General features: G+C 46.0%; 3 protein-coding genes, 1 non-coding gene and 1 pseudogene across 6 annotated transcripts; 4 read left to right on the top strand and 1 right to left on the bottom strand.

Annotated features, from left to right (window-relative positions):
• Nucleotides 1-1,944: 1,944 nt before the first annotated feature.
• LOC136388302 (aurora kinase A- and ninein-interacting protein-like) lies at nucleotides 1,945-58,744 on the top strand (annotated as a pseudogene).
• A 15,755-nt stretch (nucleotides 58,745-74,499) lies between these two features.
• Nucleotides 74,500-87,988, top strand: YJU2B (YJU2 splicing factor homolog B). The gene is made up of 10 exons (XM_066361045.1): nucleotides 74,500-74,611; nucleotides 77,791-77,835; nucleotides 79,007-79,060; nucleotides 80,189-80,271; nucleotides 82,211-82,266; nucleotides 83,590-83,650; nucleotides 84,480-84,622; nucleotides 84,717-84,889; nucleotides 87,055-87,193; nucleotides 87,309-87,988. The coding sequence occupies exons 2-10, from the start codon at nucleotides 77,833-77,835 to the stop codon at nucleotides 87,788-87,790; spliced, it is 1,194 nt and encodes a 397-aa protein (XP_066217142.1). The 5' UTR covers nucleotides 74,500-74,611; nucleotides 77,791-77,832; the 3' UTR covers nucleotides 87,791-87,988.
• Nucleotides 87,989-89,585: 1,597 nt separating this feature from the next.
• MRI1 (methylthioribose-1-phosphate isomerase 1) lies at nucleotides 89,586-98,591 on the top strand. Of its 3 annotated transcripts, XM_066347616.1 has the most exons (7): nucleotides 89,586-89,810; nucleotides 89,901-90,139; nucleotides 91,342-91,517; nucleotides 92,657-92,833; nucleotides 92,907-92,959; nucleotides 93,057-93,131; nucleotides 96,650-98,591. In XM_066347616.1, exons 1-7 carry the CDS (start codon nucleotides 89,676-89,678, stop codon nucleotides 96,758-96,760), a joined length of 966 nt encoding a protein of 321 aa, XP_066203713.1. In that variant the 5' UTR covers nucleotides 89,586-89,675; the 3' UTR covers nucleotides 96,761-98,591. The 3 variants fall into 3 exon arrangements, with proteins under 3 accessions (XP_066203713.1, XP_066203722.1, XP_066203704.1); XM_066347625.1 differs by lacking the exon at nucleotides 92,907-92,959; XM_066347607.1 differs by having other exon boundaries at nucleotides 89,587-89,810; nucleotides 92,907-93,131.
• TRNAP-GGG (transfer RNA proline (anticodon GGG)) lies at nucleotides 90,704-90,779 on the bottom strand. The gene has a single exon. It is a non-coding gene; the product is annotated as a tRNA-Pro (tRNA).
• Nucleotides 98,592-99,367: 776 nt separating the features above from the next.
• Nucleotides 99,368-103,593, top strand: C1H19orf53 (chromosome 1 C19orf53 homolog). The gene is made up of 3 exons (XM_066347636.1): nucleotides 99,368-99,522; nucleotides 99,600-99,655; nucleotides 101,807-103,593. The coding sequence occupies exons 1-3, from the start codon at nucleotides 99,426-99,428 to the stop codon at nucleotides 101,915-101,917; spliced, it is 264 nt and encodes an 87-aa protein (XP_066203733.1). The 5' UTR covers nucleotides 99,368-99,425; the 3' UTR covers nucleotides 101,918-103,593.
• Nucleotides 103,594-104,771: the final 1,178 nt, after the last annotated feature.

Here is a 104,771-nt window from a genome sequence, read left to right as displayed (position 1 = left end):
TGTGAGACCTTAGTTGTTAATTGCTTTCTCATATGTGCCTTGACCACAGTCCTTCAGCAGACCGAGTAATCCCTTGCTCGAGCCAGAGACCTTGGGTTCAAGCTGGTGAGCTTTTGCTCAAACCAGATGAGCCCGCGCTCAAGTTGGCGACCTCATGGTCTCGAACCTGGGTCCTCTGCATCCCAGTCCAACGCTCTATCTACTGCACCACTGCCTGGTCAGGCCCGATGTCAGTGAATGTGAACAAAAGATTTACATGTGCCTGCATGATTTAGTTTAGCTCTTGTACTCCCTTATCAGGAGAAGAGCATGCCCCAAGCAGTTGCTTCCCCCTTATATTGGGCCACAGAATTAACCAACTGTGGAGCAGAGTAAACCTACCCCTCAACTTGGTACCAACTAAGCCCAACCAATCCACAAGCTGAAGCAGAATCATCCAGCCTGTTCAAACCTTTCACCCATTTCGATATTCAGTTATCTGTTTAATTGATTTGTGGGAGCACTTAATATAGTCTGAATATAAGACCTTTGAGACCATATATAATGCAAATATCTTCTCCTGGTCCATTGTTTGACTTTGCACTCTCTCAATGAGGTCTCTTTTTCTTAAGTGAGTGGGGGGAGATAGAGAGACAGACTCCCACATGTGCCCTGACAGGCATCCACCCAGCAACCCGCATCTGGGGCTAATGCTTGAATCAACTGAGCTATCCTCAGCACCTAGGACCAACACTTAAACCAATTGAGCCACTGGCTGCAGGAAGGGAAGAGGAAGAAAAGGAGGAGAGAAGCAGATGGTTGCTTCTCATGTGTACCCTGACCAGGGATTAAACTTGGGATGTCCACATGCTAGAGCCTAGCACAGGGGTCCCCAAACTTTTTACACAGGGGGCCAGTTCACTGTCCCTCAGACCGTTGGAGGGCCGGACTATAAAAAAAAACTATGAACAAATCCCTATGCACACTGCACATATCTTATTTTAAAGTAAAAAAACAAAACGGGAACAAATACAATATTTAAAATAAAAAAACAAGTAAATTTAAATCAAGAAACTGACCAGGCCTGACCAGGTGGTGGCACAGTGGATAGAGCATCGGACTGGGATGCAGAGGACCCAGGTTCGAGACCCCGAGGTCGCCAGCTTGAGCATGGGCTCATCTGGTTTGAGCAAAAGGCCCACCAGCTTGAACCCAAGGTCACTGGCTCCAGCAAGGGGTTACTCGGTCTGCTGAAGGCCCGCGGTCAGGGCATATATGAGAAAGCAATCAATGAACAACTAAGGTGCTGCAATGCGCAACGAAAAACTAATGATTGATGCTTCTCATCTCTCTCCGTTCCTGTCTGTCTGTCCCTATCTATCCTTCTCTCTGACTCACTGTCATTGTAAAAAATAAATAAATATGTCAAAAAAAAAAAAAAAAAAAGAAACTGACCAGTATTTCAATGGGAACTATGGGCCTGCTTTTGGCTAATGAGATGGTCAATGTGCTCCTTTAATTGACCACCAATGAAAGAGGTGCCCCTTCCGGAAGTGCAGCGGGGGCCGGATAAATGGCCTCAGGGGGCCGCATGTGGCCCGCAGGCCGTAGTTTGGGGACCCCTGGTCTAGCAGCTAGACTGACACTCTATCCACTGAGCAAACCAGCCAGGGCCTCAATGGGGTCTCTTGATGAAGAAAATTTCTTATGTTCTCTGTACCCAGCTACTCATACACTACTGCAGGGGTCCCCAAACTACGGCCCGCGACAGCCTTTTACCCGGCCCCGGTCGCACTTACAGGGATTCAGCTGGTTCCCTGATTCATGATTCATTTCAATTGTAAGCGCTCTGGCGCTTACAATTGAAATAATGCGCCCACCGCTATACAAGAACTCTCTTTCCTGTATTGCGCTCCGCGCTCACTGTCCTACCTAGATGATCACGTCGCGACGTTGTAGCGCGCGATGTGCATATCTAAGCCTGACAGACTGAAGACCGAGGCGCCGGGTCCACAGCGCGGCAGCGGCTGCCACACTAGGTAAGTATATTTTTTATTTATTTTTTAATTGGATTTTAAAAATGGACCTACATTGTGGCAGAGACCTGAACCTACATGGGAGGCAGAGGCCTGGATCTACATGGGGGGCAGAGACCTGGACCTACATGGGAGGCAGAGACCTGGACCTACATGGGAGGCAGAGAACTGGACCTACATGAGGAGCAGAGACCTAGATCTATCTACATGGGGGGGCAGAGACCTGGACCTTTATGGGGACAGAGGGCATGGACCTACATAGGGGGCAGAGGGCATGGACCTACATGAGGGGCAGAGGGCATGGACCTACATAGGGGGCAGAGGGCATGGATCTACATGAGGGGCAGAGGGCATGGACCTACATGGGAGGCAGAGACCTGGATCTACATGAGGGCAGAGACCTGGACCTACATGGGGGGCAGAGGGCATGGACCTACATGGCGGGGGCAGAGGGCATAGACCTACATTGTGGGCAGAAACCTGGACCTACATGGGAGGCAGAGGCCTGGACCTACATGAAGGGCAGAGAGCATGGGACCTATATGGAGGGGCAGAGAGCATATATATATTGGTATTTTTTTTAATAATTTTTATTTATTCATTTTAGAGGGGAGAGAGAGAGAGAGAGAGAGAGAGAGAGAGAGAGAGAGAGAAGGGGGAGAGGAGCAGGAAGCTTCAACTCCCATATGTGCCTTGACAGGGCAAGCCCAGGGTTTTGAACCGGCAACCTCAGCATTCCATGTCGATGCCTTATCCACTGTGCCACCACAGGTCAGGCTATATATTGGTATTTAACTATTATCAATTTGGAATCCCTAGGAAACAATGACGTCAAGAAAGAGAAAAATTGACTCAGAGTGTAGGATATTCAAAGAACAGTGGACTTATGATTACTTTTCCATGCAGTACAAGGAAAGAGCTGTGTATTTGATATGTCAGAATATAGTGTCTGTGTTCAAAGAGTATAATTTGTGTCGACACTATCAAACTCAACATAAAGATAAATATGATTGTTTGGTTGGAGATGTGAGAAAAGATAAAATATTAAAACTGAAAAATTCATTGTCAACTCAGCAAAATACTTTTGTGAAGCAGAAGCAGCTAAATATTTCATCACTGCGAGCAAGTTTTCAAGTTGCCAAGCTAATAGCGTGCGCTGGCAGACCATTCGTGGAGGGAGAATTTGTTAAAGAGTGCCTTCTTTCTGTTGCCAAAGAGATGTGTCCAGAAAAGGCAGACTTATTTAGTACAGTTAGTCTTTCAGGATCTACAATAACATGAAGGATTGAAGAAATGGGGGACAATTTGCATCAGCATTTGCAAAACTATGCGAGAAAACTTTCTTATTTTTCCTTGGCACTCGATGAGAGCAATGATGTTCGTGATTCTGCACAACTTCTAATTTTTATTCGTGGGATGAATGACAATTTCGAAGTCACAGAAGAGCTTGCTGCACTGCAAAGCATCAAAAGAACAACTACAGGAGAGGATATCTATGAAAAGGTTTCCCAAACTGTGAAGGATTTGGAGCTGGACTGGGCTAAACTATCCATTGTGACAACTGATGGTGCGCCTAGTATGGTGGGGCCTAAGAAAGGAGTAATTGTCACCTAGAGATGGACAAACTTAACCGTTCTCATCCAATAGCCATACACTGCCTCATCCACCAACAAGCGTTATGTAGTAAATCACTGAAGTGGGACTCTGTTATGAAAATTGTGGTACGTTGTGTTAACTTCATTAGAACTAATGCACTAAACCACAAGCAATTTCAGGAATTTCTGTCTGAGCTAAATGTGGCCTATGAAGATGTTCTGTACTACACCGAAGTCCGTTGGCTGAGTCAAGGGAGAGTTTTGAGACATTTCTATGACTTACTTCCACAGATTACAGCTTTTATGCTTTCAAAAAACAAAGAAGTACCAGAGCTCAATGATGCAGAATGGAAATGGCACCTCGCCTTTCTGACAGATGTAACAGAGCTACTCAACAGTTTCAATGTGCAACTTCAAGGAAAAGGGAAGCTCATCTGTGATATGCAATCACATGTAAAAGCATTTGAAGTAAAATTAGGCCTCCTTATTAAACAAGTGAAGGAGGAAAATTTCTGCCATCTCCCCTTAACTCAAAATCTGTTAGCGGAAAAACCCTTGATTGCATTCCCAAAAGAAGTATGTGTGGATTCACTGGAAAAGTTGCAAAAGGAGTTCCAATTTAGATTTAAAGAGCTTCATCTCCATGAACAGGACATTCAGCTTTTCCGTAACCCATTTTCTATTGACATTAAAAATGTGGATTCAATTTACCAAATGGAACTGGCTGAACTGCAGAATTGTGACTCTCTGAAAGACGCATTCAAGTCAAACAACTTGCCTAATTTCTATGCCCCTCTTTCATCAGAGACATATCCTAATATCAGGAACCATGCTCTTAAAATGTCAACAATTTTTGGCAGCACTTATGTCTGCGAACAGACATTTTCTAGGATGAAAAATTTAAAATGTCCAACCCGATCTAGACTAACCGATGAACACTTGCATCATTTGTTGCGGCTAGCAGTGACCAATATGGAACCGGACATTGACTATCTGATTAGCCAAAAGCAAGCCCATAGTTCCCATTGAAATGTTGGTAAGTTTGTTGATTAAAATTTACTTGTTCTTTATTTTAAATATTGTATTTGTTCTTGTTTTGTTTTTTTACTTTAAAATAAGATGTGTGCGGTGTGCATAGAGATTTTCATAGTTTTTTTAGTCCAGCCCTCCAACGGTCTGAGGGCCAGTGAACTGGCCCCCCTGTGTAAAAAGTTTGGGGACCCCTGCAGTACTGTGGCAAAGAAGCACAACAGACAACTGATCACCTGAGAGAGGCATACAATGTTGGCGGTATACTGTTGGCAATATTTGTTTAACTAAAGATTCTCTTGGATTCTTATCAATTATAGATGAGTTTTGACTGTCAAATTTCCCAGTACTTTGGAAATTTTTATTTTCTTGTGTCACCTATTATAATTTAGTACATAGGAAACAATCTGGATGAATAAACATGTTAATAGTGGTTACTTCAAAGGAATGAGATTACTAAATAAAGACTTCCATTTTTACTTTAAAAAAAAAGAAAATTTCTTAATCTTCATGAAGTTTAATTTGTCAACATTTTCTTGTATGGTTAGTGCTTTTGGGGTATAATTCCGCTTCTTATTCAGGCCAAGTAATATCCCTTTCACTGAAATTCACAAAAGTACATTTAAATTTTAGTTTTGTTTTGTTAGCAAAATTTTAAAGCTTTAAAATAATTGATTAACTTATGCCTGAAAAGTGAGGGAGAAAGGCATTTTTCTCTAATTTTCTGTAATAAAAGACAATATTTGTCTTGATTGATGTCACCATCCTAAAAGATTTTCAAAGGCAATCTGGGCCACATGCAATTTTTGCCTTTTTCACTGCCTTCGAAACCTAATCTTGTACCACACCAAGTACAACTCCACTGTAAGAACAAACTGTGCTTCCCCAAGTGCTACATATCCCAATATACCTTGCATTTTGATTTGGATCATATGACTAGTTTCAACCAATAAACTGTGAGTGAAAATGATACATGCCATTTCCAGATGGAAGCCGTGAAGAGCTGGTGTTCCTCCTCTGCCCAGCAATATTGGAAACCATGTGTTCCATTTCCTGCAGCCACCAGATGGCAGAGAACTGCCCAAAGTGCCTCAGACAACACATGAGTGAGAAGTCAACCTTCCCTGTGTTCAACCACTGAGATTTCAGGACTTGCCTATTGGAGTAGCTGACATCACTTAATCTAATTAATGCCCAAGGAGAATCGGAAGTCCTATTAATAGAAACCACCAAAGCCCTGCAAGTTGAATTAACGTCCTGGCAGTTTTTGCATCCTCAGCTCAGAACGGAGATGACCTTTGGCAAGTCCTGCCTCCCTGATCTCTTAAGTCTGATTATCCCAGAAGCAGAACCTGAGACAAGGATTAAGGTGTAGGTGATTTATTAAGAAGTTCTCCCAGGATCACCATTAAGGGTGTAGAGCAGTGATAGTCAACCTGGTCCCTACCGCCCACTAGTGGGCATTCCAGCTTTCATGGTGGGTGGTAGCAGAGCAACTAAAGTATAAATAAAAAGATAGATTTAACTATAGTAAGTTGTTTTATAAAGATTTATTCTGCCAAACTTAGCGAAAATCTGACATAAAGTACTTGGTAAGTAATTATTATTATATGCTTTAACTTGCTGTAAGTCTGCTTTATAAATTTTATAAAGTAAAGTTACTTCCTACTTTATAAATCACCATTACTGTGGAACTGGCGGGAGGTTAGAAAATTTTACTACTAACAGAGATACAAAAGTGGGCAGTAGGTATAAAAAGTTGACTACCCCTGGTGTGGAGGAAGCACGGCAGGCAAAGGAAAGAAGCCACACAAGTACGCAGCATCAGCAGGAGTCCTGAGAAGTTCTGAACTCAGACTGATCCAGCAAGCGGTTCTTGAACATAAATTACACCCTACACAAAGAGACCAGGGATTTTGGACTCTATTGAACTGCTAGAGTTGCTGTAACAAGGTACCACAGACTGGGTGGCTTAACTAAGAGAAATTTCTTTTCACACAGTTCTGGAGGTTTGGAAGTCCAAGATCAAGGTGCCAGCAGGGTGATGTCTAGTGAGAGCTCCCCCCTTGAGTTGCATATGACCACCTTCTCACTGTGTGCTCACATGGCCTTTTCTGTAAGTGTGGAGAGTGTGTGAGCTCTCTGATGTTTCTTCTTATAAGGACACCAGTCCTGTGAGATCAGAGCCTCATACTTATGACCTCATATAACTTTACCCACCTAATTAAAGGCCTATTCTCCAAATACAGTCACATTGGGGGTTAGGGCTTCAACCGATGCATTTGGAAGGAGGGACACAAATATTCAATTCATAACAAACTCCTACACCCATCTGTGACTGGCTGCCCAGGGAGGGTGAGTGACATAGATTCCCAGGCCCTCTGGTCCTCTTTATAAGCAAGGTGGCTGCAGTACCCCTGTGCAACCCTAGGAAGGTCACAGGTGTGAGCAAGTAATAAGTTAGCTTGAAGCTGGAAGATTGCTCTAGTTCTGGGTGACAACACTTACTTCCTGCTACTTGAGTATTGAATCAGTAAGAAATGGCTTTAAAATCTGTTTTAATGGGGGACTAAATTTTAATTGTATATCTACAGATTTCTCAGTCCACATCAGGCAGCATAAGTCTTCTGCTAGAATTGAACATTTCCACAGGATTAGTCTCCTATCTCCTCTCACAACCTGGCAATTTCACCAAAGAAGTCCCAGGTTTTTCAGAAAATCCATAATACTGATGGCAGGGCCTTCATTTCCTCCTCATTCAAATGCTCCCAAAGTACTGCCAAGCCCTGGCTGATCTCCCTGTCAGATTCCTCTGAGAGGGAGCAAACACCTGAGAAACCTCCACCCAAAACCCAATCAAGCATTTGTCTTAAAAACATTTGTCGGTCCTGGCTGGTGGCTCAGTGTTAGAGTGTCAGCCTGGCATGTGGATGTCTTGGGTTCGATTCCTGGTCAGGGCACACAGAAGTAACCATCTGCTTTTCCACCCCTCCCCCTCCCCCCTTCTCTCTCTCTCTCTCTCTCTCTCTCTCTCTCTCTATCTCTCTCTATCTCTCTCTTCTCCTCCTGCAACCATGGCTTGGTAGGAGCAAGTTGGCCCCGGGCACTGAGGATGGCTCCATGGCTTTGCCTCAGCCACTAAAATAGCTCAGTTGCAGAGCAACAGAGCAGTGGCTCCAGGTGGGTAAAGCATCACCTGGTAGAGGGCTTGCCAGGTAGATCTCCATCGGGGAGCATGCGGAAGTTTTTCTCTCTGCCTCCCCACTTCTCACTTAAGAAAAATTTTTTAAAAAGCATTTCCCTTGAAAATCAGGCATCTTCTGTGCAATAAAAAGGAATCCATTTTCTGCTTCTATTTCTTTACCAACCTCCATGAAGAGCCAGTGATTCCAGATCTGGGTTCTGTGGATGTCAGTGGTTGGCACAGGGGTGATGAGACACCTATCAGCGGGCTGGCAGTCTCTGACCATAGTGTGTGCCTGCCTACAGAGAGGTGGTGACTCAGGGGGACACGTGCCATTCCATTATCCCCCAGAGCAGCCAAGCCAGGGTCTGTTCCAAACAGCGCAGGTGCTCCTTAGCCGGAAGACGGGTAGTTTTCTCCCAGTTGAACTTGTACTTGGCAGAGAAATTGCTCAGCTTTTTACAATTATTGACAGCCTTGTCATTTCCAAAGTGGAGTGAGAAAATGGAAATTCTTGGATGGTGTCAGTGGGTACACAATGGGTGTACATTTGCTCTCTGTGTTCAGAAACATCTGTGGTCCCATCCAGTTGCACCCTGAAGGGAGATGGGGAGCTGCCAACCCCTATAAGACTGCTTCCAAATATTAAAAGAAATAATTTAAAATATTATTAATTCTGGGTTGACAGCAAACACAATCCTTTAGTTTTTCTTCCCCCACTTCAAATCACAAATCAACTCAACCATTTCTAGGACATATAACTCTACAGGCGGTTCCGGTCCATGTGTTATAAGAAATGTCAAGGCAGACTTGTGTTGGGGCAATGCCAACTCTTTGTAAGGTTTATGCCTTTCAAAATTGTGCTTTCTTCACATACTTAACCAAGTGCAAGTTGAAGAGACAACATAATCTACTTTGAGAGTGTGTTCATTTGAACTCTCCCAGAAGCAGACACTGAGATAAAGATTTGAGGATAAGTCAAGTACTTAAGAAGTAGCTTCAGTAGAGAATAAGGATGCAATGCAGAGAAAGTAGTCAGCCATTGAAATGCATTGGCCTCCATGGGTAACCAAAGTTCAATCCCTCTAGGGAAGTATGGGAGCCCCTGAGAGTCATCTACCTGAGGGGCAGGGAGCTGAGGTGTTGATCCACCCACTCCCCTCAGTCATCAGTGGGAGTCTGCTCTAGGGCCACTTTGATGCCCAGGACTCTGGCTGCCACAGTTGAAACAAAACAAACTCTTTCTCTTTACAAGAGAAAGTTCCCCCTGAGAGAGAAAGGCAGGTTCTGACACCAGAAGACAGAGCGTACCAAGGCAGAGGGAAAATGTGTGACCTCAAGCTTCTGGAGATGAGAATCCTGCCACGTAAGTAGCACTAAGCTTTTGTAACCCATCAATTGAATGATAAATGTAAAAACCAAAAGGTTCCACGGACGAGGCTGGATTAACTGACAGGAGAAAAAAAATCCCTTCTTTTTAAATTATGGCATAAAACACGTAACATAAAAATTACCAACAGCCATTTTAGGTATACAGTTTAATGATATTAAGTACATTCACATTTTGTAAAGCCATCACACCATCCATCTCCAGAAATCTTTTTATCTTGCAAAACTGAAACTCTGTCCCCATTAAACATTATGTTTCCATCCTCTCTCCCCCCAGGCCCTTGGCAACCACCATTCTACTTGTGTCCCTGAATTAGGCTTCTCTAAGGACCTCAAATAAGTGGAATTATACAGTATTTGTTCCTTTGTAATTGGCTTATTTCACTCAGCATAATGTCCTCAAATTCATCCATGTTCAGCATGAGTCAGAATTTTCCCTTCCGTTTAAAGGCTGAATAACATTCCCTTGTACATGTATACCACATTTTATTTATTCATTCTTCTATTGATGGGCAGTTGGGTTGCTTCCACCTCTTAGTGATTGTAAATAGTCCTACTATAAACATTTAGTATGCATTTTTGGAGAAAAAGGGACCCCAGTTGCTGAGCTCTGAAGTCCAGCACTGCCCAAGTGCCTAAGGCCATGCTCCCATGGTTGTTCCCCACCTGTAACTGAGATGGGCAGGGGCACTGAGGCAAGCCAGGCCCCGGGAGATGCAGGGCTTCTCTGGGATAAGACAATGAGCTGAAAGGCCCAGCTATATCTCTGAGCTGCCCTGCCATCTTTGCTGCTCCCATCCCACCTTTCTTCCTTCCCTTTCTCCTTCCCTCTCTCCTGCACATTGCTGACAGCTCTTCCAGCCTCCCTGCCTCCATCCTCATTTCCCTATGTCTGTATTGCCTCTAAAAAATCTCTCACATGGCTTATCTCAACTTGACCTCTGCATCTTGGAAATCCAGTCTCACAAGGAAACCATTTACCAAACACCTCATTGACTTCACATGAAAAATATTCATCCTTCTGTCATCTCAAAAAAAAACAAAACTGGCTTACAGGGTTTTTAGAGAAGCTTTGCTTACTTTAATTAATAGAAGAAAGAATTGGGGGACCAGTTTTCAAAATGATGAGTTCAAAACCACAACTCCAAGGTCATAATTCAGAGATCAGGAAGCGGCCACTACAATACCAAAACTCTGGAAACTTACAAGCTAGGGGTTGGACACGGAAACTGCTAGGAAATAAAAATAAAAAAAACAAGATCTTGCCACCCATCCTCAGCAGTACTAACTGGTGAAGCAGTGAAGTGTTAGACCTCCACCTTCCAACTCTAGAGTGTTTCTAGCTCACTAAACTTAATTCATCTCCAGAATTCTAGCTGCAAGGGAGTCTTTGAAATGCCATGTTTTGCTGCCCAGCCTCTACTTTGCAAGAAGATACATGAGAGGGAGGTTGGCATGTATGCTGAGAGCAAATCCACCCATATCAACCACCAGGTGGAAAATTTAAGACATTTTCTGTTCTTTGTCATTTTCTAATGTTCACTGATTCTCACAGAAACCAAAGCATATAGCCCAGGTATCCTGGCCCAGGATCCCCCAGAGCAGACCTGGAGATAAGTATTTCAGTATACGTAGTTTGTTGATGAGGTAATCCCAGGAAGTGAGGTGAAGAAGTGTGGAGAGAAAAATACATAAGGGAAGCCAATAAAATATGTGATCATGAGCACTTCATTAGTTAAATACTGCTGTATAACTTAGCAACTTAAAATAACACAATTTATTATCTAACAGTTTCTAAGGATCACAAATCTGGGAATGTTTTTAATAGGTCTTTTGCATCAAGGACTCTCATAGGCTGCAAAGATGTCTGCCAGAGCTGCAACCTCAACAGAAAGCTTGATCAGAGAAGGAGACACTTCCAAGGTCAGGTGGTTGCTGGACATCAGTTTCTTCCTGGCAGTTGACTAGTGGTGGTCTGCAGTTCCTTGCCACATGGCCCTTGCCACATGGCTTGTTTCATTAAAGGCAGCAAGAGAGGCTGCTAATCCGACAGAAGGGACCATCTAGTGTAGCATGATCATGAGTCTGACTGCCATCACCTTTGCCACAGTCTATTGGTTAAAAACAAATATACCCACCCTATAGAGAAAAAGAACACAGAAGATATAAATATCAGGAGGCAGAGACCACTGGGTTCTTAGTCTGTCTGCCACAAGCAAACTCTGTGTCTGAGCAACAGGGGCTCAATCCTGCCTGGGAGCTCTAAGAGACCATGAAGCAGACATCTCAGAATTGTCCTACTGTAGAGTGAGAAAGGAGAATATCTATCCACCAGTATCTGTCTCACATCGTTTGAGGGCCACTCCAGAGGCATTAATTTTACAGCACTCTTGCTTGCCCACTGCCTTAGTCCATTTGAGCTGATATAAAAAATTGCAATAGACTGGTTGACTTAAAAACAACAGAACTTTGCCTGACCAGGCAGTGGCGCAGTGATTAGAGCATCAGACTGGGACACAGAAGACCCAGATTCAAGACCCCGAGGTCGCCAGCTTGAGTGCAGGTTCCTCTGGTTTGAGCAAGGCTCACCAGCTTGAGCCCAAGGTTGCTGGCTCAAGCAAGGGGTCACTTGGTCTGCTGTAAACCACCCCCCTCAAGGCACATATGAGAAAACAATCAACGAACAACTAAGGTGCAGCAACAAAGAATTGATGCTTCTCATCTCTCTCCCTTCCTGGCAGTCTGTCCCTATCTGTCCCTCTGTCTGACTCTGTTTGTCACAAAAAAAAATTTTTTTTTTTAAAAACACCAGAACTTTATTTCTGGCCCTGACCAGTTTTCCCAGTGGACAGAGTGCTGGCCCAGTATATGGACATCCTGGCTTCAATTCCAGGTCAGGGTACACAAAAGAGGCAACCATCTGCTTCTCTCCTTCTTCCCCTTCCACAGCCAGTGGATTGGTTGGTTCAAGCATGGCCTCGGGCGCTGAAGATAACTCAGTTGGTTCAAGAGCCTCAGCTTCAGATGCTAAAAATAGATAGATTGATTGATTGATTGATTCAAGCACATTGAGAATTAGGATTTCAACATATGAATTTGAGGGGTCAGGGGGTAGGGGGAGACACAAATATTCAGACCATAACACCTAATAGGCTGAGCACAGTGGTTTTAGTAAGTGCAATGAGCTGAATGGTGGACTTCCAAAAGATATATCCATCTCTTAACTTATTTGGAAGTGACTTTATTTGGAAAAAAAAGTTTCCTCAGATGTAATTAAGGATCTCAAGATGAGAACATCCCCAATTTAGAATGCACCCTAAATCCCATCACTGGTGCCCTAATAGGAAGAGGAGATAACACACAGAAACACACACAAAGAAGGCCGTATGACAGTGGGGGCAGAGACCGGAGTGATGCGGTTACCCGCCAAGAAATGCCAAGGATTGCTGGAACCAGCAGAGACCAAGGGAGAGGCACAGGACAGATTCCCCTCAGAGCCGCCAGAAGGAACCAACCTGCCGACACTGTGATGTCAGACCTCCAAAACTTATAAATTGCTGTTTGGAAGCCACTGTTTGTGACCAATTGTTATGGCAGCCCTAGGAAACAGATACAGTCAGAGAACTGAAAGCAGTTGTTGGTGTAACAGAGACTGTTTGCAAGCGACCTCCAAGGCAGTCCAAGGAAGTAGGAGTACCAACAGCATCACCATAGCACAATACTTTATTTTTCTATCTCTGAAAAGTTGTTGTAAATGCAGCAAAGAAATCATAAAGGTGGCAGTGCTCCATTCCCCCAGGGAGCAGACATTGCCTATATTTCTGCCTATCTGGCATCTATCTTTCCACCTTTTTATTAACATCAAGATCTCCCCCTTTTTTTTTTCTAGTGGGAGATTCCCCTTCAGAGTAATATTAGCACAAGGGCTGTTTCAATGCCAGCCTCCCCTCCCGGGGCAGGCACGGTCTCACACTCACCAACCCCAGGCTCATTGCTTTAACTCCTGGGTCAGTAGCCTAGGGTCATTTGGGAGTATTTGAAGGACAGTGGCAGAGTAGTAGCACATGGCCAGAGCTGCCTGCCATGTGACCTTGGCTCTGAATCCTCTTGCTGGCCCCAAGGAGGAAGCTTCATCTTACATAAGACACTCCAAAGCTGAACTTGTATGAAGTTTTCTATCCAGCATGAAAGTGCACAGGCAAATTGTGACAATACATGAGTGACCAGGAGAAGGGATGTGCTGAGCCCTGCCAGGAGCTTCCCCCTCCCCACAACATCAAGTGTTTGCTGTGTAGACAGAAGGGGAACTCTGAGCAGAGCTGGTGCCCAGTCCAGAAACCCACCTTGCCTGCCTCCTGTCTCAGGGACTACTGTTTCCAGGTGACTGGGAGATTTTGGGAAAACTTCTAGATGCCAACATTGACACAGCTTCTCAGTGTTTTACACTCAATGTGGATTCTAAATTCCTGGGTCTGTGAGCTTCTGCAGCAGAATGCAATTGTCTCCATGGGATTTCCCCTGAAGTAGTCGCTGACCCAAGGACTCGTGGGCAGGTGGTTTAATTGTGAGGTGGCTCCAGGAAACACAAGTAGGGATTGGGGATGTGAGACAGAAAAGGAAAGGCAGCCCATACAGGTGCGCCTATGAGTGTGTTACCAGCATAGAAACCTGCAGCTCAATCTCACTGGAGAACGCCACAAGACTGCATAGGGTACGCCCCTCAGTCATCCCGCCTGAGGGCAGAGGGAGCTAGGCCAACAACCCACCAGTTCCCATCAGCCATTGGTTGATAGCTGCTGCTGGTGGCAAGGGTAGGGATGTAGCTGTTAATTCCCAGGCACTTCCGGCTTGGTGTGTAGCCTTTGGCAACTTTAGAGCAAGCCCCTGGGCCAGAAGATGCAAATATTGGCAGCTGGGAGTACTTGCCAGTGGTTATGGCCACACACCATTAGCATGAGCACGTCACAACTCACATGCTGTCTAGCAGACCCCAGGGCTCCCTCACTCTCTTCCCTTTCTCCAAGCCTGTTCTATAGCTTCTGACAGATTCTGTGAACCTCTGATATTATGATTCGTAAAACACCTCCTTTAAATATAAGACCCCTAGAATCCATTTCTGTTGTGTGCAAATGAAAATCCTGATCAATATACTCTGACATCCCACATATAAAGTAAAATAATTTATAAATAACATATCTGGGCAGTTTAAAATATTTTTTCTTCCCCAAAACAATTTTCAAAGTAACGATGAGAAATTTAAATGAAAAAAAAAAAATAGGTGTGGCCTGGTTTCAGTGACATCCCACATGCCCAGGTTAAAAGTCTCTGTTTAACTGCTACCATGCTGGTCCAGCCCCCACTATCTCCCACCTGGGCCAAGGCAGTTCCCTCCTCTGGTCTCTGGGCTGCCCCACCCACTCTTCATATCGCTATCCATTAATCTATCAATGGCTTTATAAATTATATCTTGGCTATTATAAACAATACTGCAATGACTATATGGGTCATTTCTTTAATGTTGGTGAGGCCAACCTATGCCATCTGATCTAAAATTTCACACTACTCTGTATTTTATTTTACTTATTTTAATTTTATTTTTTTGACAGGGAAATAGAGACAGAGAGAGGGATAGATAGGGACAGACAGACGGGAAGGGAGAGAGATGAGAAGCATCAATTCTTCGTTGCAGCACCTTAGTTGTTCATTGATTGCTTTCTCATATGTGCCTTGACCAGGGGACTACAGCAGAGCAAATGACACCTTGATCAAGCCAGAGACCTTGGGCTCAAGCCAGTGACCATGGGATCATGTCTATGATCTCACATTCAAGGCAGCAACCCCCGCACTCAAGCTGGTGAACCCGTACTCAAGCCGTATGAGCCCGCGCTCAAGCCAGTGACCTCGGGGTTTCGAACCTGGATCCTACGTGTCCCAGTCCAACGCTCTGTCTGCCTGGTCAGATTTTATTATTATTTAGGTATGATGAAGCCAACAGAGAGGAGATGGCTGCCATTTAAAAGATACTATAGTTTGTTGCCTGACCAGGTGGTGCCACTGTGGAGAGAGCATTGGCCTGGGATGCTGAGGATCCAATTTCAAAACCCTGAGGTTCTTGGCTTGAGCACAGGCTCACCAGCTTGAGCACAGGGCAGGGTTGCCAGCTTGAGCACGGATCATAGACATGACCCCATGGTCACTGGCTTGAGCCCAAGGTCACTGGCTTGAGCAAGGGGTCACTGGCTTGGCTTGACCTCCCTGGTCAAAGCATGTATGAGAAGTAATCAATGAACAACTAAAGTGAAACACCTACGAATTGATGTTTCTCTCTCTTTCTGTCTGTCTCTGTCTCTTTCTCTTGCTAAATATATATATATGGTCTACCGGAAAGTTCTGTCCCTTTCTATCACAACAAGTTTTGACACGTAAGCACATATTTATTTGGCGCATGTGTGCCTCTCTATTTTTATCACTTAATGTATACATACTACGTAGCAAATTAACTAAAACAAAGTTGATTCACATTAGTCTTATGTGTGAAGCAATAGTGTACCCATGGCTACTGATAAAGTTCATTTACACCACTGCAATTTTTACGAATTTCAACAAGGAAGAAATGCTACAGAAGCATGTCTGTTGCATCCACCATATTCCCCGGACTTAGCACCCTTCGACTATCACTTGTTTTTGTCCTTACAAAATTTTTTGAAGGGCAAAAAATTCAAAAATGAAGAAGATATCAAACAAGCACTGGTTCAATTTTTTGCATCAAAAGATAAAACATTTTTCAAAAATGGGATATACAAATTGCCCTCACGCTGGCAAGAAATCATTAATAATAATGGCAATTATATTATTTAATAAACTTTATTGACGGTAAGAAAAATTTGTATTTTGTTTTATTCCAAAAACAGACAGAACTTTCTGGTAGACCATATATATATATATATATATAGTTGCTCACAGTTTCCAAGTGGACAGGGCACATGGTGCAAGGCAGGGCCACACAAGAAGCACCAGAGTCAATGAGGCATCAGAGAGAGCAAGGGGAAAATGTGGGCAAAGGTCTTTATCATGTTTTCTTCAGAAAAGAACAAGTGAGGAAAGGTGAGCAATTTTAAGGTTGGCTAGTCTGAATAATTTCAGCAGGCTCTGAGGACTAGAAATGATCCCTACTTCTCTGGTATTCTGGCCATGGGGTGATTAGGGCAGGTACATAATGTTCTGAAGTACAAGAGCCTTATTAAGGAGGTGCACATGATGTGGAATCTGGATTGGAATCCTTTACTATCTCTAGGAATTGGCTAAGCCTGGACAAACTAGCTCAGCCAGACTCCAGATCTCAAAGTATCAGAAACAACATTTTTTTATTTGTTTGTGACAGAGACAGAGAGAGGAACAGATAGGGACAAACAGGCAAGAAGAGAGAGAAATGATAAGCATCAATTTTTTGTTGTGGCTCCTTAGTCTCCTTAGTTGTTCATTGATTGCTTTCTCATATGTGCCTTGATGGGAGGGGGGGGTCTACAGCAGAGCAAGTGATCCCTTGCTCAAGCCAGTGACCTTGGACTTAAGCCAGAGACCTTGGGCTCAAGCCAGTGACCATGGGATCATATCTATGATCCCACGCTCAAGCCAGCGACCCAGCACTCAAGCTGGTGAGCCCACGCTCAAGCCTATGACCTTGGGGTTTCAAACCTGGGTCCTCTCCATCCCAGTCTGATGCTCTATCCACTGCGCCACCAGTGGATAGCATTATTTTTTCCATCCAGTTAACAATACCTGGCATACTGTGTCATTGACTTTTTTATTTTATTGTGTGACTCCCCAACTAGGTGCCAGCCCCATGAAGGTCTGTTTCAGTCCTGGCTATAACTCCAGGACCTGGGACAGTGCCTGCTATATGAGTGAATGCATGAACTGAACCATGTGTTCCATGAGTTATCCAATGACTACTCTCCAGCAACTGGTATGAGAGTCCAGTGACTACATGGTGTTTTCTTGCATCCCCAGTGGAGCAGGACATCTGCCTGGCACTCACAATCTAGTGTTAGGGAGCACCATATTCTGTGACCATCTAGTTCTTGGGCTTAAGCAGTTCACAGGAGTTAGACTCCCTGGACAGAGATGAGGGCCCTCATCTTGAGTGAGTGAAAGAGGGTGCTTCTCCCTGGAGGTGACTCTTAGTCACATTTTTCCTTCACTCCCTCCTCTGTCCTAAATATAGCCAAGATGCTAGGAGCTTTTTGAAGCTGGATTGAGCAATTCTTTTTTTTTTTTTTTTCAGAGACAGAGAGAGAGATAGACAGGGATAGACAGACAAGAACGGAGAGAGATGAGAAGCATCAATCATCAGTTTTTCGTTGAGACACCTTAGTTGTTCATTGATTGCTTTCTCATATGTGCCTTGACCGTGGGGCTACAGCAGACCGAGTAACCCCTTCCTCGAGCCAGAGACCTTGCGTCCAAGTTGGTGAGCTTTGTTCAAACCAGATGAGCCTATGCTCAAGCTGGCGACCTCGGGGTCTCGAACCTGGGTTCTCCACACCCCAGTCTGACGCTCTATCCACTGCGCCACCACCTGGTCAGGCCCTGGATTGAGCAATTCTTAATCTTAGGTCCCTGGAGTTGTGACAAGGCTAGGCTTAGATGAGCAAAAGGATGACAGTGTGAAGGTCTCACCTCAGAAAGGCTTTGAGCATACCTATAATGAGCAAGTCCTAGTGTCTGACCAGATAGATGGCACAAACTGAGAGTAATGGAGGAAGAAGTAGAGGAAGAAGCAAAATTCATTCATTCATTTAGTGCCAGACTCTGTTCTGGGAACTGGGGGTGTAGGAGAGAACAAAACAGACAAAAAATCTGGGCCCTGGAAATGAAAGGAACAAGTGTAGAATATTTACTTGTGTCAGAAAGCAAGAAAAGGTCTTTTAAAGATCAAAGGGTTTTGTCAAAAGAACACATAAGCCTGACCAGGCAATGGCACATTGGATAGAGCATCAGACTGAGATGCGGAGGACCCAGGTTCAAGACCCCGAGGTCGCCAGCTTGAGCACAGGCTCATCTGGTGTGAGCAAAGCTCACCAGCTTGGACCCAAGGTCACTGGCTTGAGTAACGAAAAATTGATGCTTCTCATCTCTCTCCCTTCCTGTCTTTGTCTATCCCTCTCTCTGACTCTCTCTCTCTGTCTCTGAAAAAAAAAAAAGAACACATGAACTAGATTAAAGGAGTCATAATTAGGAAAACATTCTTCTCTATTGATAAAAACCCGTATCATAAAAACTTGCTTACATATCTTTTTTTTTTTTACAGAGTCAGAGAGAGGGATAGATAGGGACAGACAGACAGGAACGGAGAGAGATGAGAAGCACCAATCATTAGTTTTTCATTGCAACACCTTAGTTGTTCATTGATTGCTTTCTCATATGTGCCTTGACCATGGGCCTTCAGCAAACTGAGTAACCCCTTGCTCAAGCCAGCAACCTAGGGTCCAAGCTGGTGAGCTTTGCTCAAAGCAGATGAGCCCGCGCTCAAGCTGGTGACCTCGGGGTCTCGAATCTGGGTCATCTGCATCCCAGTCTGATGCTCTGTCCACTGCGCCACTGCCTGGTCAGGCTTGCTTACATATCTTAAATGTAATTTCTTAGAGCTCCAATCAGGGCTATTAAATAAACAGACTATCTGATATTTCACATAACAAAAATAAGTAGCCAAATGCTATTTATTTTGAAAAAGCAATCTTTCCCCTGGGATAGTCATGCTGAACCATGGATAAATCAAAATACAGCACCTTAAAAGTATTCTGTTACCAGAAAGTATCATTTCTGAGTGACTTATTCTACTTTGGAATATTAATAGCTGCCAATTTCTGGTTCTTTTTTAGGTACCACTCACTGTTTTATGTGTATTTTTGTATTTTTCCGAAGTGAGAAGCAGGGGGAGGCAGACAGACAGATTCCCACATGTGCCCGACCCGGATCCACCCGGCATGCCCACTAGGGGGTGATGCTCTGCCCATCTAGGGCGTTGCTTTGTTGCAACCAGAGCCATTCTAGCACCTGGCAAAGGTCATGGAGCCATCATTAGTGCCCGGGCCAACTTTGCTGCAATGTAGCCTTGGCTGCAGGAGGGGAAGAGAGAGATAGAGAGAAACGAGAGGGGAGAGAATGGAGAAGCAGATGGGCACTTCTCCCGTGAGCCCTGGCTAGGAATCGAACCCGGGACTTCCACACACCAGGCCAATTCTCTACCACTGGGCCAACTGCCAGGACCTGGGAATATTTAATTTTTTAACAAGGAATTCATGTGCTAGGAATTAAAATGCAGAGACCTTGGTTAAGGGCACAGACCCTGGAGCCCAATGACTGGGTTTGAATTCCAGCTCCCCTCTCCATCAGATGGGTGACCTTGGGAAAGTCACTGGGCCTCTCAGATTAAATTACCTGTTGGTTTACAGGTAAACCACTTAGAATAAAGCCAGGCACATAGCAAGGGCTATCAAACCAGGTGTTAAAACTTAAAATGAGAGCTCCTTTATCGAAAAGTGGTATAAATAAATAAATAAATAGCATGCACCAATACATTGGAAACCTGTATTCAGCTCTGACTCTACCAACATTTAGCCACACGACCATTTTAGGATTACCCAAATGAGAAACCACTCCATGTCTGAACCAGACCTTATGTTTTATTGCTCATTGCAATGTGACTATAATGGAAACTTTAAGACATCAAGTGTTAGCAGCCAGATCAAAACACATTTTCAGTTTTGGACCTTCTATCGAGGACAGAGCTGGATAATGCCCAAATATAATTAATTGTGTCACAAGCCAACATGGTTCACTTAATTTCTAGGCACATGGAAGGACAATACTACTAGGCCTTGGTGGGATTGGTTGGAACCAGGTGACCTCCTTTACCAACAAGATGAGAAAAGAAGTATCACGTGTCCCTTCCAGGTGGAAGCATTTAAAGCCAACTTGAGGCCTCCATACTCCTTTCTGCTATGTTTATGCTGCTTTCCAGCTACACCAGCAGAACTGAGTTGTTGCTATGGAGACAATCTGGCCTGAAAAGCCAAAAATATTTACTACCTGGCCCTTTACAGAAAACACTTGCCATTTCCCCTTTAAACTACCAGAGTCAGTGAGTTGTTGCTACAACACAATGTAGAATGTTCTGATTGTTGAATTGTTCAAAGCTTCCTTTTCACCTTGGAAGGTTCAGGGAACCTATGTTGCTAGCGTGGTGTATTAAAGAGATCACAATTTTTTTCTACTCCTCCTGTCAAGAAATGACTGACAGAATGTGGCAGACAGGATGTCTGGAACTTCTAAGCCCAGGTGTTAAGAGGAAGCACATGCCTGACCAGGAGGTGGTGCAATGGATAGAACATCAGCCTAGGATGCTCAGGACCCAGATTTGAAACCCCAAGGTTGTTATCTTGATCACAGGTCACGAGCTTGAGTGTGGGATCATAGACATGACCCCATGGTGGCTGGCTTGAGCCCAAGGTCACTGGCTTGAGAAAGAGGTCATTGGTTTGGCAGGACCTCTCCACCCTCCCCCCGGTCAAGGCACATATGAGAAAGCAATAAATGAACAACTAAGATGTCACAACTATGGGTTGATGCTTCTTATTTCTCTCCCTCCCTGTCTGCCTGTCTGTCTGTCTCTCTCTCTCTCTCTCACTACAAAAAAAAAAAAAAAGAGGATGCACATTTTCCATTTTCTCTCTTGCAGGATGCTCAGGTCAGACTGTCAAGTGAGGAAAGGCTACTCAGGGAGAGGTGTGCTAGGGTTTTCAAGCCCTGTCCTCTGAATGCAGCCACACAAGGGACCACAGCCTACATCATGTGGAGCTGAAGAACTGCCTGGCTGAGCCAAATCAGCCACAAAATCATGAGAAATTATAACTGTGATTGCTCTAAGCCACTAAATTTGGGGATAGTGTGTTACTCAGAATAGATCACTGAAATGAGTATATGAGTGAGAATTAAACTTTTATTGTTTTAAAGCCCCCAATATTTAGCCCATCCTAACTGCCGCCAACCCTGTCTGTCTTCGCCTGTAATGCCGGTATCTGAGGCAAGGCAGGTCTACACTGGATTCAGGCAAATGGAAGAGAAACTGCAGAGCCATAAAGCTTTTGGCTATTCCAGTTTAATAGAGTCTCTCAACGGCAGACAAGCAAACCAGCAGGGGAAAACTGCTTCTCAGGCAAATGAATAGCAAAATGACCCTTCACAGTGGCGCGCAGGCAATCCGCCATCCGCCCTGAAGGCAAGTACCCATAGCCTTGCATAGATTATACACACATGGCACTGCCACATGCTCACGCACTAATCAGGCAAAGTATAAGCAAGCAAGCCTAACACAGCTGTTTTCTCAACACATCTACTCAAAGCTGGGGGTTCAAATATTTGAGCAGGACATCACCCTTAAGCAAATGTGGTTTACTTGGTCTTGGGGAAGACTCAGGGTTCACTGACTATGTATCAAGAGTCATGCCATGTCTAGATGTCTGCTTTTCAAAAGGAGAAAGTGTTCAGACCCTTTTATTACCCTGGTGATATCCGAACACAATTGGCAAGTCTCTTTTCTCTAATAGCAAGAATAAAGCAGTGTTCAGTGCTCACCTGTATGTTCTCTGACATTTCCCAGACACCCTTGCAATTGCAACAGACCCACGTGGCTACTTCTAGCCAATGGATTATCACTACTGGGCCGAGGCAATTAAAACCTAGTGTGCCCCCTCTAGTCTTCTGCTCTTCTCTGCAGGAGGCTTTGGAAGCCATGTGAATGATAGTGCTGGTGCACCATGGAGAAGGGTGGGATCTCTGAGTCGCTGCTTGGAGGCAAGCCCTGCTAACCAGCTTTACAGGAACTTGTGCTGGGTGAAGCCACTCAAGTTTCCAGAGTGTTTGTTTGTTTTCCCAATTTGTTTGTTATTGCTGCTGAATGGAACCTTACAATGACTATCAAGCTTAATTTCTGGACAAAGGAAGAATTCTCAGGAAAATGTTGCCGATGTTACAAGTTCTTTTTTTCCCAGCTACAGTATGCATAATTCATTTTCCAAGGGGAACTCAAAAAAACTTAGTGAAGAGCTAGCTAAGATCAATAGGCAGCAGTGTGCTGATCCCATGTATTTCTATGAGAGAAAAAATATCATTTATTACACAGCAAATGTCAAGGGGTATAGTATAGCCAAGAGCCTCTCCTGGGAGCAATACCAGATATGTCACTTTGCCAATCTGGGCCTCGGTTCTCCCATTTGGAAGGCTGGATGAAAATGTCTTACAATCCATTCTTCCATCAAAATTAATTATTTTCATTTTTTTAATTCCAGTCTGGATAATATGGGAAAGGGGAGCATAGAGGGAATTTGGAAATAAAATGCCCCTCCAGAAACAACCCCTGAAGATCACAAAAAAGGTTATAGTGAGAATGGGAGCAAGGATTATAAAACTTCTCCACTCCTGGGGTACTCGCTGCCCTAGATTTAAGCTTGGTACAACTTCATGTTTCTTTTGGCCAACAGACTCATTGAAATGAACTGTTTGTTTATGTTTGGTCTGTCCTCAGTACAGGAATGGTTCTCTGGGCACATAACTGATTATATCCAATTTACTTTCAGTTTTTCTTCTCTCTGTTGTGTCCTCACTTTGAAAGGTCATGTTCATCAAATTAGAACACTAGAGGTTGGCAGACAGAGATTTCATGAAGATGCCTAAATACCTGGAGCAGGATAAGGACAAAAAACTTTTGCAAGAGAAAAATAATTATAACAACCTGGGCACAGTCCTCAATTTGGACATATATTAAATTTAGTAACATTAGACTTTATTTTAACCACCTGATTTTCTCTGCAATATATGGTTTTATTTTCCCAAACCATTTCAATAAATTTGCCCTGCATATAAATGCCGCTATCATATTAAAATTGTGGCCCAGGCTAGTTCGCTCAGTGGTAGAGCATCAGCCCAGCATGTGGATGTCCCAGGTTCGATTCCTGGTCAGGGCACATAGGAGCAACAACCATCTACTTCTCCGCTGCTCCCCTTTCTCTGTCTTTCTCTCTCTCTTCCCCTTCTGCAGCCATGGCTCAACTGGCTCAAGTGAGTTGGCCAAGGATGGCTCCATGGCCTCCACCTCAGGTGCTAAAAAATGGCTCTGGGTGCAACAGAGCAAAAGTCCTAGTAGGTTTGCTGGGTAGATACTGGTCCGGGCATATGTAGGAGTCTGTCTCTGCCTCTCCTTCTCTCACTAAAAAGTAAAAAAATTAAAAATTAAGAAATGCAAACTGAAAAGTGGTGGTCTAAAATAGCACAAACAACACCAGGAAGACAAACAATCTAATCAAAAAATGGGCAAAAGAAATGAACAAACACTTCTCCAAAGAGGACATACAGATGGCCAATAGACAGATGAAAAAATGTTCAACATCACTAATCATTAGAGAAATGCAAATTAAAACCACAATGAGCTATCACCTCACACCAATCAGAATGGCGCTCATTAACAAAACAACACATGATAGGGGCTGGCAAAATTGTGGAGAAAGGGGAACCCTCCTGCACTGCTGGTGGGAATGCAGACTGGTGCAGCCACTGTGGAAAACAGTATGGAGATTACTCAAGAAATTAAAAATGGAACTGCCTTTTGACCCAGCCATCCCACTTTTGGGAATATATCCCAAGAACACCATATCACTGATTCAAAAGAAAAAATGCACCCCCATGTTTATGGCAGCATTGTTCACAATAGCAAACATCTGGAAACAGCCCAAGTGTCCGTCAGTGGACAAGTGGATTAAAAAGCTTTGGTACATATATACAATGGAATACTATGGGGCCATGAAAAAGAAGGAAATATTACTTTTTGCAACAACATGGATGGATCTGGAAACTATTATGTTGAGTAAAATAAACCAGGCAGAGAAAGAAAAATATCATACGACCTCACTCATTTGAGAAATCCAAGGAACAATGTGAACTGAGGAATGGAATTAAACCTGAAGGGAAGAGGGGAGGAAGCTGTTGGGAGGGGCGTAAGGGAGATGTTGAGGGGAATACAGGGAGGGCGGGTGCATTCAGGGAGACACTAGAATCTATGTAAACACAATAAATAAATTAAAATAAAATAGCACTAACAAATTGCTAGCACCCTAGTCTAAACCTCCATCATCTCCCTCCTGGACCAGTTCAGTTGATTCTGCCCAAGTCTCCAGGCTCCTGCTCTCTGTGTGACACCCCTCTACACACACACACAAACACACACAACAGTCTGTTCCCCCCAACAGCCAGAAGACACCAGTGAATACTTGAGTCAGGTCATATCCCTCCCCTGCTCAGAACTTTCCACAACTCTAATGTCACTTGGAATAAAGCCAAAGTCTTTCCCAGAGCCCACAGGGCCCTACACAATCCATCCTCATCACCTCCCTTCCTTCATCCTACCACAGGGCCTTTGCACTTGCTGTTATCACTGCCTAGAAAGTTCTTCTACCCAGTTGCCTCATTCACCTGCATCGTTTGCTCAGTTTTCACATCCTCAATGAAGCCCACCCTGACCATCAATCCATGGGAAACTTCAATCCACTCCCCAGCACTTCCAATCCCTTTACCCTGTTCTATAGTCTTTCTTCCATAGCACATACCACCTTTTAACCTACGTATATTTATGTTTTGTGTTTACTGTCCATATTCCCACACAAAAATTGAAGCCCTATGAGGATAGGAACTTTGTTTACTCACTTCTGTAGCTCAAGTGCCAAGCCCATAATAGATAATAAATATTAGTTAAAGGAACTGATGAATGAACAAATGAATAGAAGACTTGCTTTGGAATATCTAACTTACACAGAACTTTTAGAATATCTAATTTTGGAATATATCAACATTGAATTTTTTAATAGTCTTTTAAATTTTTTTATTTATTGATTTTAGAGAAAGAGAAATGGAGAGAGAGAGAGAGAGAGAGAGGCAGAAAACTCTATCTGTTTCTGTATGTGCCCTGACCGGGGATCGAACCAGCAACCTTTGCATATCTGGATGATGCTCTAAGTTATAAATCAGGTGATAAGCCATTCTAAGTTATACAATACCTTGAGCAGCAACAACAATATTGGCATCAGCTTTATGCAGGCTTCTAAAAGTGTCACTATTGATTAATAACTCTGCTTTACCTAATGGCCTATTGTCTAGTAAAATTATGTTTGTCTACTACTTTCATATACTAGTTAAATTCTAACTTTATTTTTCTCAGAGCATTCCACTACCTGAAGGTCAGGTATGTAAGAGGAATGGAAAGTTTTTCTATTCTTCTATAGTATGAAAAGGTTAGGGGGGTTAAGCAATCGATTAGATATCTGTGTGGTTACTTTTGGAGTAATTCTGGAGAGACACATTCAGACTGGTTGACCTCAGGGTCTCGAGTAGCCTGGGAAAATACAGTGTTGTTGGAATCATACTGTAGACCCATCCCAATAGTGAATGCACATAACCCTAATAAGGAAAGAATTGTCAAAGGAAATGCCCAGATATGACCCAAAAAACATGCTGTGCAAATGCTTCTTTCCTGCTGCGACTGTGTCAGATAGCAGGGTTAGATCAGCTTCTGACATCTTGGGAAACCTTAAACAAAGAAATCACAAGCTCATTGCTTAGATACTGTAAAGGTATATAACGTATAAGAAAGTCAACTTCAGGGAGCCCATGTTTTAGAGCTACAAGTGCCGTGTGCTCTGCTGGCTTTAATAAATCTTACTTCCTTCGTCAAGTTGTCTGGGCGTTTTTGTCCTCCTTTGATTCCTGCAATAAAGCGTGAGATCATACACATTACCTCACTATTGCTGGCTTGAGCCCAAGGTCCCTGGCTTGAGCAAAGGGTCACTGGCCTGGCTGGAGCACACACCCCCACCGCTGCTGGTCAAGGCACATATGAGAAAGCAATCAATGCACAACTCAAGTGCTGCAACTATGAGTTGATGCTTCTCATCTCTCTCCCATCCTGTCTGTCCGTGTCTCTTTCTCTCTCTTGCAAAATAAATAAATAAATAAATTACAAGAACAATACAAAGAACATTCACAAACCCTTCACATAGACTCCCCAGTTGTTAATATTTTTCACATTGGTTTCATCTCTGTCTTTCTCTCTCTGCCTCTGTTTTTCTCTCTTTCTCTCTCAGTATCTATAAATGTATATATATATATACACACACACGGAGTTAATTGCAGATATCTTGACCATTCACTCCCAAATGCTTAATGTGCATCTCTTAAGAACAAGGACATTCTCTTACATAACTACAATGTAATTATTAATTTCAAAAGATTTAAGATTGATATAATGCTATTATCTTATATATAATCCATGTTCAAATTTAGTCAAATGACTGGGCGATTTTTATTACTTTATTATTCTTTTAAATTTATTTTTTAATTTATTGGTTTGACGTGGTTCACCAAACTATACATGCAGGTTTCAAGGATACAACTCAATATAACACCATCTACACTCCACATCATGCCTGCCACCCCAGCAGGTGATTTTAAAAAATTACTTTTAAAAATTGTTCTCAACTTACATAAAGTTTGCAGAAATAATACACAGAGCACATACTCCCTTTACATACATCCCTTAATGGTTAGCATCTCTGGGCTGTTTGAGGGTCTTGGCCCGTCGGCCCTTAACACATCCGAGTGTGTCTCCTAATCCCAAGAACCAATGCAAAACTGTCAAAACCAGGAGAGCAAGTTTGTTCCAAAATGATCATCTAATGCCATTGACATTTCACCAACGGTCCAATGATGTCCTTTAGGACAAAAGGTTCCAGTTCAGAGGCATGCAGTTGCATTTAGTCATTGAGACCCGTCAGTCTCTTTCAGCATCGGATGGTGTTTTGTAGAATGTTCCTTAGTTTGGGTTTGTCTGATGTTTCCTCCTGATTTTTACCTTTTTGTCAGAATATCATGGGAGTGGTGCTGTACTTGTCTCTGGGCATGGCGAGGGGACTTTTGGGCTATGCTGTGCCCTTGGATTCTGTTGGAAATGGGTAAAAAAGAAAATGATGCTAGTTTAAGTATGAACCCAAAGAGCCTTGTCTGGGAGTTGACCAGGATGTGGGTTTGGTAATCTTTAAAGAATATTTAACCCAGTGGTTCTCATCCTGGGGTGCCTTTTCCCCCAGGGACATTTGGCAGTCTGGAAATATTTTTAACTCTGAGTAGTACAAATGTTCATGTACATCCTTGTGCCTCCTGACCATCCAGAGCACAATCATTCATGTATGTCTTTAAACTTTGAGCTGGAGCAGTAAAGGCAAATGTATGATCTTGTTTTCATAAACTGGTTATCAAACAAACATGATTTTAAGTTAATAATAAAACTATAACTGGAACTAATTTTATTTTTTGAAAAAAAACTCACTTCTGGGGGTCAGCGAGCATGAAAAAAACTCATTACTCAAAGGGTTAATTGTCAGGATGGGGGAGGGACAGTTCTGCTGCCATTTAAAGGGTGGAGGCCAGGGACACTGCAAGCATCCTATAACGCACAGGACAACCCCCACTATAGAGAGTGATCTGGATCCAACTGTGTCAAGGCTGGGAAAGCCTGGCTTAAAGAAATGTACTAACCTCTTCCTGGAATACTTATCCATATTAAAGCAAAAATAACTATTAATCGATGCATTCTACACAATATGTGATTATAACTTAGTGTATAAAAATAAAGCTATACTACCACTTGGCAGAGATGTGTGGCAGATGAATGAAGAGTTTGGCTCTCTCATTCATTTCTCGCTGACACTGTCCATTCCTTTGGGGACCCCTGGACCAGTTGGAGCTGGGCTCTGGCACCAGGACTCAAGGAGAGGGGAGGGAAAGTTTCGGTTGGGTAAACAAGAAGGAAGGAATTTCTAGATCACTGGCCATAGTTATATACAGATCCTGTTATTCTTGCTTTGTAGTGTAACTATGATATATAGTTAATTTATTAGTGGCTGACGGTTACACCTGCTGGCTCCTTTCTCTTGTATTCTTTTCGTTCTTTCCTTCTCAGGGAAGAGGGTTCCTGGCCTCCTTCCTCATTCCCACCTTTGAGAGTCCAGAATTTCTTTTTTACTGGAGTCTCACATTCCTCATCTGATCCTAAGGAGAAGGCCTGATAAAGTATACATGGGCCATTGTTCATTGCTGTACTGTGGCCTCTATCATGTTCCTTATCCTGTTCATTAATAGTGGCAACAAACATGCACCTATTAAGAAAATTCCTAGGAGTAGTAAGACTGCTCCTATTAGGGTTTTAAACCTACTAAAGGCTGAGAATTGTTCTCCAAAAAGGCTACTGGGGTTTCCTTTAACTTTGGTCTGGGCTATTGTCGGTCCTTCTATCTATTTCCTCTATCCTCCTGCTGCTATTTTTACTTTAAATATTGTTGTAGTAGGAGGTTTTGTAGGATCATAACAGACATAGGGCTGGTTATCCCCTGGGTCACACACTGAATATTGAGTCGGATTATAGGTACAGGTCCCTTTCTGAGTCCCCTTATACTCATAGAAGCTATAGAAAAGCAAGATGGTGGAGATCTTTTGGTCCTCCTTGGTGACATGGATACTAGGACAGTTCACAGTCCTCTGCCCTAGTTCCCCTCCCTCCCCACAGTCTAATTATAAGGATCCCCGTGGCGAGATTCCTCAGGCTTCAGTAGTACATTGACCAGCCAGCTCCTGGTTTGTGGCTGGAGCAGGGCATGTTGTCTTTCTTAGGGTCAATTTACAAGGGTTGGCAAGGTTAATCTCTGCTGTCTACAAAGGTGTCTTCGCTGGGCCCGCAGGCTTCAGCCAGCTGTGGTGAATCCAGGCGGGTATGCCTTGGCAGCAGTGGGAGTGGTCAGGATCACGATGTAGGGTCCCTTCTACCTGGGTCAGAAGGGAGCTGGATTCTAATCTTTGACCCACACCTGGTCTCCTGGGGAAAAAGAATGGACAGGGGCAAACAAACTGATCAGAGCTCTGTCTAGCACTCACTTAGATATGGTACCAGCCACCTTGCCTAAAGCTTTTAATTGCCTATGTGGTTCTGTTTCTCCTAATTCTCAAGGAGTCCTTGGCAAGCTACATAACATTGGGGGAGGCCTATTGTATAACACCTCATAAGGTGAATACCCGGTGTTCTTGGAAGAGGTGCACCAAACCTTAAACAATATTAGAGGCAAAGCTTGTACCTTTTAAGACCTGTTTCCTGACCTAATTTGCTAAGCCCTAATTTCAGAGTCCTATACATGTGCTCCACCTTCCCCAAGCTCTGAGGTCTGTATGCTGCGTGAAGCTTCTAGGTGATGTCTAATGCTTGAGCTGTTGCATGTACTACCTTAACCACAAAGGTTGGGCCGTGGTCAGAGCCTATCCAAAGTGGCAGTCCAAACCTTGGAATTACTTCTCTGAGCAATGCCTTTGTTACTTCTCTGGCCTTTTCAGTCCGGGTGGGATAGGCTTCTACCCATCCTGCCTTCTGGTGTCCTTGGCAGTGGATTACTGCTATCTGTTTTGGCTTCTAGACTGCTTCCAGCAGCTGAAGAATTTCTCCTGGATATTTGAGGTCCTTACCCTAGCTGTCAAGAGCCCTCTTTCTGGCTCTATGGACTTGCATAGTAAGAAAGGCAAACCAGAAATCAGTACATTCCCTGCTTGCTTTTCCCCTGGTGAGTTGACAAAGCTGCTTCTATCTATGTACAGCTCCTAATCTGGGTCTCTTATGGATTGATCTAGCAAGTCCAGCTGGCTGGAGTATACTGAATCAAGCACTTCCAAGCAATTATGTTGTGGCTTTCCCTCATTCACTGGGAGCAGTGTTTCTGGATTTAAAGTGGTACATACCTCTATTACTAGTCTTGGGTTTTCACACAATAAATTCTGGTACTTAGTGAGTTTGGCATTTGTGAGTCAGTGATGTTTTTTGGCATTCATCAGAGTCACTACTGTATGTGGCACCCGCACTTTTAGGTCTTGTCCTAAAGTTAGTTTGTCTGCCTCTTGCACCAGCCAGGCAGTGGCTGCTAGGGCTCTTAAGCATGGTGGCCAGCCCTTTGCAACCCTGTCTAGTTGCTTAGAGAGGTAGGCTACTGGTCTAGGCCATGACCTGAAATCCTGGGTTAATATACCTACTGCTGTCTTGCTCCTCTCTCAAATGTACAGCACAGCAGGTTTTGCTAGGTTAGGAAGAACTAGCGCTAAGGCAACTTGTAACTCCTTTTTTTTTTTTTGTATTTTTCTGAAGTTAGAAACGGGGAGGCAGTCAGACAGACTCCCGCATGCACCCGACCGGGATCCACCTGGCACGCCCACCAGGGGGCGATGCTCTGCCCATCTGGGGCATCGCTCTGTTGCAACCAGAGCCATTCTAGCACCTGAGGCAGAGGCCATAGAGCCATCCTTAGCACCCGGGCCAACTTTTCTCCAGTGGAGCCTTGGCTGCAGGAGGGGAAGAGAGAGACAGAGAGGAAGGAGAGGGGGAGGGGTGGAGAAGCAGATGGGCGCTTCTCCTGTGTGCCCTGGCTGGGAATTGAACCCGGGACTCCTGCACACCAGGCCAACGCTCTACCACTGAGCCAACCAGCCAGGGCCTTTGTAACTCCTTTTTAAGAGTCCAAAAGGCACAGCCCTGTTCTGGCCCCCAGTCCATGGGCTCTTTTTATCTCCCCCTTTGTGACTTCATAGAGGGGTTTGGCCAGTACTGCAAAGTTGGGGATTCACAAATGGCAGAATTTTACTGCACCCAGGAACTCTCTAACTTGTCTCCTCGTGGTGGGGGTTGGGATGTTCTGAATAACCTGTTTCTGTTCTACCCCTAACCTCCTCTCCCCCTGCTGGAGAATGACTCCCAAGTATTTTACTTGCCTTTGGCAGATCTGAGTCTTCTTCTTCTCTAGATGACATAGAAGCTCTTCCATTCCTTGAGCACATCCTTGGAGAGTCTCGTGACCTAGCAACAGGTCATCCACGTACTGAAGGAGGACACATCCTATGTTCTGTACTGGAAACCTCTGAAGGTCACAAGCGAGGGCCTCCCCAAAGATGGTAGGGGAGTTCTTGAATACTTGCAGGAGCCTAGTCCAGGTGTACTGCACCTTTGCCCTTGTAGCCGGGTCCTCCCATTGGAAGGCAAACAGCTTCCAGCTTTCAGAAGCCAGTCTAATACTAAAGAAGGCATCTTTTAAGTTAAGCAATTGAACCATGAGGCTTGAGCAGGGAGGAGGCTTAGGAGTGTACAAGGATTTGGTACTGTCATGGGGTGCAGGTCACTGCTGCCTCATTTATGACCTTCAGTTCCTGTACTGGCCAATAATCACTGGTCCCCGGTTTTCTGACAGGGAGCAAAGGAGTATTCTAGGGCTTGGCATGGCTCCTTGAGCCTTTGTAAGTGCACCTGGATTCCTTCCCAGGCCTCCCTAGGAATTGGGTATTGTTTCTGGCTGATAGGCAGTGCCCCAGGTTTTCACTCTATCTGCACTGGCACTTGGTTTATTGCCAGCCCGGGAGCAGGGGGGTTTCTTCAGCCCAGACTCCAGGGTATTTTTGAATTAGTTTTTGGCTTGGAGGCTTCCCAGACGGGGCAGCAAAAATCCTCCACTCCTTCTCTCTGGGGACGGTTAGAGTTAGAACAAGCCTAGGCTTAGGCACCTGTTGTAACCTCCCAGCTAGGGGAGTAGAGCCTGGGCCTGGTTCTGGACATGCAGTGGGGGTCACCTCCAGCTTGGGCTTGGGCGAGCTTATGCTGGGACCTGGTAAATCTGGTGATGATGGGCCTGAGTCAGTAGCAGTCTCTGGGTGAACAGGGAGTCAGGTATGGATGGGTAGAACCTCGGCCAGCATGTAAGGTGGAAGAGCCAGAGTTTTTGCTTCTTCTGGTTCACTAGGGGTTAAAATTTCTGGCTTTGGCTGCTGCAGCGGCTCACTGGGTCTGGTGGAACACTTCCCTGCCTTAGCTGCTAACACTGTAGAAGCCTGACCTCTAAGTCAAGTGTCTATAGGGAAACTGATCAGAGTGGCTGGATCTTTAGTGACTACCTGCTACACCTTCTGTACAACAGACTTATCTAAGCTTCCTTCGGATGGCTACCTTACCCTAGAAGTAGGCCATTCTAATTTATACAAGATCTTCAATTTCCCTGGGGACATAGTAACCCTGTAATCCCCTGAGAACCCTTTCTTAAAATTCTTGACCATTGTTGCTAAAGGAGTGGGTTTTTCCTGTGACCCTCCTATACCCCCTATGACAGACAACAGTCACGCCACAAGAAGGAATGGAGGAAGGGAAAGGGAAACTTGGAGAGGATGCCACTCGCTTCAGTCCGTCACTGGCCGCTCCCCTCTTGGCTTATGACAGGCTGATATAAACTGTCGGCACGCAATTCTGCCTCTTAGCCATATGAGGTGCCCTGTGGAACCGCAGTTTGGGACCTAACACTTGCTTTGGCCCTGTGGGAGAGAGTCGGAACCCTCTCCCAATGTCTGACTCGTTCACTCCACACTTACTCTCCTTCACACAACCTCCCACACACCAGTGGAGGGTGACGAGTCACCACTCCTAACCCCGTGTGGCCCGTTCCCCACAACCTGTGGAGGGTGACGAGTCACCAGTCCTGTGGGGACCACTTGCCACACCTGGAGAGAGTGCACAGTCGCTGCTCCTAACCTATGGAGGGCGATTACTGACTCTCCAGAGGGTGATCAGGCCTCATTCTGCCCAGTGGGGCAGAACCCCAGCTAGCTTCCCTTGCCCGGTTTTCCTTACCATGACTCTGACGCACCCTCTTTCCTTGTTTCTTCATTGTCTGGTCCTTGCTGGGAACAGCGAAGGGGATTCTCCCTTCCATCCTACAGAGCTGTCCACACGGGGAAAAACCCAGTGTACACTCAGGTGCATCTGCAGGGCAGCTCAGGGTTCCCCAACGGGGTGCCTGAAGTCCACCAATTGAAGGCATCTTTCCTCCTTGGTTCCCAGCCAATGCACCATATATTGCAGAAATCAAAGGAGGACAAAAACACCCAGACAGCTTGATGAAAGAAGTAGGATTTATTAAAGCTGGCGAAGCACATAAAGTTTGTAGCTCCAGAACACAGGCTCCCCAAAGTTGACTTTCTTACAGGTTATATACCTTTACAGTATCTAAGCAATGTGCATGTGATTTCTTTGTTTAAGGTTTCCCAGGACTCAAGGAAAGGGGAGGGAAAGTTTCAGTGGGGTCAGCAAGGGGGAAGGAGTTTCTAGATCACTGGCCATAGTTACATACAGATCCTGCTATTCTTGTTTTGTATTATAACTATAAGATATAGTTAATTTATTAATGGCTGACTTGGTTACCCCTGCTGGCTCCTTTCCCATGTATTCTTTTCATTTCTTCCTTCTCAGGGAAAAGGGGGCTTGCCCCTCCATCCTCAGCTTAAGCTGGAGAACCTGAGCTCAAGCTGGCGACCTCGGGTTTTGAACTTGGGTACTCAGGGTCCCAGGTCAATGCTCTTATCCATTGTACCACCACCTGATCAGGCTGTTCTTGTTTTTTATCAACACATTTTCAAAATAAAATGTTGAAAAAAGAAGTCACCCAGTTTATTGCTCAAATTTTGATTATTTCAGGAATGGGTATCAAAATGTACCCCAAGTTAGAGCCTGATAAAGGAAATAAAGGAAAGAAATTAGAGACACTCAGAAAATATTTTGTAACCATTACACATTAGCAACAAATACTCTACATTTTCAGTCTCTGCTCACAAGCAGCTATTCAACAATATCTTGTGGTCCAGGTTAGAGAGCTGTGTTTCTCCTTCTAAAGGAGGGACTCATTCAAGATTTTCATAAACCTGTTTTGGAGCCAGAAAAACTTAGGCTAGATGGGAATCTTGGAATGTAGACTGTTAGACAATTCTGAAGCTGGTGGAAAACAAATTGAAGTAATAAAAGGTTGTCGATGTTGAGGCATCTGCAAAACTAACTAGGGCCCTGATCAACACACAAGACAAGTAGAATCTTTTCTGCCCTTTTGGGAAAGGATTGAGTTGGGGGGAGTTGATGGGTAGAGAAGCAATACTTCCAAAATCCCAAAATATAGCTGTTTCAAATGCCTTTTTACATAAAGCGAATGCAAAGTGGGGACTGATAGATAAAACAGCTACTCAGTCAACATCTTTCTTAAGAACAATGCATGCCTGAAGGAGAAAGAACTTGCCTACACAGTAATCTGGTTTGGACCTCCCTTGCAGCTGGATGCTGAGAAGGGACGACTGGATTAGGGTGCAGACAATTTTGAGGAACTGTGGCACCACTCCCAACCACAAACAGAAGAAGCAATCTTGCAGCTGCCTTTGCCCAAGACCCTTTGACAAATCCACATAACCCCTGCCCCATCCTTCCCACGGGGCTGCCACCCTTTGCTGGTCTCAGCCCACCAGCACCCAGGTGTTTTTTAAATTAACTTTCCTTTTGGAACACACTAAGCTCATGTTTTTGGTTTGGCCCGCAGTTTCTGCCTGTCAGGAACCACAACATCTTCTAGCGATTTAACGTAAAATGGATACTTTGAGAAAATAAGAGAGGGAGTACAAGGTATGCATAAAAAAAACATACCCTTTTAATCTCTTAACAAATCTAGGTCAAAATGTTCAGCTGTGAAACGAGGACATTTTCTCAGCTGTCTGAGAAAATAACAATACCTTATCCAAGTCTATCAGAGTGCTGAAATAGTCAGGCTTGCAATTAGTAATTGATTTGTTTGCTATGTTGTAAAGTGACTAGTGAGTTCCACAAAAACACCCAAGTTACAGGAAAATTTCAAAGAAGAAGTTTATTAAACCAGCTGCTACATGGGGCATATGTGGCAAGGTACCAAAGAATTGCAAATATTAATATTAATATTAATATTAATATTAATTTTGGGAGGAAAAGTCAGGCTTCTTGCCCTGTCCTTTCTTTAGAGAATAGAGGGAGAAAAATACAGAAGCTTTCTGGCTTGCAAGGATGACTGAGTTAATTAGTTTAACTATAGAATAAAGGTTATCTGAAAAACTTCCTTTTCCTCTCAATAGGAGATATTGTTTGCATGCCCTATGCTGATTTTTAACTCTCCCTCCCTTCCTGGAATCCTGAGAGTAATGTATACCTCTAGGTCAGTGGTAGTCAACCTGGTCCCTACCGCCCACTAGTGGGTGTTCCAGCTTTCATGGTGGGTGGTAGCAGAACAACCAAAGTATAAATAAAAAGATAAATTTAACTATAGTAAGTTGTTTTATAAAGATTTATTCTGCCAAACTTAGCGAAAATCTGACATAAAGTACTTGGTAAGTAATTATTATTATATGCTTTAACTTGCTATAACTCTGCTTTATAAATTTTATAAAGTAAAGTTACTTCCCTACTTTATAAATCACCATTACTGTAGAACCAGTGGGCAGTTAGAAAATTTTTTTACTAACAGAGATACAAAAGTGGGCGGTAGGTATAAAAAAGGTTGACTACCTCTGCTCTAGGTAAAGGAGGGGAGATAGACACCAAAAGATGTGTGAATGTCTTTGATATGTAAAACAACATCACTATTGTGTTACCTTGAAAGTTTTGATGTTTTTATAGATCCCTTAGACAAATGTTATAAGCTTGTTAATGATTATGTCATGTTCCCCCTCTTTTTCCCCCAACCTGTATGTGGTCAAGGGTATATAACCAGCCTCAAAGCTATATTCTGCACTGCATGATTTGGGTCAGCTATACCCCATGTATGTCATATGCAGCCAGCTTAATCAATAAATCTCCTCTTAAAAATTCTCTGTATCCTGCCTTAGTGTCTCTACGTAAATCCGCAGAATGCTACTTTACAACACATAATCCCAAATCATGTAGTCCCCAATATAGTTCTGAGCCTGCTTTTAAAGACAAAATCACCTACTAGTCGGGGTGGGTAAAGAGGGGCTCATGATCCCTTTGTCTAGAGGTAAACATCACTCTCATGACTTTAGGACAGGAGGGTGAGTCAGAGTGTAGGAATTCTTAATTAAGGTACATAAACATTCTTTTCTAAAGGCTTTTAAGAAAAGAGAAGAGGAAGGGGTTTTCAGATAAGCTCTATCTTCTTTGCTCTGTGCGGCAAGTGGCCCCAGGCACCCTTTCAGAGAATTATAGGAAGTAGTTAACCCTTCTTCTTGTTTCTTTTCTCCCTCAAAAAGGAGGGGTAAGGGGGGGGCTGACTTTTCCTTTTAAAATCCTAATGCTAACAGTTTTTACAGTTTCCTGGCACCTTGTCACAGCTATACATTCATGGAGTGCTTATGTTCCGGGTGTTAGAGGACTTTAGAAAATGCAGTGGATTCTCCCAGTTTCTATCTTTGGAGGCTTATAGTCCAAGAAGGGAATTATTGGTCCTACTTCTTCATCCCTTTGCCAAACTACACCAGGTGCCATGAGACTGCTGTCATTCATATTAGAGGCAGATTTCACTCAATTTGTGTTTTCAAATGCTAAGCCAGTATCCACGGCCACCATCACAGCAGCCTGGCCCATGCAGGTTTGCATTTAATTCGGACAATCCGTAATGAAACAACAGAGCCAAGAACTGGTGGGCCATCACCTTTAATCCTAGCTTGCACCCGGCGGGCAAGTAAAAACACACACTGAGCTCCAAAACCCACTCATTCAGTGCTCACAAAGCTACTCACTTATCCGAGTTTCCTAGAATCAAAGGTTTCTCCTCACCAGCCTTATTCACCTCTGTTCCCCATCTCCTTCTCTCTACACAAACTCTGCACAAATGCTTCTCCTTTAGCATTTTGCCATCTTGGCTGCTTCTCTTCTCCTCAATGTGGCCTTTATCTGCTCTGCTTTCTGATCTCTCCTCTAATGCTAATCTCAGGAACCAAGAGAGAGCAAGCTCCCAGTCTGCCCCATTTTATAGTGTAGAAACCAAAACCTTTAATCCAATATATAAACAAGGAAGTCTCTGATACATAGTCACTTATCAGAGGCATAACGGGATTTCTCATGAGAGTGCACCACCCCACATCAAAAAGGGTGGGAAAGGCTTAGTCCCAAAACCAAGCCACAGGCTACAAGGATCCTGCCTGCCCATCAACACACATTAATATAATCATGCCCATCCCAAGCAAGAAGGGCAACCAATACCATCACCTGGGCGATGGGTTTCTATCTTGTTGGAATCCATGGGAGTCTGAAAGACCAGAATAACAGGCTTTATTGAAAGGAAGAAAGGAACCCTGCCGGGCACTTCTCCCGGGGAGAAGAGTGCCGGTTACAGACTAGGGGCGAGTTATATAGTGTTTGGGAGAGCCTGAGGGGATACTGAGGCAAAAGTCCTGGTATGTCCAGAATGCTCCTCCTTGGAGGGCTTTGAGCATGTGGGTGTTGAATCAAAAGTCCTGGTATGGCCCTGGCCAGTTGGCTCAGTGGTAGAGTGTCAGCCTGGCGTGCAGGAGTCCCGGGTTCAATTCCCAGCCAGGGCACACAGGAGAGGCACCCATCTGCTTCTCCACCCCTCCCCCTCTCCTTCCTCTCTGTCTCTCTCTTTCCCTCCTGCAGCTGGGGCTCCATTGAAGCAAGGTTGGCCCGGGCGCTGAGGATGGCTCTGTGGCCTCTGCCTCAGATGCTAGAATGGCTCTGGTTACACTAGAGCAACACCCCAGATGGGCAGAGCATTGCCCCCTGGTGGGCATGCCGGGTGGATCCCGGTCGGGCACATGTGGGAGTCTGTCTGACTGCCTCCCCGTTTCCAGCTTCAGAAAAATACAAAAGAAAAAAAAAGTCCTGGTGTGTCCGGAGCCCCTCCTTGGGGCAGCTTGTCAGCTTCTTGGAATTCCTCTGTCTCAGGGGCGATAGTTCAGTAAGGGTGAGGTCTGACAGATAAGTGGAACATCAAGAGGGCAGTTTGGAATACACATATCTATCATTTCTCAACTCTGTGGTTACATATAAAAGAAAGGCAGTTATTAATTTTATAATATATGGTGAGGGGTGATGAGGAGAAAGGAAACAAAAATGGAAAATTATTTCTTCTTCTGGAGAGAACTCAAGAAGGGAACCTTGCCAAGCCAAGTCCCTCATCCAGTTAAGGAGGTCATCAATTTCCATGCTGTAAGGTCTGAACCAGGTGATGTCCCTGAAAACCTGAGAGAGGAAGTAAAAAAATTTTGCGAGAAAATTGTGAATTCCTTGCTGTGAGTGCCGAGTGGACAGAGTGACATGGTGATACATGGTCTCCTGGATGAGCCTCATGAGACGTGCTGGTCTGGTTCCTCTCAAATGGGAAGACATGTGGAGATTTTTAGAGACAGGGAACCTGTTGGTGTGAGTTTTTAGAAGGACTGAATATGTGTGGTTTAAAAGGAAGGGGGTTTGGAGAACATTCAGGAGGGAACTTCTCGGACTGTGGAGCGGCTTCTTCCTGCTGTCATCCCTACCTATTTGATATTTCCTTCGTGAAGTTCTCCTTGGGGTATTGGGGAATAGGAGTGTAGGAGCATTTGATTGTAGGTAATCCTGGAGATTTCTCTCATCCCAGCCTGTAGGAACTTGATAAAGAAGGGGGCAAGTATTTGGAGATTAGGAATGCAGAGATAAGGAGGGTTGTATAGCTGGGGGTGAAAGTTCTTCCATGGTAAAGTTAGAAATATTCTTTCCTGGAAGCCCTGGAGAGAGCAGTTAGTTTGAGCTAAAAGAAACATTTCATAACTGTTTGTAGGCTCTTCTTCAGCCAAGAAGACCCAGCAATCTTGTTCCCTTACTATGTAAAGGGTAAAAAGACTGAGAAGCATTAAGAGGTGAATGTTATTTATTCTCCTAGTTCTTCAGGGATATGGGAGAGCTTTAGGGTTAGGGGACCTGTAGGTGTTGAAAGATAGGATTTAGGAGGTTTGCTGATATAGGGATTCAAATTTTTCTGTTTCGCGAGGGCAGGTTTCAGGGTTGGTGTGTAGGGTTAGGTAGATTTTCCAATTTTCTGATTGGCGAAGGTTTGCATGCGGTTCTGTAAGAAACTAGTGAACAAATGTAAGAGGCAGGGTCCAAAAGTTAGAAAAATAAATAGGAGAGTGAGTGGACTAATGAAAGGAAATAGTCAAGACACCCAGTTTGTGTGAAACCACTGATTCCATGTTTACAAATTCGCTGGGCTTCAGAGAGAGAGAGTAGGAATAAGACAGGGCAGTGTGGCTAGACCCCCTATCCCTAGATCTACTTTTATAGAAATTTTTAAAGCAACAAGAAGACAAATTAGCCTGACCAGGCAGTGGCGCAGTGGATAGAGCGTCAGACTGGGAAGCGGAAGGACCCAGGTTCAAGACCCCGGGGTTGCCAGCTTGAGTGCGGACTCATCTGGCTTAAGCAAAAAACTCACTAAGCATGGACCCAAGGTCACTGGCTTGAGCAAGGGGTTACTCAGTCTGCTGAAGGCCCGCAGTCAAGGCACATATGAGAAAGCAATCAATGAGCAACTACTATGTCGCAACGAAAAGCTGATGATTGATGCTTCTCATCTCTCTCCATTCCTGTCTGTCTGTCCCTATATATCCCTCTATCTAACTCTCTCTCTCTGTCCCTGTAAAAAAATAAAAAATAAAAATAAAAGAAGAGAAATTACCTGTATAGCTCATTTGGACCTTAGATTGACGGGTAGTGTATTAGGAACTGGAAGAGGCTCATGAGGTGGGATTAGGTTGATATTTGGGGTGAGATAGGTTAGGGTACAGGTTTCTGTATAATTAGTAGGGAGACACATATAGGTGTTGGTCCCATATGAGTACAAAGTTCCTGATTAGGTGAGGTAGGTTGAGAGGTGCAGTGGGAGTGAGTTGTCAGGATTACAGTGTGTGGACCTGTCCATGTGAAAGTCAGTCCTTGGATGATGTAATGCTGGAAGTGCCTCTTGGACAGTCTTTGAACAGTTTGCTGAGTGACCTGTAAATCCTGAAAGTACTTAGGGAAAGGGTGGTTACATTTCTACACTTTGCTGTTAGAGTTTAAGTCCTAGTGACCACTGCTTCTAGCTGGGATTAGCAGCAGGTCCCAGCCTACAATAGGCATGGGGCATTGAGACAAGAGGAATAACAGAGACACTACACATTAAATAAAGTAACAAAATCAAACTGTCAATACCCACAGTAGAGATCTTCGAGGGATAAATAAAACTCAAATATTCAAGCAAGGCATAGTAGATGGCCCTTGTGTTTACAAGAAACAAGATCAGTTTATCTGCTACTTGGAAGAAATACCTTAGACTCGTGAACGATGTCCTTGGGCCTTCAGTGGCAATTCCCAGCATGCTGGGCAAGGTCAGGTCACAGGTAGTTGGAGCAGGGCTAGAAGAGACTGAACCCTCCCTCCATGGAGCAAGGGGGCAGCTTACCTTCTCATGTCCCTCTTTCCACAGCAATGACGTGACCCTTGATGGGGCTGGGAAGCTTGGCAGGCTTCAGTTCAATGACTTTTCTTTCCACTCTTAAGCAGGGCCCTGATGGAATCCTATGAAGCCCTTTAGAGCACTGGAGCCTTTAAGAGCATATGCCAAAAGCTGGTATTTTCTGACCTCTTTTGGGCCTTATTTGCCTTTTCTGTTACTTCCTTAGCCATTATAGACCTTAAAAGCCATGCTCAGAAGATCTCACTGAGAGGCTTGACTAAGAGAACAAAATTGGGAATCCAGTGTCTAAAGAAGCCTATTAGACCAAGGAAAGAAAGGATTTGATATGTGGTGGTAGGTGGTTGGAGACTGTGGAGGGTCTGAGTTTGATCTAGGGTGAGACCTCAGGTAGTGGGAGTTAAGGTGATGCCCGGATAGACTACAGACTGAGAATGAAGTTGAGCCTTAGCAGAGAAGACACGATATCCCTTTACAGTAAGGAAGTTAAGAAGGGTGGTGGTGTGTCTCCTTGAAGCAGGCAGGGAAGAGCTTTAGAGGAGTAGGTTATCTACATATTGTAAGAGAGTACTAGTTTTGAGATTGCATGCTGCTAAATCCTGAGCTAGTGCCTGCCGAAACAGGTGTGGGCTGTTTTTGATCCCCTGGGATAAGACAGTCTATGTAAGTTGCTGGGCTGCATTAGTGTCTGGGTCAGTCCAGGTCAATGCAAATAGAAAGTAAGAGTCAGGGTGTAGAGGAATGGCAAAGAAGGCATTCTTGAGGTCTAGGACCATGAAGTGAGTGGTGTTTGAGGGAATGTGAGAATGTGAGACAGTAACTTGTAGAGATTAGGGATTACTGGATGGAGGGGAACTATCGCCTCATTGATTAGGCATAGGCATAAGTCTTGTATGAGGTGATAATCCCCTGAAGGTTTTCGAACAGGAAGGATGGGGGTATTGCAGGGAGAGTCCATGGGGATGAGTAAGACTGGTTTAAGAGGTGGGTAACTATTGGTTTAAGGCCTTAGAAACAGACACAGTTACATATTAAACAAAGACTTCACACATTATGAATTAAGAAATTTAAATGAGCACGCTTTACTTGTTTCAATTCAAATTATAGTAGAGATATTTTATGACAAACAAGATGGATTACTTACTCACATAGCTTAATATACAATTCTGTTTTTTAAGTTTTTCGAGATGGCAGAGAGTTGCCAGCATAGAGGGGAGGAAGAGAGAAAGCAGACGGATGGACAGTGTGAGCAGCTGGATGGAAAGAAGGAGGGTCAGATCTGCAGGAGGAGGAGGAGGAGGGTAAAGTATTGGTATGGCGCCACGTGGTCAGAGGAGTCAAAAAAGATTTAGAGCTCTGAGGAGACGGGAGAGGGCAAGGAAGAAAGAGGCACAGTCACAGTTTGTAAGGAGGGAGGAGGGGTCGGAGAAGAGACAGGCACCGCAGCCAGAGCCACAGCTTCTAAGGAGGGGGGAGGAGATGAAGAACACAGTGGAGAAGGGAGAGGGCTCTTGGGGGGAAGAGACTCTAGTGAAAGAGATTTGTAGAGGAATTAGAGAGGGGTCCCGAGAGAGGGGTACCCTCGGGGGTCAGGCAGGAGAAGGAGAGAGTTGGGAGTCTGCGGAGAAGGAAAGATTAGGAGCGGAGGTTTTAGGTGAGGTTTCTTTGGCCAAAAATGGCCTGCATGTAGAACAAGCAGTACAGAAATTAAGGACAAGAGTGAAGGGAGAAGAAAGGCCTGCACACATAAGGAATCTCTGATGCCCTCCCCGTCCAGTGGCAGAAATTGTCAAGATCTCTTAGGATATTGTAATGGTAGTAGAAAGCAACCTGACTAGGTGCTTAGACTTTCGAGGAAGTCTGTAGAAGCTAGCCGCTCGGAGTAGAAACCTCCCAAACTGTGAACCTCAGAGACTAGGGTGAGTCCCGAAGGAGTAGAGAAGTCCCGAAGGAGTAGAGGAGTAGTCTCTGAGACCTGAGATTGGGAGGAGCCTATGTTCCGAGGGGAGCCTGGCTGGACGGTTTGGACTGAGAGGAGCCCACAGTAGAGGAGACTGGTGAGAGAAGGGGGTGTCCCCGCCTTCAGTCGCAGTTCCAAGAGGAGAAAATCTCTGTAGAAAGAGAGTCTCAGACAAGAAGTTGTCACCCCAAGGCTGAGATCCAAGAATGTAGGAGAGTGGCCTGGCTAGGCGCAACTAGACTTTCATAGAAGTCCATAAAGGAGTAGAGGCAGACCACCTGTAGATATGGGGTCCGAAGTCAAAACCATCCATCCAAGAAGGGGTGTTTTGGAAAGAAATTTGGAGGCCAACTGGGGAAGGGGAAGGGAAAAACTCCTTACCATCCTGGCCCGGCAGGGGTCCAGGACAGGGTTAGACTGCTGGCCAATCGACCTACAATTACACATCCAAACAGAATCAGGGAGTAAGCCCGGGATGAGCTGCCACTGCCCATTGCTTCCCTGGTTGTAAGTTTGGACGGCAAAGAGGGATCATCCAGGCAGTTAGTACCCTGACTGGGTTTCTGCACCAAATGTTGGAATCCATGGGAGTCTGAAAGACCAGAGTAATAGGCTTTATTGAAAGAAAGAAAGGAACCGTGCCGGGCACTTCTCCCAGGGAGAAGAGCACCAGTTACAGACTAGGGGTGAGTTATATAGTGTTTGGGAGAGCCTGAGGGGATACTGAGGCAAAAGTCCTGGTATGTCTGGAGCCCCTCCTTGGGGCAGCTTGTCAGCTTCTTGGAATTCCTCTGTCTCAGGGGCAATAGTCCAGTAAGAGTGAGGTCTGACAGATAAGTGGAACATCAAGAGGGCAGTTTGGAATACACATATCTATCACACATGGGCAGTGCCATCTTTAACAAAGTGAGCATAATATATTTTATCTACCCAACATCAAATATAGTAGTATTAATAGGCATATAATGGCCAACAGATCAGAAGATAGTTTCCATTGAAAAGACAATTTATTACTCAAAATTCTCAATAGGAGCGGGGGCACACCAAGCCACACAGGGACACATGGGAAAGCACCAGGATTAGCCAGGAGGCAGAGGGAAGTCAAAATGTGGGCAGGAGATAGTATTGTGGTTTTATGGCAAGAAATAGCTAAAGCAGGGTAAACAGGTTTTGGGCAAATAAATTTGTAAAATGTGTTTTTTAGGTTTGCTCGCTTATATTTTGCATTGGCCTGGGCAGCGCCCTGTGTATGCAGTCTGTGAAAGGCTGTGGTGCTTGCCCTCAGAGAAACAGATTGCAAATTGCAGATTACTTTCCTGCTTGGGAGAGGCCATTGTATTGCTAATGGTTGCTGGAGAAGGAATTTTTCCCCAGCCTGGGTTTTGCAGGGAGAGAAGGAGTGCAGATATGGAACCAGAGCTGAGGGGCTTTGGGAGCTCCACTGAAGCTGGTGGGGGCCTTTGATTCCAGGAAGAACTGGAGAAGATTTTCCAGGTTGTGGAACCGGAGAATGCATCAGAGCTTTGGGAGTTTTGAATGAGAGGGAACCGGTCTTCCCTGCCTGTTTGCTCATCCATCAGTACTAGGCTTTAATAAACAGAATGGACCATCATTTTTTGGCTCCTGTAAAGCCAGAAGCCATGGCCACTATCACAGCAGCCTGGCCCATGCAGGTTCGCATTGGATTCGGACAGTCTGTAAAGAAACAACGGAGCCACAAACTGGTGGGCCATAGTCTTTAATTCTAGCTTGCACCTGGTGGGCAAGCAAAAAACACACACTGGGCTCCAAAACCCATTCACATTCAGTGCTCACAAAGCTACTGACTTATCCGAGTTTCCTAGAATCAAAGGTTTCTAGCTCACCAGACTTATTCACCTCTGTTCCTCATCTTCTTCCTTCTCCAACGTCAAACTGCACAAACTGGCCTCTCACTCAACACTCCATCATCTTGGCTGCTTCTCCTGGCCTCCTCCACGTGGCCTCCTTCTGCTCTCTGCTCTGCTCTCTCCTCTAATGATAACCTCAGGAACCAAGAGCGCAAGCTCCCACTCAGTCCCCATTTTATAGTGTAGAAATCCAAACTCTTAATCCAATATACAAAATAGGGAAGTCTCTAATACAAAGTCACTTCTCTGAGGCATGATTGGATTGTACCACCCCACATCAAAAAAGGGTAGGAAAGGCTTAATCCCAAAACCAAGCCCCAGGCTACAAGGATTCTGCCTGCCTTTAGCCCACCCCAACACACATTAATATCACCTGGGCGATGGCCTCCTCCTGGCCAGCATAATCTTTAACAAAGTGAGCATAATACATTTTATCTGCCCAACAGCTCCACTGTTTCTTTACTGACTGCCCAAATCCAATGAAAACCTGTATGGCCATGACAGCAGTGGCCACTGGTCATATAACAGGTTTAGGATTGGCTAGTTTGAATAACTTAATTTTAGTGGTGTAAGGCCAGGGGCCACTGCCATTGTGGCCATTCACATGCAAGTTCTCATTAAATTTGGATGGACAGTAAAGAAACAGCAGAGTCGGAGGATGGTGGGCCATTCTGTGTTGGTGTCTCACCAAGACAGGAAAGTCAAAAGAAAAGCCAAGGGAAAAGCAGGTCTTCTGCTTTCCATGGAGGGCAAAGTATCAGGGAGAAGAGAAAAAGAAATCCTACTGCACCTCTCAGTGGTGGGGGCAGAATCTCCCTTCTAGTTAACATTAGCAAGACAATGGCCCCTCCCCAGCAGGAAGGCAACCTGAAACCTCACAAACCACTATATATGGTGCTTCCCAGCCCCCAATGCAAAGTATAAGCAAGCAAACATAAAAATTATATTTATGAACTTTTTTTGACCAATAAGTGGGGTCTGGACTGTAGGGCTGCACCTAGTTGTTCAATATCTCTCCATGGGGTAATTATAGCTAATGGATAGTGGCCCAGGAAGTGAAAGCCAAATAAAGGAAGTGGTTGGATTGTAAGCCCTAGATTGGTTGGTTTGAATATGAAATGTGGACTCATGGGCCAGTTGTTTACTATCTCTAGGAACTAGCTAACCCTAGAAGGGGCAGTCCCTCTAGAGTTAGCAAAGCCCCAGATGTCACAGCATCATCAGAACACAAAAAATAGACATGATTTGCCTGACCAGTGGTGGCGCAGTGGATAAAACATTGAACTGGGATGCTGAAATTCCAGGTTTGAAACCCCAAGGTTGTCCACTTGAGCATGGTATCAACAACATAATCCCATGGTCTCTGGCTTGAGCAAAGGGTCACTGGCTTAGCTTGAGCCTCCTAGGGCAAAGCATGTATGAGAAGCAATCAATGAACAACCAGTGACACAACTATGAATTGATCCTTCTCATCTCTCTCCCTCACTTCCTGTCTCTCTCTCAAGTGTGCTTAAAAACAAACAAACAAACAAACCATGGTTGCCACACCTTGACATTGGATCACCTGACTCAGTTTGGTCAATGAAAGTGGTGGAAGAATCACTGTGCCATTTACAAGCCTAGACTCAAGATACTTCCCATGTTTTTATTACCCTGTTGTCTCCATTATCACTGGAAGGAGAGCTTCCCCCAGAACAGCTACTCCTGTGGCCAAGAATAAATACACACTGGAGGGAAAAATGGCAATGGAGTAGTCGGACATTACAACTCCCACCTCCCAGAACCAAAGTGGATTACAACTTAATTTAGGAACAATCATCTTGAAAAACCAACTTTGGACTAAACTAAGAGGAATCTAACCAAGCATCACTGAAGGCACCACACTGAGCTGGTAGAAAGGGTGGAGATGCGGAAAGGGCTGCCTCACTCCCAGGAGCAAAAAGAGGCCCAGAGGCACTCTCACAGTGGGGTGGGTTAACTGGAGAGGTGTGGGTCCTCAGCCCAAGGACCAGAACCCCAACCTGGAGCCCCAGAAACTAGAGGAGGCGTATGGACAGTATTCAGCTGAAAGAAGAACTGGGTTACTGTTTGTGAGAGGGAGATAGAACTCTCAGACCCAGGCTCTGTCTTAAAAGGACCACACAGAAAACCTCATTCATAGTCAGTTACCCGGGCTCCGGGAGCAGGGAGCGCCAAGAGGACTGGAGTTGCAAGAGGATAGTGTAGTCTCAGGAGCACAGGAACAGACTGTGGGGAGAGCCACCCTGACCCCACCCAAACCTAAAGTGGCCATTTTTCCTGGGAGAACCAAGCCAGCAAAAGGAAAAAAGCCGCCCACCAGAGGCTCTCCTGCCCCAGTCAGTGCAGAGAGATACTTAGAAGCAGGAGGTAAATCAGGGACACAGGTTTTGAGTGCTGAGGTCTGGACTACATGGCCGCCAAAACTGCTGGGTATCCTCCAAAGGGTGAGAGGGCCTGGCTACAGTAGTGGCGTGGCAGCACATCAGCGCAGCGGTGGGTGGGGGCAGAGCCCAGCGAGGCAGCTGGCGCACCATGGGGGACAGAGCTCAGCCACCCACGGCAAGGGCGAGGGGCAGAGCCCAAAGAAGCATCCCTTGCACCATGTGGGGTGAGCCCAGAGAGGCAGACTACATGCCCAGGGGGGCCAAAGCCCAGCAAGGCAAAGGGTCCCCCGCACCCCCCGAGCAGCCCAAGCTGCAGCCCATGAGCCCATGCACCCGGCAGTGCAGATGCTTGAGTGCCCAAGGACATGGTGGCGGCAGGGGGCCAGCAGAAAGACCATATTTCAGGAATAGAGAGGTCACACACACTGGCCAAGAGTAGATAAAAGCCAGCCTAGGAGTGCATCTGATATTTACAATGGCATCAGGACCCAGCAGAGGCAGCCACAAATTCTGGATCGCCTGTAGCTCCAAGAAGGTTGCTAAGGGCCAGTCAAAAGCAGTGACCCCCACTGGTCTGCACCAGGTTCCAGCCAGGGAGGTACAGGGCTAGTACATCCAGCAGCCAGATACAAAGAGCATCAGCTCAGGACTTAACAACCCTAGTTAGAGTGGTATCTTAAGGAAAGTCTCCTCACACCTGACCCTGCTAAGGCATAGAAAACTTTGTCACAAACAGCAAAAGGAGCATAGCAGCAGACAAGTAGCCCACAGCAGATTACAAACAACAGCTGGACCCAACCCAAGAAAATCTAGAAACAACACAACTAAAAGCTAGAGGCAGACAACACCAACCCTATACTCAGCTAGCTACACAAACATCACATCCAAAGGAGCAGTCTATACAGAGACAAAATGGGAAGACAGAGAAATGCAATTTAATGAATCAACAAGAGAAATCCCCAGAAAAAGAACAGAATGAGATGGAAATAACTAAGATGCCGGATGCAGAGTTTATAATAATAATTGATAGGATGCTCAAGGATCTTAGAGCAACAATAGATAGACATAATGAGCACCTAAACAAAGAGATAGCAGGCATCAAGAAGAACATTGGAATCATAAAAAATAATCAGACAGAAATGACAAACACAAATCAGAAATGAAGACTACACTAGAAGGAATTAAAAGCAGGCTGGATGAAGCAGAAGATTGAATCAGCAATTTAGAGGACAAGATAAGCGAAAGCATGGAAGCAGAACAGCAAAAAGAAGAGAGAATCAAAAAGTCTAAGAAAACTATTAAGAGAGCTCTCTGTGACAACATGAAGAGAAACAACATCCGCATAATAGGGGTTCCTGAAGGAGAAGAGAAAGAACAAGGGATAGAGAACCTGATTGAAGAAATCATAGCTAAAAACTTCCCTACATTGAGACAGAAAAATGTCACACAAGTTTAAGAAGCACAGAGAATCTCATTAAAGAGGAACCCAAAGAGACCTACACCAAGACACATCATAATTAAAATACCAAAGCTAAGAGATAAAGAAAGAATACTAAAAGCTGCAAAAGAAAAGCAGTCAATCACCTACAAAAAAGCCCCCATAAGAATGACATCTGACTTTTCAACAGAAACACTTAAGGCCAGAAGAGAATGGCAAGAAATACTCAAAGTAATGCAAAACAAGAGCCTACAACCAAGAATTCTTTATCCAGCCAAGCTATCTCTTAAAATTGAAGGAAAAATAAAAAGCTTCCCAAACCAAAAAAAAACTCAAGAAATTCATTACAACCAAACCAATGCTACAAGAAATGTTAAGGGGCCTGCTGTAAACAGAACAAAGGGGGGGGGGGAAATCTAGTAAAAGAGGAATGTAGATATTCATTAAAGAATAAAATGGCAATAAACAACTACATATCAATAATAACCTTAACTGTAAATGGATTAAATGTTCCAATCAAAAGATATAGGATAGCTGCATGGATAAGAAAACAGGACCCGTACATATGCTGTCTACAAGAGACACACCTCAAAACAAAAGATACACATAGACTGAAAGTAAAGGGATGGAAAAAAATATTTCATGCAAACGAAAATGAAAAAAAAAAAAAAAGCTGGGGTAGCAATACTTATACCTGAGAAAATAAACTTTATTTATTTATTTTTTTGTATTTTTCTGAAGCTGGAAACGGGGAGAGACAGTCAGACAGACTCCCGCATGCGCCCGACCAGGATCCACCTGGCACGCCCACCAGGGGCGACACTCTGCCCACCAGGGGGCGATGCTCTGCCCCTCCGGGGCATCGCTCTGCCACGACCAGAGCCACTCTAGCGCCTGGGGCAGAGGCCAAGGAGCCATCCCCAGCGCCTGGGCCATCTTTGCTCCAATGGAGCCTTGGCTGCAGGAGGGGAAGAGAGAGACAAGAGGAAGGAGGGGGAGGGGGTGGAGAAGCAAATGGGCACCTCTCCTATGTGCCCTGGCCAGGAATCGAACCCGGGTCCCCCGCACGCCAGGCCGACACTCTAACGCTGAGCCCACCGGCCAGGGCCCCGAAAATAAACTTTAAAACAAAGGCTATAGTAAGGGATAAAGAAGGTCACTACATAATGATAAAGGGAGCAATCCAACAGGAAGATATAATCATTATAAATATCTATGCACCTAATATAGGAACACCTAAATATATAAAGCAGATTTTGATGGGCATAAGGGGCAAGATCAACAGCAATACTATAATAGTAGGGGATCTCAATACCCCACTAACATCACTAGATAGATCCTCAAGAAAGAAAATTAACAAAGAAACAGCAGACTTTTAACAAAAAAACAGCAGACTTAAAGAACACACTAGATCAACTGGATTTAATAGATATCTTCAGAACCTTTCACCCCTAAAGCAACAGAATATACATTCTTTTCAAGTGATCATAATACATTCACTATGATAGACCACATGCTAGGACACAAAACAAGTCTCAACAAATTTAAGATTGAAATCATATCAAGCATTTTCTTGTATCACAATGGCATGAAACTAGAAACCAACTACAATAGAAAAACTGAAAAACACTCAAACACTTGGAAACTAAATAGCATATTATTAAATAACAAATGAGTTAACAATGAAATCAAGGAAGAAATAAAAAATTTCCTTGAAACAAATGAAAACAAACATACAACAACTCAAAATTTGTGGGAAACAGCAAAAGCAGTCCTGAGAGGAAAGTTCATAGCATTACAGGCATTCCTTAAGAAGCTAGGAAAAGCTCAAATAAACAACTTAATTCTGCATCTAAAAGAACTAAAAAAAGAAGAGCAAGTAAAGTCCAGAAGAAGTAGAAGAAAAAAATAATAAAGATCAGAGCAGAAATAAATGACATAGAGGCTAAAAAATCAGTACAGAAGACCAATGAAACCAAGAGCTGGTTCTTTGAAAAGGTAAACAAGATAGATAACCCGTTAACCAGATTCACCAAGAAAAAAAGAGAGAGGACTCAAAGAAATAAAATTAGAAATGAGAGTGAAGTAACAACTGACACAACAGAAATAAAAAGGATTGTAAGAAAATACTATGAAGAACTGTATGCCAAAAAATTAGACAACCTAGGTGAAATGGACAAATTCCTTGAAACATATAATCTTTCAAAAATCAATATAGGAGAATCAGAAAACCTAAACAGACCAATTTCATCAAATGAGATTGAAACAGTTATCAAAAAACTCCCAACAAACAAAAGCCCTGGGCCAGATGGCTTCACAGGTGAATTCTACCAAACATTCAAAGAAGAACTAATTCCTATCCTTCTAAAGCTATTTCAAAAATTCAAGAGGAGGGAAGACTTCCAAGCTCTTTTTATGAGGTGAGCATAATACTGATTCCAAAACCAGGCAAAGACAATACAAAGAAAGAAAACTATAGACCAAATCCCTGATGAATTGAGATGCTAAAATTCTCAACAAAATATTAGCAAACCGGATCCAGCAATACATGAAAAAATCATACATCATGATCAAGTGGGATTTATTCTGGGGAGGCAAGGCTGGTACAATATTAGCAAATCAATCAATGTGATTCATGATATAAACAAAAAGGAAGGAGAAAAATCACATGATAATATCAATAGATGTAGAAAAAGCATTTGATAAAATCCAGCACCCATTTGTGATCAAAACTCTCAGCAAAATGGGAATACAGGGAACATACCTCAACATGATAAAGGCCATCTATGACAAACCCACAGCCAACATCATACTCAATGGGCAAAAATTAAAAGCAATCCCCTTAAGATCAGGAACAAAGCAGGGGTGTCCCCTTTCACCACTCTTATTCAACATAGTTCTGGAAGTCCAAGCCACAGCAATCAAACAACAAGAAGAAATAAAAGGCATCCAAATTGGAAAAGAAGAAGTAAAACTATCATTATTTGCTGGTGATATGATACTGTACATAGAAAACCCTAAAGTCTCAGTCAAAAAACTACTGGACCTGCCTGACCTGTGGTGGCGCAGTGGATAAAGTGTCGACCTGGAAATGCTGAGGTCGCCAGTTCAAAACCCTGGGCTTGCCTGGTCAAGGCACATATGGGAGTTGATGCTTCCAGCTCTTCCCCCCTTCTCTCTCTCTGTCTCTGTCTCTCTCTCTCCTCTCTAAAAAAAAAAAACCAAAAAAAACTACTGGACCTGATGAATGAATTCAGCAAGATGGCAGGATATAAAATTAATATTCAGAAATCAGAGGCATTTTTATACACCAACAATGAACTGTCTGAAAGAGAAATTAAGGAAGCAACCCCCTCCACTACTGCAACAACAAAAAAATAAAGTACCTAGGAGTAAATTTAACCAAGGACATTAAAAACTTGTACTCGGAAAATTATAAAACATTGATAAAAGAAATCAAGGAAGACACAAACAAGTAGAAGCATATACTGTGTTCATGGTTAGGAAGAATAAACATCATTAAAATGTCTCTATTACCTAAAGCAATTTATAAATTCAATGCAATTCCTATTAAAATATCAATAACATACTTCAAAGATATAGAACATATACTCTAAAAATTTATATGGAACCAAAAAAGAACACAAATAGCCTCAGCAACCTTGAAAATGAAGGATAAATTGGGAGGTATCACACTTCCTGATATCAAGTTATACTACAAGGCCATTGTACTCAAAACAGCCTGGTACTGGCATAAGAACAGGCATATAGATCAATGGAGAACAGAGTACCCAGAAATAAACCCACACCCTTATGGACAATTGATATTTGACAAAGGAGGTAAGAGTATACAATGGAGTGAAATTTGTCTCTTTAACAAATGGTATTGGGAAAATTGGACAGCTACCTGCAAAAAAATGAAACTAGACCACTAACTTACACCGTTCACAAAAATAAACTCAAAATGGATAAAAGACTTAAATGTAAGTCGTGAAACCATAATCATCTTAGAAGAAAACATAGGCAGTAAGCTCTCCAACATCTCTCGTAGCAATATATCTACTGATTTATCTCCACGGGCAAGTGAAATAAAGGACAGGATGAACAAATGGGACTATATTAAACTAAAAAGATTTTGCACAGCTAAGACAATATGAATAAAATAAAAAGACAAACTTCACAATGGGAGAACATATTCTACAACATGTCTGATAAGGGATTAATAACCAAAATTTATAAAGAACTTGTAAAACTGAACACCAGGAGGATAAACAATCCAATCATAAAATGGGCAAAAGAAATGAATAGACACTTCCCCAAAGAGGACATACAGATGGCCAATAGGCAGATGAAAAAATGTTCAATGTCACTAATCACTAGAGAAATGCAAATTAAAACCACAATGAGATACCACCTTACACCAGTCGGAATGGCCCTCATTTACAAACATCATAGAATAAGTGCTGGCAAGGATGTGGAGAAAAGGGAACCCTACTGCACTGCTGGGGGAATGCAGACTGGTGCAGCCACTGTGGAAAACAGTATGGAGATTCCTCAAAAATTAAAAATGGAACTGCCTTTTGACCCAGCCATTGCACTTTCAGGAATATATCCTAAGAACACCAAATCACTGATTCAAAAGAAGAAATGCACCCCCATGTTTATTGAAGCATTGTTTACAATAGCCATGATCTGGAAACAGCCCAAGTGTCTGTCAGTGGACGAGTGGATTAAGAAGCTGTGGTACATATACACAATGGAATACTATGCGGCCGTGAAAAAGAAGGAAATCTTACTTTTTGCGACAACATGGATGGATCTGGAAAGTATTATGTTAAGTGAAATAAGCCAGGCAGAGAAAGAAAAATACCATATGACTTCACTCATTTGAGGAATCCAATGAACAGTGTGAACTGAGGAATGGAATAGAGGCAGAGGCAAGATCAAAGGGACCAGATGGAAAGCGGATAGAGGAAAAGATGATGAGAGGATGGGATCAGAGAGTGGAATGAGATTGGTAAAATTATATACACATAACACAGCGATTTAGAGAGCAGGAAAGCAAATCCTGGAGGGAAGGGGGAGGGCGCTTGGGAGGAAGGGGACAAGGGGGATGTTGAGGGGAACACGGGGGTGGGGAAATGTATTCGGTAGGACACTTGAATCTATGTAAACACAATAAATTAAAATCAATTTAAAAAAAGAATAAATACATGCTGAGTAGACCTAATCCCAATCCAAAGAGATAAGCTCAAGCATGAATGAAGGCTACCTAGCTGATCCCCACCAGTCTCAGCCAAACCTTGGACATGTGAAAAAGAATAAATGATTGTTACATTTGAAACATTTACCAAAATAGCCCATATGCTATGCTGTAAAGCACGTCTCAGTAAATTCTGAAAGACTGTAATAATGCAGAGTATGACTGCAGTGGAATTTAACTACAAGTCAACAACAAAAAGAAAACTAGAAAATTCCCAGTTGTTTGGAAATTTAGCCACATGTCTTTGAATAACCTAAAAGTCAGAGAAAAAAATCACAGCAGAAACTAGGAAATATTTTTTACTGAATGACAATGAAATTATAACATGTAAAAGGCTATGGGAAGCAGCTAAAACAATGACTGGAGGGAAATGCCTAGCTTTCAATACCTATATTTAAAAAGAAAAAATGTATAAAATGTTATTGTTTCAAGACACTGGGTTTGGGGCCCTTTTTTTTTTTTTTTTTTTAGCAAAAGAGAGAGACAGACAGGAAGGGAGAGAGAGGAGAAACATCAACTCATAGTTGCAGCACCTTAGTTTTTCAATGATTGCTTTTTCATATGTGCCTTGACTGGGGGTGGGAGCTCCAGCCGAGCCAGTGACCCCTTGCTCAAGTCAGCAAACTTTGGGCTCAAGCCAGTGACCATGGGGTCATGTCTAGGATCCTATGCACAAGCCAGTGACCCCACACTCAAGCTGGTGAGCGCGTGCTCAAGCCAGCAACCTTGGGGTTTTCAAACATAGGTCCTCAGTGTCCAGGCCAATGCTCTATTCACTACACCACTGCCTGGTCAGGCTGGGGGCTCTTTTCTTATGCAGCAATAGCTGACTGTTACTATAACTAGCATTTATATTGTAGTCATTATGTGCCATGCACAGTTCATACATATATATAAATTCATTGGTAATACTTATAAGGATACTAGAAGGAAGATAAATACTATAATTTCCCCCTTAGTAGATCCACATCTAAACAACCACAGAGTTTGTGTGAATAGCTATGGTAATTTGGAGCAAAGGCAGAATTCAAATTCAGATGGACTGACTCCAGAGTCAAAATTCTTAGCCACTGTGCTATACTGCCCTATAGAGGCACAAGTTGATAATTACAACTTTGTAATAAGTGCTATTAATTCACACAGATGGTCACCTAACTCAGAAAAATAAGAAAAAAACTTCTGGAAAGAAGTGATGCCGAAGCTGAATATTGAGTACAAAAGAGATTACCTAGATGGTTGACAAGAAGTCAAGGTTGATCCAAAGGTTGTGCAGAGGCCCAACGGCCTGAAGAAAGGCACAGAGTTCAGTGTGGCTGGCCCACTCTCCATTACTCCTCCCCAGCCCCTGGCAACCATTAATCTGCTTTCTGTCTCTATGTATTTGCCTGTTCTGGACATTTCATATAAGTGGAATCATATGTTATATAACTTTTGTGTCTGACTTCTTTGGCTGAATGTAATGTTTTTAAGGTTCATCCATGTTGGAGCTTGTATTAATTAGTATCATCATTCCTCTTTATGGCTGAATAATATTCCACTGTATAGGTGAACCACATTCAGTTTACCTATTCATCCATTGAGGACCTTGGGCTTTTTCCCACCCTTTGGCAACTGTGAATAGTGCTGCTATAAACATTTGTGCACAAGTTTTTGTTTCCAAAATAGTTGTTTCCAATTCTTTGGGATAGATACCTAGGAATGAATGTTTGTGCAACTTTTTTCTCTGAGATTATTTACAAATGAATATTACATAAAACAAATTAAATTCAGTGGTACCTTGAGATACAAATTTAATTCATTCTGTAACTGAGCTCATAAGTCAGTCAATTTGTATATTAAACTGCCAATACTGGACCCATGTTTCAACACATCAACTAGCGGCAGCTTCCCGAATCACGACTCATACCTCAGAATTTCGCTCAGATTTCGAACAAAAATATGGACCGAGTTGCAGCTCGTATCTTAAAAATATATATATATATATATATTAATTAATTAATTCGTATGTTGGTCTGTTTGTATCTCAAGGTACCACTGTAACCAAAATCCAGGTAGGATTTGTGAATAAATTCATACTGCTGGAACAAAACAGAAGGAAAAGGTAAATGAAAGAACTCCAGGCCCTGGCCGGTTGGCTCAGCGGTAGAGCGTCGGCCTGGTGTGCGGAGGACCCGGGTTCGATTCCCGGCCAGGGCACACAGGAGAAGCGCCCATTTGCTTCTCCACCCCCCCCTCCTTCCTCTCTGTCTCTCTCTTCCCCTCCCGCAGCCAAGGCTCCATTGGAGCAAAGATGGCCCGGGCGCTGGTGATGGCTCCTTGATCTCTGCCCCAGGCGCTGGAGTGGCTCTGGTCGCGGCAGAACGACGCCCCGGAGGGGCAGAGTATCGCCCCCTGGTGGGCAGAGCGTCGCCCCTGGTGGGCGTGCCGGGTGGATCCCTGTCGGGTGCATGCGGGAGTCTGTCTGACTGTCTCTCCCCGTTTCCAGCTTCAGAAATAAAGAATAAAAAAAAAAAAAAAAAAAGAACTCCAGATATGCTGACAGATCTCCTGTGCCCTCCTGTGGGCATCATGTGCCAGAATTGGTACTGCAGCTCTACCACCAGCTAGTGAGAGCCTCAGCAAAGGAGACTTTCAGACACACAGAAGCGTGCGCGCGCGCGCACACACACACACACACACACACACACACACACACACACACACACATTTGCCAATGAAAGTCCAGGCAGCAGCAAGGCTGGCGAGCTGGCAGAACACAGTGCAGCCTGCAAGTGAAAAGCTGGATGAAACATGCGGTTTACAGCACGGTGCCATTTACACTAATGGTCTGGGGAGCGTCCTGAGGGCTGGAGGTATCCTATGTCTTGATCCTGGTGGTGGTTACATGGGTGTGCACATGTGCAGAAATTCACTGAGCCAAACGCTTAAGATTTATGTATAAAGACCTAAGTCTTAGCACCAACAAGCTTTGCCTAGTCCTACAACTTCCCCACCCCCAGCTGTTACCTGCCCCTCCTCAGTTTCCAGGGCTCTGTCCACTTTAAATATACCATAATTATATATACCAAAGGTTGGCAAATCTTTTTCTTTAAAGGGTCAGATAGTAAATATTTTCAGCTTTTCGGGCCAGATGGTCTCGGTTGCAGTGACTCAACTGTCAGCTGTAGCGTGAAATTAACCACAGATAATACTGAGCAAATGGGCATGGCTGTGTTTCAGTAAAACTTAATTTACAAACATAAATTGGGGGCCATTGTTTGCCGGTCTGTGAGGTCTCTGATATATACTGTGTTGAATTACTTCATCTGTCTCCTCTATCAAGTGTAACTACCTGGAAGGGAAAGACAAGTTTTTTCATTCTGGTGTCTTCACCATCTGGTTCAATACCTGACAAAATAAATAATTGTCCATGAGCAAATCAATGCGTGATTTACTGTTTACTCAGCTCAAACCTAAATGAGAAGAGGGAGAAAAGCAAAGTTGAGTAATATAAGGGTGTAGCCCCCACATCACCCGTAAAACACCTTTCAAGTAGCATTCAACTCACGTATACTGAATACAGGATTTTCTTCTGGGGTGATCATTTTATGTTTTGTGAATTAAGCCTCATTTTTTACAAGCAAAAATAAAATTATATACAAATCTGAAAACTGTGCTTAAAGAGAAAAACAAAGACTCCCTCTGGCTGTTGTGTGTGTGGAGAGAAGACTATGAGAGCAGAATCTGGTACACCGACACCTTGAGCTTCAGTGACTTTACTTTTGTTAGTTCTACTATTTCTGAAATATTTCTTGAAGGACACAAAATGTTTTATCTCAGAGCTACTGAGACTAGTTAGCTCCATTAGTTTTGAGAAATGTCAAGAAACAAAGGTGCTGCCACTGGGCAATTTGATCATCTCAGCTCAATGTACCCTGATGTTGAAATCTTGTAGCAGTAGCTACACCCAGCACCCAGGGCCCCCCTGTGTCAACCTCTTATTTAACCATGCCACATATGTCAAAGCTAAGAAATGCACATTGATATAATACTATTAACTACACTTTTAAAAATACCACTACTGTCCCTGACCTGTGGTGGCGCAGTGGATAAAGCATCAACCTGGAATGCTGAGGATGCTGATTCAAAACCCTGGACTTGCCTGATCAAGGTACATAAGAGAAGCAACTACTATTAGTTGATCCTTACTGCTCCTCCCCCCCTTCTCTCTCTCTCTCTCCTCTCTCTAAAATGAATAAATAAAATCATTAAATAAATAAAAAACAGCCTGACTGGTGGTAGCACAGTACATAGAGTGTCAACCTGGGATGCTGTGGTCCCAGGTTCAAAACCCTGAGGTCACCAGCTTGAGCATGGGATCATGTCAGTGGTCGCTGGCTTGAGCCCAAGGTCACTGGCTTGAGCAAGAAGTCACTAGCTGCTAGAGCCCCCTGATCAAGGGACATATGAGAAAGCAATCAATGAACAACTAAGGTGCTGCAATGAAAAATTGATGCTTCTCATCTCTCTTCCTTCTTGTCTATCTGGCCCTCTCTCTGTCTTCCGCTCGCTCTCTAAAAAAAAAAAAAATACTCACTGACTGTTCCTTCACCCAGGTACTTGGAAAGTTCTTGCTTGCTGAAACAAAAGGAGTGAAAGAAGGAGTCTTCCTGGGAAAAGGAATGGCTTCATGGATCTAAGAAAAAGAACTGCCAGGTTATGGAGAACCACAGTAAACCACCTCGGGGCAAAGGCCATCAGCCATTGGACAAGCCTAAATCAAAAGAGGTTTCTGCCAAAGAAAATAGGCAGGCCCCTGTCCTCTTTCAAACATACAGGAATTCCTGAAGTAGGAAAAACACAGAAGCCATGAAACAAAGTTCTTGTCCTGTCTCAATGTTTTCCTGGGACAGTGAAAAGAGTGAAGGGACTCCTGGAGTCAGCTCTTCACTGAGGATTCCCAGGACTAGTGGGTCATTGCCCACAACTCTAGAACTCCTTTCCTAGATGTAACCAACAACTACAATCAGGGCTTAGGGCAGCTTCCTAACAGGCCTTGGGCTCAGTGCCAGGATAGCCCCACTCAGTTAAGTCTGCAGCCTCATTGGCCCTTTACCCAGGACTCTGAAGGTAATCAAGTTATCAGGCACCAAGTCCAATTGTCTTTGAGGGTTTGGTTTTAAAAATAGCTTGAAAAAAAACAAAAACCTTGAAATGACAGATATAGGAAAATATTTGCGGGGCTATGTTGGGGGAGTACGTTTGGGGAAGGAAGGAAGGTATAAGAATGAAGCTGTTATTGAGCGTTTTCTGTGTATAAATAAAGCAGGCACTTGTTGAGACAGTAAAAAAATAAATTAAAAGAGAGAGAGAGTAAATGCAAACAACCAGGGGTGACAAGCTGTCACTGGAAATATCTTAAATAACAGTTTTATTGTTTCTTGTAAGGTGTTATTTAGTATTTTTTTATTAATATTTTAGAACTTTCTTATAATCTAGTTTTGTATACCTCTTTTATTGTTCTTATTTAAGTATTAAATGCATGAAATAATAAACTACCTTTTGATATATCGTTTTTTTATACTTACAAAGGTCATTAGGGCAGAGAACTGGTTGTTAAATTATTTGAATCCCACCACTGAGGAAAACCCATGGGAGAGCAACAGGATGGAAGAAATCGGGGTCCCTGGATGGCATAGAAAGAGAATTGATATCCAACATGACCTTACCATGTTTAATTAAGATGTTTTTTATTTTTTATTTTTTTTTATTTTTTAAGATTTTATTTCTTCATTTTAGGGAGAGGAGACAGAGAGAGAGAGAAGGGAGGGAGGAGCAGAAAGCATCAACTCTCATATATGTCTTGAGCAGGGAAGCCCGGGGTTTCGAACCAGTGACCTCAGTGTTCCAAGTCAAGGCTTTTACCCACTGCGCCACCGCAGGTCAGGCAAGATGTCTTTTACTGATTGATTTTTAGAGAGAAGAGAGAAAGAGAGAAAGGAATAGAGGAGCAGGAAGCATCAAAACATAGTTGCTTCTCGTATGTGTCTTGACTGGGCAAAGGTGCCCAGGGTTTCACACCTGTGCCCTCAGCATTCCAGGTCGATGCTGCACCACTGCAATTAGGCAGGCTATCATCATGTTTAATTTTTTTTTTTTTTTTTGTATTTTCCTGAAGCTGGAAACGGGGAGAGACAGACAGACTCCCGCATGCGCCCGACCGGGATCCACCAGGCACGCCCACCAGGGGGCGACGCTCTGCCCACCAGGGGGCGATACTCTGCCCCTCCGGGGCGTCGTTCTGCCGCGACCAGAGCCACTCTAGCGCCTGGAGCAGAGGCCAAGGAGCCATCCCCAGCGCCCCCGGGCCATCTTTGCTCCAATGGAGCCTTGGCTGCAGGAGGGGAAGAGAGAGACAGAGAGGAAGAGGGGGGGGGGGGGGTGGAGAAGCAAATGGGCGCTTCTCCTATGTGCCCTGGCCGGGAATCGAACCCGGGTCCCCCGCACGCCAGGCCGACGCTCTACCGCTGGCCAGGGCCCATCATGTTTAATTTTAACCAAAGATTTGGGGTCCATACAAAGTCTGTGGCATGAATGAAACGGAATGACACACTATAAAGGCTTGTTGTAAGCGTTCCATAAAACCCAAAGCCAAGCAACTGGTTACTGTAAAACTATAATGTTCAAGAAGGAACCTGGCATAAACAGAAACTTCACGTAAACAGGAAAAGGCATCTACTCTGAAGGATTAGAAGGTGCACTGTGCTCCACCTTGGGGAACACAGCCTAAGCTTAATTTCAGCCCCATTCCCATGCCCTTAGCTAGATACAACCTGCACATTCAGTTATACACAATGGTTTATGTCTAAATAAAAATAATTAATTAATTAATTTTTTTTAAAAAGTGGAAGGGGCAAATCTTGTACCTAAATGAATTTTATATAAAGTGAGTCGTTTTCAGGGTACTGAGAAAGTTTTCCATTTAAAGAAATCCTGCTGTGAACTCCTTTGTAGAGTGGAATTACTCACCACTGAGTTATCTGTGCAAAATTCATATTCGTAATTTGGTCTAAACAGGATCTGAACGGAGACGTCAGATAAATTATAGACACCGTTAATAAATTAGAGGAATCAAAGGCAAAAGAGGAAAGGAAAAAATGGCATGTGGACGTGAACCGGCTTTAAAGCGGTCTCCACCAGCCCCTAATCTGGCCGGATACGCCTGCCGGTGGTAGTATAACATGTTCCTGGGGATAGGAAGTCCACTTACGTCCAGTTGGAAAGTGAACGAACGAAAGGACAAAAAAGAACAACTTTGGAGAAGCTTCCCAGAGTTGAGGCAAAACTCTTATTAACCAATAAGTGAAGCTTACGCAACAGCGTTCTCATCCCGCCCCGCCCCCTCCCGGTTGCCCTGACTACCGTGCCAGCGTCGGTGCTGTATCTCGGGCCCGCAGCCCGCCATCCACAGACCCCTGAGTGCATTCCCACAGGGGCCTCAGGACTGGGGTCGTAGACTCGAGGCGTAAACCGCGTTGGGCACTGCAAGCTCTAGATTGGCTGCTCCGGGTCACGTAGAGGAAAGGGGAGCCGGAGGGGTCCTGGAGAAATAAGAAGCTCGTCTGAGCGCCCCCGTGGTGCTGAGCGTCCTTTGGGGAGCTTTGGAGAAGACCCCCGACTTCCACCCCTTCCTTCAAAGCTGTGAGACTGTTGTCCAGTTCCGTGGCCTCCCATCCTCACTTTCCCCATTTGTAGAATGGGGGTTCACAGCTCCTACCTCAGAGACCAGAAAAGATTTAGAAAACTGGGAACAGTGTGGACTTTGGTGAGCGCTTGAGATGTCTTCGTGGTGGGAGTGGTGGGGCGAAAGGGCCCCTCAATAGCGGAAGAGGTGGATATTATTATCCTCCCCATTTTACAGGGAAGGAAATTAAGGCTCAGAAAAAAGTGATCCGCCAAAGGGGCTCAGCTAGTGCCTGGCAGGATGAGGAGGGAACATGCCCACCCTAAGGTAGCCCACACTAGAGAATCTGGGAGTAGGGTGAGTCTTTGTGCTTGGCAAGAGTGAGCGGGTTGTGTTTAAATGTTGGGGAGGGGATAAATAAAATGAAATAAATATATGAATGAATGTTGGAAGTAAGGAGAAGTGAGGGCAAAAATAATAACCCAGAATTCTCCAACAGCATCAGGACTACAGGCATAGCTTGGAGATATTGTGGGTACAGATCGAGACTATTGCAATAAAGCGAGTCAAACTAATTTTTTTAGTTTCCCAGAACATATGTTATGTTTACTGCAGTTTATGAAGTGTTCAATAGCATTATGTCTAAAAACTTGTGCATACCTTAGTTTAAAAATACCTTAATGCTAAAAAATTCTAACCATCTGAGCCTTTAGTGAGTTATTTTTGATGGTAGAGGGTCCCTTTAGCTTGCTTGATGGCTGCTGACTGATCACAGATCACCATAACAAATATAATAATAATGAAAAAAGTTGAAATATTGCAAGAATTACGAACATGTGACAAAATGAGGAAATGCTGTTGGAAAATAACACTGATAGACTTCTTGATGCTGAGTGGCCACAAACCTTCAATTTATAAAAAAATCAAAAACAAAAACTCAGTATCTGCAAAGCACAGGAAAGTGACACATAATGAAACATATGCTTGTATGGAGAAAACAGGAAGGAGAAAGTTTGGGATTTAGAAGCCCAAAGAGTTTTTGAATTCTTTTTTGAGAAAAGGCCTTCCTGGCAAATTCTTTACCCAGCTGGCATTTCCCCCATAGTTAAGACAACCCACTAGCTTCCAGTCTGAGCTCCCATTTTGGTTTCTGCCTCTAACACAGGGTGTCTCAACCTGGGCATTACTGGCATTGGGGGCCAGATCATTCTTTGTGGAGTGGGGCTGTCCTATGCACTGTGAGATGTTTCTGTTTAGCAGCATATCCAGCCTCTACTCCCTAGATGTCAAGAACATTTCCACCCCAGCTGTCACCACTAAAAATGTCTCCAGACATTGCCAAATGTCCCTTAGGGGACAAGATGTCATCAGTAGAGAACCACTGAGCTAGGGTCAAATTTTAAAAGATAAATCTGTTTTCACTAAATTTATTTTGAATTCTTTAACCATTGTCCGATGCCAGAAAGTATATATTCTTAAAATAGGCAGATTCTCTGGAAACTGGTTGACCCAGTTGGGTTATCTGACACACAATGGACGATTGTAATGGACAGTTCAACTGAGTTCAACTGACACAAGCACTGGGCAAGAATCAGGAAATCTGGGTTCTGTCCCTAGCTCTGCCATTACAAGCTCTGTGGCCTTGTCACTTAAGCCCTCTGGACTCATTTTCTCCTGTCAAATGAGGATATTTTGATTTCTAAGGACCTGGAAATGCTCAGTTTTTGGTAAGATTCCTCCAAACCCTTGCCCCCAACCCACTAAAGTTTTTTAAGCTGCCAGGCCCTCTCCCAGAGCCCCCTCCACTTTACCTTCAAATGTCTTGGTTACATCTCTCAGCTTCCTGGCTTGTTCCCTCAAAAATGTCTTTCAGGCCCTGGCCAGTTGGCTCACAAATAGAGTGTCGGCCCGGTGTATAGAAGTCCTGGCTTCAATTCCCAGTCAGGGCACACTGAAGAAGCGACCATCTGCTTCTTCACCCCTCCGTGTGTGTGTGTGTGTGTGTGTGTGTGTGTGTGTGTGTGTCCTCCCTCTCCTGCAGCCATGGCTCAATTGGCTCAAGCCAGTTGGCTACGGGCGCTAAGAATGGCTCCATCGCCTTGCCTCAGGCACTAAAATAGCTCGGTTGCTGAGCAACAGAGCAACAGCCTCAGATGGGCAGAGCATCAGCCCCAGACAAGGGTTGCTCAGTGGATCCTGGTCGGGGTCACATGAGAGAGTCTGTCTCTCTGCCTCTCTGCCTCTGAATTTAAAAAGAAAAAGAAGCCCTGACCTGTGGTGGCACGGTTGATAGAGCATCGACCTGGAACGCTGAGGTTACTAGTTCAAAACCCTGGGCTTGCCTGGTTAAGGCACATATGGGAGTTGATGCTTCCTGTTCCTCCCCCCACCCTCTCTCTTTCTCTCTCTCTTTCTTCTCTAAAATGAATAAATAAAATCTTTTTTAAAAAAGTATCTTTCAGAGTCTGATCTTCCAGGCTGTGGTTACTTCTCAAACAAACACATTATTATTCCTGATTCTAACATGTAAATTATGGTGGTGGTTAACACAGCCATGGCAGGGGCCTGTTTGTAGAAATTATGGTGTTTAAGCACAAGACACCCTGGTATCAGCATGAGGAAAAATAAAATTTTAAACCGGCCTTTAAAAAAAGTGCTTTGTGATGTGGTGCTTAAAGAATGTTCCAAGCATACATGTAAATTATTCTGACCTGGCTAGTATTCATACACAAAAGCCACAGAGCATCCCTTTAATTCTCTTAAGCACCCATTTGCCTTTCCATGTATTCTGCAGTTGTCAGATTGGGATAATGGATCAGAAGATCCAATGTGTGATCAGGAATTTGGATCTTACTTATAAAACGTGGGCTGCCCAGGGTGAACCTGAACCCATTAACTGTAAACTCAGGAGGGAAAGATGCCTGTTTTGTTTCCTGCTGATCCAGTGCCTGGAACAATGCTAGATAGATACCTCATAGCACTCAGCAAAAGGTGTGGAATAAATGAATGAACAAGGGGTACCTGTCATATTTGGGCAAGACATAAAGTTTGTCTAAATATTTTGCTTAAGGTTTAAGATAATAGTCCAACGTTCTAGAAAGTATTGGTGTATTAGACCATTTTCATTTCTTTTCCTCATTTCACACCTTATTCTGTCATTTCCTTCCACCAGTTTTCTCATCTGACAGTGGGTCCACTCTGAGCAAGCAGCACTTTTCTGGATGGAGTCCCCGATACAAGAGAAGGGATTGATTACTTTGGGTCTGTGTTGGGGTGGGAGTAGGACAGTTCTGTGGTCCCTAAACCTGATTCTTGTACACTCTGTCCCCATCATGTTGCATTGTGGTCTTATTCTAAAAGCTTGTACCATATGCTTGTGGTTTGCTGTTTGGAATAGGACCTTAATGCAAGTGAGTCAGAACAGGGAGACAGAATGTAGAAACTTCACAAGCACACTTCATGCTGAGGCTTTCTGCTTCTAGAGGGTCCAAGTTCTGTTTCTTAACATCTGTTTTGATTAGAGTCAGAAGCAATAAAAGAAGAGACTTTCTCTTAAAAATTGTCAATAGTACTCATTTCTTTTGACCATACACTCCTTAAGGAGAACTATCCATAGTAAAAATCAGTATTTGGTCCAGGGCTGGTAAGTGTAGGGCGTTCCTCTCCATTCCTTTTATATTTTAATTATCTGTATATAACCTAACTCTGACACATTTTTTAAAGATTTTACTTTGTCAAAATCATGGTCTTAAGAGTGATATTCTAGACAATTCTTTTCTTTGGTATCGTTTCTCGTACAGACTGTTCATTATCATGAATTGGTGTAGTGACTCAACCTGGGTGTCCTAAAGCAGTATACCAAAAGTTAAAAATACTGATCTCCTGGCCCTGGCTGGTTGGCTCAGTGGTAGAGTGTTGGCCCAGTGTGTGGAAGCCCCAGGTTTGATTCCCAGCCAGGGCATTTAGGAGAAGCGCTCATCTGCTGCTCCACCCCTCCCCATCTCCTTTCTCTCTCTCTCTCTCTCTCTCTCTCTCTCTTCCCCTCCGGCAGCCAAGGCTCCATTGGAGCAAAGTTGGCCCGGGCACTGAGGATGGTTCCATGGCTTCTGCCCCAGGTGCTAGAATGGCTCCGGTTGCAATGGAGCAATGCCGCATATGGGCAGAGTATTGTCTCCTAGTGGGCATGCCAGTGGATCCTGGTTGGGCATATGCAGGAGTCTGTTTCCCTGCCTCCCCGCTTCTCACTTCAGAAAAATACAAATAAATAAATAAACAAGTTTGTTTTCAAAGGCAAAAAAAAATACTGATCTCATTTCAACTTTGATAAACATCAATTTATACAGTAGAATGAAAAAGCCTATTTGCTAAGCTAAAGACTTCCGATTCAACAATGGCAGAATCTAGACTAAATACCAGTTTTGCTAAGTGCCTTCCCAGTACCATCCCAGGAAACCTCTTCTGCCACTTTGTCATTATCTCCACGTTTGGGTGATGAAATTGTGCCATACAGTGGTTAACAACTTGCCCCAGGTCACAAAACTAGGAAGTAATGCCCAAATTCAAACTTCTGAATGTGAAGTTAAGAACTTTGTAACAACAACTAAGCAGATGGCCAGCATTCAAACACAGGACTTCCTTGCACCCTATCCACAGCACTTTTGCAGCTGCTTTTATTGGATGGAGTCAGACCTGTAGTTGCTCTGAGATAAAGATTTAATCTTTTCAATAACTTAGACCAAGGTTTAGCAAACTGCCCAGACCAATGCCTGATTTTATGGGAAATACAGTTTTATTTGCATGCATTCCAATTTATTCATTTACATAATGTCTATGACTGCTTTCATTCAGTGTCAGAGCTGAGGAGTTCTATGGAGCCATCTGGCCCGCAAGCATAAAATATTTATTATATGGCCCTTTACAGAAAGCTTGCCAGCCCTGCCTTAGACCATAAGGCTTCAATCCAGGACCAAAAGTAGCCCAAACTCTGGCCTAACTGCCTATGACTGACCGAATGCAGGCCCCTTGCAATCATCATCCCCATGACCTTCAGACTTAACTGGTAGAGGGACATCAGAGAGCCATAAAACAAACGCATGCGTTTTGGGCCTTTAGTGGTAAATAAAGGATAATTGCAACAGAGCCACCAAGAGAACAGGAAATGCCTCTGTCATGCAGTCTGTGTTGGCAACATCATGCATTCCTGGCCTCCTCCTCCCAGCCAGAAGCAAAAATGCTTTGAGTTATACTTCAAAAGTTTTTAGAAAACCAGAAATGCTAGGGGTGTCTTCATGTCTCTGGTTCCTTGCTTTATCCCAAATTTTAAAAACAGTAGATTGCCAGACCCTTCCTAATGCATACCAGGCCAACTAGAAGAGCAAGCAGCAGAGCTAAGAATAGAAACCATCTGCTTCCGAAAATCCAGCTTTCCTAAACTCATAAAGCCACAGCCCCCTTTTAAGAGACCTTTGAACTTGGTACAATAAAAAGCAGTGTCTGAGTTAAGTGTATTATTATTCCCGTTGTTTGGAGATAATACACAGATGGCATTGAGCTCTTCAAGGTAAAGACTTGTTCTCTTCTATGTTCTCTTCCCAGCCACAAAGCACACTGGGGCATCGTGGCTTCAAGATGCCCTTCCACGGCTGGAAAGGGAGTTGCCTTTTCTCCTTTAATCCAGCCCTGTTTTCCAATTTAGAAATAGGCCAAATAAGTAGCTTTCACTACCCTACATGGACTCAAAGCATCACCACCCTTCTCTTGCCACATATGAAACATGGATTTCTAAACAGATGTTCTTTTTCAAGATTTTGTTTCCTCAAAAGACTTTAGCAGCTGCAGAGTAAGTCAGGTGCAGCTGCTAATGAGTGGAGGTATGGCCCTGAACTTGTTAGCTTTGCAGGTCCTCTCCTTCCTCCTCTGCAGTTGCAGGATCATTGCGAAGTCACCAAGGTTCCCTGAGTGTGCTGTGTGCTCAATGCCTGGCCTCTGTAGGCGCGGCCCACATGGGACCTGGAGAATTGCCATTGTGCCCTGACCCTAACTGTCCCCTCTGCCTTCATCCTTGCACCACAAAGAGGATTTTCTAAAATCTGTTGCATATCTGAGAAACCCAAGTATTGTCCTGATCACATTGGGATCTTACAGAGGCAAATACATAGGTCTGTAAGTGAGTTTTGTTTTACCTGCACTTGATTTGAAAACACATTAAGCAGATTTCTTTCATTGTATGTTGATTTATAGTCTTCTTTTAAAGTAATGTTCCACCGGGTTTACGTAGAGACACCAAGTCCAAATAAATTTTAAGGAGTTTTATTAAAAGGAAGAGATTTAATAATATGCCAGCGCATATGACTAACACGGGGCATAGCTGACTCAAATCGTGCTGTCCGGACTATAGCCCTAAGGTTATATACCCTTGATCACACATGAGGAGCCACTGTGCCACTTCACCCGCAGGTGTTGTAAAGTACCAAAAGCTACAGAATTAATATTAATATTTTAAGAGGCTTGAAGAACATTTTATTAATTTGGGTTAAGGTGCGCAGAGAAATTGTGAGAATAATCTCTGTACTGTGTGATTGGCATAAAACCAGGATGGCCCTTGGCATTGTATTGTAAATGCAAAGGGAAGGAAAACACCTATTCCCAGACATTCCACCACACCTTTGGGGAAAGGGGTGAATGGCTAGCCAGGTGCAGGAAGAGAAAAGCCAAAATAAACCTTTTCTTATAGTAATAAGCCATTTGAGGGCATTTGTCCCCACGGAAACTACCTCTTCTATGTAAATGCATGTGGTTAACATGTGTGACTCTGGACAGAGAGATGGCGGATAAACACTAGAAAATATAGGAATGTCTTTAATATGTAAAGAGACATCTTTCTACCATTGTGTTGACTTATAAATTTTGTTTTCTCCAAAAGGATGTATGGCTTGCAAATTGAACATGGTCCTATCATGTTAAAGGGCATATGACTATAACCAATAGTGGTAAAGGGCACCCAATTGCAATTTTTGCTTCTGTACCTCCCACTTACAAACCTATAAAAACTAGGTAGAACAAAGGGCCGGCGGGCTCTCCCTCAGATTTCTGTCGGAGTTGCCGCCACTTGGCCAAGCTAGACAATAAAGCTTTGATGTGCAATCGACAGATTTTGTCCATGTCTTCAACATGTCAAGTCCCTCCGGATTAGGCTTAACAACACACTGGTCGGTGGTAAAAGGAGGAGGAGGGGAAGATGACACAATTCATTAGCAAGCTTATAACATTCGTCTATAGGATTTATAAAAAACATTTCTACATGTTAAAACTTATAGGGTAATACAATAGCAAAAAATGTATTTCATATTAAAGGGCATTTCCAAATCTTTCAGTGTTTATTTGCTATTCCTTTGAGGTATATACATTAACTATACACCTTCAAGAGCGGAAGGGGGAGCCTATATGGCGCCAGGGGATAAGCATTTGTGAATGGCCCATTAAAGAAAGGAGAGGAAAAAGAAAGGCCTGCCTAATCCTCCCTTTTCCCTCTTCATCTACAATACAATGCCATCGGCCATCCTGACCTGGTGTTAATCACACACAAGTATAAAAATTATATTTATAAAATCTCTCTGTATGTTTAGAGACTATAAAATGCCCTTTAAGCTTCCTAGTAAAGGGAATTTTCTACACAGTATGTCTCTGCAAGCCAGGAAATTCCCACATTCCTTTTCCCTCATTCCCTACAAAAAGGAGAGGACAAGAAACCTGACTTTTTCTCCTAAAATATCAATATTAATTTTTCAATTCTTTGGTACCTTACCACAGCCTGAGAAAAACTATATTATTTATTGCTGCATCACAAATTACGACAAACTTAGTGGCTTAAAACAACATACATTTATCTCAGCTTCTGTGGGTCAGAAGTCTGGGTGCAATTTAACTTGGTGCTCCTCAAGGCTGTGATCAAGGTGTGGGTCAGGGCTGTGTCTCACTTGAGGCTTGATTGGAGAAGGGTCCACTTCCAAGTTCATGTAGTTATTAGTGGGATTTCCCTTCATCGTAGGCTCTCAGACTGAAGGCCTCAGTTTCTTACTGGCTGTTGGCCGTGGACTGCCCTCACTTCCTTTTCACAACATGGCAGCTGGCTTCATCAAGCCCAGCAAGGAAGACAGTCCCCTAGCAAGTGGACACTACAATCTTATGTATTTACATACATGTAATCACATATATCCCATCACCTGGCCATATTTTACCAGTTAGAATAGAGTCACTGGACCCACACTTAGGGGAGAGGATTACACAGGGACACCAGGAGGCAGAAGTCTTGGGCACCATAGAATCTGACTACTATCGAAACCCTCTCCTCGGGCAGGAAAAAGAAATTAGTGGTTGGATTATCTTTCCCAACATCTTATTGGCCTTGTTAAGCCTAATCCTGAGGGACCCAAAACATTGAAGACGCGAACAAAGTCCGTCCATTACACACCAAAGCTTTATTGTCTAGCTTGGCCAAGTGGCGGCAACTCCGACAGAAATTTGAGGGAGAGCGCGCTGGCCCTTTGTTCTACCTAGTTTTTATAGTTTTGCAAGTGGGAAGTACAGAAGCAAAAATTGCAATTGGGTGCCCTTTACCACTATTGGTTATAGTCATATGTCCTTTAACATGATAGGACCATGTTCAATTTGCAAGCCATACATCATTTTGGAGAAAACAAAATTTACAAGTCAACACAATGGTAGAAAGATGTCTCTTTACATATTAAAAGGCATTCCTATATTCTCTAATGTTTATCCGCCATCTCTGTCCAGAGTCACATTAACCACATGCATTCACATAGGAGAGGTAGTTTCCGTGGGGACAAATACCCGCAAATGGCTCATTGCTATAAGAAAAGGTTTATTTGGGCCCTGGTTGGTTGGCTCAGTGGTAGAGCGTCGGCCTGGCGTGCAGAAGTCCCGGGTTCGATTCCTGGCCAGGGCACACAGGAGAGGCGCCCATCTGTTTCTCCACCCCTCCCCCTCTCCTTCCTCTCTGTCTCTCTTTTCCCCTCCCGCAGCCGAGGCTCCATTGGAGCAAAGATGGCCCGGGCGCTGGGGATGGCTCCTTGGCCTCTGCCCCAGGCGCTAGAGTGGCTCTGGTCGCAGCAGAGCGACGCCCAGGAGGGGCAGAGCATCGCCCCCTGGTGGGCGTGCCGGGTGGATCCCGGTCGGTCGCATGCGGGAGTCTGTCTGACTGTCTCTCCCCGTTTCTAGCTTCGGAAAAATACAAAAAAAAAAAAAGAAAAGGTTTATTTTGGCTTTTCTCTTCCTGCACCTGGCTAGCCATTCACCCCTTTCCCCACAGGTGTGGTAGAATGTCTGGGAATCCATGTTTTCCTTCCCTTTGCATTTACAATACAATGCCAAGGGCCATCCTGGTTATGCCAATCACACAGTACAGAGACTATTCTCACAATTTCTCTGCGCACCTTAACCCAAATTAATAAAATGTCCTTAAAGCCTCCTAAAATATTAATATTAATTCTGCAGCTTTTGGTACTTTACAACACCTGTGGCTGAAGTGGCGCAATGGCTCCTCAGCCTTCCCTTTGTTATTTCAAATGGATGAAAAAGAGTTTGGGTTGCCCTGAAATTATCACCTACCTCTTCTTTCTTTGCTCCAACACAACTGTTGACTTAACCAGTTCTCATAACTATGCACAGGACCACTCTCATAGTCAAGGTTCTTTTGGTTGCAAGAAAGAGAAACTTGTTCAAACTAGCTTAGTTGGAGGAGGAGTTTATTATAAGGATATCTCAAGGGACCTAACAACAAAAGGGCCTCACACTCTCTTTCTTTCTGTCTCACCACATAGTTGGTTATCTCTGCTTTTCCCTACACATGGCTATAGATGGCTTCCCACTAAATCCAAAGTTCCATGTTCTCAGGTCAGGCCACAGGCAGATTCCTGTGCATGTCTAGATGCCAATTTTAACTTCCCAGGAGCAAACCCGATTAACCCAGCTTGGGATAAATCTGCACCTCTGACCCAATCAGCTGTGGCAGAGAATAGGCTAGCTAAGTACGAATGCTGCAGTGCCCTCTTGGAGGCTGGATGTTCTTTCTCACAGGAAGGGATGGGTAGCAGCCAAAACAATTTTGATCACAGCCACAGATAAAATATAAAATGGCTAGCCTGACCAGGCGGTGGCACAGTGGATAGAGCGTTGGACTGGGATGCGGAGGACTCAGGTTCAAGACCCTGAGGTTGCCAGCTTGAGTGCGGGCTCATCCGGTTTGAGCAAAGCTCACCAGCTAGGACCTAAGGTCGCTGGCTTGAGCAAGGGGTTACTCTGTCTGCTGTAGCCCCACGGTCAAGGCACATATGAGAAAGCAATCAATGAACTAAGTGCCACAACAAAAAACTTATGATTGATGCTTCTCATCTCTCTGCATTCCAGTCTGTCTGTCCCTATCTATCCCTCTCTCTGACTCTCGCTTTGTCTCTGAAAAAAAAAAACCCACACAAAAAAAATTATATATATATATGATGACTAGCCTGTTTCACGTGCTTTCTAAGTTCTGGATGGTGATTGGAGAGATGAAGCTGGAGTTAGACTTAAACCAGAGGCTCTCAGCGGTAGGCAGTAGCTGAAGGGGCTGGCATATGGAAGACGGGTCAGCCCTCTGTGGCCCTTGCAGGCAGGAATAGGGGCAGTGGATGCCAATAGCAGGGAAGTGAGTTTCAACTTTATGCAAAGAATTTCCAGATGCTTAAAACCCACCTAATCTGTCGTTCTTTTGTCCCTCAAAATTGCACCATGATCCTAGAATGCCCTTCCCAGTGCACAGTTTTCTTTTCTTATTCAAAATACAAGTATTGTACATTTGTAGGTGTTTATTGCAATTGTTCCCATGGACAGAGCCAAAATATCCCACTTTACAGATGAGCAGAGGTGAGGGTCAGGATCCCCAGACCTAGAATCCAGGTCCCTTCCTGCCACCCTGGCCAGGCTGACTAATTGCCCTCCTCTCCCGAAATCAGTCCCTTGGCCCCACTGGAACTGGCCTCCATTTGGCATCATTGTAGAACAGTCTCTTCCTACTTCAGTGTCATCTCCTGCCCTGGGATAAGTAAGAAGAGTGAGGCTCTACACATCCCTTGAAAGCAAGGGTTCTTACACTGCTCCTCCCAAAATTATTACTTTCAGGTAGTATTTTCTGGCTTTTCAGTCACTATCTGCTCACTGAGGTGCAAGATAAGGACTCAAGCAAAATTCAGTTGTTGCAAGCCAGATTGCTGGGGCTGAATGCAGCTCCATCTCATTCCTCAGGATGTGAGTGTGCCTCTGCCCTGTGTTTCCTTCCTCTGGCTTGCTGCTCCTCAACCAGCTCAGGGGTCACCCCTCACAGGAATCTCACTGACCCTCACTCCTGCCCACTCCTAAACACACCACCCTCGTTAGAGTCCGTGGTGCCCATAGCCTTGATATTTAATGCTTACAACCCTCAGAGGTTAAGGTAACAAGGTTTAGCATCAGCTGATGGAAGTCAAATCCTCCACTCCTCACTAGCTGTGTGACCTTGGACCAGTTACTTAACCTCTCTGGGCTTGTCTCATCTGTAGTATAAGAATGTTAGCATGCTAATATGTTGATCTTGTAGGAGCACCATTCCCTGAGATAATACCTGGTAAGTGAGTAGTGAGCATTGGTGAATGATGCTTGGTGAGTAGTGAGCACTCAGTATGCTGCACCATAATTACATAAAAACTGACTTGCAAGACCTTTAGAGCCTGACAGCAAATAATATAGTACTAGTAGTATTGTCATCATTTCTCACAATGCCTTCAATTGCTAGTTGATGTGTCTGCCTCATTAGTGAGAAAAGGGGCCCTGGCTGGATAGCTCTGTGGGTTAGAGCATTGTTTGGATATGCAAAGGTTACAGGTTCAATCCCAGAAACAGATAGGCACCTCTGTCTCTCCCTCTTCCTCTAAAATCAATAAACTCTTTAAAATTTTTTTAAACCATTGAGTAAAGGGTGTGTCCCTTACTCTGAATCCGGTTGCCTAGCATGTATTGCATGCACTTAATAAACAACTGTTAAATGAACAGATGCTCTTAGGCCCTACAGGGCATAGAAGTAAATGCAAAAGCCATTGCCCTATGAAGAAGGCAGAGCCAGGCTGGTCTGAAAGCTCTAAGGCAGGGGCTGGACCCCTTAAGTTTTTCAGGCTCTCCATTGCAAACATTCAATTCTGCCATTGTAATGGGAAAATTACTATAGACAATAGGTTTAAAAAAATGGATCTTGGCCCTGGCCGGTTGGCTCAGTGGTAGAGCGTCGGCCTGGTGTGCAGAAGTCCCAGGTTCGATTCCCGGCCAGGGTACACAGGAGAAGCGCCCATCTGCTTCTCCACCCCTCCCCCTCTCCTTCCTCTCTGTCTCTTTCTTCCCCTCCCGCAGCCAAGGTTCCACTGGAGCAAAGATGGCCCGCGCTGGGGATGGCTCCTCGGCCTCTGCCCCAGGCGCTGGAGTGGCTCTGGTCGCAACAGAGCGACGCCCCCCCCCCAAGGGGCAGAGCATCACCCCCTGGTGGGCAGAGCGTCGCCCCCTGGTGGGCGCGCCGGGTGGATCCCAGTCAGGCGCATGCGGGAGTCTGTCTGACTGTCTCTCCCCGTTTCCGGCTTCAGAAAAATACAGGGGGAAAAAAAATGGATCTTAGCTGTATCCCAATGAACTTTTTATTTCCTAAGTATATGAACAATTTTTAAATTATTTTTATTTATTTATTCATTTTAGAGGAGAGATTGAGAGAGGGGGGGGGGAGGAGCAGGAAGCTTCAACTCCCATATGTGCCTTGACCAGGCAACATCAGCATTCCAGGTCAATGCTTTATCCACTGTGCCACCACAGGTCAGACCCAATGAACTTTTATTTATGAACATTAAAACTCAAACTTCATATTATTTTCAAGTCATAAAATGTTACCCTTTTTTTTCTCACAACCACTCACAAATGGAAAAACAGTCCTCAGTTCTTTAGCCATTCAAAAACCAGAGGCCGGTTTGGTTTGGCTCGTGCACGTTACACTCTGAGCCCCGCGCTCTGAGGCTTCAGCCGGCAACACCGCGCTCCTGGGAAAGCGCCAGTAGGGAGGCAAGCCTCGCATTGGGCTAGCTAGAGTGGGCGGGACCAAAAGTGGGCATCGTGACGTATACAGCGGGAAGGGTGTGTCCGGAACTCAGCCAATCAGCGCGGCGCTGCCGCCTCGCTCCGCCACGCGCAGGCGTCCCCGCCACGCGCAGGCGTCCCCGTCAAGCGGAGAGTGCGATACGCCCCTTGCGCCCCAGCACTCACTTCCGGGCACAGGCGCTGTGTGACGTCAGGAAGAGGGCAGGTAAGTGCGGGTAGGCGGAGGGGCAGTGAGGCCGGCTAGGGATGGGCGTCAAGCTGCTACCTCACCCAATCTTGGAGCCGCCATAGGGGGACGAGTAGGCCGGGGACCGCGGGTCTGATGTTGGAGCTGGCCCAGGTCCCAGTCGCTACCCCCGACTGAAATCCCCAGCTACGTGACCCCAGACAGCCCTGGCCCATATTATGCCTGAACGGCCCCTCGGTTTACTACATCTGAAAAATGGAGCCAATAAGCCCCTACAGCGATGGATCGAGGTGAAAATTTTGTAAAATGATACTTGTAAAGCTGTGGACATGAGATAAGATCAAAACTACCAAGGTTGGCCCTGGCTGGTTGGCTCAGCGGTAGAGCGTCGGCCTGGTGTGCGGGGGACCCGGGTTCGATTCCCGGCCAGGGCACACAGGAGAAGCGCCCATTTGCTTCTCCACCCCCACCCCCTCCTTCCTCTCTGTCTCTCTCTTCCCCTCCCGCAGCCAAGGCTCCATTGGAGCAAAGATGGCCCGGGCGCTGGGGATGGCTCCTTGGCCTCTGCCCCAGGCGCTAGAGTGGCTCTGGTCGCGGCAGAGCGACGCCCCGGAGGGGCAGAGCATCGCCCCCTGGTGGGCAGAGCGTCGCCCCTGGTGGGCGTGCCGGGTGAATCCCGGTCGGGTGCATGCGGGAGTCTGTATGACTGTCTCTCCCCGTTTCCGGCTTCAGAAAAATACAAAACAAAAAACAAAAAAAAAAACTACCAAGGTTTAATTAGATGTCAGGACCTGTTCTGAGAACTTCAACTTGCTGAGTCTTGACTGCAACCTTATCAGGTTGATACTTTTGTAAACCCCGTTTTACAGATGAGGAGACTGAGGTCCAAAGAGAATAAGCAACAACCCAAATCAAGCCAGTAGCAAGCAGCAGAGTCAGTATCCTAGTCCTAACAGTATGTCCTGGGCAAATGCAATCTGTGATTTCTCTTGACACCAAGGATCAGAGATTTCTATGTATCCACCCTTGAGCCTCAGCTATACCATCCACTGGAGTGGTAAAACCAGGTTAACACCTCTAGGTCCTATAAATGGAATACGTTGTGCAGGCACTACCCAGTTGTGTTATGTCATCCACAGCAACCCCAGAAAGTCAGTCCTGTTGCCCTCATACACCCTTTACAGGTGAGGAATTAATAAGTTCAGGGAAGCTCAGACAATGGCCAAGGTCACCCAGTGAGTGAGGAATAAAGCTGGGATTCAAGCCCAGGTACTGTCACCCTAAAGACTGGGTGGGTACTTAGCTGTTTTGTTAGCAAAAGCATTTTTAGATTGGAAGGGACCTTAGAAAAATCTGGTCCAGGGGCACACTTTACAGATAGAGGACCCACAATGGAGAGAGGTACAGGACAAGGGCGGAAAAGTTTACATCCAGGGATTTGCAACCTGAGCTCTGCCTCCCCACCAGCTTCTGATCCTGGGCAAGTTACTTAAGCCCCCATGTCAATTGGAGGTAATAGTAACATAATGCAGAGTAAATGAGGCAATGATGTCAGGCTCAGTGCAGTGCCTGGCACACAGTAATGTGCGCAGCTGAATTGGCAGAAACAGTTATACCAAGCTTCCTGACTCTAGCATAGGAAGCTGGCAGACTATACCCACAGGCCAGAGCCAGCCTGATTTTGTACAGCCTGCCAGCTAAGTGGCATTAATGTCTTAAATGATTGGAGGAAAATCAAAAAGAAACTAATATTTTGTGACAGGTGACAATCGTGTGAAATGCAAATTTCAGTGTCCCTAAATAAAGTTTTATTGAAATACAGATACACCCATTCATTTACATATTGCCCACAACTGCTTTCTAGCTATGATGGGCAGAGTTAAGTTTTTGGGACAGAGATGGTCTTGTCTGGAAAGCCAGCAGTATTGATTATATGTCCTTAACAGGAAATTTACCAATCCCCATTCTAGACCTTAAAGTCTCTCCTCCGAACATGCAGAGTGCAGGGGATGTCTCACCCCAGTTTTAAGAGCCCCTGCATTTGACAACTGTGTCACCTGCACTGGTTCTTATGGAACCTCAATCAGTTACCAGTAGCTCTATCAATTAATTAGAGGCCAGGCACTGTTCTTGATACTAGAGATATAGCAAGGTGAGATCTTGTGGAGGAGACAAGCCATAGACTAGCAGACACAGGGTGATGTGATAGGAACTCCAGGGGAGAAGTGACTCTGACAAGGCCTCTGACAAAAGTGATGTTTGAACTGAAACCTGTGACAAAGAATAGACTTTTTTTTTTTTTTTTTTTTTTTTTTTGGTAAGAGAGGCAGAAGACAGACAGAGAGGAAGGGAGAGAGATGAAAAGCATCAATTCTTCATTGCAGCACCTTAGTTGTTCATTGATCTTATATGTGCCTTGACTGGAGGGCTACAGCAGAGTGAATGACCCCTTGCTCAAACCAGCGACCTTGGGGTCATGTCTATGATCCCATGCTCAAGCCAGGACCCTACACTCAAGCTGGTGAGCCTGCACTCAAGCCGGTGACCTTGCATTTTGAACCTGGGTCTTCTGTGGCCAGGCCGACGCTCTATCCACTGCACCACCGCCTGATGAGGCGAACCGACAGCTCTTGGAAGAGCATTCAGAGCAGTTGACCTGTACCTGCTTAACCTTTTTAGGCAGCCAGAAAGCCAGAATGACTAGAACAGACTGAACACAAGGGTAAGGGGTGAGAGGCAGGCTTGGGGAGGCAGGCAGGGGCCCTATAGGCCACAGGGAGGGATTTGGCATGATTCTCAAAGCAATGTCAATCACTGGAGGAGTTTAAACAGGAGAGCGATGTTTCACATTTATTTTTTAAGAGATCCCCCTGGCTCCTGTGGGAAGAACAGACCGTGGGAGTTGAGGGCAGAGTCAGGACACCAGAGAGAGGTGACTGCACTGGTCCAGGTTAGCGATGACAGGGACTGTGGAGGAGTGAGAAGTGTTAGCTGTAAATATATGTTGGATGGAAAATGGACAGTATGCTCTCTTTACAAACCAACAAACACTACTCTTTGGACACCCCCTACGCCTGGGGGGACTTGCCGCCACCACACCCAGGGAAGCCATGGCCCCTCTGCCAGGCTCCTCAGGAGGGTAGGACTGGGGAGATGGCCAACGCAGCGCGGTTGGTGTCAGTGTCTTGTCCTTTCAGACTGGCCACATTGAAGGTGAGGACCAGTAGGCAGCTCCCAAGATGGTGAGTAGATTGGCTTGTGCTCCTTGGTGTTCTTTTCTAGTCTTCACTGGGCCCCAGTAGCCCCTTCTTCATCCCTGAGCTCTAAGATGGTATTTTCAAACTCTAGATTCATGATCTTTTGGTGCAACGGTTCTCAAACTTTGCTACACACTAAAATCACTCCAGAAGCTTTTAAAGTGTATCACTCTATGGCATTTAGCATATTCATAATGTTGTGCAACCATCATCCCTTCTAGTTCCAAAACATTCCCATCACCCAAAAGGAAACCCCTTCCCTATGAACAGTCACTCCCCGTTCCCCCTCCTCCAGCCCCTGGCAATTCCTAATCTGCTTCATGTCTCTATGAATTTGCCTGTTCAGGACATTTCATGTAAATAAAATCATATACCATGTGACCTTTTATTTCTGGTTTCTCTCATTAATATAATGCCTTCAAGGTTCATCCATGTTGCAGCATGTATCAGAGCTTCATTCCTTTTTTTTTCCCATTCCTTTTTATGGCTAAATAATATTCTAATGTGTTGATGGACCACATTTGGTTTATTCATTTATCTATTGGTGGGTATTTGTGGTGTTTCCAGCTTTTGGCTGTTGTAAATGGTGCTGTTTTGAACAGGTGCATTCACGGATTTGTTTGAACACGTATTCCAGGTGGCTTTTTTAAAGCCTATTGTTCCGGCACCACTCCCCAGAGCAGGTCCTTTGTCAGAAGTTTTCTAGGGGTGGATCCCAGTAACCAGTATTTTAGAAACTCCTCGGGTAGTTATAATGTACAGCCAAGTTTGAGACCCACTGACTTGGTGGGTCATTCAGGCAACTCAGCAAGTGGCTGCCAGCATTTGAAAAGAGCCTCCTCAGCCAGAGTGAGGGTTCTTTCATGAAACCTCTGCCTCAGATGTATCATGGATGTATCTGCCCGGTTGCAATGTTAAATATGTCTTACTGTAAGTCACATCTCCCAAAATACTGAAAGCTATTATTCTAGGAGAGTTGACCCTCATGGAATTTTCCATGGCAACAACAGTAGGTTTTTCTCCCAAGTCACCAGTCCCCAGACATGGAGCCCAGGGTTGTCCTCAGTCTCTGTCATTGAGGTCCCACCACTTAAAGCTGCAGCACTAGGTCTCCTGCAGGACCCTCTCTGAGTCATGTCTCTCTTCTGCTTTCCAGGGTGAAAGGAAAGGTGTAAACAAGTACTACCCTCCAGATTTCAACCCTGAAAAGGTAAGGGGCAGACTTTCTTCTCCATGTCCATGAGAGCAGAGACCCTGCAGGGCCGGAGCCAGTAGGTCCCTCACCCACTGAGTCAGAGCCACAGTGCGGAAGTGTGGGCGACCCTGAGATCTCTCTGCCTGTACTCAGTGCTCAGCTTGGTTTATTTCCAGCAGAGCTCAGGATGAGGTCCGGTACTTGGGCCCTGGGTCAGAGCCCCTCATCTCCCAGCTCTAGCTCCTGCGGTCTCTTCATACTCTCTGTGTTCCCTCTGCCTAGACTCTCTTCCTCCTTTTGACCACAAGGTTTTTTCCCTTCCTTTAGGTCTCCCCTCACAGAGGGCCGTCTCGTTCTTCATCGTGGCCCTTATAAGTCCCTGATGCATTGCCCATTTATTTGGGTATTGTCTGTCTCCCCCTTTATTATTTTAAAATTTTTATTTATTGATTGATTTGAGAGAGAGAGAGAGATCAATTTGTTGTCGCATGTATTTTTGCATCCATTGGTTGATTCTTGTATTCGCCCTGTCCGGGATGAAACCCGCAAGCTTGACATATCAGGACGATGCTGCAGTCAACTGAGCTTCCTGGCCAGAGAGATCTCCTCCTTTAAAACTTTTGCCCCACTAGGGCTGAGACATTTCCTCTGTTCACAGCTGTGTCCCCACTGTGTGATGCTCAGTGGGGCCTCCTGAATGAGTCAGGGCAATCTGGCTGTGTGGTCCCAGGCCCTTGATTCAGCCTCTCTTTGCCACAGTTTCCTCATGTCCTCACAGAATCGTTGAGGGATTAAAATAATATGACACATAAAGTAACCAGTAAACATTTTTCAGTATTGTCATCTCACCTAATTTTCCCTATAAGACCTGGAGGTAATTATAGAAAACCAAGGCTCAGGAAGGCAAAAGGTGAGATTACTGCCCAGGGTCACATGATTCTTTCAGCTCTTATATGGTAGAGAAAAGATTCAAACTCATGTATTCCTGAGTCCAACCCCACTGGCTTCACCAGGACCTCTCCGCCTTCCATTTTGCTATTAAAATCCGTTGGGCGATAAGAAAGAGACCTCTCTCAGCTTATACAAGAGAGCATGAGTTTGCCCAGCTTAGTAGTGCTAACCTGCTCCCTCTTTTCTGCATAGCATGGCTCTCTCAACCGGTACCACAACAGCCACCCACTCCGGGAGCGGGCTCGGAAGCTGTCCCAGGGCATCCTCATCATCAGGTAAGGCCTCAGGACTCCTGTCTCTTGGTGCCATCTGGCCTCAATCTCAGCACTCCAATTTGCCTAGTGCCGCAGGGTCTTAATTCTGTTAAGTAGAGTCACTGTATCAGTCAGCTGTTGCCATGTAACAAAACAGTAAACACATATTTTTGCTCACAAGCCTGCAGCTCAGCTGAATGCCTCTCCTGGCCTGGATTAGGCTTGGCTGCCTCGGGCCAGGCTCTTTCACATGTTTGGGGGTCGGCTGGCTGGGGACAGGCTGAGCCAGCATGGCCTTGGCTGACATGATTGAGCTTTGCCCCACATGTCTCATCCTCCAGCCAGCTAGCCTGGGCTTCTTTATATTACAGCTTCAGGTTCCAAAAGCGAGTGGGCAGAGGTGCATAAGGCCTCTGGAGGTCAACACCCAGAACTGGCACCCCATCACTTCTGTGCCATCAACTTTCAAAGTGATTCCTGATGGAGGGGTTGGGGCAGTACAGTGCACCTCCTGACAGGAGCTGCTGCAGTCTCACTGCAAAGGGTATGGATATGGGGAGGATAAAGAATCAGAGCCCTTACTGCAGTCAAGCCAGGACGATGGCCCTTCCCTTGGGATTCTCTTGTTTCTGGCCAGCTATCTGTGGCAGGAAGCAGAAGCCAGATGTGCATCCCCAGAAGGGCAAACCCTTTACTCCTTCCTTTTCTGCCCCATGAACTCTGACCTCAGTCTCATGTCTGTGCTGGGCCTGAGCAGAGGCTACAGTGCTAAAATCAACAGAGGTGATAACATCTGTGGAAAAGCAGTCAAGATGCGAGTCCCAACAGTGACCTGAGGAGGCACACGGCTGAAGGTCTCATCAAAACTCCCTTGCAGCCTGACCAGGCGGTGGCACAGTGGATAGAGCATCAGACTGGGATGCGGAGGACCCGGTTTCGAGAACCCGAGGTTGCCAACTTGAGCGTGGGCTCATCTAATTTGAGCAAAAGCTCACCAGCTTGGACCCAAGGTCGCTGGCTCGAGCAAGGGGTTACTCGGTCACTGTAGCCCCCTGGTCAAAGCACATATGAGAAAGCAATCAATGAACAACTAAAGTGTCGCAATGCGCAACGAAAAACTAATGATTGATACTTCTCATCTCTCCGTTCATGTCTGTCTGTCCCTGTCTATCCCTCTCACTGTCTCTCTGTCTCTGTAAAAAAAAAAAAACTCCCTTGCACCTACCTGACCTGTGGTGGCGCAGTGGATAAAGCATTGACCTGGAACGCTGAGGTCACTGGTTCAAAACACTGGGTTTGCCTGGTCACAACACCTATGGGAATTGATGCTTCCTGCTCCTCCCCTCCTTCTCTCTCTTACTCTCTCTTCCCATCTCTCCCCCCTGCCTCTCTAAAATGAATAAATAAAAACAAACAAAAAAACTCCCTCCATGTTTCTGTGCCCCGGAGCCAACCAATCTCGCCTGCCTCAGGCTAGCACACGCCCCTGTCCACTCTGGGAGCTGAGCCCTCACCTCCTCTGTACAGTGTCTTTAACTTACCTCATTACTTATTACTTAAGGTTTTATTTTAAAAGAGAAGCTCCGTCATTGTTGTTCATAGAAAACCAGAATTGCATGTAGCACATAAAACCACATTTGAAAAATCTAGTGACAGTACAAATACTTGACTAAGTCAAATGGACACCAATGCCCCCTACCACTTTCCCCTCTGCTTCCAGCTGTTTAGCGGCCGTGGTGAGGCATGGAAAACATGGGGGCACCCACAGAGACTCGCCCTGACTGGGTGGCTGGCCACCCAGGATGTGGCAAGCAGGACTGGCCTCGCTGTAGGAGCATTCGCAAGTCTTCATTCCTATGTGCACATGCGTCGTAGTGCGGCTGTGGCCAGAGTTGTTGTTGTGGAGAACAAGGGAGAGCCGTGTGGATAGGAGCAAATATAATGTTTTCTGTTTGTGTAGATTTGAGATGCCATATAACATCTGGTGTGACGGCTGCAAGAACCACATCGGCATGGGTGAGTTTCTGCCTGCCCCTGTCGCCACCCACCCTGCCCATTCAGTCCCGCAGATGCTGAAGCCCATTAACCGCGCAGTCATTTCCACCAGGGGCTCCCTATCAGGAGTCAGAGAGGAGATGGCGCCCAAGTGGCTGGGGGGCTGTGGACACTTACTGCAGAGTGGTGAGGAGGCCAGGCTCTACCTTCTAGCTCGGTGACCCTGGGCAAGTGACTGAGCCTCATTGTGGTATGAGTGTCCACCCGTATGACATATAAAGTGCTTGGACACGGCAATTTAATCTGCTGCTGTCACTCCTTTACTGTTACCGGTAGCATTCGGACCTCTGACTGTGTCACAGATGCACAGATCGACAGAGACAGGCGTGGGTCCACAGCTGCGCTCAGCAGTAGGGAGACCTCAGATGACTTAACTCTCCTAATTTTGCTTCCTCCACTGGGATCCTCATGGCGCCTCCCTCGGCTGCTCATATAGCACCTGGGCCAGGGGGTCGACTCATTCTGTGAACAAGAGCTGGTGGCTCTTGGTGAGAGGGTCCAGCCCTCCTTCCAGAGGCTGTGGAAGTACAGGAAAGGGGAGGCCAAATCACCCCACTGCTGACAAGGACAAATGAGCCCCTGTTTCTCCCTCTTCAGACCCAGCTAGGGGAATCTGCCCCAGAGGCCACCAGGTGCTCAGGAGACAAAATGTGACACCACACATGGGCCACCCTCAGCACCATGAATGGAAGCAGCCACCCAAGAAAGGAAAACCCAGCCAGGTCACACCACCCACCAGCCCAAGCTCTGTTTTTCTAGTGTAACCTTGTTTTACTGATAAGCACAGTCATACAGAGTCAAGAATATATATCATTTAACCAGCAAAATAACAAAAAAAAAAACCCTGAAAATTCTCTAGAAAAATAATAAATTCAGCCCTTCTTGAGTACTTGCTGAGCCAGGCCCTGTTCTAAGCAATCGTGTGTATTAATAGCTCCTGCAGTTTTCACACTAGCCCTGTACAGTAGGCATTATAGCCCTTCCTATTTTATATATAGGAAAACTGAGGCCCAGAGGGGTGCGAATGTTGGCCTCAGCTCACACAGCTGATAGGTAGTAGAATCAGGATTCGAACCCAGGCCCTCTGACTCCTACCCACCCTCCTCTGGCTTGTGCACTTGTCACATAGCCAGAACACAGCTCCTTCCTGCCTTGAATTTCAGTGCCCTCCTCAGGTACTTTTCCTGCAGGAGAAGAGAATACCACTCCTATCTACCCCCACCCAGGGAAAGAAGCACTGGGGTGGCCTGAGTCTGAGCCTTCACTCTCTTCCTCTCCTTCCAGGTGTTCGTTACAATGCAGAAAAGAAGAAGGTTGGCAATTACTACACGACCCCAATCTACAGGTAGAGGCCGCCTAGCAAGTGTCTCAGGAACATATGGGAGCTGCAGAACAAATGGGCTATAAAGGAGTCTGAGTGGGAGGGGAGCTTGTACCCTCTTCCTGATGGCCAGTCCCTGTGGTTCTGGAAACCATCCCGGTGTGTCAGTCAGCATGTCCCTCTGCCTAGAACCCTCCACAGCTCCCACCTTCCTCAGAGTAAAAGTCCTCCCCATGACCCACAAAATCCCAGATGCTCTAGTTCATCTGCTCCCTGCCCTTACTTCCTCCCATTCTCCCCTTCACTCTGCACCAGCCACACGGCCTCCTCACTGTCCTCTCTCTTACCCCGGAGGAACTCTCACCTCTCTGCCTTCTGCCTGGAACACTCAATGTTCCCCAGATGTCTGCAAGGCTCCTTCCCCCATATCAGGTTTCTGCCCTAATACCACTTCTCAAAGAGGCCTTCTCTAAGGTGGTGAGCACCACCCAACACTAAGGTTGTTTGTGCTTTTGCGGCAAAGTGGCCCCTGCTGGAATGTTAATGCCTGCAAGAGTAGGTTGGCTCGTTTCACTGCTATGTTCCTGGAGCTGGTGCCAAGGCTTGCACCGAGCATCCTAGCTCAGGAGGATTTGTTGAATAAATGAATGAACAAACTTCAGACAGAAGGTTAGTTCTGGAGTGACAGGACCATGGCTTTCTCACACATGGCTGTACCCCCACATATGAAGCCTGACATGTGGTAGGCATTCAGGGAACACTTGTAAAATGATGCACAAGGTGGAAGGAAGAGGCAGGGGTCACATGGTAGTCTGGGGTGGCCGCAGTGTTCTGAGTCCTGTCCACCACCCAGGTTCCGGATGAAATGCCACCTCTGCATCAACTACATCGAGATGCAGACAGACCCTGCCAATTGTGACTATGTGATCGTGAGTGGTGCCCAGCGCAAGGAGGAACGCTGGGACATGGCGGACAATGAGCAGGTGCTAACAACAGGTGAGCACTGCAGGTGGTCCCAAAGCCTTCCCTGACCCCGACCCTGACCCTGAACCTGGTCCCAGAAGACCCAGCCACACTCTCCCCCTTGCAGAGCATGAGAAGAAGCAGAAGCTGGAGACAGATGCCATGTTCCGCCTGGAGCACGGGGAGGCCGACCGAAGCACGCTCAGGAAAGCCCTCCCCACCCTGAGCCACATCCAGGAGGCACAGAGCGCTTGGAAGGACGACTTCGCCCTCAACAGCATGCTGCGGAAAAGGTTCCGGGTGAGTGGGCTCAGGCCAAGGATTGGAAGCACAGGCGGGTGGGGGCACCTGGCATCACCAGCATGGCAAGGTGAGACCCAGGTCCAGCCCTGGCCCCATCGCATCCAAGCTGTAGGCATATAGCTATATAGACACATAGTCATTTCACCTGCCATGCCTAAATGTCTTCATCTGCATCGTGGGGAACTCACAGCACCTGTGGGAGGCACCTAGCCCAGCGGCTGTTACTAAGCACTCTGGCACCCTCCGCTCAGGGTCCAGGCTTCACTTCAGCAGATCTCAGAGGGAATAGGAGCCTCAAGCCGTGGCCTGGGTGAGATCTGAACCTGTGTGGGTGTCAGGAGACCCGGCAAAGCACTGAACCCCCAACACGCATTCTGTGGGCCCACTCAGCTGTCCCAAAATGAAATCTATAGATGTCAACCTGCCCCCAAATAATTTCCAAAATTATCCCTGCCATGCACTTACTGCGATAGAAAAAAAGTAAAAATAATTTTTAATAAAATATTATAACGCATCTTTCAATGTGTACGTGCTTGGGCCAAGCATCGGCGGCTGTGCGGAGAGCCGCTGAAGGCACAGGTATAAGTGCCAGCTCATACAGCCCGCAGCTTGGTCCTGGCTGGGGTACACCTCAGGGCATTGCTCTCAGTGACCCCAGTGGCTACTGAAGTTGTACCCAAAATACTTGGTGGAGCTATGTCACGGGGATGGCAGGGTTCAGATGAGTGTAATATACCCTAACTGGATTTTCACCCTCACGGTGTCCGGCAGGGCACTGTGAGAACCTTCTCCCTCTTCTGTCACCCTCTGGGCTAAACTGTGCCCTGGATGCTGCAAATGGAGCCTAGGCAGGACTGTTAGGGGTGACCCCGAGGGCACAAGTTCCCTCACCATCCTACAGTTCCATTTCTTCCTGTTTCCTTCTCTGATCATTCTGTTTTCATTATTATCTGGAGTAAAATTATTAGTTTTCTTCTCTTTCTTTTTTCTTCTTCTAAATTTATTACTAATTATTCTTTACTGAAAGTGTACCCCCTTAAGCCATGCCTGCATCCTGAGCTATGTCCTACCTTCTGGGCTTTTACACATGGCAGGGGTCTAAGGACCCTCAAACATAACATCCCAATGAGCTCACCTTAGTCCCTAACCTGCTTCACCCACATCTGCCCCTTCACAGTAAAGAAAACATCTGTCCTTCTGGGCAGTGAGTTCCAAAGCCTGGCATTGGCCTTAGCTCCTCCTCCCCATCTCCAGTTAGCAATTCTGTCTATCTGTACCCTCAAATTATATATAGTATCTGGCTACTTCCACCACCCCCATTGTCTGCCTGGATCAGCACAGTCCACCAGTGCTGGTCTCCAGGCTCCCACACCTAAGACAGTCTGTTCCCCTTCGCAGCTACAAAGAGATGCCTATGAACACCTGAGTCAATCACCTCCCTCTTGTGTTCAGAACCCTTCATGGCTCCCACTTAAGTAGAAGTCTTCCTTGTGGCCCACAAGTTCTGAATGATCTGCCCCTTATCTTTCCCACCCCCATGTCCACCTTCCCCTTGCTCATTCTGTCAGCAACACTGGCCTCCTCTTTCTCAACAGATCTAAGCATACTTCTGCCTCAGGGCCTTTGCACAGGCTATTCTCTCCACCTTGAAACGCTCTTCCACCATATACCCACATGGCTCTTTCACTCAGATATCTTTTCTCAGACATGATCTTCTTGGGGAGATAGTTCCTAACCCTCTTCTTCACCCCACATCATCACATTTACAGTTGAATCCCTTGCCCACTCCCTACCCTCTTCCCAGCATTCTTTTTCTCCCCACCACTGTTGTCTTTCTCGCCCACTAGAATGTCAGCTCCATAAGGATAAGGGTTTTTGTCCACTCTCTGCTATGTCCCCAGTGTCTAAAACAAGGCCTGGAACATTATGAACATTCTCTAAATATTTATGGAATGAATCAGTAAAGAACCGAATGGTACACGTATTAATGACAATTGCACTTTCCGTTAAGTGACTTTTGTGCCCCAGCCATAGTGTGAGGCTTTTGTCTCCCATGAGCTTAAAGAGGAAGAAACTGAGACCCAGAGATTAGGAGCAAAGCCCCCAAGTCAGTAGGCACAGGAAAGGGAGAATTTTGACACCAACATCACTTCTGCCAACAGGAAAAGAAAAAAGCCCTGCAGGAGGAAGAGGAGAGGGCCCAGGCACTGCAGGCTAAGGCGAGCCTGGCCATACCACTTGTTCCTGAAACAGAGGATGACCGCAGGCTGGCCGCCTTGCTCAAGTTCCATACCCTGGACTGTGCGTGGGGGGCACGGGGTGGGGGTGCGGAGAGATGGGTGGTCCCAGCTATGAGTGGGCCATGGCAGACCCAGGCAGAGGTTGGCTCTGGACCTCCTACCTTTCCTCTCCCTAGCATATGAGGACAAGCAGAAACTCAAGCGGACGGAGATTACCAGCCGCTCCTGGTTTGCCTCAGCCTCGGGACCCAGCAGCAGCAGCAGCAAAGCTGGCAGCGTCCTGAAGAAGCTGGCCCAGAACCGCAGATCTGCACCTGCCAGCTCCCCTATCACCGTGGAGGACCTGGGTATCGTGCGAAGGCAATCTCTGGAGATCTCGGAGGGCCCACAGTCCGTGGCCAAGACCTCCAAGTCTGGGGAGCAGCATATCTCAGAGGGCGCCACCCAGGACAGGCCTACATCCCCTCAAGATTGCTCTCAGGAGACAGCCAATACCCCCAAGACAAGGGGACTTCAGGGGCAGGATGGGAGGTGTCAGGACAGGCCCTGGTCCTTACCAGGCTCCTCACAGGAGACAGCTGTCCCTGGGGACATGCCACACCCCTGCACCCTCAGTTCCTCCCTTGTGGCTGACTACTCAGACTCAGAGAGTGAGTAAGTGATTCCAGGAACTGGACCCCTTCTGGAGGCCACATCTACCCAGGAGGCCCCTCATAGACTGCAGCCCCGCTGTACCACCAGCCCTCTGAGAGTTCACCTTCCGTCAATGACAGAATTGTTTTTTATTTAGTCCTGGAAAAGATGTGTTTGCCTTGTAGGCCCCCACCACCACCAATATTAAAGCTCTGTTTCTTTGCCCCTGCCTCTGGTTACTAGATGGGCCCAGGGGCTGCCCCTCTCTGCCACCCCACCATCCAACCAAGCTTAGCAGGCCTCTCATAGCAAATGGTGATGCTAGGACTTCAGCTGTGACTACAGCCATGGCCCTCACCCAGCATGAGGGTTTCAAGATAGTGGCTCAGGTTGGCCATCAGGACACCTCCCAGAGGAGGTGGCATGGGCTGAGTGGGAAAGGGGACCAGGCAGCAGGAACCATGCAGGGAGGCCAGGGCTGGGAGACACAGTGTGTGAATGCAGGTGTGAGCTGTCATTGTCCCCAGCCCATGGGGATGCCTGTGAAAGATCACTAAAAAGGCCCCAGCATGTTGCTGATTTTGAAGGAAACTGGTAAACTGAGCAGAAAATAGCTCAAAACAGCCGCACATACACCAGGAGATGCATATATCCTACCACCACCGCCACTTACACACACACACACACCCCTGCTAAACCTTGGAAAAGAAAGATAATTTCACAAATATTGATGGGGCCCTGGGCCAGGCACTGTCCAAGCCATTGAGGATACAGCAATAAACAGAAGGGGCTGAAGTTCTGAGCCCTGGCCGGTTGGCTCAGTGGTAGAGCGTCGGCCTGGCGAGTAGAGGTCCTGGGTTTGATTCCCAGCCAGGGCACACAGGAGAAGCGCCCATCTGCTTCTCCACCCTCCCCCTCTCCTTCCTCTCTGTCTCTCTCTTCCCCTCCGGCAGCCAAGGCTCCATTGGAGCAAAGATGGCCCCAGGCGCTGGGGATGGCTCCTAGGCCTCTGCCCCAGGCGCTGTAGAGTGGCTCTGGTCGCGACAGAGCGTCGCCCCCTGGTGGGCGTGCCGGGTGGATGCCGGTCGGGCGCATGCGGGAGTCTGTCTCTCCCCATTTACAGCTTCAGAAAAATACAAAAAAAAGGGGGAGGGGGGCTGAAGTTCTGGCTGAATTCATAATCGGGATATGGTGGTCGCAGCTGCTACTCCCAGTCTACCAGCCCTACTACCCACGAGGTGCTATCAGGACAGTAAGATCTTGTTAGTGTATGGAATCTCCAATTAGGGCCTTTTTCGACTTGAGGCCACTAGCAGCACTTGCTCTTGCTAGAGAAATTAGACGCCTGAGTCCACACAGGGCATGGCATTCCCGGAGGTGCTCTATAAATGGTGACATGGTTTTCTTCTTTTCCAAGTGAAAGAAGGGGAGATAGACCGACTCCAGCATGCACCTGGAGGGGGATCCATCCCGCAGCCCCCATCTTGGGCTGATGCTCTGCCCATCTGGGACCATATTTGCAACCCAGCTATAGCGCCTGAGTCAGAGGCTCCTCACGCCCGTGCTGTGCTGGAGCCGGAGTGGGTGAGAGTGAGAGAACGGGGAGAGGTAGAGAAGCAGATGGTCGCTTCTCCTGTGGGCCCTGACGGGAATCGAACCTGGGACACCCACCCGTCCGATGCTCTACCACAGAACAAACCGGCCACGGCCGTGATAACTTTGTGATTTGGAGGGGGGCAGCTAATTAGCGGAGCTTGGCGGGGAATGGGGCTTGAGGGTGGGCGGAGTGGACCGCGAGTTCCGGGAAGCTGCGGCTTAGTGTGCGCACGCGCCTCCTTCCGGGAGAGGATCCGCACCTCCTTGCGTGTGGTGGATTCGCAGGGAGCCTCCCGGAGCGCATTGGCCACACCATGCCCCCTCTGGAGGCAATCCGCTACTCGCGGGGCTCACTGCAGATCCTCGACCAGCTGCTGCTGCCCCAGCAATGTTGCTATGAGGCGGTGGGTTCGGTGCGCCAGGCCTGGGAAGCCATCCGCGCCATGAAGGTGGGGCGCAGTGGCGGGGCGCAGCGGAAGGGCTGGAAGTGGGGCGTGCTGGTGACTGGCCCCCCTGACGCCCCTATCCCTCCGCTCCAGGTGCGGGGCGCGCCTGCAATCGCGCTCGTGGGCTGCCTTAGCCTGGCAGTGGAGCTGCAGGCCGGCGCCGGGGGACCAGGACTCGCCGCGCTCGTTGCCTATGTGCGCGACCAGCTGAGCTTTCTCGTCACCGCCCGACCCACCGCAGTCAACATGGCCCGCGCTGCCCGCAACCTGGGCGACGCCGCAGCCCAGGAGGCCGAGCTAGATGGCGCCACGGAGGAGGCGGTCCGGGAGAGGTAGGGGGCCTTGTGCAAGACACTGCTCTGACCAGGGGCTAACTTATTTAATGCGCACACTGACCGATTTTACAGATGGAAAACGGGTATGGCGCGCCTAGCCCAAGGCCACACAGGTAAGGCTGGGAGTCGACCCCAACCAGCTGGCCCCTGAGGTCCTTGCACTCAATGAGGTGACTGTGCCTCCCCTGAACAGGCCCAGCCAGCCCCCACTACCCTTGGAAGGCCTTTTCAGTGCCATCTGCTTCTGCTGGTTTTTTCTTTTTTTTTCTTTTCTTTTTTCTTTTGTATTTTTCTGAAGTTGGGAGGCAGTCAGATAGAGATCCCTCATGCGCCTACGGAGATCCACCCAGCATACCCACCAGGGGGCGATGCTCTGCCCATCTGGGGCGTTGCTCTGTTGCAACCGGAGCCATTCTGGCGCCTGAGGCAGAGGCCATAGAGCCATCCTCAGCGCCCAGGCCAACTTTGCTCCAATGGAGCCTTGGCTGCAGGAGGGGAAGAGAGAGACAGAGAGGAAGGAGAGGGGGAGGGGTGGAGAAGCAGATGGGCGCTTCTCCTGTGTGCCCTGGCCGGGAATCGAACCCAGGACTCCCGCACCCCAGGCCGATGCTCCACCACTGAGCCAACCGGCCAGGGCCTGGTTTTTGCTTTTGAGGAATTTTGTTTCTTGTTCTTATCCCCTCCGTGCCCTCTTCTCTTCCTCCTACCTCTTTCCACTCCAGCTACAGCATTACACGTGTTCCTTAAACCCACCAGGCTCGCTCCTGACCCAGAGCCTTTGCACATGTCATTTTTGCAGGCCAGGTATCTACAGAGCAGATGCCCCCCTTGAGGTTTAAGGTTTCTGTCTCCCCCAACCCCCATATGTAACAGCTCAAAACCCCTACCACCCACGCACCCCCATCCCCTTGATTCTGTTGCCTTTTCCTTTACTTTATTATCTGCTCCTCGTTTGCCTCCCCCACTCCAGGGTCAGCTCCACAGGGGCAGAGATTTTTGTCTTGGTCACTGCTGTGCTCCTCAGCACTTTGCACAGAGGAGGTGCTTGGTTAACGTGTTGTGTGAGCAAGTGGAATGACAGGTGGCAGAGGCAGAAAGGTCCAGGTCCTCACAGTTGTGAGAGGATTTCAGCAAGAGAGTTGGGCAGGAAGGAGGTGCCAGCCCAGGCCCTGAGGCTGAGAGCCCTTTGTCAACCCCAGAGTGATCTGCTACGCTGAGGACATGCTGAAGGAAGACCTTGAGAACAATCGGATCATTGGGGACCTGGGAGCCCACCACCTCCTGGAGCGGGCAGCCCCCGAGGGCAGCAAGGTGACCGTGCTGACGCACTGTAACACCGGTGCATTGGCCACTGCTGGCTATGGCACAGCCCTGGGTGAGTGAGTGGGTGTCCATGGGGATGGAGGAGAGCCCCTTTTGGATGCAAGAGAAAGAAACCCAACCACTTTCCCCACGCCCCTCCAAAATGGAAATCGATTAGTCCTTGTACAGAAATCTTTCAGGTGTGGTTGGATCCAGGAGTTCAAATAGTAGCTTTAGGATCCATCTATTCCTGTCTCTAAGCTCTGCCCTCCTGCTCACACTCCATGGGTCAGCAGAGGGACTGCCAGTGTTCAGATCAGGAGGAAAACAGCCAACAGTGCTAGAAAAGTCTCCTTGTATCTCAGGGGCTCTGATGGGGTCTCCTGGTCTTGAGTGGGCAGAGTGGGCTGGAGGTGGACTTCAAGAGAACTGAGGGGAAGGGAGTGGCCCCTGAGGAAAGATTGGGGTAGCTGTGACCAGGAGAGTGGAAACTGGTTCCTGGGGCTCAAGGCAGCAGAGACCACTTGACCCTAAATTCTCCAAATTTCCCTAATTCCCACCCTGGGGCTTGGGGACTGATGCCCTGATAGCAAGACATCGTTCATTTTTGCTCAACAAATATTGGCACCTACCATATACCCTACCATTCATGCACGCATGCATCCCTTCATTCACTCAGCATTTATTAAACACCTAATATGTGCCCCACCATTTGTGCTCGCATGTATTCCTTCATTTACTCACCATTTATTAAGCACCTACTATGTGTCCCACCATTCGTGTATGCATGCACTCCTTCATTCACTCAACAGACATTTACTAAGCACCTACTATTTGGCAGTCACAGTTCTAGGTGCTGGGGAGCCAGCAGTGAACAAAATAAACAAAATCTTAGCTGTCAGGACAGGAAAGTAGGAGAAACAGACAAAAACAAATCAGTAAATGTGTATGATGTGTTTGAATGTGTTAAGTGCTGAGAAAGAAAAGCAGGGAAAGCTGTCAGAGGTGTGGCTGTTGCTATGTGAGATGGAGGGATCATTGAAGGACTCACCAAGTGTTCTCTAAGCATACATGTACTGGACAGAGGAAACAGCTACCACAAGGGCTTAGGGATAGGGATCCTTTGGAGATCTGGGCCCCCAAATAATGGCCCACCCTGCCCGTTTATCCCATTCTGTTTCATCCTGGCCTTCTGGTGGTCGGGCTCTGCAGGTGTGATCCGCTCACTGCACAACCTTGGCCGCCTGAAGCATGTCTTCTGCACAGAGACCCGGCCTTACAACCAGGGGGCCCGGCTGACAGCCTTCGAGTTGGTCTACGAGCAGATTCCCGCCACCCTCATCACCGACAGTATGGCAGCAGCAGCCATGGCTCACCGGGACGTGTCAGGTGAGCAGGCACAATGGCAGCAGGTGGAGCTCCAGGCATCCAGGATGCTGACCTCCAACATTTTGTTCCCCAGCTGTTGTTGTGGGAGCTGACCGTGTGGTTGCCAATGGTGACACAGCCAACAAGGTGGGAACCTACCAGCTAGCCATCACCGCCAAATACCATGGTATCCCCTTCTACGTAGCTGCCCCCAGCTCCTCATGTGACCTCCACCTGAATACAGGTCAGCAGATTATCATTGAGGAGCGTCCGGGCCAGGAGCTTACTGATGTCAACGGGGTCAGGATTGCAGCACCTGGTAAGCCATCACTTGGGAGGACCACCACAGAATCTGGGTACCTTCAGTTAGGTACACCAAACCCTTCACAGGAGGCCGATGACATTTGAGGTGTCACCAGCCTTCTAGGGCACAGACAATTTCGAATTCAAGTCAATTTTTGGAACCGAAACATCTTGGATGTCAGTCAAGGTGAGAATGTCCAACTCATGAGTTGAGAAACCTTGAGCAAATTGTCTTGCTATTTTCCACCTCTGTTTTCTCACTAAAGAACAAAAAAGAATACTGTTCAGACAAGTACCTGTGGAGAGACACAGGTATTTCTCAGCGTCCCTGTGTTTCTTGGCCGAGCAGCTGTGGGCAGATTGCCTAAGTTCTTATCCCTAGGAATCCCCGGTGTTCCTATCTGTAAAATAAGCTGTTATTATGACCTACTCACAAACCCCAGGACCTTCAGTAAATTAACCCAGGTAACATGGGCCTTTAGTTAGTACTCATTAAATATTAACAATTATGGGCCCTGGCTGGGTTGTTCAGTGGATAGAGCATTGGCCTGGTTTATGGACATCCTGGGTTCAATTCCCAGTCAGGCACACAAGGAAGGTGACCATCTGCTTCTCTCCTCCTCCCTCTCCCCCTCTGTCCCTCTTCCTCTCCTGCAGCCCATGGCTCAGTTGGTTCAAGCATTGGCCCCGGGCACTGAGGATAGCTCAGTTGGTCCAAGTGGCAGCCTCAGGCACTAAAAATAGCTTGGTTGATTTGAGCATTGGCTCAAGATGGGGGTTACCAGGTGGATCCCGGTCAGGGCTCTTAGGGAAGTCTGTCTCACTATCTCCCCTCCTCTCACTTAAAAAAAAAAAAATTATGATTGAAAGCCTTTTATATAAAGCAGTGGTCCCCAACCTTTTTTGGGCCACGGACCGGTTTAATGTCAGAAAATATTTTCACGGACCAGCCTTTAGGGTGGGATGGATAAATGTATCACGTAACCAAGACAAGCATCAAGAGTGAGTCTTAGACAGATGTAACAGAGGGAATCTGGTCATTTTTTAAAAATAAAACATCGTTCAGACTTAAATATAAATAAAACGGAAATAATGTAAGTTATTTATTCTTTCTCTGCGGACCGGTACCAAATGGCCTGCAGACCGGTACCAAATGGCCCACGGACCGGTACCAGTGTGCGGCCCGGGGCTTGGGGACCACTGATATAAAGGACCAGTTCAACTCTCTAAACATTAAAAATACTTTAGGGACATCACCATGTATGGAGTCAAGGTAAAAATAACACGATACAACTAAGCAGAGGGCATTCCTAATTGTCTGTTGTTTTCTGCTGCAATTCCTTACAGCTTTTTAAAATACATTAATTCTGATTTTTTTTTCTTGGTGCCCTGTGTTCCTAGAGGTGTAATCAGCACTGATCATAATCCAGAAGACTGCAGAAAACATTACCACTAAAATAAAACTAAGGCAGTAAGATATGAGTGACTTGGGCCAGGTGCAGTCTGTGGGCGCTGATACTCTGCTCCTGCCAGAGGTCACAGGAATGTAGACCCCCAAGAAATGGATCTTCTGATTTTTCCAAGAGAAGCCTTACTTTTTTTTCTTTTTTTTTTTTTTTTTTTTTTTTTTTACAGAGACAGAGATAGGGACAGACAGACAGGAACAGAGAGATGAGAAGCATCAATCATTAGTTTTTCGTTGCAACACCTTAGTTGTTGTTCATTGATTGCTTTCTCATATGTGCCTTGACTGTGGGCCTTCAGCAGACCGAGTAACCCCTTGCTCGAGCCAACAACCTTGGGTCCACGCTGGTGAGCTTTGCTCAAACCAGATGAGCCTGCGCTCAAGCTGGCGGCCTCAGGGTCTTGAATCTGGATCCTCCGCATCCCAGTCCAACGTTCAATCCACTGTACCACCACCTGGTCAGGCAGCCTTACATTTTTTTATATATGAAATCTCCCACCTTTTGAAAACTGGCAGCTAATTCAGTGCTCTTAAAAAACTGTGAGCCAGGCCCTGGCCGGTTGGCTCAGCGGTAGAGCGTCGGCCTGGCGTGCGGGGGACCTAGGTTCGATTCCCAGCCAGGGCACATAGGAGAAGTGCCCATTTGCTTCTCCACCCCCCCCCTCCTTCCTCTCTGTCTCTCTCTTCCCCTCCCGCAGCCAAGGCTCCATTGGAGCAAAGGTGACCCGGGCGCTGGGGATGGCTCCTTGGCCTCTGCCCCAGGCGCTAGAGTGGCTCTGGTCGCAGCAGAGCAACGCCCCAGAGGGGCAGAGCATCACCCCCTGGTGGGCAGAGCGTCGCCCCTGGTGGGCGTGCCGGGTGGATCCCAGTCGGGCGCATGCGGGAGTCTGTCTGACTGTCTCTCCCCGTTTCCAGCTTCAGAAAAATACAAAAAAATAAAAAATAAAATAAATAAAAAAATAAACTGTGAGCCAGAAGAAAAAGTTACAGGCCACCAGTTTGCAGTCTCTTTTATAAGATGTTGTGATCTACACTGAGTAATTATTTAAGCAAAAAAAAATTTCAGCAAATGTTTTTGAGTGCCTGACTAATGCTAAATGCTGAGAGTGAAAAAAGACACAAAAGTCCCTACCCTCATAGCGCTGACAGTTTGGTCCAGGAGACTGACAATGAACAAGATAAATAACACAATTATAGGAGGTAACAGCTGAGGAGAAATAAACAAGGCAAAGAAGTGTTTGTACAGGGGGTTTAGACAAGATTACCAGAGACATCCTCACTGAGAAGGTACATCTGAGCAAAGACCTGAAGGAAATGAAACATTGAGTCATGTGCATATCTGAGGTAGAGCATCAAGGCAGAGGGCAAAGCCCATGCAAAAGGCCCTGAAATGGATTGTTGGAGGTTCTTAAAGAGATCCAGGCAGAAGTGGGATGGATGTATATAAGACTTTGAAACCTGCCTTGGCCGGTTGGCTCAGCGGTAGAGCGTCGGCCTGGCGTGCAGGAGTCCTGGGTTCGATTTCCGGCCAGGGCACACAGGAGAGGCGCCCATCTGCTTCTCCACCCTTCCCCCTCTCCTTCCTCTCTGTCTCTTCTCCTCCCGCAGCCAAGGCTCCATTGGAGCAAGGTTGGCCCGGGCGCTGAGGATGGCTCCATGGCCTCTGCCTCAGGCGCTAGAATGGCCCTGGTTGCGGCAGAGCGACGCCCCAGATGGGCAGAGCATCGCCCCCTGGTGGGCATGCCGGGTGGATCCCAGTCGGGCGCATGCGGGAATCTGTCTGACTGCCTCCCCTTTTCCAACTTCAGAAAAATACAAACAAAAAAAAAAAGACTTCGAAACCTTATTGGACAGTGACAATTCAGGAATGGTGTGTGGGGAGGGGTCTAAACTTGTTACTGGGTGCCAAAGCCTACCCTTCATTCACTTTTGGGGTGAGTATCCCTAGATTCTCAAGGATTCCGTAACTCCAAGAACCACCATGGAGGGAGGCAGAGGGACAGGTGACAACAGCTTAAGAACTTTCACAGAAGCAAATGCCTGCCTTGCCTCCCCTCTCTCCCCTGTAGGAATTGGTGTTTGGAATCCTGCCTTTGATGTCACCCCCCATGACCTCATCACTGGTGGTATCATCACAGAGCGGGGTGTCTTTGCCCCCAATAAGCTCCGGACAGCCCTAATCTAAGCACCACCATCTCCTGAGGGTGGGGGTCTTAGATGGACCCCAGAAGTAACCAACCTAGCTCTCTATACCCTGCCCCCCCCCAAGTTTTTTAATAAAACTTATTGAATGGCTTGCCCTAAAGCTGACCTTCCTCTTCAACTAGACTTCTTCATAGAGTAGGGGTCTTTGCATGGCTTTTTTTTTTTTTTTTTTAGCAAGAAGGAGAGAGGGTGGGGGGAGAGAGACAGGAAAAGAGAGAGATGAGAATATTCAATTCTTAGTTGCAGCACCTTAGTTGTTCCTGGATTGCTTTCTCATGTGTTCCTTGACTGGGGGGCTCCAGCCAAGCCAGTGACCCCTTGCTCAAGCCAGCGACTGTGGAGGCATGTATATGATCCCATGCTCAAGCTGGTGGCTTCGAACCTGGGTCCTCAGCATCCCAGGCCAGAGCTCTATCCACTGCACCCAAGTCAGGTGCATGGCTCCTAAAAGCCTAGCACCTGGAGCCAGGTTACCCAAGTTCATTTCCCAGCTCTGCCACTTTTTCTGCTGTGTGATCTTGGCCAAGTCACTTCACCCCTCCATGCCTTGGTTTCTTCATTTATAATATGGGAACAATAATACTAGTACTGCCCTCTTAAGTTGCTCTCAGGACTGGAACTAGGGTGATGCCCCAGATGCAAACCTTTTTTTGTTTTAGAGTAAGGCGAAAAGAGAGAAACATTGATTTGTTGTTCTACCTATTTATGCCTTCATTGGTTCATATTTTTTAATTTATTGATTGATTTTAGAGAGAGGAAGGGAGAGAGAGACAGAAACATTGATCTGTTTCTGTATGTGCCCTGACCAGGGATCCAATCGGCAACCTTTGCATATCAGGATGACACTCCAGCCAACTGAGCTATCCAGCTAGGGCTGAAGTGCAAAATTTTGAAGAGGTTACCAAAAAGCTCAGTAACAAGGTAAATACTAGTTTCATGCATATTTTAAAAAATCAAAATTAATGCGCCTGACCAGGCAGTGGCACAGTGGATAGAGCATTGGACTGGGACATGGAGGACCCAGGTTCAAAACCCCGAGGTCGCCACCTTGAGCTCGGGCTCATCTGAGTTGAGCAAGGCTTACCAGCTTGAGCCCAAGGTCACTGGCATGAGCAAGGGATCACTCAGTCTGCTGTAGCCCCCACCCCCATCAAGGCACATATGAGAAAGCAATCAATGGACAACTAAGATGCCACAACAAAGAATTGATGCTTCTCATCTCTCTCCCTTACTGTCTGTCCCATCTGTCCCTCTCTCAGTCTCTGTCACCAAAAAATAAAAATAAATTTAAAAAAAATAAAAATTAATGCAAAAAAATCCATGAAGAACAAATTACCAAGATATTAGACTAGAACCCTAGCCCTGGCCTGATAGCTGAATTATTTAGAGCACCCCCTGAGTGCACAAAGGTTGCTACTCCCATCCCGGGTCAGGGTACATAAAGAAGCAGGTCAATGTTTCTATCTCTGTCTCCCTCTCTCTCTAAAATCAATAAACTTCTCCCCAAAAATGGCCCTGCCCGGTTGCTCAGTGGGTAGAGCATCAGCCCAGCAATGGACATCCGGTTCGATTCTCAGGGCACACAGGAGAAGTAACCATCTCTCCCCTTCTCTCCCTCTTCTCCCGTAGCCAGTGGCTTGATTGGTTGGTTTGAGCGTGGCCCCCAGGGCTGAGGATAGCTGGGTTGGTCTGAAGGCATCCGCCTCAGGCACTGAAAAACAATAGCACAGTACTGGGTCATAAGCCCCAGATAGAGTTGCGTATAGATACCAGTCGGGCACACGTGGGAGTCTGCCTCACTCTCTCCTCTTAACTAAAAAAAGTCTTCTAGAAAGAGAGAATGTAATTCTACATTTGCACACCTTGAGCTTCCTTCACCTGATACCAGCCCTTGCCCCCAATGAAACCTGATTACATCAAGCAGCCAGTTTACAGGTAGTAGTTTCATAACTTGATTTTTTATATTAAAATATCAAATGTTGACAACACTATCCTGATTACGGATTTTTGGACACCTTAAATTTTGAACCAGTAAAGTGCCTAATATGCCTCATTTTTGTTCTAGACTGAAGACCATAAAACAGTATATGTTTTACAAAACAGGTGAGGGTCCAGCAAATGTTAGCTTATCGTTATAACCTTTCCTTTAAATTTTTTGACAAACGCTATCTATGATGGACCAATCTCGACCACAACTCTCCGAACTCTGCCACATTATTTCCCCTGAGCTTTTTTTTTTTTTTTTTAAACAGAGACAGAGAGAGGGATAGAAGGCAGGAACAGAGATGAGAAGCATCAATCATTAGTTTTTCGTTGCAACACCTTAATTGTTCATTGATTGCTTTCTCATATGTGCCTTGACCGCGGGCCTTCAGCAGACCTTGTAACCCCTTGCTCGAGTCAGCGACCTTGGATCCAAGCTGGTGAGCTTTTGCTCAAATCAGATGAGCCCGCGCTCAAGCTGGTGACCTCGGGGTCTTGAATCTGGGTCCTTCCTCGTCCCAGTCTGATGCTCTATCCACTGCACCACCGCCTGGTCAGGCTCCCCCAGCTCCTTGCTCCCTCCCACTGTATCCCATCGTGCCTTGCGTCTTCCGGTTGCAACTCCTCCGCCCAGCTTCTTACGGCGCATGCCCGATAATGGCGCAGGGACAGCGTAAATTCCAGGCAAAGAGGCCGGCCAAGAGCAAGACGGCGGCGTCGGCCTCGGAGCGGAACCGGGGCCCTAGGAAGGGAGGTGAGGAGCGGTCCGGGGGCTGCTGGGCTGGAGGGTCCTGGGGCTCCCTGGGCTCATGCGAATGTGTCTTTCCCCAGGTCGTGTTATAGCCCCCAAGAAGGAGCGCATTGTGCAGCAGCAAAAGCTCAAGAAGGTAAGCGGGGGCGTGCGAGGGGCAAGGGACGGAGCTTGGAAGTCAGCGCGAAGGACCAGAAATGGAGCCTGGCCCCAGCAGGGGACCGAGGAATGAGTCTGGAGCCGGCGAGGGATAGAGCCTGGAGGTCTGGGAGGGATCCAGTGATGAAGTCTGTAACCGGAAAGGGCCTGGAGAACTCCCGACTCTGAGCCTCAGTTTTCTTCCGCGTGTAGTGGGTACAGGAACTGTTCAACAGACCTCGTAGAAAGAAGCAAGGCCTGGCGCACAAAAGTATTCTGTACGCCTTAGCTGCTTTAGTTGTTGCTGCTCTCTAATAGAACTCTGAAGGGGAGGTGGCATGGGAAAGGCGTAGGAAACCCCAGCTTTGCAAGAAGGCAGTGCTCCATCGATCCCAGCTCCATCGATTACTAGTATTCGTTTACTCTGAGCCTCTTACCTGTGAAACATCATAGGGATAGCACCTTTCTCCTACAGTTGTAAGGATTCAATGCCATAGGGAACCTGTAAAGTGCTGAGAACAGGACAGGGCACAAATAAACGTTAGTTACATTGCTTATTGTCATTCTTGTGGTTGTCTAAAGTGCAGCTTTTTAATATAGGTGTGTAGGGTTGCACTTATGAAGAAGTTGCAGGAAATTAAAACTTGTTTCAGTGGAGTCAGATTTCAGTTCTAATTGTATTCCACACTAACTAGTATGTGGGCTTGAGCAAATTGTTTAGTTTTCCTAGAGCTTTGGTTTTCTCAGATCTGGGTACCCAGCAGCCTGCTTACCTCTGTCAGGTGGCAGGAGGAGGGCTGTGTCATGGGTATCTCACACTGGGCATGACCAAAACCAAGCTCTTGATCTTCCCTTTCCTTCCCCTTCATGATCCTGCCACAGTCTTCAGGAAGATTCTATCCTTCCAAATTTCAAAGTATTCGGGGACATCCTGGATCTTCCCAGTTCCCCTCATTCTCACATCCAGGTCACATTACATCCTTTTTGCCTTTAAGATTAATCTAGAACCCACCCATTTCCCACCTCACTGATCTCCCTCTCCTAGTCCACCCCATTTTCTCCAACCTAGACCAGTTTAGTCACTCCTCCCTGATGTGACTCCCCATAGCAGCCAGGGGGCGCCTGTGAACACTTGATGTCAGATCTGTGCCTTTTCTTCTCACAACTACTGTGGCTCCCACCTCACGCAGGAAAAACCCAAGACCTTCACAAAGCCCTGCACATTCTACCCTTGTCACCTCCTTGCCCTCATCTCCTTCTACTTTCCCCCTTGCTCCCTCCAGCCTCACTGGCCCCTTAACTGCTCCTTGTCCCACCGCAACTTTGCACTAGCTGTTTCCTTTGCCCCAATTCTCCCAGAAATCCACATGGCTGCCTTCCTCTGAGTCAAGTCTGAATTGCAAGCATTGCCTCTGAGTAGCCTGTTCCTCATGCATGGCAGCCCACAGCGTCACCCTTAACTCATTAGCCCTTGTTCTCTTTTCTCCGTGACACCACTTACCGTTTATCATCATTTAACAGTTTAACATAATGTATCATTGGCACTTATGTCGTCCCCACACATGCACTGCATGTCAGCTCCATGAAGGCAGAGACTTTCTGTGTCTTGTTTGCTGTGGTGGTCATGGTCATTAGAGCTCATACAGGCAGGGCAAAGGGATGGTTTGGGGAATATGATTAAACTACTAGCTTTGGACCCAAGCACACTTATCTTCTAATCCCTGTGCCTTTACTTGCTCACATCCCTGTTGCAGAGCCCCAGTTTACCATGTTCCAAGCGGAGATAACATGGGACATGAGGGATCACCCACCTGGAGACAGACCAGAGGCTCTAGGCATGCCAGGATCCACTCTCCCCTGACTCATGTAGTTTGAGAACTCTGGATAACTGTGTCCTCACTGCATGAGCCTCAGTTTTTCCATCTGTGAAATGGGGGTAAGCAGAAGTCTAGAAGCTGAGGTCCAGAGATGGAAAGGGCTTTTTTGTGTGTGTAACACCCAAAAGAGTATGGACCAAAGCAGGACTTAAATTACAGCCTCCAGACTCTCAGGTGCTGTTTCTGGGGGAGTTACTGATCCAGCCCCAGGCCAGGCCCTCCGTTCCCCCGCCTCAGGTCCCATTCTGATTGCCCCTCGGTTGCCCCCTCAGAACCTGGAGGTCGGCATCCGGAAGAAAATTGAACATGATGTGATGATGAAAGCCAGCACCAGCCTGCCCAAGAAGCTAGCACTGCTGAAGACCGCCCCCAAGAAGAAGTAGGCAGCTTCTTCCTCCTCTACCAAGGCACCTTCCTAAGGACGCGCCCCTGCATCCATGCTCAGACCTCTACAGGTGCCTCCACAGGAAGCGTCATGGACAGAAGAGCCCTGCTGCCTGGACAGGGAGCCTTGGGTTACAACTCAAACTTTGGTGCTGGGTGTCGCCTGTGTGAGCCCGTGACCAGGCATCTGTAGTGTGTGAGTCAGCTTCCTAGGGTGCCCAGACTCAGCATGGCCCCAAGGATGTGTTCACCAACTTTTTGTGCACCTCCCCTCCTCAATTCTTGTGTCCACTTAAACTAACTCCGAGCAGTAAACCTGGTTTTGTTATTCCTCTTACAGTCACATGCTTCCGTGAACAGGCTAGTGCTGTGGCCATAGGCTAGGTGCCCTGACCCGGTCAGCCTCAGCAATTTCTGAAGGAGACTAGCCATGTGCTCAGGGTGATTGGGTTTCTGCACATCCATCTGGGGAGCTAGTGAAGAGTCTTCACCTACCTTGGACCCTCGTTGATGCACACCAACCTCTTTACCTACATGCCCTCCCCAGACGCGCCCAGATTACCTCTTCTGCATAGGATAAGCCAGGAGATATAAGAATTCATTTCGCATCTGTAGAATGGGTGTTGACACCATCTGATAGGGTCACAGTGCTTATTAAACCAGAATGCACTTACAAACTACTCGAAGCCACATTGATCTATAAAAAAGTTGTAACATCTAGTATTCCTGTAGCCCAGGCATTGTTCTAGTGTTTTCTGCACATCACTCATCCCAGCTTGAGTGATGTTCACATACGTGAACTCACTATTGGTGAGTCCCAGTGTGTGCCCTCAGCTGACCATCACTTGCCTCTCTACCCTTACCAAGATTTTCTCTTACTCTATCCTGGCCACCCCCTTTAAATCATCAGTGGAGTCTGGTAGACTGGATGATGCTTGTAGAGTCAGCTGGCAGCTCTGGCCTGGTAACTGCCCTCCCCTCCCTCTGTTGGGGGATGAGGGGTAGATCATAGCACAGTGACCAGCCTGGGCCCAGGGAAACTCCAAACTGAAAAGTCTCCAGGTTCAAGCTCTGTTGCCACAACTCCCAAATTTTTGAGATGTAAATTAGAATTTGTGTGTATGTGTGAAATTGCTTTCCTTGTTTGTGTGTGTGGTTAATACTCATATAAAGTTGACATTTAAAAGTATACAATTCAGTGGCATTGAGTACATTCACAATGTTTTTGTGACTACTCGAAACTTAAAGCCCAAAGGATTACCCATCCTCATCAGCTGTCACCCTCTCCACTCATTGCCTCTACCCACAGTCCCTGGCACAGTTTCCGACTCCATGTTGAATGAAGGAAGGAATTGTTTCTGCAAGGAAATTTTTGCATTTCAGTGACTCGGTTACCATCACTCAGTGCATCATCTCTACAAAACACCTTCTTTGGTTGTCTGATTCATAGTATTAGAATTTTCTTTGACAGATTTTATAGCTTTGTAAATTGTAAGCAGCCAATAGCAATACCAACTCTCTTATCTGTATGTAGACTTGCAGATTCCAGATCTTCCAGCAGAGGTTCTATTGACAACCTTCTCCAATGGTAAAATCCATTTGTCTCCGTATGTATAACATAACATAAAACATCTGCCTGGATCCCACATAAGCTCAATAAATATTTTAGCGCTCATTTTTATATGTCTGCGAGAATAGATTTCTCCTTGAAAATTATTTTTTAACTTTTCTCTCTGGAATCTTCAAAGGGCAGTGGCTGGGACAGGGTAAGCTCTGGGTATCTTCTGGCTGCTCTGCCACAGAAGGTTCCTTGTGCTTCAAACCCCAGCCAGTCCCACTGGCAGTGCCTAGTGGACCAAGAATTCTGATAAACCAGCTTCCTTTGTCCCTCTGAGGCCTACACCTTTGAGGAGGACCCCAGGAACAAGGAATGTCACTCAGGTATGACAGGTATGGGGGTCTGGAATGTCAACCCACTTGTTTCCCCATTACCTTACCCCCTCAGGCTATCCAAACAGCCACAATTTTCCCTGTGTCCACTGACATGTGATTTGCCATTCTTTAACATTTCCTCAAGCCCCCCATTAATGCTGGAACCAAGAACCCTAGAAGCCCTAGCTGGTGGTTCAGTGGATAGAGCACCAGCCCAGCATATTTACATTCTAAGTTTGATTTCTAGTCAGGGCACACAGGAGAAGCCACCATCTGTTTCTTTTCCCACTCTCCCTCTTTCCTTCCTGCAGCCAGCAGCTCCATTGTTTTGAACATGGCCCCGGGCACTAAGGATAGCTTGGTTGGTCCAAGCAAGTCAGCCTCAGGTGCTAAAAATAGCTCATACTCAAGCATTGGTCCTAGATCATCAGCCCCAGATGGAATTGCCAGTTGTATCCTGATCAGGGCACATGTGGCAGTCTGTCTATCTCTCCTCCTCTCACTTAAAAGCCCTAGGCCCTAGCCATTTGGCTCCGTGGCAGAGTGTTGGCCTGGCATGTGGGTTCAATTCCCAGGCAGGGCACACAGGAGAAGTGCCCATCTGCTTCGCCAGCCCTCCCCCTCTTACTCCCCCCCCCCTCCTGCAGCCATAGCTCAATTGGAGCAAGTTGGCCCTAGGCACTGAGGATGGCTCCATGGCCTCCTCCTCAGGTGCTAAGAAAAACATGGTTGGAGCAGTAGCCCCAGATGGGCAGAGCATCACCCCCTAATGGGCTTGCTGGGATTTGCTAGGTGGATCCCAGTGGGGGCGCATGTGGGAGTCTATCTCTGTCTCCTCTCTTAATGAATTTAATAAAAATAAATTTAAAAAGCTGTAGAGCCTCACCAGGTGGTGGCGCAGTGGATAGAGCATTGGACTGG

Source organism: Saccopteryx leptura, chromosome 1 (assembly GCF_036850995.1).
Source record: "Saccopteryx leptura isolate mSacLep1 chromosome 1, mSacLep1_pri_phased_curated, whole genome shotgun sequence".
Classification (NCBI taxonomy): domain Eukaryota; kingdom Metazoa; phylum Chordata; class Mammalia; order Chiroptera; family Emballonuridae; genus Saccopteryx; species Saccopteryx leptura.
Note: the sequence above shows the minus strand (reverse complement) of the source record. Positions and strands in the feature narration are given on the sequence as shown.

Coding starts and splice junctions, on each gene's coding strand:
- YJU2B (XM_066361045.1), top strand. Junction 79,061..80,188: donor CAGATTTCAACCCTGAAAAG/GTAAGGGGCAGA, acceptor TTTTCTGCATAG/CATGGCTCTCTCAACCGGTA. Junction 84,890..87,054: donor TGCTGCGGAAAAGGTTCCGG/GTGAGTGGGCTC, acceptor TTCTGCCAACAG/GAAAAGAAAAAAGCCCTGCA.
- MRI1 (XM_066347607.1), top strand. CDS start 89,676: ATGCCCCCTCTGGAGGCAATCCGCTACTCGCGGGGCTCACTGCAGATC. Junction 89,811..89,900: donor AAGCCATCCGCGCCATGAAG/GTGGGGCGCAGT, acceptor CCTCCGCTCCAG/GTGCGGGGCGCGCCTGCAAT. Junction 93,132..96,649: donor GGTCAGGATTGCAGCACCTG/GTAAGCCATCAC, acceptor TCTCCCCTGTAG/GAATTGGTGTTTGGAATCCT.
- C1H19orf53 (XM_066347636.1), top strand. CDS start 99,426: ATGGCGCAGGGACAGCGTAAATTCCAGGCAAAGAGGCCGGCCAAGAGC. Junction 99,523..99,599: donor CCGGGGCCCTAGGAAGGGAG/GTGAGGAGCGGT, acceptor GTCTTTCCCCAG/GTCGTGTTATAGCCCCCAAG. Junction 99,656..101,806: donor AGCAGCAAAAGCTCAAGAAG/GTAAGCGGGGGC, acceptor TTGCCCCCTCAG/AACCTGGAGGTCGGCATCCG.